A 144,179-nucleotide genomic window follows, 5' to 3' on the forward strand; every position below is an offset into this window, starting at 1 on the left:
AGTGGCGCAAACCTGATGCGGTAGGGCGCGATGAGACCACCATCCAAAAAAAGAAGGCTGAGACCAAGTGCTTAGCATAACAAAAGCGGAACGAACAACACACTGCGGAAGTACGGGTGGCCCGGGAGTCAGCGCAGGCTTCTACAAGGAAGGCACCAGCAGGAGAGCCTGCTACAACAGAGGATGAAGGCGGCCTGAATGTGACCACAGAGCTGACCATAGATACAAGGACGGAAGGTATGGCGCCAACCACCACCGGTTTGCCCTTAAAATGACCACAGCTGATGGAACAGTTAAAGCCATGGAAGAAGACCAAGGCATCTAAGTTGGATGGGGAACTTGTCACATTAACCAAAGGTGACCTAGGTGACATCGGGGATACAGGTCACGAGGTCACCCGGGAGGTGCTCAACGAGGCCATGACGGAGCAACGAACTATGTTAGGGGCGCTCCATGCGCAGCCATAGGAATTTGGAGCACAGGCCTCACAGCTGGGAACCATCGCTACCCATGGAGCTACAGGTATGTCAGTGACTGAGCAGCTGCTACAAACCAAAATGTCTAATACTATCATACTACCAGCAAGAGCAGTGACAGTAGAAAATGCGGCGGACAGAGCTGTGGTAGGCTGGATTATGGGGCTTGGCTTAAATTTGGCTGCCCTCCCATGCGAGAGCTTATACCAGCTCCAGGACAACACAACGATGGAGCTCCACACTAGGGAAGGACGTGCGGTACAGGTACTTAGTGAGCAGCAAATTAACATAGAATAGTTGAGCCTCCAACATTATGAAGCAGTAGCACAAAATCAATAGTTGGAGCAAATTGTGGAGGAAGCATGTTGTCGTGCCCCTGAGCTAGAGATTGCGGCAGATTTACCTGTCGGCATACGAATCCACAAGTTGGCCAGTGGGTTCCATGAAGCAAAGGAAGAACCCGTGAGGATCCAGTTGGCCCTCAACTTGTAGCTTGCCAAACTGAAACTAAAATTACAGCCCTCTACACCACCGAAGGTCACAGAGCAGCGGAGAGGCATCATTCAATCTGGGCGGGAAATAATAGCACGGGCCATGTAGGAGTGTGCCGGCTTGTTGGATTAGTCACTTATAATGCTCACTTCACTACAGGAAGGCCTAACCTTACAGCGCCTGGAAACAGAGGCAAGGGAACTACAGCAAGCCTATGATAATGTCAGGGGGACCACGCAGACGGTTGCCATTACGCAGTGCTTGGCCAAGATGAGGGAGGCCCAGGCTCTTAAGACACAAGCTGACGCCGCTCAACAGAAGGAAGCAATGATTAAAGAACGTATCCAAACTTGGCTTGATGAGGCATTCACGATGTCCACCACCATTGAGCGAAATATGGCACGCATGTAGGCAGTATATGAACCCAGACAAGCAACTGAAATTGATATTGATGCCTCGGTGGCTCGCGTAGAATAGGTACAGCAGATGGTAGAAGATTTTGTTGCAAGTGTAAGTGAAGCACAGAAGTTGTTGAATGACCTCCACGCGAAGATTGCTGCACCAGCCGAGTGACTCGGGACGAGTCATGATGATTGTGTTGGGGACCTGTTGGGTAGCGAAGACCCTGCATAAGAGTTTTGGGGCTCAAAGCCCACAATTTTGGGTAAAAGTATGGTAAAGACTCCGCGAAGTGCGTGGAGTGCAAATTGTAATGAGTCTAGTCAAAGGGTTGTCCGCCCGAAAATAATGTAAGGAAATAGAAAGTGAGTCGGTCTGCCCATGGTTCGTGGACCATGGAAATGTATAAATAGAGCAAGGCTCTATGGTGAGAAATCAGTTTTTGTTTTGGATCTTGAATGTTATGGGTTTAGGAAAGCAATAGTTGCTCTGCGTCTGTAAGTCCGAGTCAAGGGTGTTGGTAGAAAGATAGAGGCTCTGCAGCTATGTGCGCAGAGGCCTAGTAGAGTCTGCAACTGTGTGCGCAGACCCCTGCAGCTGAGTGCGCAGAGCAGATCTGGTTGTATTGATAGAAGATAAATAAAGATAATAAGTTTTGATTTGTGTGCTTTATTGGAATCTATCTGTTGCTTATGTTCTAAATTTATGCACTGTCTTATTTTTGTTAATGATGATTGTGCGCATTGGGTTTTATTGTTAAATGTTTGCTTAAAGACTGTAAGAAGAATAGAACTGTAACAAATTCATTAATAAAAAGTGCATTTGTACAGATCTATGCGATAGTAATACAGAGTGGCGCAAGGCTGCAGAATGGTTGACGACCTCTCCAGACCACATCAAGACACCCCAAGGGTGCAGAAACATGGTTCCAGCACCCTCCCCTACTACCTCAGGTGAGACTTCAGCGAGCGCTCCATGGATTGTTGCCGAAAGGGCTGGTAGTGCGGGATTTGTTTGGCTAAGGCCCCAACAAGCCAACAATGCCTAACTTGTCTTTCACCGTGCAATTTTCTTTCCGTAAATTAATATGATTTCTTTATCTTTTACCATGCAATTTTCTTTCAAGAAAGTAAAATTAATTTCTTTATCTTTTACCAATGTTCACATGCATTCTATGAAAACTAGTATGACTTCTTTAATCTTTTTGTTTTCAGGATTCACATGAATTCTCTTTTCAAGAATAACAACATCCGTGCAATATATTTTTTTAATAAAACATGTTTATTTGTTTTTAATATTTTTGTTTGCAGGATTCACATGCATTCTCTTTTCAAGAGTAACAACATCCTTGCAATATATTCTTTTTAATAAAACAACATGGTTTCTTTGTTTTTAATATGTAAATTTCTCATGCAAGTTTTTAGAAAATTATTGCATAGAAGCCATGCAAAACCTTCCAATAAAATAATTAATTCTTTTACACAAAAATCCCTGCAACTTTCAAGAGTAGAGAGCAATATTTCCAATTAATAAAATAACCTATCATTATTTGCAATAACCATGAAGTCCCATGTGCATACCTCATGTTCAGGAATAGCTTTCATTGGAGCCACAACATTTCTCAACAAAGTTGTGATGATGAATTCCTAGATATTCCACCTCATGAAATCTCTATTAGATGAAGATGAAAGTAGTTTTGCCAATTTACCAATGAATTTAAATAAAGAACATGTAAAACTTTTCTTTCTTCTTCTTCTTCTTCTTTTCTTTTTTGAATGAGCTATCATTTTCTTTATTTGATTCCAATTAGCTGTCAACTAAATCATAATGGTTCTTGTTTTCAACCATTTCGTTAGACATCGTAAACATAATCTTTTCCATTGTGAATATCAATGTAAATGCAATTTATATAGATGCATTTATAGAGATATTACATCATTGTAGAATGCTTCCCTAAACACAATAAATGGATTTGATATGTGTATGTTTTTTATTATTTATCTTTCTAAAATTAATATAAAATTATCTTATTTTACATGAATATCAAAATAATTTTTTTATATCTCTTTCTTCCTATTTTTGATATAATAAAAAAATATGATATTTCTATATGTGATATATTCATAATTAAATAATTCAAAGTTAATTAATTATTAAATCAATATTTTAACTCATTTCCTTTTTAAAAATATTTCATTTCCTTTTTAAAAAATATTTTATTTTATATATGTAATATTTACCAATACAAAAAATATTTTTAAATTGTAAATAAATATTAAAACAAAATTTTATTCATATTTTCTTTTTCAGATTTTAAACCCTAAATTTAAATAATCATGATAGATAATTTGTTTATGTAAACAAATTCAACCTTGAGATTTTCTTTTTTTTAATAAATATTTTAACGTCTTAGAAACATTTCATAAATCCTTGACCGGAAATTATGATATAACAAATATTTTACCGCTGATATGGCAAAGTCTTTACCTAGAACCTTGCAAATATTGATATAACAAATACTTTACCGCTGATATAACAAAGTTTTCACCTAAAACCTTGCAAAAATTCAGCTATAGCCTTGGCAAACATGAAGTGACTTTCTACCTAAAATCTTACAAACATTCATCTTTTACCTTCCCAAACATCAAAATTGCAACCATAATTATCATAAGCCCGCAGGGCCTCTCAAAACAACTGGTCAACTAATATTTTCATTAATAAAATCTCTTTGTATATAAATTTTCAAGGATCAGTACTGGACAATGCGATGGAGATGGGATCTGAATAAAACAAGTAAGATGGGAAATCAGAGGAAAAGGACAAGTATGTGAAGGGATATCAGTTGAGCTCAACTGGATCTTATATAGTCTAATAATAACGCCACACTAATTCCAGCAAACACAGTAAAGAGAGAAACATAATTTTATTTCAAATGCATGATGAGAGGTAGTGACAGTGCAGCTAGAAGAGGTGGTGATGCGAGGTAGTGACAGTGCAGCTAGAAGAGGTGGTGATGCTTTTTGCCCTCCGCTTCTTTTTCTTCTTTTTTGGAATCCTTCTTCTCGTGATGTTCGTGGAAGACGTAACCCCCTGCTCCCACTGCAGCTGCTGCAGCTATCTCCTCCTCAATCTTGTGCCTGTGAGCGTTCTCTGGATCTTTCTTGGCTTTGTGTTTCTCATGCTGTTCATCATTACACATACTTTAATAATAATTAAGTAGATTTGACAATTTCAGTAACAGTGAATGATATTAACCATTTAAAAAACATAAAAAAAGTTACCAGTGCAAAAGCTCCAACAGCCACAGCTCCAAATCCACCCAATTCCTCCCTATGCTTGTGATGCTTCTCCTCCTTCCTTGCCTTCTCATACTCATCAACATTGCCAGCAGCATAGACATCTGTGCTCTCAATAACCTGCTCACCCCCATCTTCCTTGTGGTGGTGGAACAGGTGGTGGTGTTTCTCCTCTGACATCTTACCCAAAGGAGAGACAATAATTCTTCTCAGGGTTGTTATAAAAAATGAATAGAAATGGCTTGATTGTGCAAATGAGATAGGTAGGTGCGGATTATATAACCGGCGCTGGATGCTGAAGAAGCGTTAATAGCGCGTGCAAAGCGCGCCCACGCGGTACGCTATGAGTGGCACCCCTCACACATCAACTCTCAAACCTTTCAGCATCTCTTTTCTCCGCCGTGGGAAGAGAAGGGTAGGTTTGACAAAGATGCCATGGTCATATATATATATATATATATATATAATTTTTTTAATATTTTAATTTAATTGTGAAGGAGATAATAGAGATTTAATATAATAAAATATTTTTAATAATTTTTATAAGAGTTTGAGATTTATGTTTTTTAATTTTCAATTTAATTAAAAACAATATTATATTTACAAATGTCATTGAAGTATTTTTATTGCTTAATGATTTTTTATTATATTTTTTCTTTTTACATATTATTTAAATATATATATATAACTCGTATATTAATTTTTGTATGATAATAATGATTTAAAATATATTTTAGTTTACTTAATTTTTATATTTATTATTATAAAATAAATATCTTGATATCTATTATAAATTAATATCTATTTACACTCATCAACTATTTTATTAAAATAAAATTTATATATATATTGTTTTCATGATGATGTTCCATATTGTCATTCACATCGTTTTCTTTTAATTTTTGGTGATGAGTTTCGTCATTTTATCCGTGTTTTTTTGTTTTGTTTAATTTACGGTGTAATTCAAAGATAGATATAGATATTCATCATGAAAACAATATTCATATACAACGGCATCATGATAGCGATCTCCACATGTACCACATTAATTAAAGGTTAATTTTATAAAAGTCGTGGGTGCACAGCATCTGTTCATAAGTCAATCGCTTAACAATAAAGCAACTAACTGCTTTTTATCGGTTCACCAAAACAATCGAAAGAACGTTGATTATGTAATGTTATGGGATCACATCCTTCCAACAAATGAGTATGAATTAGGAATTTATTTATTTTATTTATTTATTTATTTTATTTTTCTTTTTTTTAAGGTGGAAAAATCTATTAAATTCAGGGGTCAAATCAACATGAGGGCAGCTATTTTTGGCTGCTCTCTGCGAATGTCGGTTTGACTCATCACTGTTCTCAAGGAAAACCACGCCACCTGTAATAATCCGCTGATCGTCCGTAAGGGAGCAAGCTTTCACTCTTGCCAGATGCCTATTAACCTGTTTCCTTACATCTTAAAAAAACGAACTCTTAGCCAAGCAAAAGTAATTTTAAGGCATACTCCAAGGCGAATTAGAACTTTTTAGTTACAAACTCAAGTGTATAAAACTATTTGCCATTTTACTATTTTGGAAAAAAATAAAGTAATTTAAAAATTTGAAGATTATCCCACTCTTCCACGTTTTATGGTGCTCTTCACATTAGAGTCATGGTACAAACGATAAATGCAATGCTAAGTGGTTTGAAATTCTTCAAATCATTGACCTAATTGTATTAAAAGGTGGAAAAAACATATATCCGTAAGCCACTGCTTCTTTACCGAATGTTTAACTAACTTTATTAACAAATGTATTTGCTTTTGAAAATTAATGTGAAAAGTGGTGAACAAAAAAAAATGTGAGTGCTTCTTTAGCGCAATAGATGTGAGAGGGTTCCCAAACCCTTCTATACACCAATGTCTTGGTATGTGAAGTAATGGTTTCTATGTAAAACTTTTTTTCTTTTCTTTTCTTTTTTTTTTTGTGTAAAAATGTAAAGCTTTAGTGTAAGGGCTTTTATTAGAAAGGTATGTGACATTTTTGTCCAATTAGAATGGATGTCGTGGTAAGAAAGACACCTGCCATTAGAATGGATGTCATGGTAAGAAGGCACCTGCAATTAGATAGGTTGTGCAATGAAACTATTAAGTTGGATGCGAGGGGAAGTCTTGGTTAAACAACCTAAGGAGGGGAACCAAGAGTGATATGGATGAGTACTCCACACTTGGAAATCAAAACAGATGAGCAAAGTTCCTTAAGGCATATGTCACCACAGATCCTGACTAATGGACACACCTACCATACATATGTCTTAGTCGCGTTATCCTTCGGCATATAGTGTATATGACATGGGACATGGATGCATGAGGTTGACTTTCACATGGACAAGTTGGGGGTATGGAAAACCCAACAATGGGTGAGTTGGTGGACTTACCACAACTTGAGTAAGCTACAAGTGGAATAATGTGTGAGTTAGTAGAGCCATCACAACTTGAGTAAACCACATAAGGGAATGGTGGGTGAGTTGGTGGATTCATCACAACTTGAGTAAACCACAAGATGGAAGGACGGGTTGGCTTTGATTCAATTCCAAAGGGGTGCAACATTTCATCATATATTGGCATGAGTTGGATGAATTAATGAGGCACACAACACAACATCAAGCAAAAGGCACAAGGAGACAAGACACTCAACCAAACAAGGATTGAATAGCATGACTGAATATAATCGAGATATGTAATAGCTTTGATTAGGGTTGTGGACACCACATGTCAATGGATCGGGTTGGTATAACAACTAGGCATGCAGGAACAAAATGCATCAAGGGGTCATACAAAGACATGCACGTAAGTCGAGGAGACAACTTGGTCAAGATCTTGTATATCATTTTAATGAGCTATGACTCCCCTTTTGTAATTTTATTGTATTTGTAACATCATGTATCAATATTATTGTGTAGGTGTTAAGCAAGTCTTGATGCTACCGAAACATATAAGTTGTGCCATTATTTATGTGTTGTGTGTTTTCTGTATACTTGTGTTTAATTTTATGCATGAACTGCTAAAACGTTTTAAGTATTGTTGCAAGGTAGGGCATGGATAGTCGTGCACCAAGATCAATTGACATAAAGTTGGAATGCGTGACTCGTCTTAGTTGTAGCTCAGGGATGAGTTTTGGTAACACCCTAAGTGAAAAGGCATAGTCCAAATGAAGTAATATCGTGTTGGTCTAGCCACTAAGTTTAAAACACTAGACGTTGCACGACCATAGGAATCGAACAACTTGGGCACTCCAAGTCAAGTGAAAAATATTAGAAAAGGGATCTTACAAGTGTGATATGGGTGATAGCCGTTGAAAGAACATTTGAAAAAAAAGACTAGAAAAAATCTTTCAAGTAATAGTAAGAGGAGAATTACAGTTAGTGAGATGAATGGTATAAAGGGATGTTACATTATAGTGGGTAGTTCCATAGAGGGATGTTGGAAGTCCAGTGCACTTACAAGGACAACTGGTGAGAGGCTAGTCATAACTTTGAAGGTATGTGTCTGTATATTATTGTTCTTGAAAATATTTAAAGGGTATTTCATATAAAAGATAAGTAACCATGCCTTTCAAGGGTATTTCTAGAGAAATATAAAGAGATCATACTAATGTATTGAAATAAACTTGTCTAGTAAAAGCTAAAGAAATCATATAACTTTCTTGAAAGAAAATTCCATGGTAGAAGACAAAGAAATCATATCTTTATTGAAAGAAAAAATTGCATGGTAAACGATAAAGAAATCATATTATTTTATTGAAAATATTACAGGTAGTTGTGTGTGAAATGATAGGAAATCCATTTTGGATTTTCTTGAAACAATAGATCATATATATGCATGCATAAATATTAGTTAGTGAGTTAGTTTTCTTGTGAGGAAAGAAGTATATGTTTGCATGCAAAGAAATAGTTTTGCATTTAATTTATTGGAAAAGAAAAATATAAGTTTGCATGTAGGAGAAATAGCTACTATGTATTTGAGTTCTTGAAAAGAATACATGAAACCCTTCATACAAGAAGATAAAAATGTTATGAAAAACTCACTATTGGTCAAATTTCTTGGAAAGTACAAGAATTTGTGCACATAACTAATAATTGTTATATTAATTTCTTGGAAAAGAATTTTGCACATAAATAATAACTAATTTATTATCTCTTGAAAAAGGAACATGTGTTTATTTATTTTAATTGTGTTAGAAATTCTTGGAAAATTGTCATGGTTCTTGTGTACTTGAGAATAGGTTAAATATATTTGTTTTCTTGAAAAGATTTGTTGTCCATTTCCTCGAAAAGTTTTCATGGCTTTTGTGTGGGAGAGAATTAAATTATCTAAGTCATTCCTTGAAAAGGGTTACATGTGAACCTTGCACAACAAAAGAATAACTAATTTTCTAGAGCTTTGGAAAAAGAAATGTGTATTTACATACACAAAAGATTAGTTGATTTTGGTAAATCTCTTTATGCACAAAACACTATAGCTAATGTGAAAAAAAGAATAAGAATCTTTGTGCATAGAGACATTAGTTGTTGTGTTAGTTTCTTTTTGGAAAATAAGTATGTATTTGTTTACACAAAAGAATAGCTAATGATGGTAGGATTATGGAAAAAGAAATATGTGTTGCATGAAGAAAATAATAGTTTATTGAGATAGATTTCTTGAAAAGAAATGCACTTTACATGCATGGAAAGGAAAAATTAAGATAGATTTCTTGGGAAGAAATTTAGTTTGAATGCATAGAAAAGATGGCTATCATGTTAAATTATTTTGGAAAAAAATTATGTTATATTAGTCCTTTTGGGAAAATATTAGGCAATTGCATGTATAAGAATAACACCTATTGTATTAATTCTTTTGGAAGAGATTACATAATTGCATATAAAAATAAATAGCTAAGGAGTTAGTTTCACATGAATAAAGTTTATATAATTGCATGCGTTAAATATGGAACTAGTTTTTCCTTTTTGAAAGGAGTATTTGTTTACACACTCTAAGTTGTTCGATTACTTCTCTTGAAATATTTTTATGCATTTTTCGTGCATAAGAATAGTATCTCTTTGTTAGCTTTCTTTTGGAAAAAATTATGCATTTACATACAAGATTATGTTCTTCTGGAAAGATTATGTATTTGCATGCAAGATTATGTTAGTTTCCTATGAGAAAAGATTATGTATTTGTACGAAAGATTAACAACTATCGTGAAAATTTTATGCATTCGCATGAAAAACCATAGCTCATGTGTTAGTTTTCTTTTAGATTGATAAGGACAATTGTGGTAATTTTCTTCGGAAAAGAATGTGGAATTATGTGTGATGCAAATAATAGTTAATGTGGTATTTATTTAAAGAGATGCTTTAATAGTTATATGTTTAAAATTAAAGCATGTACAGTGTTGTTAAAGAAAGCATGTCACGATATTTTATTTACAAATAATGTAAATTGTCAAACGAGAAATATAAACTCAAAATAAGAACTCTAGACAAAAAATCTCAAAAAAACATGAAAAACAAACCGAAAACGAAAAATGTTAGCGCTGGAATAAACTCCTCCTCCTCCTCCTCGTTCTTTTGTTTTTTTTTTATGGGGTAAATTTTCAACAATTTTTAAAAATGACAACAAAATTCAATAAAACCAATTTTTTTGTGCAAAAAACACTCTAAAAACAAAAAGTGTTAAAGGTCAAATAACATCTTTTTTCAGGGTAAATTTTCAACCTTTTTTAAAAATGAAACTAAAAGCCAATAAAAAACAACCTTTTTTCTGCAAAAAACACCATGAAAATAAAAAATGCTGATGCTGGAATAAAGTCTTTTTTTTTCTTAGGTAAATTTTCAGCATTTTTTAATAAAGAAAATAAAGAAAATGTTAAAAAATAAATAAAACATATAATAATAATAATAATAACAACAACGATATCCTTGAAATATATATATATATATATATATATATATATATATATATATATAAAAGCCCCAATGGTTAGCTCAGTTGGTCAAAACTAGTTTCTCATCATCGGGAGGTCACTGGGTCCATTCTCCCCAAATCCCTTGGGGTCAGGTCTTGCAGTGGGCTGGGGGGTCAACCCAGATTTTTTTGTGGACATAGCGTCACCCGTTGACCAAGGTGCCCGTGAATCACTCTCAAATATATATATATATATATATATATATATATATATATATATATATATATATAATTAAAAACAGAAAAAATGATAGAAACATTGAAAAAATAATGAAAATTAAAAACATTAAAAAAAATAAAAAATAAAAATAAAAACATACATTTAAAAAAATCAATTAAACAAAAAAAATTAACCAAAAAAAAATATTTAAAAAAAAAAAATTGTGGCCCCACAGGCCCTCAGTTGAAATCTAATTCCCAGAATGGGATTTCCTTGCCCAGAGCCCATGGGGCTAAACGGGGGGAGGGGAGCCCATATATATATATAGATATCTATATATATATATATATAAAAGTTGAAAAAAGTATTATAATAAAATAAAAATAAAAACAAAGAAACATTACAAAAATAATTAAATTAAAAAAAATAAAACATTTTAAATTATAAAACAAAAAAGTGTCCGCACAAGCCCTTAGCGGGGAAATATGATTCTAGGAATCATATTTCCATACCCAGGGCCCCTAGGGTCGTGGGGTTGGGCAGGGGAAAGTCTGTGTGGCCTTACCTCGCCCAACCTCACGGCCCCACGGGCCCTGGGTAGGGAAATATGATTACGGGAATCATATTTCCCTGCCTAGCCTCCACGCCCCATGACCCTAGGTGGGGAAGTCCAATTCTGACCCCTATCGAATTCCACCACCGCACAGCCCTCGGCGGGGAAGTTTGATTCTTAGAATAAGACATCCTCGCCCAGGCTCATGGAACGACGAGGTTGGGTGGGGCCGCTGCCATCCCCGCCGCCCCACGGACTTGGGAATCAGATTTCCCGACCAACGGCCCGTGGGGCCACCATTTTTATTTTTTTCAATTTTTATTTTTTTCTTATTTTTTTATTTTAATTGTTTTTCTTATGTTTTTTATTTATTTAATTTATTTTTTTCAATTCTTTTAAATGTTTTTTTTCATTTTAAACTTTGTTTTAATACATTATTTTGTTTAATTTTAATTTTAAATTTTTTAAATGTGTGTTTTTCTTTCAAATATTTATTTAATTATTTTTTATTTTTTATTTTTATTCTAATGTTTTTTTTCTTAAATTGTTTTAGTATACTTTTTTCAATTTTAATGTAATTTTTTATTATTTTATTATTTTATATATTTTTAATTTTCAATGTTTTTTTTTAAATTTAATTGCATTTTTTTCAAGAATTTTGTTTTTTTAAGTGTATGTTTTATTTATTTAAACTTTTTTTTTCGTTATTTTTATTTAAAATTTTATCCGAATCAATTTTTTTTGAAAAAAAACTTCAAATATCATCATTTTTCAATATAAATTTTATAAAATTTTCAATTTTTCCAACTTCTTTTATTAATTTTTTTTATTTAACATGTCATTTTTAGCGAAAAGATCCTAAAATATGTATTTTCTTAATTGTATCTATATGTAGAATGTATATTTTTTGTCCACTGTTTAAAATTATTATTTTTAGTGACAATTATTTTATGTGGATTGAGGTATTAATTAACGATATATAAAAATAATATAAAGCCTTTGCCATGGTCTACCTCTTCATCTGGTCCTAATGATGAATGAAACTTGTTGGTTCGAAATGCGTCGGCCAAATATTTCTCTTATGTGATTTCTACTGAAACACTTTTCTTAATATTCGAGTTATTAATTTTTTAAATTTTTGCAAAAAAAAAATATTAAAAAAAATATTGCAAAGAAAAACAAAAAAATGTGTTTGGAAAACCCTTAGAAAGCAAACATCTTAAGATGAAAACAAAAACAAGAATAAAACAACTTGAAAAATGGTTAAATAATCCACATTTTAAAAAAATGTGCATATTTAGCACATAAGAAAATTTGAAGTGTAAAAAATATGCCTTGAAACAAAATGTTGATGTTTTTCAAAGTCCAGATGAAAATCACCAACATTTAAAAAAATTATTCACACTTAATACATTAGAAAATTTAAAGTGTCAAAAATAAACCCTATAAAAAAAAGGAGTTGATGTTGCATCAACACTTTTCAAAATCAATATGAAAATCACTAACATTTAAAAAAAATGTTCATACTTGATACATAAAAAAAATTTAAGTATCAAAAATATGCTCCAAAAAGAAGGTGTATTCTAAATCAACTCTTTTCAAAATCGGATTATTTTTTGCTACCTTAAAAAAACGGGTACTCGATGGAAGCGTATAATTTGAACGTTGTTTCTTTAAACTTCAGTAAATCAAAACATAATTTAACTTATGTAAGTAATATATATATTATTGAAAATGAATTGATGATTACAAGGCTACGGCGGTGCTCCATAAATAGGAGTTGACTGGCCATGCCTATTCAGAGAGACATGTCTGTTGGGGTTGTTGTCTCTTCATTTAGAACAACTAATTTAATGATTCAAAATTATTCATTTATTATTGTATTAATTAAAATAATATTAAAATATTTAATTGTTGTGAATTCTAAATTCATAACATTGCCTTCCCCTTAAAAATGTTTTGTCCTCAAAGCATGGGTAATGCCAAGTGTTGCTGAAGAAAGCGTTCTGACTCCCAGGAAGAATCTTCCTCTAGAAACTTATTCCATTTGACGAGGTACTCCTTTATTGTCTTGGACCATAGTACCTTCTCTCGAGTAGCGAGTATACCTTCTGGTTATAGGACAATTCTTCCTTGTTCATCAGTCTCTGATATTTCTGTTTGAGCTACCTGGTTTTTCCCTAGTACTCTCTTCAGATTCGATACATAAAAGGTGTTATGGATTCGATAGTTGTCAGGTAACTTCAGCTCATAATCCACGCTACTTATTTTTTTTATTATTTGATATGGACCATAATATTTAGGTGATAGTATATTCTTTCCTTGTTGTTTTAATGACAACTGCTTATATGGTTGAAGTCTAACAAAGACCCACTCTCATTCTTCAAACTCCCTTTCAGTACAATGTCTGTCAGCTTGTTGTTTCATTCTATTATGTGCCATCGTTACATTCTCTTTTAATAAGTTAACGATCCTTTGGTTCTCTTCTAGGTGGTTTTTGACTGCTGGAACCCTAGAATCGAGAAGTGCAAAATCCTTCCATTTGGGTGGTTCATAACCATAGAGAGCTTGGAAAGGTGTCATTTTAGATGACGTATGGTAGGTGGTGTTATACCACAATTCCGCCAAGTGTAGCCATTGATTCCACTTATTTTGTTTATCAGTGACGAAGTAACAAAGATATGTTTCCAAGCACTTTTTCACGACCTCAGTTTGACCATCTGTCTGGGCATGATATGTTGAACTCATGTTCAAGGTTATTCCTGCTTGGTGGCATAATTCCTTCCAAAAATTTCCCTTGAACCTTGCATCTCTATCACTCATTATGACTTTGGGGAACCGATGCAGGTTGTAGTTGTTTTTACAAAACATATCCACAATTTGCTTAGTTGTGTACGTTTTTTTTATGGCCATAAAATGGGCATATTTAGTGAGTATGTCAACTACAAAAAATATCTTGTCCTTACCGTCAGAAGCAGGTAGTCCTTCTATGAAATCCATCAAAATATCTTCCAATTTCTGGTTGGGAATGTGTAGCGAGTGTAACAACCCTAGGGTTGGAATATTTTCACACTTATTCCTTTGACAAATATCACATTCTACAACATATCTCTGAATTTACTTGCTCATGCCCTTCCAATAGAATGGTTGTCGAATGTTGTAGTAAGTCTTGTAGAACTCGACATGTCCGACTGCAAGTGAATTGTGAGATTCTTTAAGAATTTTCAACTTAAATTTGGATGTTGGTGTTAGGTAAATTCTACCTTTGTACCACATTATGTCATTCTTCCACTCGAAATTGTTATGTTGATTGATATTCTTAATCATGGAATCACAATCCTCATCCTTGGAATACTCGACTCGTATTTCATCCAACCATTCCGCAACAACTATCATGGTGGCACATGTTGTGTTGTTGTCACCCTTACATGAGAGCGCATCAGCTACGACATTCTCCTTTCCTTTCTTGTGAAATATTTATAGGTCGAAAGCTGACAACTTCTCCATCCACTTCTATTGTTCTGTTGATAATGTCTTTTGTTGAAGTAAGAGTTGAAGATTGTTGTGGTAAGTTTGAATTGAAAATTTACTCCCAAGCAAGTATTGATGCCACTTCGTTAAAGCATGTATGATGGCGAGCATCTCCTTTTGATATGTTGATTTTAAGTCTTCTCGTTTATTAATTTTCCTGCTTTCAAATGTTATATGGTGGTTGTCCTACATTAATACAGATCCAATTCCGAATCCTGAAGCATCACATTCGACTAGGAACAGTTTGGAGAAGTCAAGAGTCGCTAGCACTGGTATGGTTTACATTACTTCTTTTAAATTCTCGAAACACTTGTCTGCTTGGTCATTCCACTGAAAAGCATTTTTCTTTAACAAATTGGTCAGGGGTGTTGTCATATGTGCATAATTTTTTATAAATCTTTTGTAATACCCAGTTATACCTAAAAATCCTCTTAGCTTGGATACATTCTTGTGTTTGGGCCATTCTTTGATTGCTTTGATTTTTTTGGGATCCACTTGGACTCCTTCCCTGGAGATAACATGTCCTAGGTATTCAACTTCCTTTTGCCCAAATGTACACTTTTATAGCTTGGCGTAGAACTAGTTCTTCTCCAATACAAACAAGACTTCTTCCAGATGCTCGAGATGTTCCTTCCACGTCTTACTGTAAACCAGAATATCATCAAAGAAAACTAATACAAACTTCCACAAATATGGGTGAAAATGTTCATTCATGGTTGCTTGGAAGGTAGCTAATGCATTTGTTAATCCAAATGGCATAACTTTAAACTTGTAGTACCCTTCATGAGCTCTAAATGTTGTCTTTTCGACATCTTCTAGTCTTACTCGTATTTGGTAGTAACTTGATCTTAGATCTAATTTAGAGAAGTATTATGCACCGTGTAATTCATCTAGCATTTCACCAACGAACGAAATTGGAAACTTATGTTTGATAGTGATTTTGTTTAACCCTTTGTAATCTATACATAATCAGAAGGATCCATCCTTCTTCCTTACCAATACTACAGGTGAAACATAAGGACTTCTACTTTTCATAATGATTCCATGCTTCAGCAAATCTTGTATTGATTTTTCTATTTATGTCTTGTGGTGATGGGGATAATGATACAGTTTAATGTTTATCGGTGTCGATTCTAGTTTGACTTCAATGTTGTGCTCAATTTTCCTTTTAGGGGGTAATTTAATTAGAAGACCTTGAAAAACCTTCTCGTATTTCTGGATCAGGGATGAAATTTTTTATGGCTGGTGAGCCTCTTCTATCAATAAAAACTCCAACATCTGACATTGTGCAACAAATTTTGGTGCTCCCTTGCAAATAATTTTCTTCATCTGTAGAGCAGAGATGAATTGAGTTGGTGGAGCTTGAAACCCAAACAACTTATTGTTACACAGTAATTTGTCACTGCCTTCACCCCAGTCCTTCTACTGTGTCATGTATCTAGTAAAACATGCTCATATTGAACAAGTGCTCTCTTATGTTGCTAATTGACCCACTTTTCCTAAGTTTTCTACCTCATCGCGATAATTAGCTAAATATACGTGATGGACAGCGGTCATAATTAGTACAGTTGCGCTTCCATCGCAGAAGTACATCTGATTCCCACAACAATCGGATTTCATGCTCTGGCGCGAGTCTATTTGATATCTTTAGCAACCTTTTGACTTATTACATTGCCTACTAGCGATGTCAGCACTAAATCTTAGTTATAAACTCGTAGCGATCTAGATTGGGTGAATTCGTTCCAACAGTCGGCCTTCTGGATGTCTCTGGATCTGGTTGTTGGGTCAGTTTGGGTCACCCTCTTCCCTCTGGTGTGGTAGTTCCGTCTTTCTTGTTTCCTGTCTTGAGGATAAGCTCCCTCTCCCTCATTTCATGGAGACTCCTTGTCCTATAAAATCACTCACCATTGCTATCATCTGCTAGTTCTTTTGGTTGCATAGTGCTGCTGCTGTTTTTGAGTTTGATAGATAGTTGGTGTGAGTGTGACAAGTGTGGGATTGCTTTATAATTTGCAAGAAGGTGTGGAGTGCCCTTAATCTTGTGTAAAGCTTGTGAATGAGAGAGAGAGAGAGAGATATTGCTATTTGGGAGACCCATCTTTGAGAGTGAATGCTTGAAGAAACACATTGATTGGACCCTCTGAGAAGGCTTGCGACGTCAAGACTCGGTTGTAAGCTTACTCTTGTTTCATAATTAATACAATCAATGATGATTTCTTATGTCTTGTATGCAATTTACTTGATAGCTCATGACTTCTTGACTTTGTGAGTAAATAGATCATTGTTGTTTCTTGGTTATGTGCTTTGTCATTGTCTTGTGTTGTTCCAGGTCAATTACTCTCTAAGGAGAAGGAAATGGAAGCTAGAGAAGAGAAACGGAACTTCATCAACCATCGGTTTGAGGTAGGCCTCCAACGTGACTATTTAAGGGAATCAATTGTTGTTTTGTCCTTCTTGTGACTAGACCCACTCTAGGGCTATAGGGGTTGCCTCTGTCCGTAGAGGGAACACTTTCCTACATCACAAGTTGGTAACTCCATCGGGGAGTCCTTTATATGTTGCATCTCTTGTTTGCTCTTGATTTAATTTTGATTTGGTGTCTTTTGAATTTTGGGGATACATTATAAGTCCTTTGGGTTACCTGGGTTGATCTGGGAGATCCCTACATTGATTGAAGGATTTACTGGTTTTTGTTTGGGAGTTTTTGTTCGTTTATCATTGTTTTTTAGCATCATTGTGGAAAATAACTTAATAGTCGTGCCGACGTCACCTTTACTCTTTTGTAAAGTCCTGTGCGTCGCTGAATCCTGTCACACAGTCGCAATGACTCTAAAATCGGTCTGTCACAGAAGAGATGTGTACTCTCATGACAACGTCGCTCTGTTGCTACAGACATTGGCTTATCGCCGCTAGTTGCTTGTGTAGTACCCACGACGATTCCTGTAGATTTTTTTTTTCAATTCTACCTCCTCAATTTACCAGTATTGTTGATCCCTTGCCTTCTTTCTCTTGCTCAGTAGCTTGTTTTTGACTGTTTATGGTTAAGGCACTCTTTCTTTGGATTTATTGAATGAATCTCGCATTTTTGCCCGTGTGACCTAGTTTGTTCTTTCAAGCTCTTGAATCAATTGGCTTGGTTGCTGGTTTTCCCAAGGTTCATTTGCAACTTTCTTGTTGGTTTGTTTGAGCCTTCTCCATTGCTTGTTGCTGGTTGATTTTTTAGTGACAATTATTAAACCAATCTTTAGCATTGATTCAATTTCTTTTCACTACCAAACACAAATCACAACTCTTTGGATCAACCGGTTTTTCCACACTTGCTTGTTTACTTGTTTGTTTCTCTTAAACTTAAAGTGATCAAAATCGAAAGACTGCATCCATTTAGTATACGAAAGTGAAAGTAAATTTGCATTTCGAGTTTGCATATTGGAAAGAAAATGGTAAAATCTATCATTAGTAGAATTCATGCACTGTAGGGTTGATGTGTTTTTGCATTGTGTCTCTTGGTTTATCTTGGTTTTCTTGGTTTGGGAATGATCTCTCTACCCTCCTGTAAGTAGGTTTTCATTGAAGAAAAATGATATTTCATTCATTCTAGCTGCATCCTAGGTTTTGTTGTATACATATGGTAAGGCCTGAAAACTGAAACATAATTCAAGATCAACTCTAAAATGAACTGAATGAACTTAACAACACATTGGAACATAACGCACATTATTTAGAGGACTAGGCTAGAGACGTGCTCCGGTGTCGTTAAACCTAGTCACTATTGTTTCCACTCAAGGTGGGGTGATTCCTCCTTCTGTGACTCAGTAGTGGTCTAGCATGGAATTGTGCTCCTAGTACCGTCGAGTATACGTTGGGAGACCCCAGTAGGTTATCATCCTATATCCCTAGGACGCTGTGTTTGCCTCCTTGCAAACCGTAACACACTGAACACAGCATTTGGGAAGATTGACTGCCGTACGGAAAGTCCTTGGTTTTCATATGATCGCCAAGGTGTATATGCAGTTTTACAGGATGTTTGGTAAACCTTTCGCCTAGTTTCTCCAGAGTAGTCACTTTCGTTCCTTTTCGGACTCCTTAAAAGAAAAGCTCCATCTGAGAACTTGTCACTTCAAGCTCATTAAATACTCGAAGGTGACCAGAGTCATCTTTTCGTCCTTTTCTCGACTCTTTAAAGATGAAAAGGTCAAGTTCTATTCCTGTGTCTTAAAATTTATTCAACCACGTTCACACTTACCTAGTTAGATCTTGCTGCATTTTAGTTTGTGTAGGGTTATTTCCCCTTAATTGATTAGTTATCCCTAGGGCTTTTGAGTTAAATCATCCTGGCGGAATCACCGATCCCGTCTCCCATTCCAAGCGACCAAGGATCCCCATCTTCTATCGCTCCTGACGTACTGGTTGTTAGTGATACTCTCCCTGTTATTCTGAGTATCCAACCGCTTAACTCTCGTGCTCTAGAAGACGAGTCCTACGATATTCGTTGGAACCCCATTTGGGAGTCTTTCAAAAAATATTTTCCCCTTACTCCTCCTGGTGTTTCAGTCCCAATTTCTTCTTCTGACTTGGAATACACATCCCCCATCACGAGTGAAGAGTCCTTGGTGACAAGCGGTGAAATTCCTATCCCGAAGGAACTTCACCCTTCCATGTCACCTCCCTTGGTATCACATTTCCATTACGTTATAATGCTCTGGCTGATATCATGGGTTCTAGGTATCCCCTCACAAGTTCCATGTGGTCTCGTACTGTCACTCCGACTTCGGGATCTTTTACTCCACAGATTCACAATGTGACGTCTGTCCTGACTATGCCAACCGTTTGTGTGGCCTCCACAGCCCCCATTGTTAGTGCCGCCACTGCATCTTTAGTGGTGACCACTGTTGCTAGGTGTTCAGCAGGTCCTTCACACAGTGGCCCTGCAGCACCCATATCTGGGGTTGTTGACCCTAGCCTAAGTGACCCACCTTCTTCTAGTTCCATTCCAGCAGGGGGGCATATGATCAATCTCCTCAAATTCCTTAGAGTCTGGATCCTAAAAATCCGTTTAATTATTATGATTCTCGAGGAGCTCATATTTATCATCCTGGACCCATAGCATCTCAACCTTTTGTTGAGGTCTCGGTTCCGTTGTCTGTTGCTTGGGGTACCATAGCTTACCATGGTGGCCAAGCGCAGTTTTCAAATGTTCAAGGACCACCCTATCAGGGTCAACCATCTTACGGGCAGTAGTCTTACGGACAACTGTACTATGGATAGCCTTATCTATGGCAAACTTTCGGCCCACAAGGACAACCCATTCCGGGACAACCTTCGGTCTTCAGTGGGTCTTCTTTCATGTACTTCGGGCAACCTTCTAGTAACCCAAAACAACCTGACATTCAACAAGGCCAACCTGGTACCCAGCAAGGCTACCCTTTTGGACAAGTTGGTCAGTCTCAAATTCAACAACGCCAGCCAATTGTCCAGTCTACTCAACCATCTGGTCAGTCTAGACAGCCTTCAGTTCCACAAGGTCAACCCAATTCCTAGCAAGTCCAAGCTTCTGGGCAAACGGGCCAACCTCAACTTCAACCAGGCCAAGCTTCTAGCCAGGTGGCTCAACCTTTTTCCTCTCAAGGAAATCCGTCTGGGCCTGCTCAACCGGGCACTCAAATGATTGTTGTTTCTCGAGCTCCACCCGGTTTTCATCCCCAGTCTGGGCTCCAGACCCAATCCGGTCTTCAAATTCAGGTTGGATCCCAATCCCAACCTGCTTATCAGATGCAACCTAGCTCCTAGTCTTAATTTGGGGCCCAGCTGCCTTATGGATTTTAGCAATCCCAAGGGAAAACCCAATTTGCCCCATACCAAAATTATCAACAAATGCAGGTGAGTCCTTACCAGAGTTACAAGCAACCATATGTTGCTCCTGCAGGCCAATTTGGTAATCAATGGAATGCTGGGGGACAGATCTAGGGTCAGCTGTCCAGTTACAGCTATAACCCCTATGGACAAAATCCCTACGGACAAAACCCTTCTAGGCCAAATCCGTCCAGACAAAATCAGTGGGGGCAACAAGCAACTGGGTGGAATTATGTTTCTACCTCCTACTCGCACCCTCAGATGTCCTTTAATCCTCAATTACCCTTTTTAGCAGCGTTGGAGTTACCGGATGTGTCCAAACTGAAAAATGATCCCATTCTTCATAATCTGTATTGGCCGCTGGTTCCAACTAAAATTCTCGATGATTGTCCCAACTTTGACGATAAAGTTGGAGAAGATCCCCAAGCCCATGTTATGACTTTTCATCTATGGTTTTCGTCAAATTCATGGCTTGATGATTCAATCCGACTCCGCCTTTTTCAACAGACCCTCACTGGCTCTACTGCTAAATGGTATATTGAGCTAGCTCGTGAATCTTTTCAGGACTTTAACTCATTGGCAATGGCATTTTTAACTCATTTTCAGTTGCTGATTCGATATGAGACGGGCACACATCTCCTGACATCCTTAAAACAGACCACGGCCATGCACATCTCCGATCATATCCATGAATGGAGACGACGTCATCATTTGATTAAGTTTTGGATTCCCGATCAACTTCTGACTGACTGGTTCACAACCTCGTTTGTTGGTCCAATAGCCTGGAACATTGCTATGGGGGCATGTGTAACTGAAGAGCAGGCTATTACGCGTGCTCAATACCTTGACTTGGTTTACTCCTAGTCCAGTACACTATATGATTATTTTCATGATGCTCTGAGGCTCAGAACTTCCAAAGCCCCGCCAACACCATCTGTTGACGACGTCATTGGTTCTGTTAATACATCCTCTAAGAAATCTTCCACGAACCCTGGGAAGCAAAATTCGAATGCTTCAAATGAAAACACTTCTCAGGCTGTATCCAATTATGGTAACACTTCCGAGGTTAACGTCGTTCAGTCCACCACGGCGGACAAAGCCTCGAAAGGGAAAAAGAAGGGAAAAGGGAAGAATAAGGCTGATCAACCAAAGTAGGATTCCCCTAAACCTCCACCCAAGGAAGGTACCAAATGCAAGCCTAAGTATCCTTGCCTTATCTATGACGAGGATCACTATACCAAAGATTGCCCAAGGTGGTCTGAAGTTAGTCATTTGTTGAAAGGTGCCCCTGGGACTCCTACCATGCTCAAAGAGCCTTTTCCCTCACAACAAATGCAAATGGTGGCCGATCCATCTCAATCCTCTTCTCCCTTTGGCTCTCAAGTATTTATGGCTGGGAAAATTCCCGTCCACATTAGTACTCAGGCAAAGGAGTATCTGTCGCCTACCGGGAAGGGGACTGAGGTCCCCTCTAGTGCTCCTCCATCCAGTTCTGGTCCCCTTCATATTGAGTGACCTAGCACTGAAGCGGTCATCTGGCCTCCTCCTAAGGGCATGCACCAGAAGTCTTCTGACAACCCTAATGCCCGTGCTGCTCAGCACTACAACATCGTTGAGGACATAGCCTAGGCTCCATCAGCTATGCCCGCATTAGAAGTCCTCCATAGCTGCCCCTCTCAGAGGAAGTCCTTGCTATCAGCTATCGGTGGCATTGACCCAGTCGACTCAGACCTGATCACTTTTGACCTAGACAGTCATATACCAAGACTGCCTCACCAAATTGCCTTCCTTATCCAGGTCATCATCAATTCTAAGACAATTCATTGTACAATCATTGATGAAGGTGCTTCTACTTGCATCATGTCTATTTCTTGTTGGAAGGCTATTGGTTCTCCGACCCTGAGCTAGTCTCCTATGACCTTGGAAGCCTTTGATGGGAGAGAGTCTCGTCCTTATGGTATACTCCAACGCTTGCCTATTATGCTGGAAGGGAAGATGATCGAAGTGGAGGTCGAAGTTGTTGATGCCAATTTAACTTACAACCTCCTTTTAGGACGAAGCTGGACATATGCCATGCGAGCAGTGGCTTCATCTCTATTTCGTGTTATTCATTTTCCTCATCAGGGGAAGATCATCACAGTAGACCAGCTGTCCTTCTTCGCCTCTTCCTCCTCTAATGGCAACGTGCCTTTTGTGGAGCATACCTCCATTCCGTGTGAGAGTGTGGGTGTTGGTCTCTTTAAAGATCCTGCCCTTATGGGTGTTTTTTCACTCCCACCTCCCAACATCGCCCCCATTAATATGATTTCTGTTCACTCTGATCCTTGGGTTCTTCCCCCTGCTGATCAGATAGAATCCTGGGGCGATGAGATGCCGTTGAGTCCTACTGAGCTCAACTACGTCAAAATTGTTTCTGCATCGGCTCCATCCTCTGAATCTGCTCCTTCGAGTAGAGCTCTTGACTCGTTCGTTCAATCCCCTTGGCTTGGAGATGGCGCTTCTTCAGACCCTTTAAAGGAAATTTTTCCTTTTGATGAAGCGATTATTGAGACCATGTCTTTCGAGGAACCCCCTTGGTCTGATCATCACCATCATTCCTCGTTTCTCCCTGCCCATTAGGAAATGCTTACTTGTCTCGAGCGGTTTGCTCCTTGTCTCCCATCTCAACCCCTTCAGACACCCATCCAAGTTCATTAAGTATCTTCCGAAGGGAATATGGGAAACATTACGCAAACTCAGCCAATCAACATTTATGTTAAACCAGGGATTGTCGAGCACATCCATGTTGGAGTAACTTGTACTCCAGAAGAGATTCAGCTTTATACTGATCTTTTTCACGAATTTCGTGATGTGTTTGCTTGGTCTTACGAAGAGATGCCCGGCATTGATCCTAGCATCGTGGTGCATGAGATACCTACATATCCGGGTGCCAAACCTGTTCGACAACGTTTATGCCCCATGCACCCCAAAAAGGCTGCAACTATTAAAGTGGAAGTTGAAAATCTTCTTAAATCCGGCTTCATTTACCCCATCCCACTTACAGATTGGGTTTCTAACATTGTCCCTGTGGCTAAAAAATAGGGCACTATTAGGGTATGTGTTGATTATCATGATATTAATCGTGCCTGTCCCAAAGATAACTACCCTACACCCTTCATTTACCAGCTCATTAATGAGTGTGCCAGGAGTGAGATATATTCATTTATGGACGGCTTTTCTGGTTATAACCAGATTAATATTTTGTCTGCGGATCAACACAAGACTGCCTTTATCTGTCCGTGGGGCACTTTCGCTTATAAAAATCTCCCCTTCGATTTAAAAAATGCTGGTGCCACCTTCCAGCATGCAATGTCTTATGCGTTTCATGATATTCGACACATTGTGTAGCCTTATCTGGATGATCTTCCGGTTCATTCAGCAAAGCGCCGGACCATCCAACTCACCTTCGCGAAATTTTCCTCCGTTGTCGACACTATCGTATCCAGCTTAATCCGCATAAGTGTGTCTTTTGCGTTGAGTCAGGCAGACTTCTCGGGTTCATCGTCTCCCTGGAGGGTATCCGTCTCTATCCCCTTAAAGTCGAAGCCATCCTGAATCTCCCTCCCCCTGCTTCTTTGCAGCAATTGCAGAGTTTGCAGGGTAAAGAAATTTTTTTTACGACGATTCATCCCAAATTATGCCAAAGTGGCCAAAGGCTATACGTGGTTATTAAAGTGGGATACCCCTTTTCTTTGGGATGCTACTGCACAAGAGTCATTCGAGCACCTCAAGGCCCTCCTTGTTTCTGCTCTGTTGTTGCGTCCCCCTTATTATCACCGTGACTACACTCTGTATTTAGTCATTACCGATACCACTATTGGCATGGTTCTAGTTCAAGATGATGATGATGGCACTGAGCATGTAGTTTACTATCTCAACTGCCATTTACTAGATACGGAAACTCGATACGCATATGTTGAGAAGTTGGCTTTGGCCGTTGTTTGCGCCGTCCAACGTTTCCACCACTATATATTATTGCGTACCACGACAGTGATTTCTGATTGCAACCCAATGACGTACATCCTATCACGTCAGTTACTGGGGGGCATATACTCAAAGTCGATTGTCATCCTCCAAGAGTTCGACTTGGAGTTCGCCACTGCCAAGTCTAAGAAGTCCCTCGTATTTGCTGAGTCGCTTTGCTCTCTGCCATCTGTTACCACGCCCTCTCGGTTAGAGGACCATATTCCAGATGAAACTCTATTCTTGATCAGCACCCTCGATTCTTGTTATGGAGATATTATTGTCTATCTTCAGACATCCTCCTTTCATCCTGTTTTGTCCAAGGATGCTCGACGATGGATTCGGCATCATTCTCAACCTTATTGAATTATTGGGGACACCCTGTACCGTCTTAGTGCCGACTCTGTTCTCTGCCGATGCTTAACATTCGAGGAAGCTGAACGAGTTCTAAATGACTGCCATTCTGGCGCTTGTGGTGGTCATATGTACGGGTATGCTACTGCTTAGAAGATCCTTCGTGCTGGTTATTTTTGGCCCTCTATCTTCAAGGATTGCATTCTTGCCGTTCGTTCTTGTCATGAGTGCCAAATCTACCAACAGAAGATGTGTGCGCCCCCCGCTCCATTTCACCCTGTCATTACCGTCGGCCCTTTTGCCAAATGGGGCATTGATTATATGACTTGTAACCCTCACTTGGCTGAGGGGCATGGGTATATCATCGTTTCTGTTGATTATTTCACAAAATGGGCCGAGGCGATGCCTACACTATCTCAAGACGGTCACACAGCGGTGCAATTTTTATTTAATCATGTCATCTCACGGTTCAAATTCCCTCAGGTTATCGTCACTGATCACGGCAAACATTTTCGTATTCATATGATGACTGAGTTAATGACTCAGCTAGGCTTGCGGCATGATAGCTCGACACCGTACTATCCCCAGGCCAATGGCCAAGTGGAAGCCATCAACAAAGTTCTAGTTACGATGCTTCAACGCACCATCGACATGCACAAGTCCAACTAGCACTTGATGTTGTTCTCCGCCTTATGGGCCTACCGAACTTCAGTAAAGGATGTCACCAGGTTCACTCTGTTCCAATTGGTTTATGGTTTGGAGGCTACCCTTCCCATTGAAAGTGAGATCCCTTCTCTGAAATTAGCCGTCAAATTACTCCCCAACACTACTCCAGTAGAATAACGTCTTCTCTACCTAGAGCGACTGGATGAGACTCGTCGACTAGCCTCTCTAGCTATTGAAGCACAAAAGAAGAGAGTGAAAACTCACTTCGATCATACTATCCATCCCCATTCTTTCATTGAAGGAGATTTAGTCCTGCTTTATGATCAAGCAAATGATAAGCTGTGGGCAAGCAAATTTGAGCCTATGTGGCATGGGCCATATTGTAAAACGAGTTTTACAAAAAGAGGCCTATGAGCTGATTGATTATGAAGGGAACCCTCTAGATAAGCCTTGAAATGGGCTTTATTTGAAAAAATATTATGCATGAACCCCATGCATTTTTTATTTGTACATACGTGTGTTTTCAGTAGATGTGTTGTGTGCTTGTTTTCATGTCTGGCTTGGTGTGTAGGCGTAATTGCCGCTTATTGTGTCTTTTTGCTTCATGTGTAGATGTCTGATACACCCTACGTTGGTTTCGCTGATGGTGCCTACCGCAGTACTTAGAATCTTTCTTCTGCGGCATGGGTGATCTATGATCCTCACGGTGAGTTAGTAGACCTTCAAGGTGTTTGTCTAGTTGCACCACAAACAATGTCACTGAATATAGTGTTGTTATTGAATTATTGACCAAGGATATCAACCTTGGTATTTGTATATTGGTTGTGAATCTGGATTCTCAGCTTGTTGTCCACCAGCTTAATGGGCGTTATTCCATCAGAGACCATCGGATTTTAAGGTTGTATTTACGTGTTAAATTGTTAGAAAGAGATTTTGATTTTATTACATATCAACACATTCCAAGAAGATTAAACACGTTAACTGATGCATTAGCAAACCAAGTATTAAACAGACATTTGCGCAACATGTAATTAAAACAACATATAGAAGCATCCAAAACACAATAATAAACCAGAAAGTTTGTGCTCTCCATACATCTGAGACACATGTCTCTCAAAAAATCCGCAGGAAATAAAACCTAGGCGTCTACTGCAGTCGGTTATGCTCCCTATAGGACACCACCGCTCGTGCAACTCACCTCAAAAGTCGGTGTACCCTAGGTATCACCCCTACTTATGTATATGGTACTCTATGGGGACCTCCTCGATCCCCCTGTAATCAGGGATCCCCTCTGTCAGGCCCTCAAGATTTTGGGCCACCGTCTTCACTGAACTGCCAACTGGGGGAGCCAAGGCCAGCTCTATGATGCCCTGTGAATCCCTTCGTGCCTCTGGAGCTAGCCCCATAGGCCTCTATAGTCCCACGTCTGTAAGTACCATAGAATACATCATTATGACATATGCATAAAAAAAAATAATCTAAAAAACATCATAAAAGACAAAATACAAAATAGTGTGATCAAGTGTTTTGCCGCCATCATCCCACTACTCACCAGCAGGCAGCTGCATGTCGGGGTCTCCACGAAAGTCCATACCAGCATATGGCCAATCCTCGATGAAGATCGTCTGGCGATCCAGCCACTCACGGAATAGTGTCCCCCATGATATTGGTCATCTGCCACCCCCTCGTGGCATAACATGCACCCACCATGTGATCCTGGTCTCCTACGGTCTGGGCTTGTCCAAGTCCATATCCTGCAACTGTAGTATTGGCACCCTCTCCAGCATGATCAGGATCAAGATAGACCCGTAGCCAAACTGCTTCGCCTCTCCATGATGACCGAGAGGCGGATTCAGATTTGAAAATACGTCTACTCCCACCTACTTAGCACTAAATTACATGAAAAAACTACTAAAATGCAGCGCAAGGAGAAATGTACTTACTTGGCAAAGGTTTCAAGACGAACCGTGGATAGATGAGGCCGGAATCAGCTTGAGAAGTTTGCTCAGGTTGGTGCTCCAAATGCTCAAAGGTAAAATGAACAGTGCAAATGGTAAAAACAAATGAATTACCCCCCCCCCCCCCCTTTATAGTAATTTTTTGAAAAATTAAAAAATCATGCTTTAAAATGTGGGTTTTCTCATTTTCATTGCATGGTTAATAAGGGTTTTTGTATTTTTAACTGTATTTCCACATATATTAATCATTTAAGTCAAATGGGTTTTAGGTTTGACGTGTTTTTGTGTAGAGCTACAGGTGGCGAGGCTATGACATACTTTGTACGCACTTGATCCATAAATTCTTCTTTAACACTCCTTTCCGACTTAAAAGACGAAAAGATAGCCGAGTTATTCCTTTTGACTCGTTAAATGAAATAAGAGGTGATTTGCTTTAAGCTCTTTTCCGACCGTATAAACACGAAAAGATTGCCGCGCTTTTATTGTTTCAGGTTCGTTATTGGTTACGAAATGACGTGGTTTCGATCGCTTTTCTACTTTTTCAGATCGAGGTCACTAATCACGAAAAGTACTCCTTGATCGTAATGGTCAAGCGGTTCTCTCAGGTATTGTTTTATACTTTTTCGAGCTCGAGAGACACAAATCTACGAAAAATGCCCCCCCCCTAGGGTTCTCTTTTTCATGTCTTTTTCAAACTCTCTAAACATGAAAAAGACTCCAATTTTTGCCTATGTCAAACTTGTTAAACCCTGACGACATTGGACTCGTCACCATGACAAGGCTTGAGCTTCTCCTCCCTAGGGCTCGTTAAACTATTACTAGGTTGGATTCAGCCTAAGGTCGAACTTATATTACAAGCATATGCTATCCCCTTCAAGCTTGTTTTCAAAAATAATTGGTGTACTCGCCAACAATGGTGGGGGGAAATTTGGAAGTTGTCATTGATTACCTGCGGTAGCTAGTCACTCTTGAACATCGACACTTTTGCTTCTTGTCGGGTTGGGATATCCATACATCTTCATTTGGCCTTTTGGGGTTTTGGGTTGTCATTTAGCCTTATTCCATCTGATCTGCGCTGTCTCCATCAAGCCTCCGATCCCTTGGTACCTGAATGTTGCCACCCTCTGGAGTCGTGTCGCCAACATGTTCAAGAGTATAATCCTTCTGTAGTTCACATCCTTACGTCTTCTTCTGACACTCTATTTTTCCATCTACCACTTGTTCCTTATCTCATTTCATTGACAGGGTAAACATTATGGCCCTCCTGCGATGGATCGTCTCTTGTCGACATCAACTCATTATCCAGGAGACTGATCTAGAGATCCCCTTCGGTACCTTGGAGCTTGCATGCCTTAATGGCAAGTTCTTCTTGCCTGACGATCGACTTTCATCATTGGTCGTCGATTGGGTGATTCCACGAGTGTTCAATTTCAACTCATTCTTCACACTTCGTGGATTGTACTGGACAGTACCTTGAGAGCCATTGGCATTATTGGTGGTTTCTCTCGCACTTGTTAATGGTTTTCCTCATTGACCGGTAATCAAGCAACTTTCTATCATGCTCGACTTTAGCACATCTATTTGCATGCTAGAATTTGTACTATGATTGGTTGGGTTTCAAGACCCCAAACTAAGATTACACATGTTCGAGCTGCGTAGATTGGTTCGTGATTACATGACTCATTGATGGATTGTTGTGACCATACATGAGTCTTCATGGATGGTTGCAACCATACCTTTATCATTATTATGGTCTTACTAGCTGGATGGCTACATCCATACCACAGACCTAGTTCGTATGTCTTTTGGATGGTTGTTCCCATGCCTAGACTACATGTATTTCACTACTAGAGATCTTAGTGGTACTTACGTTTGCAGGTTCTTCCAGATGGTGTTCCAACTCAGACAGTTTTGTAAAGCATTTCACCCCTCCCACTCTCTCGGGCTTTATACTTTAGGGGGCACCTGTTACACAGTAATTTGTCACTACCTTCACCCCAGTCCTTCTACTGTGTCATGTATCCAATAAACATGCTCATACTGAACAAGTGCTCCCTTATGTTGCCAATTGACCCACTTTTCCTAAGTTTTCTGCCTCATCATGATAATTAGCTAAATATACACGATGGACAACGGCCATAATCAGTACAGTCATGATTCCATCGCGGGAGTACATCTGATTCCCACGATGATCGGATTTCATGCTCCGGCGCGAGTCTATTTGATATCTTTAGTGATGTTTTGACTAATTACATTACCTACTAGCGATGTTAGTGGTAAATCTTAGTTATAAACTCACGACGATCCAGATTGGGCGAATTCGTTCCAATAGTCGCCCTTCTAGATGTCTTTGGATTTGGTTGTTGGGTCAGTTTGGGTCGCCCTCCTCCCTCTGGCATGGTAGTTCCGTCTTTCATGTTGCTTGTCTTGAGGATAAGCTCCCTCTCCCTCATTTCATGGAGACTCCTTCTCCTATAAAATCGCTCACCATTGCTATCATCTGCTAGTTCTTTTGGTTGCACAGTGCTGCTGCTATTTTGGAGTTTGATAGATAGTTGGTGTGAGTGTGACAAGTGTGGGATTGCTTTATAGTTTGCAAGAAGGTGTGGAGTGCCCTTAATCTTATGTAAAGCTTGTGAATGTGAGAGGGAGAGAGATATTGCTCTTTGGGAGACCCATCTTTGAGAGTGAATGCTTGAAGAAACACACTGGTTGGACCCTCTGAGAAGGCTTGCGACGTCAAGACTCGGTTGTAAGCTTACTCTTGTTTCATTATTAATACAATCAATGATGATTTCCTATGTCTTGTATGCAATTTACTTGATAGCTCATGACTTCTTGACTTTGTGAGTAAATAGATCATTATTGTTTCCTGGTTATGTGTTTGTCATTGTCTTGTGTTGTTTCAGGTAAATTACTCTCTAAGGAGAAGGAAATGGAAGCTGGAGCAGTGCAACGGAAATTCATCAACCACCAGTTTGAGGTAGGCCTCCAACGATGACTATTTAAGGGAATCAATTGTTGTTTTGTCCTTTTTGTGACTAGACCCACTCTAGGGCTAGAGTGGTTGCCTCTATCTACAGAGGGAACACTTTTCTGCATCACACTTATATTTCCTTTGATCTAATTTGAATTTAATGAACTACTTTTTGTGATTTGTTGAATACGTGCCTAGTGTTTGTAACCATTGTATCCTTAAAACAACATCTACTCCTCCTAGAGGGACTGTATAAAAACTAGATTCCATTTCATATTCACTTAGTTGTGACTTGACTTCATGGCACTTTCCTACTCCATCTATACATTTTCCATTTGCTTCCATAACTTTTAAATCTGCTACAGGGTAAGCAAAAATGTGCAGTCTTTTTGCAACATTGACATCTACAGAGTTGTGTGTACTCCCTGAGACTATTAGAACGATAACATTTTTCTTCTTGATGTGACCTTTAAACTTTAGTGTCTATGGCTGAGCTATTCCTGTGATGGCTGCCAAAGAAATTCGTGGCATATCTTCTTCTAATTCTGGACTAGGGTTTTCATTTTCTTCATTGTTCTCTTCGTCAAAGCTATCTTCTGAAGATTCTTCTTCTTTTTCAACTTCGCAGTTGTACATTTTTTGTGTTGCACATTTGTGTCCTGCATAATACTTGTCTTCACATTTCCAGCATTTCCCATCTTTTTTCCTTTCAACACTAGACTATTGTTTCCCTTCATTGTGCATTAGTGGTGGAACGTACTTGCTAGTGTTCTCCAATGATAGTTTACTTGAATTCCCCTTCGAATAGATGTTAGTTCTCTCGTTACTAGCATATGGCGCCTTATGGAGTTTATATTTCTGCTCGATAATTATAGCTGCGTGTTTCGCCTCCTCAATGGTTTTGGGTTTATGCAATTATAATTCTTCGCAATTGTAATCTTTAAGGCCACAACGATACATTTTTAACAACTCTTCATCTGAGAACCCTCTCTACCTTACAACTAATACTTCCCATTCGTAATTGTATTGACTCACTGATCCTTTTTGTTTCAGGTGAACGAATCTCTCGTAGACATCGTCCTCCTCCTCGCCATGAAACCTTTTTAGCAGGGCGTTTTAAATTTTTTCCAATTGAACGAGCAACTGTACATTTAGATGACCACCACAAAAACCAATCATATACTTCTGCTTATAGGTAGTTGGATGCAATCATGACCCTTTCTTGCTCACTGAGTGGGGGGATTGATAAGAAAATGGCATCCATCTTATTTACCCATACGACGATGCCTTTATAGTTCTTACCATCGTACTTAGGTAATTCATTTTTTATTTTAAGATGGTTCCTTTCAGAAGGTTTGGTATAGTATTAACTTCCTTCAAAGTGTATTTGTAGAATTCGCAACTTTTCGTGCATCCGTAACTCCTAATCTGGAAAATTTTCTCCTTTCGGGGTTCGAGGACTTTGCGTGGCTAAATGTGGGTTGGATCCTTTATTATATTGTCTCACCATGTCTTTTATGTCTCAGATATTATGTGCCATGTCATTTTGAGTCTTCCCAAAATCGTCTTGCTTCCTTTTGACATTGTCAAGGCGTTTCTGCAGCCTGTCGAGTTCTTCTTGAATTTTTTTTTAGTTATCATCGTAACCCATTTTGTTCTTTTTCTTCCTACTGGACCCAATTTTTAATAATAATATTTTTTTAAATAATAATATATATTTTAAATAATAAAATAATTATATATATTATATAATTATAATTTATATATATTATAAAATTATAATTATATAAAACTTATATATATCTTTTAACTATGTTATGAACCCACTCGTATGATCGATTAAAAGTCACGATGTATGAGTTGGAAATTGACCGGACTGTGAAAAAGGAATCTCTCGGCCGACCTGGAACCTGAACAACAGTGGTCGATTGTTCCACGCCACATAGCACAGGGAACCCACAAACGCCCGACTGTTCCACACCCGACACGACTGTTCCTCCATGCCACAAAGCCAGGGAACGTGTAGACGCATGACTGTTCTGAGAGCAGTGCTTTGCAGCATCGAAACAGAGTGCCTGAGGATGGGAGGCATGTAGGGCCTAACAGGCAGCAGGGTGATGTGGTATGTCACTAGAATAATTATGGCTCTGATACCACTGAAGCATATAATCTGAATGTTGTTTCTGCAGACTTCAGTAAATCAAAACATAATTTAACTTATGTAAGTAATATATATATATATATATATATATATATATATATATATATATATATATATATATATTATTGAAAATAAATTGATGATTATAAGGTTATGGTAGTGCTCCATAAATAGGAGTTGATTGGTCATCCCTATTCAAAGAGACATGTCTATTGGGGTTGTTGTCTCTTCATTTAGAACAAATAATTTAATGATTCAAAAATTTTCATTTATTATTGCATTAATTAAAATAATATTAAAATATCTAATTGTTGTGAATTTTAAATTCATAACATCGGTACAATTCTCGTTTAATAGTTTACATTGTTTACATTTCATGAATGCACATGAATAGATGATGAAACATCGCTAGTATATAATTATTTTTGGTTTGATTAAAACTTGATCTAATCATGATATCAAAGGTTGTTGATAGTGCCAGTTGCAGGGAAAAACTACAACATATGCAAAAGATGGATTATGTTTAACATTATGACAAACAATAAGTTAGTGGTCGATGCAAATTGAAGTAATTTCAGTTGCATGATAATCCACTAACAAGAAGAACCAGACCCCATAGACATAATGCTCAAGGGTTTATGGGTAAATGATATCATGGTAATTGCAATAGCTTATGGCTAGTTATGTTGTTTTTAAGACAAATGACAATGATCAAGGGATGGACTCTCTTATATAACCATTGAGTGAGAGGTGAACACCCTCACGAGCGTTTAGTAAAAAAAATAAATGTTTGTTGGTTTTTACCCTACGAGGTTTCGAGGGTATATCAGTGTCTAATGATGTGGTTACTTGTTGTGTCATTTTTATGATGTTGATTCATTGCATGATGTGACACTTATATTATCAAGAATGTGATTAACCAACTGAGTTAAAAAAGAATAATGGAATTGATGCAAGGTTACATTAGGAAATTTAAGTTAATACCCTACAACAATGGCAGTTAATGGTTGGATAACTCACTATTCCTTTACTAAAGATTACTCTATGTAATAATGATGGTTTTTCTAATGGTCATTGAAGGAATATAGAAATTAATTTAGAAATTTACACGTTGGCTAATGTTGTAAAAAATTTCCAAACCCATGCATTTTCATGCGAGGTTATTGAGCGATATTACAACCTTGTATATTGAAATCCACGGGGTCTTGGATAGAAAGTGATCGCGCTTAAGGCACTCCTAGATGTTAAGTCACCAATTCAATTCCCCATCCTATTTGGTGTTATTCTTGGACATGACCATGATGTAACATCACCAATAATGAACTTCAAAAAAAAAAAAAAAAACTTATTTTTATTTATAACCTGCATTGAATTTTTTTATTATTCTTAATATTTTAAATGAAATATATTATTTTTATATTAAACATTTGAATGAATTAAACATCTCCTTTTTAGTATTCTTAATATTTTAAATGAAATATGTTAATTTTATATTAAACATTTGAATGAATTAAACATCTCCTTTTTAGTATTCTTAATATTTTATTATGGTAAACATTATATATATACACACTCTTTCACTTCATATATATATATATATATATATATATATATATATATATATATATATATATATATATATATATATATATATATATATCTGAAATTGATATTAAATTAAATTAATTGGCATTGATATTCAAATAATTTATTGAAACTTTGTAGCCCTAAGGGTTAGCTCAGTTGGTCAAAATCAGTGCCTCACCATCGAGAGGTCATAGGGTCCATTCTCCTTGAAGCCCTTGGGGTCAAGTCTAGCTAGTGGGCCATGGGGCTAGATTCCCTTCGGCACTGATCAACGATATTTTTAATAAAATATAAGAATTATACATTTTCAACTTTTATTTTTTATTTTTAATTACTATCAACATATTTTAGTTAGGAGTGAAAGTGACTATTTTTTGCATCTATTTCATAGTGGTTTGTAACATCAACCCAATATAGATCCATGTTAACCACAAATCCAGCAAGAGTTAGTGGCATCAAATCTCTTGACGTGTAAACTTTTTTTTAGAGTGCAAAAAATTGAGAAAAGATTTCCACCTCTCTCTCTATATATATAATTTAAATTAAATCCCCATTTATTGTGTAATCCTCATTTATTATGTAGGCTACAAAGATCAAATACATGTTTAAACTTGCAATTCCAAACAAATATTTACTCGATTTCATAAAAATTTAACACAAAAGTATACTTAAAAAGAAGAAGATTTTATATAATATATACACAATTTTTATTTAACCATATATATAATTGATATTAAATGCCACATATTGATTTTATATTAATAATTAAATGAATTATACATATCCTTCCTATTACGCTGATTAGAAAGTACTAGATTTGTTTTTCTCATTAAGGTGCTTGACCTTTGGGATAAGGCTTCACCCATCTTCACTTTCTCTATATATATATGAAATTTATATGGATGTAATTTGTAAATAAATTAGTTAGTATAAATATTCAAATAGTTTATTTAAGTGTTGTTTTGAAATATTAAAAAAATATATATATAAGAGTTATACAACTTAGTAAAATCTTTATGCTATTTTATATGCACATTGAAATATTTTTACCATATCTCCTTCATATCAAATATGTCCATTCGTATTTGTTTTTTATTATAATTTACATTTTTCTAATTATGCCGTAAGGCGTTTCCCTTTGAAATGAACTGCCCTAGATGCCTTTCTGTCCTAATCGTAGTCATTAGATCTTTTGTTAGACGATTGAACAAAAATCAGCTGTTTGATTTAATAAAAAATGTTTTAAAACATTAGAAAACCTTAAAAAACGTTTCAATTTCTACTTGACATCTGTGCGCCGACCTTCCAGTGATGCCAGTGTAATCTGGACTGCATATTCTTGCAAGAATTACTCGTGCCTCATTCAGAGAAAATACCAGACTACAAAGACCGTTTCGATCTTCAAGGCCGGGAGAAAACCAGGTGGGTAAATGGCGGTGGCTCCATGGATTACTCTATCGACGAGGTCTTGAATCTGAAGAAGGAGACAATTCGAATTGGGTTGGACATCGGAGGAGGAACAGGAACTTTTGCCGTGAGAATGAGGGAGCGGAATGTAACAATTATTACGACTTCCATGAACTTGAACGGGCCCTTCAACAGTTTCATTGCCTCCAGAGGGGTTATTCCCATGTATATCACTATAACATAGAGGCTGCCATTCTTTGAAAATACTTTGGACATTGTTCATTCTATGCATGTATTAAGCAATTGGATTCCCACACAGTTGCTGGAATTTGTACTCTATGATATCTACAGGATTCTGAGGCCTGGAGGCCTGTTCTGGCTACATCATTTTTTCTGCATAAAGGATCAGCTAAAGATATATGTGCCCATGATTGAGCAGCTAGGGTATAAGAAGCTGAAATGGTTTATTGCCCCTAAGTTGGATAGAGGGCCTGAGCTCAAAGAAATGTATATCTCTACTATCTTGGAGAAGCCACTTAAGAGGCAGTGAGCAGGCTACTTGTAGATGTAGTTTTAAGTTTCATGGGCTTAAGGTCCCTTAACTTAAAACAAATAAACATTTCTCTCTATAATGTATTTTAATTTTCAATTATGGGAATATATATGATGCCCTTGCCTGTTTTTAAGATATTTGCCACTTTCAGTGTATGGTTCATGTATTTGGGTTTGATTTAGGGCTCCAATATTTTCATATTCATATTAATATATAAAATAGATTTGCAATTTGAATTTCTGGATTTTCTACCGTGCCATGGTTTTCATTGATTTTTGAAAAAATGTGGATGGTTTGTCTGTAATGGTCAAGGGATGAAATTCAATGGCCATGTTTAGTAGGTTTTGACTGCAATTGCGAAACTACAAATTATATGGAATTCATCGAGATTGAATTACGAATGGAATAACAAGCAGATACAATATACAGTAAAATCGCATTTTTTTTATGGCTGTGAAATGTAGAATTTGTGTACTGTTTCCAAACTCTTTGTTAGGTGAGGGTTCTGATAAGAACCTGTAGAAACATGTGAGAGATCTGAAATTGATACACTTTTGATTTTGTTTATCAGGGAAACTTTTCAAAGATGCTCAGAAGGTAGATTGATACACTTTTGATTTTGTTTATCAAAAGTACCTAAAAAAATTAAATTACTGCATTAAATGGGTAATATGCATTAAATTACCCAATCCATGATGAGGAGGGGTCCTCTGCATCTAGGCATCCATATTCATAAGACCGTCTTTCATAAGATCCTGGCTCAACGCATCAAAGTGCCCAATGACCTAATCAAGATGCCAAAATCAGGGTCCTCATAGTTCCCTCTGCTCATCGTGCTCGCCAAGACATAGGATCAGCCATGCACATCCTTCTTCCAATGTGTTCTTCATGAGGCACCTTGAGAGATACCATACCTCTGATTTTATGATCATACAGGCTGCTACAGGGTCTGCTCCAAAGTGCCTCGCACTTCTTCTATTTTCCAGACTTCCAAGGGTATTGTCACCCTTATCCAATGGTGCCAACACAAAGGAGCTGCATACTTTTCTTGGATGAACTTCCTTTGCTTCAGCTGCTAGACAAAAATAGGATCACATGGAGGGCTGCCACTAAACCTTCTCAACAAAATCACATCAACTGCTAGATAATGACATTATGGAGGGCTTTTACTATTCTTCAAAAATCATTTTCAGATTGATGTCTAAAGGGACCATCCCTTCTACTAACTGCATCCTCTATTTTTATTGGATTCAAGACACCTCTTATGAAGGTTTCAAAGACATGAATATATATTCCTTATTGATTTGCAAGTTGGCTTGAATGGAACAGGCTTTTAACACTGGTATATATATATATATATATATATATATATATATATATATATATATATATATATATATATATATATATATATATATATATATATATATGCGCTCAAACATTTGTGCACCGAGCTTCCAGTGATTCCAGTGTCGTCTGGACTTCATATTCTTGCAAGAATTACTCGTACCTCATTCAGAGAAAATACCAGACTGCAAAGACTACTTCGATCTTCAAGGCCGGGAGAAAACCAGGTGGGTAAATGGCGGTGGCTCCATGAATTACTTTGTCGAGGAGGTCTTGAATCTGAAGAAGAAGACAATTCGAATTGGGTTCGACATCGGAGGAGGAATAGGAACTTTCGCCATGAGAATGAGGGAGCGGAATGTAACAATTATTACGACTTCCATGAACTTGAACGGGCCCTTCAACAGTTTCATTGCCTCCAGAGGGGTTATTCCCATGTATATCACTATAACACAGAGGCTGCCATTGTTTGAAAATACTTTGGACATTGTTCATTCTATGCATGTCTTGAGAAATTGGATTCCCACACAGCTGCTGGAATTTGTACTCTATGATATCTACAGGATTCTGAGGCCTGGAGGCCTGTTCTGGCTAGATCATTTTTTCTACATAAAGGATCAGCTGAAGATCTATGTGCCCATGATTGAGAAGCTAGGGTATAAGAAGCTGAAATGGTCTATTGCCCCTAAGTTGGATAGAGGGCCCGAGCTCAAAGAAATGTATATCTCTGTTGTCTTGGAGAAGCCGCTTAAGAGGCAGTGAGCAGGCTACTTGTAGATGCAGTTTTAAGTTTCATGGGCTTCAGGTCCCTTAACTTAAAACAAATAAACATTTCTCTCTGTAATGTATTTTAATTTTCAATTATGGGAATATATATGATGCCCTTGCCTGTTTTTAAGATATTTACCCCTTTCAGTGTATGGTTCAGGTATCTGGGTTTGATTTAGGGCTCCAAGATTTTCATATTCATATTAATATATAAAACAGATCTGCAATTTGAATTTTTGGATTTTCTACCGTGCCATGGTTTTCATTGGTCTTTGAAAAAATGTGGATGGTTCGTCTGTAATGGTCAAGGGCTGAAATTCAATGGCCATGTTTAGTAGGTTTTGACTGCAATGGCGAAACTGCAAATTATCTGGAATTCATCGAGATTGAATTACGAATGGAATAACAAGTAGATACAGTATACAGTAAAATCGTGTTATTTTTATGGCTGTGAAATGTAGAATTTGTGTACTGTGTCCAAACTCTTTGTTAGGTAAGGGTTCTGAGAAGAACCTGCAGAAACATGTGAGAGATCTGAAATTGATATACTTTTGATTTTGTTTATCAAAAGTACCTAAAAAAATTAAATTACTACATTAAATGGGTAATATGCATTAAATTACCCAATCCATGATGAGGAGGGGTCCTTCGCATCCAGGCATCCATATTCATAAGACCGTCTTTCATAAGATCCTGGCTCAACGCATCAAAGTTCCCAATGACCTAATCAAGATGCCAAAATCAGGGTCCTCACAGTTCCCTCTGCTCATCGTGCTCGCCAAGACATAGGATCAGCCATGCACATCCTTCTTCCAATGTGTTCTTCATGAGGCACCTTGAGAGATACCATACCTCTGATTTTATGTTCATACAGGCTACTACAGGGGTCTGCTCCAAAGTGCCTCACACTTCTTCTATCTTCCAGACTTCCAAGGGTACTGTCACCCTTATCCAATGGTGCCAACACAAAGGAGCTGCATACTTTTCTTGGATGAACTTCCTTTGCTTCAGCTGTTAGACAAAAATAGGATCACATGGAGGGCTGCCACTAAACCTTCTCAACAAAATCACATCAACTGCTAGAGAATGACATTATGGAGGGCTTTTACTATTCTTCAAAAATCATTTTCAGATTGATGTCTAAAGGGACCATCCCTTCTCATAACTGCATCCTCTATTTTTATTGACTTCAGGGCACCTCTTATGAAGGTTTCAAAGACATGAATATATATTCCTTATTGATTTGCAAGTTGGCTTGAATGGAATAGGCTTTTAACACTTGTATATATATATATATATATATATATATATATATATATATATATATATATATATATATATATATAGATGCGCTTGTAACAGTGATAAGGACTTGGCCTCTTCTTCAATACACAAAATAGGGTTCCTTGATTTTACTAATATAGATGACATAGGATGCCCACTGATTGTATTTTCAAGGCTTGCAAATATATGCATACAAAATCTTGACTTCCTTAAATTATGAAGGGCCTTACAACTGTCCTTTAAAAGATTCTCCGCTTCCTTACAAATATGTGGAATGAGAAGTCCACCACCTTTCTTCTTTTATAGCCTGGAGGTCAAGAAATCACAGCCCCGATGACCTATACTGGTCGGCCAAATTCACAGAGCATGATAGTATATAACAGTGCTTTATGTGACATAGGATTCTTGGCCTTATTACAAGCACAAGGAATAAGTAGGCATCTTCTTAGATAAAACAATCAACATTAACAAAACTTTTTCTCTTCACTAACTCAGAGAACAAAGAGGCATGAATAGGTCCGATTCACTGTCTGAATTGAAGAGCGAGAGAGAATATAAGACAAAGTTCACCGAGCCATAACATTTCTGCCTCCATAGTACCATACCACAAGATCGAGAACAGAGTAATCCTCTCTCCAAGGTTGGCTTCATGAAATGACCTTTGGCATATTCTTGTGTTCTTGCACTTTCCTTGGCCTCTTAGGAGAATAAAGTTCTTTTCAAAAGACTTATCCAAAAACATACTTATGCCCAGAATGTAAAAGAGAGATAGCTCCATTTCATAGCAGGCCTTTATTGTTTCTTGTGCTCAGAACAATAGGAACAGTTGGCTCCTTCTTAATGGTTCAGAGAACTAGGCCAACAACTCGGTTCTTCATTTCTCCATAGGACTCTCTTTAATTCATTGATCAAATCCAAATAAATATATGTATCCCTAGAGTCACTTATTTGATCCTCAGCAAATTTGCTTGATGGACATCTTTGTTTACAAGACTTGAATTTATGTGAGCACAGGTAACTGGATGGAAGGACTGCTAGCTTCATAATTCTGATGCAGAGGTGCCAAAGGGATCAGATCTTCAAACATATTGTTGACTGCTTTATCCAATGAGAAGATTGGACTCAGATCAACAAATTCTTAAAACAAAACTCTTCATTGACTTCTTATCATGACACGTGGTTTAGCTACTGAAGGAGGAATTCCTATTGTAAGAACATTGAAATATTACCTCCGCAAATAGCATATCAAAAGTACCTAAAAAAATTAAATTACTACATTAAATGAGTATTATGCATTAAATTACCCAATCCATGATGAGGACGGGTCGTTCGCATCCAGGAATCTTTATTCATCAGACCGTCTTTCATAAGATCCTGGCTCAACGCATCAAAGTGCCCAATGACCTAATAAAGATGCCAAAATCAGGGTCCTCACTATTCCCTCTGCTCATCGTGCTCGCCAAGACATAGGATCAGCCATGCACATCCTTCTTCCAATGTGTTCTTCATGAGGCACCTTGAGAGATACCATACCTCTGATTTTATGTTCATACATGCTGCTAAAGGGGTCTGCTCCAAAGTGACTCGCACTTCTTTTGATTTTGTTTATCAAAAGTACCTAAAAAAATTAAATTACTACATTAAATGGGTAATATGCATTAAATTACCCAATCCATGATGAGGAGGGGTCCCTCGCATCCAGGCATCCATATTCATAAGACCATCTTTCATAAGATCCTGGCTCAACGCATCAAAGTTCCCAATAGCCTAATCAAGATGCCAAAATTAGGGTCCTCACAGTTCCCTCTTCTCATCGTGCTCGCCAAGACATAGGATCAGCCATACACATCCTTCTTCCAATTTTTTCTTCATGAGGCACCTTGAGAGATACCATACCTCTAATTTTATGTTCATACAGGCTGCTACAGGGGTCTGCTCCAAAGGGCCTCGCACTTCTTCTATCTTCCAGACTTCCAAGGGTACTGTCACCCTTATCCAATGGTGCCAACACAAAGGAGCTGCATACTTTTCTTGGATGAACTTCCTTTGCTCCAGCTGCTAGACAAAAATAGGATCACATGGAGTGTTGCCACTAAACCTTCTCAACAAAATCACATCAACTGCTAGATAATGACATTATGGAGGGATTTTACTATTCTTCAAAAATCATTTTCAGATTAATGTCTAAAGGGACCATCCCTTCTCATAACTGCATCCTCTATTTTTATTAGCTTCAGGGCACCTCTTATGAAGGTTTCAAAGACATGAATATATATTCCTTATTGATTTGCAAGTTGGCTAGAATGGAACAGGATTTTAACACTTGTATATGTATATATATATATATATATATATATATATATATATATATATATATATATATATATATATATATATATATATATATATATATAGCGCTTGTAACAGTGATAAGGACTTGGCCTCTTCTTCAATACACAAAATAGGGTTCCTTGATTTTACTAATATAGATGACATAGGATGCCCACTGATTGTCTTTTCAAGGCTTGCAAATATATGCATACAAAATCTCGACTTCCTTAAATTATGAAGGGCCCTAGAACTGTCCTTTAAAAGATTCTCCGCTTCCTTACATATATGTGGAATGAGAAGTCCACCACCTTTCTTCTTTTATAGCCTGGAGATCAAGAAATCACAGCCCCAATGACCTATACTGGTCAGCCAAATTCACTGAGCATGATAGTATATAGTAGTTCTTTATGTGAAATAGGCTCCTTGGCCTTATTACAAGCACAAGGAATAAGTAGGCATCTTCTCAGATAAAACAATCTACATTAACAAAACTTTTTCTCTTCAATAACTCAGAGAACAAAGAGGCATGAATAGGTCGGATTCACTGTCTGAATTGAAGAGAGAGAGAGAATATAAGACAGATTTCACTGAGCCATAACATTTCTGCCTCCATACCACAAGATCGAGAACAGAGTAATCCTTTCTCCAAGGTTGGCTTCATGAAATGAACTTTGGCATATTCTTGTGTTCTTGCAATTTTCTTGGCCTCTTAGGAGAATAAAGTTCTTTTCAAAAGACTTTTCCAAAAGCATACTTATGCCGAGAATGTAAAAGAGATATAGCTCCATTGCATAGCAGGTCTTTATTGTTTCTTGTGCTCAGAACAATAGGAACACTTGGCTCCTTCTTAATGGTTCAGAGAACTAGGCCAACAACTTCGTTCTTCATTGCTCCATAGCACTCTCTTTAATTCATTGATCAAATCCAAATAAATATATGTATCCCTAGAGTCACTTACTTGATCCTCAACAAATTTTCTTGTTAGACATCTTTGTTTACAAGACTTGAATTTATGTGAGCAGAAGTGACTGGATGGAAGGACTGCTAGCTGCAGAATTCTGGTGCAAAGGTGCCAAAGGGATCAGATCTTCAAACATACTGTTGATTGCTTTATCCAATGAGAATATTGGACTCAGATCAACAAATTCCTAAAACAAAACTCTTCATTGACTTCTTATCATGACATGTGGTTTAGCTGCTGAAGGAGGACTTTCCTATTGTAAGAACATTGAAATCTTACCTCCGCAAATAGCATATCAAAAGTACCTAAAAAAATTAAATTACTGCATTAAATGGGTAATATGCATTAAATTACCCAATCCATGATGAGGAGGGGTCCTTCGCATCCAGGCATCCATATTCATAAGACCGTCTTTCATAAGATCCTGGCTCAACACATCAAAGTTGCCAATGACCTAATATAGATGCTAAAATCAGGGTCCTCACAGTTCCCTCTGCTCATCGTGCTCGCCAAGACATAGGATCAGCCATGAACATCCTTATTCCAATGTGTTCTTCATGAGGGACCTTGAGAGATACCATACATCTGATTTTATGTTCATATAGGCTGCTACAGGGGTCTGCTCCAAAGTGCCTTGCACTTCTTTTGATTTTGTTTATCAAAAGTACCTAAAAAAAATAAATTACTGCATTAAATGGGTAATATGCATTAAATTACCCAATCCATGATGAGGAGGGGTCCCTCGCATCCAGGCATCCATATTCATAAGACCGTGTTTCACAAGATCCTGGATCAACGCATCAAAGTGCCCAATGACCTAATCAATATGCCAAAATCAGGGTCCTCACAGTTCCCTCTGCTCATCGTGCTCGCCAAGACATAGAATCAGCCATGCACATCCTTCTTACAATGTGTTCTCATTGAGGCACCTTGAGAGATACCATACCTCTGATTTTATGTTCATACAGGCTGCTACAGGTGTCTGCTCCAAAGTGCCTCGCACTTCTTCTATCTTCCAGACTTCCAAGGGTACTGTCACCCTTATCCAATGGTGCCAACACAAAGGAGCTGCATACTTTTCTTGGATGAACTTCCTTTGCTCCAGCTGCTAGACAAAAATAGGATCACATGGAGTGCTGCCACTAAACCTTCTCAACAAAATCACATCAACTACTAGATAATGACATTATGGAGGGCTTTTACTATTCTTCAAAAATCATTTTCAGATTGATGTCTAAAGGGACCATCCCTTCTCATAACTGCATCCTCTATTTTTATTGGCTTTAGGGCACCTCTTATGAAGGTTTCAAAGAAATGAATATATATTCCTTATTGATTTGCAAGTTGGCTTGAATGGAACAGGCTTTTAACACTTGTATATATATATATATATATATATATATATATATATATATATATATATATATATATATATATATATATATATATATATATATATATATATATATATATATATGCACTTGTAAGAGTGATAAGAACTTGGCCTCTTCTTCAATACACAAAATAGGGTTCCTTGATTTTACTAATATAGATGACATAGGATGCCCACTGATTGTCTTTTCAAGGCTTGCAAATATATGCATACAAAATCTTGACTTCCTTAAATTATGAAGGGCCTTAGAACTGTCCTTTAGAAGATTCTTCGCTTCCTTACAAATATGTGGAATGAGAAGTCCACCACCTTTCTTGTTTTATAGCCCGGATATCAAGAAATCACAACCCCAATGACCTATACTAGTCAGCCAAATTCACAGAGCATGATAGTATATAGTAGTTCTTTATGTGACATAGGCTTCTTGGCCTTATTACAAGCACAAGGAATAAGTAGGCATCTTCTCAGATAAAACAATCAACATTAACAAAACTTTTTCTCTTCAATAACTCAGAGAACAAAGAGGCATGAATAGGTCGGATTCATTGTCTGAATTGAAGAGCGAGAGAGAATATAAGACAGAGTTCACCGAGCCATAACATTTCTACCTCCATACCACAAGATCGAGAACAGAGTAATCCTTTCTCCAAGGTTGGCTTCATGAAATGACCTTTGGCATATTCTTGTGTTCTTGCACTTTTTTGGCCTCTTAGGAGAATAAAGTTCTTTTCAAAAGACTTATCCAAAAGCATACTTATGCCGAGAATGTACAAGAGAGATAGCTCCATTGCATAGCAGGCCTTTATTGTTTCTTGTGCTCAGAACAACAGGAACACTTGGCTCCTTCTTAATGGTTCAGAGAACTAGGCCAACAACTCGGCTCTTCATTGCTCCATAGGACTCTCTTTAAGTCATTGATCAAATCCAGATAAATATATGTATCCCTAGAGTCACTTATTTGATCCTCAACAAATTTTCTTGTTGGACATCTTTGTTTACAAGACTTGAATCTATGTGAGCACAGGTGACTGGATGGAAGGACTGCTAGCTTCAGAATTCTGATGCAGAGGTGCCAAAGGGATCAGATCTTCAAACATACTGTTGACTGCTTTATCCAATGAGAAGATTGGACTCAGATCAACAAATTCTTAAAACAAAACTCTTCATTGACTTCTTATCATGACACGTGGTTTAGCTGCTGAAGGAGGACTTTCCTATTGTAAGAACATTGAAATATTACCTCCGCAAATAGCATATCAAAAGTACCTAAAAAAATTAAATTACTGCATTAAATGGGTAATATGCATTAAATTACCCAATCCATGATGAGGAGGGGTCCTTCGCATCCAGGCATCCATATTCATAAGACTGTCTTTCATAAGATCCTGGCTCAATGCATCAAAGTGCCCAATGACCTAATCAAGATGCCAAAATCAGGGTCCTCGCACTTCCCTCTGCTCATCGTGCTCGCCAAGACATAGGATCAGCCATGCATATCCTTCTTCCAATGTGTTCTTCATGAGGCACCTTGAGAGATACCATACCTCTGATTTTATGTTCGTACAGGCTGCTACAGGGGTTTGCTCCAAAGTGCCTCGCACTTCTTCTATCTTCCAGACTTCCAAGGGTACTTTCACCCTTATCCAATGGTGCCAACACAAAGGAGCTGCATATTTTTCTTCGATGAACTTCCTTTGCTTCAGTTGCTAGACAAAAATAGGATCACATGGAGGGCTGCCACTAAACCTTCTCAACAAAATCACATCAACTGCTAGATAATGACATTATGGAGGGCTTTTACTATTCTTCAAAAATCATTTTCAGGTTGATGTCTAAAGGGACCATCCCTTCTCATAACTGCATCGTCTATTTTTATTGGCTTCAAGGCACCTCTTATGAAGGTTTCAAAGACATGAATATATATTCCTTATTGTTTTGCAAGTTGGCTTGAATGGAACAGGCTTTTAACACTTTTATATGTATATATATATATATATATATATATATATATATATATATGTATATATGTATATATGTATATATGTATATATGTATATACATATATATATATATATATATATATATATATATATATATATATATATATATATATATATATATAGATATATATATGTATATATATATATATATATATATATATATATATATATATATATATATATATATATATATATATGTATATACATATATATATGTATATACATATATATATGTATATACATATATATATGTATATACATATATATATGTATATACATATATACATATATATATACATATACATATACATATACATATACATATACATATACATATACATATACATATATATATATATATGCACTTGTAACAGTGATAAGGATTTGGCCTCTTCTTCAATACACAAAATAGGGTTCCTTGATTTTACTAATATAGATGACATAGGATGCCCACTGATTATCTTTTCTAGGCTTGCAAATATATGCATACAAAATCTTGACTTCCTTAAATTATGAAGGGCCTTAGAACTGTCCTTTAAAATATTCTCCGCTTCCTTACAAATATGTGGAATGAGAAGTCCACCACCTTTCTTCTTTTATAGCCCGGAGATCAAGAAATCACAGCCCCAATGACCTATACTGGTCAGCCAAATTCACAGAGCATGATAGTATATAGCAGTGCTTTATGTGACATAGGCTTCTTGGCCTTATTACAATCACAAGGAATAAGTAGGCATCTTCTTAGATAAAACAATCGACATTAACAAAACTTTTTCTCTTCAATAACTCAGAGAACAAAGAGGAACGAATAGGTCAGATTCACTGTCTGAGTTGAAGAGCGAGAGAGAATATAAGACAGAGTTCACCAAGCCATAACATTTCTGCCTCCATACCACAAGATCGAGAATAGAGTAATCCTTTCTCCAAGGTTGGCTTCATGAAATGACCTTTGGCATATTCTTGTGTTCTTGCACTTTTCTTGGCCTCTTAGGAGAATAAAGTTCTTTTCAAAAGACTTATCCAAAAGCATACTTATGCCCTTAATTCATTGATCAAATCAAAATAAATATATGTATCCCTAGAGTCACTTATTTGATCCTCAACAAATTTGCTTGTTGGACAATTTTGTTTACAAGATTTGAATTTATGTGAGCACAGGTGACTGGATGGAAGGACTGCTAGCTTCAGAATTTTGATGTAGAGGTGCCAAAGGGATCAGATCTTCAAACATATTGTTGACTGCTTTATCCAATGAGAAGATTGGACTCAAATCAACAAATTCTTAAAACAAAACTCTTCATTGACTTCTTATCATGAAACGTGGTTTAGTTGTTGAAGGATGACTTTCCTATTGTAAGAACATTGAAATATTACCTCCACAAATAGCATATCAAAAGTACCTAAAAAAATTAAATTCTTGCATTAAATGGGTAATATGAATTAAATTACCCAATCCATGATGAGGAGGGGTCCGTCGCATCCAGGCATTCATATTCATAAGACCGTTTTTCATAAGATCCTGGCTCAACGCATCAAAGTGCCCAATGACCTAATCAAGATGCCAAAATCGCGGTCCTCACAGTTCCCTCTGCTCATCATGCTCGCCAAGACATAGGATCAGCCATGCACATCCTTCTTCCAATGTGTTCTTCATGAGGCACCTTGAGAGATACCATACCTCTGATTTTATGTTCATACAGGCTGCTACAGGGGTCTGCTCCAAAGTGCCTCACACTTCTTCTACCTTCCAGACTTCCAAGGGTACTGTCACCCTTATCCAATGGTGCCAACACAAAGGAGCTGCATACTTTTCTTGGATGAACTTCCTTTGCTTCAGCTGCTAGAAAAAAATAGGATCACATGGAGGGCTCCCACTAAACCTTCTCAACAAAATCACATCAACTGCTAGATAATGACATTATGGAGGGCTCTTACTATTCTTCAAAAATCATTTTCAGATTGATGTATAAAGGGACCGTCCCTTCTCATAACTGCATCCTCTATTTTTATTGGCTTTAGAGCACCTCTTATGAAGGTTTCAAAGACATGAATATATATTCCTTATTGATTTTCAAGTTGGCTTGAATGGAACAGGATTTTAACACTTGTATATATATATCTATATATATATATATATATATATATATATAGATGCGCTTGTAACAGTGATAAGGACTTGGCCTCTTCTTAAATACACAAAATAGGGTTCCTTGATTTTACTAATATAGATGACATAGGATGCCCACTGATTGTCTTTTCAAGACTTGCAAATATATGCATACAAAATCTCGACTTCGTTAAATTATGAAGGGTCTTAGAATTGTCCTTTAAAATATTCTCCACTTCCTTACAAATATGTGGAATGAGAAGTCCACCACCTTTCTTCTTTTATAGCCCGGAGATCAAGAAATCATAGCCCCAATGACCTATACTGGTCAGCCAAATTCACAGAGCATGATAGTATATAGCAATGCTTTATGTGACATAGGATTCTTGGCCTTATTACAAGCACAAGGAATAAGTAGGCATCTTCTTAGATAAAACAATCGACATTAACAAAACTTTTTCTCTTCAATAACTCAGAGAACAAAGAGGAATGAATAGGTCAGATTCACTGTCTGAGTTGAAGAGCGGGAGAGAATATAAGACAGATTTCACCAAGCCATAACATTTCTGCCTCCATACCACAAGATCGAGAAGAGAGTAATCCTTTCTCCAAGGTTGGCTTCATGAAATGACCTTTGGCATATTCTTGTGTTCTTGCACTTTTCTTGGCCTCTTAGGAGAATAAATTTCTTTTCAAAAGACTTATCCAAAAGCATACTTATGCCCTTAATTCATTGATCAAATCAAAATAAATATATGTATCCCTAGAGTCACTTATTTGATCCTCAACAAATTTGCTTGTTGGACAATTTTGTTTACAAGACTTGAATTTATGTGAGCATAGGTGACTGGATGGAAGGACTGCTAGCTTCAGAATTCTGATGTAGAGGTGCCAAAGGGATCAGATCTTCAAACATATTGTTGATTGCTTTATCCAATGAGAAGATTGGACTCAAATCAACAAATTCTTAAAACAAAACTCTTCATTGACTTCTTATCATGAAACGTGGTTTAGTTGTTGAAGGAGGACTTTCCTATTGTAAGAACATTGAAATATTACCTCCACAAATAGCATATCAAAAGTACCTAAAAAAATTAAATTATTGCATTAAATGGGTAATATGCATTAAATTACCCAATCCATGATGAGGAGGGGTCCTTCGCATCCAGGCATTCATATTCATAAGACCGTCTTTCATAAGATCCTGGCTCAACGCATCAAAGTGCCCAATGACCTAATCAAGATGCCAAAATCGGGGTCCTCACAATTCCCTCTACTCATCATGCTCGCCAAGACATAGGATCAGCCATGCACATCCTTCTTCCAATGTGTTCTTCATGAGGCACCTTGAGAGGTACCATACCTATGATTTTATGTTCATACAGGCTGCTACAGGGGTCTGCTCCAAAGTGCCTCACACTTCTTCTACCTTCCAGACTTCCAAGGGTACTATCACCCTTATCCAATGGTGCCAACACAAAGGAGATGCATACTTTTCTTGGATGAACTTCCTTTGCTTCAGCTACTAGAAAAAAATAGGATCACATGGAGGGCTCCCAACTAAACCTTCTCAACAAAATCACATCAACTGCTAGATAATGACATTATGGAGGGCTCTTACTATTCTTCAAAAATCATTTTCAAATTGATGTCTAAAGGGACCATCCCTTCTCATAACTGCATCCTCTATTTTTATTGGCTTCAGAGCACCTCTTATGAAGGTTTCAAAGACATGAATATATATTCCTTATTGATTTTCAAGTTGGCTTGAATGGAACAGGCTTTTAACACTTGTATATATATATATATATATATATATATATGCGCTTGTAACAGTGATAAGGACTTGGCCTCTTCTTCAATACACAAAATAGGGTTCCTTGATTTTACTAATATAGATGACATAGGATGCCCACTGATTGTCTTTTCAAGGCTTGCAAATATATGCATACAAAATCTCGACTTCGTTAAATTATGAAGGGCCTTAGAATTGTCCTTTAAAATATTCTCCACTTCCTTACAAATATGTGGAATGAGAAGTCCACCACCTTTCTTCTTTTATAGCCCGGAGATCAAGAAATCACAACCCCAATGACCTATACTGGTCAGCCAAATTCACAGAGCATGATAGTATATAGCAGTGCTTTATGTGACATAGGCTTCTTGGCCTTATTACAAGCACAAGGAATAAGTAGGAATCTTCTTAGATAAAACAATCGACACCAACAAAACTTTTTCTCTTCAATAACTCAGAGAACAAAGAGGCATGAATAGGTTGGATTCACTGTCTGAATTGAAGAGCAAGAGAGAATATAAGACAGAGTTCGCCGAGCCATAACATTTCTGCCTCCACACCACAAGATCGAGAACAGAGTAATCCTTTCTCCAAGGTTGGCTTCATGAAATGACCTTTGGCATATTCTTGTGTTCTTGCACTTTTCTTGGCCTCTTAGGAGAATAAAGTTCTTTTCAACAGACTTATCCAAAAGCATACTTATGCCCAGAATGTAAAAGAGAGATAGCTCCATTGCATAGCAGGCCTTTATTGTTTCTTGTGCTCAGAACAATAGGAACACTTGGCTCCTTCTTAATGGTTCAGAGAACTAGGCCAACAACTCGGTTCTTCATTGCTCCATAGGACTCTCTTTAATTCATTGATCAAATCCAAATAAATATATGTATCCCTAGAGTCACTTATTTGATCCTCAACAAATTTGCTTGTTGGACATCTTTGTTTAAAAGACTTGAATTTATGTGAGCACAAGTGACTGGATGGAAGCATTGCTAGCTTCAGAATTCTGATGTAGATGTGCCAAAGGGATCAGATCTTCAAACATACTGTTGACTGCTTTATCCAATGAGAAGATTGGACTCGGATCAACAAATTCTTGAAACAAAACTCTTCATTGACTGCTTATCATGACACGTGGTTTAGATGCTGAAGGAGGACTTTAGCATCTTCAGATTTGATTAATGGCCTTCATGAGCTATTTAGCCCAGCTCTTGCATATACCTAGACTTGTATTATTTTTCGAGACCTCTCATGTTTTCTAAGGCTTGCAACAAGATACTTCAAATACATTAACAGTCCACTGCTTCATCTCTTGAGATTGCATTCCTCCTCTTGCTTGGGCTTGACCTCAGCTAGCTCTAATACCATGTTAATTTTTGAGTTAACATGTTCTTTGCTTAGGTCAGAGGTCAGTTACTTCATTAATCCATTAGCCCATTATTAATTCCCTTAAACCATTAGCAATCACGTTGACCATTATCACATGATAGTAACTGAAGAAAAAACATCAAACATAAATGCAAAAGACAAGCCAAGACAAGAGGACACCATGATTTAGACTTAAAGCCAAGGCAAAACCTGACAAGGGGGAAAACCCACAGATATTTTCTTCTTGATAATATCAAATGTTCACAGAGAGAGAAATCCATAAGTACAATGATACATTAGTCAAACTCAATATATTGACTTGCCATAGATGATCCCAATCAAATGTCCAAAAGTCAAAGTCACATATGCAGAAGTCAACAATAGTCAAAGCTATCCTAACCAGTCAGCAGTCAACGGTTAACAGCTCAGTCAAATCAGCCCAATCTATTCGGTAAAAGGAGAGAGAAATTCACCCTCTCTAGGGAGTCAAAATGCAGTCAAGGCAACCTTCAAAAGTCTGGTCAAAACTTGGTCAATAGTCTGCGGTTAAACCTGCCTTAGACCTGTGGTCAAACACCTCAGTTTGTGCTCAGCTCCTCTTCTCACAAGTGCGGCCTAGCTAGCAGAGTAATAATCCATCAAAGTTGCGGTCAAACAGTTGGTCAAAATGCCTGGTCAATGCTACTCTGTGTACTGGAAAAGTCAACCATAGAAAATCACAGGAAATCCGTCCTCCAAAAATTTGCATGTATGGGAGAGAGATAGTTTCTCAAAGAAAGTCGAATCCATCATGAGAGGAAAGAGAAAATCATCTGTGATGATGCCAAAATGGAGTGAACTCATCTTATATTTATACAATTCAATGCGGGTCAAAGGTTATGTCTTTTGGGCTTCATGAGCCTACATGACTGTGGGGCTGACCTTGACCAAAACAACATTGTGGGCTTGACTTCAAATATACATTTCTGCCTGTCAGAATCCATCGTGCTTTAGGTCAAAATTGGTCCTCTCGAGAAGAGGAATCTAATGCCATCATCATCTCTTACAAAGGAGCCATCCATAGTGGAATTTGACCTTAGTTGACCATTTTTAACAATTGCCTATACAAAACATCTAGTTAAAAGACTAATTTTACTCTCAATAAACATTGGACAAAAACTTCTCTTGATCCAGTTTGAATCTGGTAGTATCAAACAAAATTTTCATTCCATAGATGAAACAACTTTTGTATTGCACAAGAGTTCAGTTTTTTTGTGGAGAGATACGTTCATGACACCTCACTTACAAACTGATTTGTTGTAAAGTTCATCTTAATAATGATTGATTCACTCAAACGAAATAAAGTGGGCAATAGATCCACATACACATCCTACACACATGGACACATACATAAATATTGTGGGAAGGACAGGAAGATGTGCTGACCTGACTTGAAAAAGAAATTGTTTCAAACCAATGTTTTGATACTTGGACTCTTCTAAGACTTGGCTGGGTTGTGACTCAGGAAGACTCAGCAGAATCTTTCAGACTTGGCAAAGACAAAAAAAAAATTATCAGAATTTGTGTTAGCAAGTTTCAGAGGAGTCTGGCAAGTGGGGATTATGACAGAAGAGTGTCTAGGAGTTACTCTTTTCAGCGGCGACTCAGTGGACTTGGCAAGATTCAGGAGTCCGAAAACAGTCTGACAACATTGTTTTGAACAAGCATTAGTCGCAGTCGAAAAGAAAATGAACAGACAAAAATCAGCACTCTTAATAGAAAGGATACATGTGTAGAGTTCTATTTAAGAGTTCAAAGCTAGACTCCAGTATAAAAGTAAACTTTGTTTGCTGCTGGAAACTGTAAAGTAGACAAACAACAAGCTAAGTATTTTATTTAGCTGAACCTGAAATGCTTTGAAAATGCTCAAACGTTAAAATCAATCAAATTCCTGCCATTTATCTTGGACCTAATTTCATCATAAGCATGCTAGGAAACCACACTACTCTATAAAAATATACAAGTTGTAAGACGATTATACAAACAATCATAAATTGAAACAATTTCGAGCAAAGGAAATGTTATTTCAATATATTGGCCCCGTTCAAGTTTTGAATGATTTAGAAATTAGCAAATCTGTTAGATAGTGGAGGCAGGAAATTTGCCCTTCTTTTTCTGTCAAACTTGGTAGCTGATAAAAGATGAGAAACAACTTAATTACACACCTGTTGGTAAAGGCCTACTACTAAGAAGGCAGGTAGAAGTGGATGATTAAGATTGTTTATAGGTTTAGCCAATAGTTTTATTGGTAACATGCTTAGTTTGAACTTTTGGTGATATTGTTTCATCGCATAGGCTGACTATGGTTTGGTGAATTGTTACTGGAAATATACTTAAATCAAGATAAAATATAGGTGGTAATACCTATTTGAATGGAGAATCCCAGTATATTGGCCCTTTTGAGGATTATTACTTGACCAATTTGTTGCCTTAGTCTGCCAACAACGATCTATAAGCATGCCATAGTATTATGTCTCTGCATATTCACAATAGTGATTCCACTGTCATATTATTATTCCCCACTTGGACAGAGCGATGCCACAAGGGGTTTCTACATGTTGACCAACCATGTGAATTGGATCTTATAAATTAAAATTCTTGTTTTCTAGCCTTCTATTTCTGTAGATATCAATTGTGTAGTTGATGGCATACTTTTTATAAATTCTTCCACAAACTATTATTATTTACAAAATATTCATTTTCAAAATACACATAACTAATTATTGCAATTGTAACTCATTGTCATCCACCCTTGCTTTCAACTATGTCCATTCATATGTCCCTATTCTTCCCCACTCTATGCTATTCTTCCCCACTCTATACATGTCTCTATTCTTCCCCAATCTATGCCTTACGATGACTTGCAACGCTAAGAGTGTGGGACCCCTGACATATCGACTGTCAAAACTTTCACGATGTCTGTCCTCGAGAATGGTAGGTTTGACCAAACGTTGCACGTCATGAGTTGTGAAAATATGAAGTAATAACCAGTGATGATATGGATAGAGGAGATGTGAATAAATGGGTTCGTTTCTCATAATGTGTCCAGCAAGAGACCATGTAGGTCGTTTACCTAGCTTTTAAATTTATAGATGTGTTTTGATAGTCATTTTTTTTAAAGAATGAATGAGTTTTTTATGCCGAAAACATTATTAAAAATCCAGATTCTCAAAATTTTGAGGGATTGTTGGCTTTCTCGCACCCGCCCGCAATCGATTCCCGTTAATGTGACGCTGCACGATTATCAAAGTGCAGCTATATATCAGAGTAAATGTGACTGATGTGACTGTTGATGTATATATAAATATTGTACAATTGGACTTAATATAAAACTTCTTTGGGGGACTAACCCCCTAAAAAAATAAACAAATAAAAACTTAAATTTACAAAAAGTCTTACTAAATTTTATTAAAATCTTGCAAAAGTTTGCATGAACTTGTAAACAAATTTGAGAACTGAGTAGACCACGGCTTATATTTATGTGAAGCACATGGTGTCATGGATAATACGGTATATGCGTGACTCAAAGCGCTCCCTTTTTTAATTAAGTTATAATATTGAGTTTTGTTTTTTTTCAAAACATTCAATCGTTTTGTTAATCTTTGTTTCAAAAGTACGTTGGAAGTTACATTTTAATTTTTTAAGAATTTTGTATATAAAATTTCATTTTGAATTTTATTTTACGTTAATAGATGTGTTTATTCAAAAATAGTATTTTTAAAGTTTATTTTAATTATCCATTGGACGGTAAAGATTTAATTTAGATTGAATAATTTTAGTAATAATTACGATTAAAAAAAAGTTTGAGATTTATATTTATATTTTTTATTTAATTAAAAAAATTTGAATTGTCTAGAATTTAATTTTTCAATCTAATTTGTCTAGAATCTCATAATGATTCATTGAAATTACAAGTTTGACTTGTGAATTTTTCACAATTCAAGTGCTCCAATGGTTTTCAAGGTGCTTAATCCATTTATGTAGTCAAAAACTCAGTTTAAACAACCCAAATCCATAATTTTTCTCTAGATTTTAGCCACAAATCCACTGGAAACTCCAAAAAGTCTCACTTATAGACAACTCCAAAAAAATGTTCAGTACACAAATATAGCTTAGTCTAACTAGACTTCAAATTTTCCCAAACAATAGAAATTCTCACATAATTTTGTTAAAAACAAGCGAAGCTTTTTGGAAATCCAAGTTACATTTGTCAAGCTTCAAGATTTTGGGTGCCCATGGGTTTTTGATAGTTTTGAATCCATTTCTATTGTTAAAAAGAAGATTTAAGCACTCCTCAATTTTTTCGAGGAAAAAGTGGCAAGATTCTAGAGACTTTTGACCATCAAATTTCAGGCTCACAAGTATCATTATGTATTTGCCTTATTATGTTTTTTCTTGTTACATGTATTTCTATTTTTAACTGTATAAATATATAATTTATATATTAATTCTATTTATAATTAATAATAATAATAATTAAGTTGATAGGGCCAAGTATGGTGAGTTGTAAGCTCCCATAGGAATTTGTATTTGCCCAGTTGTGGTAGTTATCCTTAACCGATAACTTTTTTGGGACTCTTTTTTGAAGGCTTCTTTGGGTTTTTCTCATTAAGATGCTCAACCTTTGGGGCGAACACTTCACCCATCTTCACTTTCTCTCCCTCTCTCTCTATATATATATGAAATTTATTATATATATGGAATTGATTTGGAAATAAATTAGTTAGTATAAATATTCAAATAGTTTATTTAAGTGTATTGAAATATTAAAAAGTATATATATAAGAGTTATACATCTTACTAAAATGTAAGGTTTTTTTATTACTCTTTCTTTAAAGTTAATATACAATTATGTTACTTTATATGGATATTACAATATGTGTTTCCTTCTTAAAAATGGTTAGGCCAACCATTGTATACCCTTTTGCTTTTGTGTTGACATCTCTCCTGTTGTCTAAAAATGAAACCTACCCTTTATCAAGATCCTCATCAGCGCACAGGTCAACCGAGTTTTACTCTGCCATGATTCATAATCCACTGGATCAACTCTTTGATTGGATGAATTGTTTAGTGTCAATTGAATCGATCAACTATTTAATGTCAACTTAATTATCAAACAACATATTTTAATTTGAGGGTTCCATCTTTCCCTCAAATTATCTTCGTAATTTCTCTCGTTTGGTTTCCACTGCTACTAAGACTTCATGATACCTCCTAAACAATTGTTGCCATATTATAGTTGTGCTTTCTAATGCGAGTAAGAATTGCAAGGCGCATGGACTTTGGTGACTGAATATGTTGTGTAAGTGTGTTTGCAACCCTTTTGTAATGAAGTTTTGCAAAGAAGGAATAAAGGAGATTATTTTTGGCCCCTATTTCATTTGAGTTCTAATGTATCTTATGGTTTATAGGTTTTTTGTCTTGTTATGTAACATGCTTTGTTATTAACTGTTACTATATTTGTCCAACTGTGCAATGAATAAGCTTTGTGTTTATGTAATACATGCATGAATGAATTCGGCTATGTATAAACAGACGGTGTTTCCCCCTTTCTGCTGTGAGGTTTGTGGTGGTGCTCTCTCATGCATTTGTAACTCTAATTGATATCGGTTCAAAACCCTCCCTAACAATGATTTCTTACTTTGTTGCACATTAAGTTTTGATACAAAAATTTCCATTTCTTGAAGTGTTGTTGACCACAGCTTCGTAGGACAACGTATTACAGTTGTGCATTGGTAGCTATCTATTACGAGAAAGAATTGCAAGGCGTCGAGATCAACCCGAACATGAAAGGTAGTTCCTCTGAGCTACTAACTATGTCTCGTATACTGCATTATAAAGATAGCGAGATTTACCTTTGTGATGCTCTGATGCCTTGTTCTATCATTATCGTGCTCTAATTCCTTGTTATATATTTTATTTTTAGTTGACTTCCTTTCCATGTATCATTAGGTTTCATCTTGAATGAAGCAATTTTCTTGCAAACATTTACCTATGGAACAGATTTGAACCATGTTTCTAATGCTTATTAAGTTGTGAGTTTAAGTCATTCTAAGTAAAAATTTCTAAAAGTGTTGTTCTCTCACAAGAATTGGTACTTTGTATTCAGAAAAGAAACTCCTAGTCTAACAAGTCCCCTTATGATCTATCCTGCCTTGCCAGGTATTAGGAACTTTTGGAATACTATGTTACTATCTCCCGAGAACATTTGATTTAGTTTCAAGGATCCTGTGGTTTGTTGTCTGTGAGATGTGGGGTTGTACATAACTTGGGAACTCGTAATCTAACCATAGCATGAACATACTTTTATAATTACGCGTGATTTAAACTCCTAATCTTAAACGTTCCCTTTTCACCTATTTTGTTTCCTTGTTCTGTTGTTGCCATGCTCTGATGCCTTGTTCTATATTTTATTTTTAGTTGATTTCCTTTCCATGTATCATTAGGTTTCAGCTTAAATGAAGCAACTTGCTTGCAAAAATTTACCTATGGAAAAGATTTGAACCATGGTTTTAATGCTTATTAAGTTGTGAGTTTAAGTTACTCTAAGTAATTTTTTCTAAAACTAATGTTCTCTCACAAGAATTGGTTCTTTTTTTTCCAGGCCTCTTAGTATTTAGTAAAGAAAATCCTAGTCTAACATGTTCCCTTATGATCCGTCCTATTTTTTCAGGTATTAGGAACTTTTGGAACACTATGCTATTATCTCCCCAGAACGTTTGATTTTGTTTTGGGTATCCTCTAGTTTATTTTCTGTGAGATGTGGGGTTGTACATACCTTGGGAAGTCAGAATCTAACCATAGCATGAACATACTTTTATAAATTATGCATGATTTAAACTCCTAATCTGAAACGCTACATTTTTTTTCCTATTATGTTGCCTTGTTCTATTGCTGCTATGCTTTGATGACTTGATTTATCTTTTATTTTTAGTTGATTTCCTTTCCATGCATCATTAGGTTTCACCTTCAATGAAGCAATTTAGGTTTCACCCTCAATGAAGCATTTTTCTTGCAAACATTTACCTGTGGAACAGATTTGAACCATGGTTCTAATGCTTATTAAGTTGTGAGTTAAATTTATTCTAAGTAAACTTTTCTAAAACTAATGTTCTCTCACAAGAATTGGTTCTTTTGTTCGAGGCCTCTCAGTATGCAAGAAAGAATCTCCTAGTCTAACATGTTCCCTAATGATCTATCATGTCTTGTCAAGTGTTAGGAACTTTTGGAATACTATGTTACTATCTCCCCAGAATATTTGATTTTGTTTTGAGTATCTTGTTATCACTTAGAACCATAGTTCATGTATGTAATGTTGTCCACAAGTTTCATATAAAAGTCTTCAGTTTTGTGAATAGGTTTATATGTGTGTGTGTCACTTTGAAATTTGAATTTCAAAAGGTATTGATGTAAGTTCGTGTAAAAAATTGTTAGATACCCTCTATCATTGTCAGTTAAGGCATGTCTTGTCTTGATTGCGTCATTAGTACTTTGCGCAGTTTCGCAGCGCAATCTGTTTGGTCAATTTAGCTGCGCAATGATGTTTCCGTCTTTTCGCAGCGTACTGTTTACCAGCCATTTCGTAGCGCGTTTTGTTAAATCTTAACTGTCCGCGCTACGAAATCGGGGTTTCGGGGTTTTTTGTAGCGCTTTTTCTTGCAATGTCAAATCTGGGAGGGGTGAGTCATAGGTCCGTTCATGTTTGTCAGTTGATGTCCTCTCCAGGTCATGATAAATCATCATTCCGCCATAAGGTCCAGAATCACGCATATGAATATCATCTTAAGGGATTTTATGAGGTATGGTTGTGTCATAATGTGTTTTTCATAATGTGTAAACATGTCTACTGTATGAGAAGCCCGAGTTCTCATTTAAAGGGATCATTGCAAGCAAGCCTGCACTCCAAAGTCGAGATTGTTTTCGAGCTGTAGCTGCTATTAGTTCCCTGTGTGAAGATATTCGAAGCAAGATGGAAAAGAGGGAACATCGATCCGGTAAGTGCCTGAGGACAGAGCCAGAGGGGCTTGATGTTACACTCAGGAATGAAGGTGTAGCAAGAGCCTTTCGAAATGCTGGTTGCTGGAGGTTCTGCGAGAAGTTGAAGGGAGGACATGCAGAGGTAACGAAGGCTTTCGCATTGAATTTTACTGGATTGAATTCAAAGGTGTCAATGCTAGAATTTCCTGTGTCTCCTGAAGCCATTTCCATTGTCACTGAAATTCCGAGGGGAGGTCAAGAATGGTTCAAAAACTTTAAATTTGACATGAGTCCCTGTAAAGAGTTTTTGAAGGAACCGTATGCAAATAAGGACCTCACCAAAGCGGTGCCAAGGAGTTACATAAAAGAACATTATGCTATGCTCCTCACATGCATCCAGAAATACCTAACATGCGAGGGAAGGTACAATAAAGTTTATTCCTATCACTTCAAACTTTTGTTGCATTTCACAGGTAAGGCTTCAATAGATATCCCTTTCTATTTGTTCAGAAGCATTAGTAAAATGTGTGATAAAATCCAGTTAAAGAAAGATGGTTGTGAAACATCCTTGTTTCATCATGGCTTGGTAAAGTTGCTGGTATTGGATGGTTTACAAAAGATTGGCAGAGATTGGGATTCATATTTTTTTATGGCCGGCTTTCCAAGCAAAACAGGCCTCACTCCATTGCCTGTGAGAGAAAGGAAAGAAAGGAGTGAAGAACCTACTCTGGCTGAGCTCAGAAAAGAGGTGACAGACCAAAAGAAGCCTAAAACCAAGTTAAGGAAATCAGAGAAGTCAGTGGCAGCAAAGGAGACACCTAAGTCATCATCTAAGGAGACACCTCAGTCATCAAAGCAGAAGATCCAGAAAAAGAAGGATGAAGCTAAACCAAGTGAAGTTGAAAAGATTTCAAGGGTGAAAACCAGAGGTCAACTAAACAAGGAGAAAGGTAAGTCAATTACTGTGGAAGAAAGCTCTATTTCAAAAGGCAGTTTAAGTGACTTACTTGAAGCTATTGAACTTGAGCAAGATCAGCCAATACAGATTGAACCAATAGAGTTTGAGCAAGATCACCCAGTGCAGCCAATGCATATTGACCTCACTCAATCTTCACCCGAAAGTACCAAGAAACCAAGAGCTTCAAAAAGGTTGAGATTTGAGGAGCCTAGTAAAGAATATGCTTTCAAGCCACATAGGCCAGTCACAAGAAGACAAATGAAAGAGGTGGAGAAAGCGCAGAAAGAGAAGGCACCTTTAGAAGTGCCTAGTACAGATGTACTTGAGGTTTTGACCAAAACAGTTCATGCAGCCAGAAGTAAAAACAAGGGTAATAGAGTCATCATCAGCCAAGGTGGAAATGTCATTGCTATCAAGCAACAGGCAGGAACAACACAAGAAGAAGTGCCTCAGATTAAAAATGTTTCTAAGGAAAGGGCAGTGAGATATGCAAATTATAAAAAGGCTGTAATAAAAGGCAGAACAAGTCTAATGAGCCAAAATGACTCAGTGTCTGATGCATATTTGTGGACAGTGCCAGCTCTGAAGCAGGCAAAAATCATGAAACAGATGAACACAAGCTTAAGAGCATAAAACAAGGCTTTGAAGGAAGAAGTCAGCAGTTTGAAGAAGAAGCTAGGTAAACTAGCTGATTAATCCAAGAGGAAATTTGCTTTTCAAGTTTTGATAAATTTTGGTTGTCATCATTTTGAAACTTTTTGGATCCCTTACACCTGTAAAAAGTAGCTGAAGAAATCACGAAGTTAAGTCATCAGTGCTTTAAGATTCATATGTTTTGTTTTGATTACCTACAGCAGTTTCGTAGCGCGCTACGAAACTGCTGTAGATGACTGTTTTATGAGAAAAAATGAAATTGATGCTGAGGTCAGCAAATCTTGAAAAGGATGACTCGAGGCCAGCATGGAGATTATACAAAGCTATCCAGATATTCAAAAGGTGACAGGTGTAAGTATTGAAGGAAAAGGTGAAATTTTTGTTAAAGTCTTCCTAAAGTTACTTTATAGCCGAATTTTTAGGGTTCTGGTAGGGTTACCGAAATTTTGAGTGGTACACCTGTTCAGCTCACAAAGTGTCCAGATCATAAGACATATTGGATTATGCGTGGTTATTAAAGGAATTAAATGGCTTGGAGCATAGTCTTTTAGTGCATAAAGACTAATGGGAGGCAGAGACCGTGAAAATAGGGTACAGATCTTCATCAACTGATGAGTCATCCACACAACAAGTATCCGAAGCTGCTCGTTCAGTGAATGTTTCTCCAGCATGTATTGGCTATTACTGAAATGATACAGGTGTCAAAGTTCAAGAAAGCATCAATGCACACGAGGAGATAGACTTAGAGTTTCAATGGGAATGGGACTCTATGTTTTCACAGCGCAATACCTTTGTAATTAATTAGTTTGTTTAGATATGAATAAGGCAATTAATGATAGGATTTCGAGCTCCCCTCATGCTGGAGGAGGAGTCTCAAGTAGTTGTATTTTTGTTTTCCTATATATAGAAATGACTCTGATGTAAAAAAGGTTGGAGATTTTATAAAAAAACAGAGTTTTTATCAGCTTGTGTAAGAAGACTTTGACAGTAATACAAGAGTTACTTTTTCTTCCCAAGATTCATTATATGTTTATGGCTCAGAACATGTGTGGTTTTGTCATTATCTTTTATGTATTTTACAGCTCACTAAATATATCACTCTGAATTCACCTAGTGCTCAGACTTCCTGTGCTTATTTATGAGTTGAGTTTTTTGGAGAAATGTTTTGAGTGTTAAACATTATATGCCTTGGCTTCTATGATTAAGTGATCAATAGTTTACTGCAGAAGTGAATGACTCCATGAGCCCAATGGAAGAAGTGTTGTTTTGTGTTTCCAACCAGCTTTATTTTCATAAAAGTGTGAAGAGTTAGCCATCTGTTGTTGTGATTGATTCTTATCAAAAGTCTGTGAGAGAGCCCTCTCTGACTAAGGAGGCTAATCCTTAGTCTAAAGTCTGGTTGAAAGAGTTACATAAAATCTTGCTTGGTTGCAGCCCTTAGTACTGATTTTGTGATAACATATCTTATGGTTTGTTGTCTGTGAGATATGGGGTTGTACATACCTTGGGAACTCATAATCTAACCATAGCAAGAACATACTTTTATAAATTACCCATGATTTAAACTCTTGATCTTAAACGTTCCCTTTTGACTTGTTCTATCCAGTTAGGTTTTAAGAACTTTTTGAATACTATGTTACTATCTCTCCCCAAAACATTCCTTTTTGTTTTTTTATGTTTTTTCTTTAGTCTATGACTTTTAGGGTTCTATTTTTGGGGAATGTAATGACTTCAGGCTACAAAATCCTTGGATACAGTGAGAATGCCCTTGACATATTTTATAAAATGCAAAAGGTGGGAACAGAGCCAGATTATGTGACCTTCATTGCAATCCTCTTTGCATGAAGCCATGCAGGCCTAGTGGATGAAGGGTTGCAATTCTTTTCTTCTATAGGCCGCTAGATATTAATATCATATAATGCCCAAATTAGAGCATTAAGCATGCTTGGTTGACATTCTTGGATGAGATGGAAAATTGGATGATGTGTATGAATTGATAAAAATTATGTCATTTAACCCTGATGCTGGTGTATGGGGGGGCTTGCTTAGTGCTTGCAAAATACATCACAACATTGAGCTAGGAGAAATAGTTGTAGAACATCTGCTTGAGATAGAACCTGAAAATTTTCGATATTATATACTTTTTTCAAATATATATGTTGCATCTGGAAGGTGGAGTGGTTTTGAAAAAGTGAGAACAATGATGAAAGAGAGGGGAGTGAATAACACTCCTGGATGGATCTGGATTGAGGGGAAGAACAAGACTCGTGCTTTTTTTGTAGGAGATAAATCACACCCACAATCAAAAGAAATTTATGTAATTCTTGGAAAGTTACAAGAATAGATGAAGGAAGCAAGTTATATTATTGACACAAACTTTGTGTTGCATAATGTCCAGGAGGGAGAGAAGATAAGTGTCCTTTGCAGCGATAGTGATAGTTTGGAGATTTCTTTTTGGATTCTCAATGTAGACCCTAGAACAACCATAAGAATAACCAAAAAAATTCATGTCTGTGGTGATTGCAACCATGTGTCAATTCAATTTCCAAGCTTTTGGGGAGAGAAATTATTGTGAGGGATGCAATCTGTTTCCATCATTTCGTGGAAGGAATTGTTCTTGCAAAGATTATTGGTGATGCTAAAAAACATAGAGTCATTGAATTTCAAGTTTTGAGGATGAAATATTTTCCATTCATTCTGTCTTGCCTTGATTCATTGACATTTGAGAACAAAATGCTTATCCTTACTTTGTTTGCCTTGAGGTCCAATAATTGGATCTTTAGTACCTTAAGGACTTTCTGGGGTTTGCAATACATATGCAACGAGCTTTCCTTTATGATATCCATTTAGACTCATTAGAATTGTGAGACCATAAAAGAATTAGGATAAGATCGTCTTGTTTTTGTTGCATTTTCAATTTTTGACGTTGTTCTATGGTCTTGATTACAAGGTATTCTCTTTAGGATTCAAAGGAAGTTGTGGAAGAATTATGCATTCCTGGTTTCTATTTAAATATATCGAAGTTTGTAGACTTCAATTCAATTTTTCACCACACATTATTTTGTTTTACTATAAAGAATACATGATCTAGCCTTTCCTATCCCACTCCTAAGCTTGTCCAAACTTTCCCTGCTCTAAAAATGGTTATCCCTTCTTTGTATTGTTGACCTATTTGAGATAACTCTTTTTCTACTTTCGAATTGGTGTGTCCATTTGTATTATAATTTGGTTCATGATTATGATCCTAAAAGAAAAAACGACACCCTAATATAAAGAATAATCTATTTTTTATTTTTAGTTTATTTCCTTTCCATGTATCATTAGGTCTCAGCCTGAATGAAACAATTTTCTTGCAAACATTTACGTGTGGAACATATTTGAACCATGGCTCTAATGCTTATTAAGTTGTGAGTTTAAGTTATTCTAAGTAAAATTATCTAACACTGGTATTCTCTCATAAGAATTGGCTCTCAATATTCATAAAAGAAACTCCTAGTCTAACATGTTCCATTATGATCTATCTTGATTTGTCAGGTATTAGAAAAAATTTGGAATACTATGTTACTATCTCCCCAGAACGTTTTATTTTGTTTTAGTGTCTTTTGGTTTGATGTTTGTGAGATGTGGGGTTGTACATACCTTGGGAAACCAAAATTTAACCATATCATGAACATAATTTTATAATTTACACATGATTTAAACTCCTAATCTGAAATGTTCCCTTTTGTCCTATTATGTTTCCTTGTTCTGCTGCTTCTATGCTCTGATGCCTTGTTCTATCTTTTATTTTTAGTTGATTTCCTTTCCATGTATCATTAGGTTTCACCCTCAATGAAGCAATTTTCTTGCATACATTTACCTGTGGAATGAATGTGAACCATGGTTCTAATTCTTATTAAGTTGTGAGTGTAAGTTATTCTAAGTAAACTTTTCTAAAACTAAATTTGTCTCTCAAGAATTGGTTCTTTTGTCCAATGCCTCTCAACTTGAAAAAAGGAAATTCCTAGTCTAACATGTTCCCTAAGGATCTATACTGTCTTGTCAAGTATTAGGAGCTTTTGGAAAACTATCTTACTATCTCCGCAAAATGCTTAATTTTGTTTATGGTATCTTATTGTTTGTTGTATATGAGATGTGGGGTTGTACATACCTTGGGAACTCATAATATAACTATAGCATGAAAATACTTTTTTAAATTATGCATGATTTAAACTCCTAATATGAAATGTTCCCTTTTGACCTGCTCCGTTCAGACAAGTTTTAGGAACTTTTTGGTGTTTGTGTTGATTGCCACCATGCCTCCAAGTTCATTTCCAAGCTTGTCAAGCGAGAAATTATTGTAAGCAATGCAATCCATTTCCATCATTTCATTGATGGAATGAGTTCTTGCAAAGATTATTGGTGATGTAAAGCAACAAAGAGTCATTGACTTTCAAGTTTTGAAGATAAAATATTTTCCATTCGATCGTCTTGCCTTGAGTCATTGACTTTTGAGAACAAAATGCTTATCCTTACTTTGTCTTCCTCGAGGTCCAATAATTGGATTTTTAGTACCTTAAGGAATTTTTGGGGTTTGATGTATATATGCAACGATCTTTCCTTTATGATATCCATTTAGACTCATTGGATTGTGGGACTAGAAAGTATTAGGATAATGACCATCTTTTTTTGGTTTCCTTTTCAATTTTTGATGTTGTTCTATGGTCTTGATTACAAGGTATTCTCTTTAGGATTCAAAGGATGTCGTGGAAGAATTATGCATTCCCTATTTCTATTTAAAGATATCAAAGTTTGTAGGCTTCAATTCAAATTTTCACCACACTTTCTTTAGTTTTACTATAAAGAATACATGATCTAGCCTTTCTTGTTTCACTCCTACGCTTGTCCAAATTTTCCCTACTCTAAAAATGGTTATCCATTCTTTGTACAGTTGACCTATTTGATATAACTATGTTTTTATACTTTCAAATTTTTGTGTCATTTGTATTATAATTTGGTTCATGCTTATGATCTTGAAAGACTAGACAACACCCTAATATGAAGAAGAATCTACTTTTAAGTTTTAGTTGATTTCCTTTCCATGTATCATTAGGTTTTAGCCTGAATGAATCAATTTGTTAGGAAACATTTACCCATGGAACATATTTGAACCATGGTTCTGATGCTTATTAAGTTGTGAGTTTAATTTATTCTAAGTAAAATTTTCTAAAATTGATGTTCACTCACAAGAATTGGTTCTCAGTATTCAGAAAAGAAACTCCCAGTCTAACACGTTCCCTTATGATACATCCTATCTTTCTAGATATGAGGAACATTATGAATATTATGTTACTATCTCCCAAGAACATTTTATTTTGTTTCAGATATCCTGTGGTTGGTTGTCTGTGAGATGTGGGATTGTGCATACCTTGGGAACTCATAATCTAGCCATAGCATGAACATACTTTTATAAATTATGCATGATTTAAAATCCTAATCTGAAACATTCCCTTTTGACCTTTCCTGTTTCCTTGTTCTATTGTTTCCATGCTTTGATGCTTTGTTCTATCTTTTATTTTTAGTTGATTTCCTTTCCATGTATCATTAGGTTTTAGCTTGAATGAAATTATCTACTTGTAAACAGTTACCTATGGAACAGATTTGAACCATGGTGATAATGCTTATTAAGCTATGAATTTAAGTTATTCTAAGTAAAAAAAATTAAAGCTATTGTTCTCTCACAAGAATTAGTTCTTAGTATTCATAAAAGAAACTCCTAGTCTAACACGTTCCCTTATGATCTGTCCTGTCTTGTCAGGTTTTAGAAAATTTTTGGAATACTATGTTAGTATCTCCCCAGAACATTTTATTTTGTTTCGGGTATCCTGTGGTTTGATGTTTGTGAGAAGTGGGGTTGTACATACCTTGGGAACTCATAATCTAACCATAGCATTAACATACTTTTATAAATTACACATGATTTAAACTCCTAATCTGAAACGTTCCCTTTTGACATGTTTTGTTGCCTTGTCTTTTTTCTCCATGCTCTGATGCCTTGTTCTATCTTTTATTTTTAGTTGATTTCCATTCCATGTATCATTAGGTTTGAACCTTAATGAAGCTATTTTCTTGCAAACATTTACTTGTGGAACATATTTGAACCATGGTTCTAATGCTTATTAAGTAGTGAGTTTAAGTTATTCTAAGTATTTTTTCTAAAATTGATGTTCTCTCACAAGAAATGGTTCTTTTTTTACCGGCCTCTCATTATTCAAAAAAGAAACTCCTAGTCTAACATGTTCCCTTATGATATGTCATGTCTTGTCAGGTATTAGGAACTTTTGGAATACTATCTTACTATCTCCCCAAAACGTTTTATTTTGTTTCATGTATCATGTGGTTTGTTGTATGTGAGCTGTGGGGTTATACATACCTTGGGAACTCATAATCTAACCACAGCATGAACATACTTTTATAAATTACGAGTGATTTAAACTCCTAATATGAAACGTTCCCTTTTAACTTGTTCTGTCTAGTCCAGTTTTAGAAACTTTTTTGGTGTTTGTGGTGATTGCCACCATGCCTCCAAATTCATTTCCAAGCTTGTGGGGTGATAAATTATTGTGAGGGATGCAATCCGTTTCCATCATTTCGTGGATGGAATGTGTTCTTGCAAATATTATTCGTGATGTTAAACAAAAAAGAGTCATTTACTTTCAAGTTTTGAGGATGAAATATGTTCCATTCGATCTGTCTTGCCTTGAGTCATTGACTTTTGAGAACAAAATTCTTATCTTTACTTTTTCTACCTTGAGGTTCAATAATTGGGTCTTTAGTACCTTAAGGAATTTTTGGGGTCTACAATATATATGCAACGAGCTTTCCTTTATGATATCCATTTAGACTAATTGGAATTGTGGGACTACAAAGCATTAGGATAATGAACATATTTTTTTGGTTGCATTTTTAATTTTTTATGTTTTTCTATGGTACTAATTACAAGGTATTCTCTTTAAGATTCAAAGGAAGTCGTGGAAGAATTATGCATTCTTGATTTCTATTTAAAGATATCGAAGTTTGTAGGCTTCAATTCAATTTTTCACCACACTTTCTTTAGTTTTACTATAAAGAATACATGATCTAGCCTTTCCTATCTCACTCCTAAGGTTGCCCAAATTTTCCCTGCTTTAAAAATGGTTATCCCTTCTTTGTATTGTTGACCTATTTGATATAGCCCTATTTTTCTACTTTCGAATTGGTGTGTCCATTTGTATTATAATTTGGTTCATGCTTGTGATCCTGAAAGACCCGATGACACCCTAATATGAAGAAGAATATATCTTTTATTTTTAGTTGATTTCCTTTCCATGTATCATTAGGTTTCAACCCGAATAAAGAAATTTTCTTGCAAACATTTACCTGTGGAACAAATTTGAACCATGGTTCTAATGCTTATTAAGCTGCGAGTATAAGTTATTCTAAGTAAAATTTTCCAAAACTGATGTTCTCTCACAAGAATTGGTTCTTAGTATTCAAAAAAGAAACTCCCAGTCTAACACATTCCCTTATGATCTGTCCTATCTTTCCAGTTATGAAGAACATTATGAATATTATGTCACTATCTCCTCGTAATGTTTTATTTTGTTTCAGATATCCTATGGTTTGCTATCCGTGAGATGTGGGATTGTACATATCTTGGGAACTCATAATCTAACCATAGCATGAACATAATTTTATAAATTATGCACGATTTCAACTCCTAATTTGAAACATTCCCTTTTACCTTTCATGTTGCCTTGTTATATCTTTTAGTTTTAGTTGAATTCATTTCCATGTATCATTAGGTTTCATCCCGAATGAAACAACTTTCTTGCAAACATTTACCTGTGGAACAGATTTGAACCATGGTTCTAATTCTTATTAAGTTGTGAGTTTAAGTTATTCTAGGTAAAATTTTCTAATACTAATGTTCTCTCACAAGAATTGGTTCTTTTGTTTGCAGCCTCTCAGTATTCAAAAAAAAAAAACTCCTAGTCTAACATGTTTCCTTATGATACACCCTGTCTTGTTAGGTATTAGGAGCCTTTGGAATACTATGTTACTATCTCCCCAAAATGTTTGATTTTGTTTTGAGTATCATGTGGTTTGTTGTGTGTGATATGTGGAGTTGTGCATACCTTGGGAACTCATAATCTAACCATAGCATGAACATACTTTTATAAATTACGCATGATTTAAACTCTTAATATGAAATGTTCCCTTTTAACCTGCTCCGTCCAGTCAGGTTTTAGGAACTTGTTGTGTTTGTGGTGATTACCACCATAACTCCTAGTTCATTTCCAAGCTTGTTGGGCGAGAAATTATTGTGAGGGATGAAATCCATTTCCATCATTTTGTGGATGGAATGTGTTCTTGCAATAATTATTTGTGATGTTAAACAACAAAGAGTCATTCAATTTCAAGTTTTGAGGGTGAAATATTTTCCATTTGAACTGTCTTGCCTTTAGTCATTGACTTTCGACAACAAAATGCTTATCCTTACTTTGTCTGCCTTGAGGTCCAATAATTGGCTTTTTAGTACCTTAAGGAATTTTCGGGGTCTGCAGTATATATGCAATGAGTTTTCCTTTGTGATATCCATTTAGATTCATTGGAATTGTGGGACTGGAAAGCCTTAGAATAATGACCGTATTTTTTTTGTTGCATTTTCAATTTTTGACGTTGTTCTATGGTCTTGATTACAAGGTATTCTCTTTAGGATTCAAAGGAGGTCGTGGAAGAATTATGCATTCGTTATTTCTATTTAAAGATATTGTAGTTTTTAGGCTTCAATTCAATTTTTTACCACACTTTCTTTAGTTTTACTATAAAGAATACATAATCTAGCCTTTCTTGTCTCACTCCTAATCTTGTCCAAATTTTCCCTTCTCTAAAAATGGTTATCCTTTCTTTTTACTGTTGACCTATTTGATATAACTACGTTTTTTACTTTCGAATTGGTGTGTCCATTTGTATTATAATTTGGTTCATGCTTACGATCCTGAAAGACCAGACGACACCCTAAGATGAAGAAGAATGTATTTTTAATTTTTAGTTGATTTCCTTTCCATGTATCATTAGGTTTTAGCCTGAATGAATCAATTTTCTAGCAAAAATTTCCGTGTGGATCAGATTTGAACCATGGTTCTAATGCTTATTAAGCTGCGAGCTTAGGTTATTCTAAGTAAAAGTTTCTAAAATTGATGTTCTCTCACAAGAATTGGTTCTCAGTATTCAGAAAAGAAACTCCCAGTCTAACATGTTCCCTTATGATCAGTCCTATCTTGCTAGGTATGAAAAAAATTATGAATATTATGTTACTATCTCCCTAGAACGTTTTATTTTGTTTCAGATATCCCGTGGTTTTCTATTTGTGAGATGTGGGATTGTACATGCTTGGGGAACTCATAATCTAACCATAAGATGACTATACTTTCATAAATTACGCATGATTTAAACTCCTAATCTGAAAATACTCCCTTATGACCTTTCCTGTTGCCTTGTTCTATTGCTTTCATGCTTTTATGTGTTGTTCTATCTTTTATTTTTAGTTGATTTCCTTTCCATGTATCATTAGGTTTCATCTTGAATGAAGCAATTTGCTTGTAAACATTTACCTGTGGAATAGATTTGAAACATGGTTCTAATGCTTATTAAGTTGTGAGTTTATGTTATTCTAAGTAAAAATAAATAAAACTGATGTTCTCTCACAAGAATTAGCTTTTGGTATTCATAAAATAAACCCTTAGTCTAACATGTTCCCTTATGATTCGTCCTATCTTGTCAAGTTTTAGAAAAAAATTGGAATACTATGTTACTATCTCCCCAGAACATTTTATTTTGATTCGAATATCCTGTGGTTTGATGTTTGTGAGATGTGGGGTTGTATATATCTTGGGAACTCATAATCTAACCATAACATGAACATACTTTTATAAATTACACATGATTTAAACTCCTAATCTGAAACGTTCCCTTTTGACATATTTTGTTGCCTTGTTCTATTGTTGCCATGCTTTGATGCCTTGTTCTATCTTTTATTTTTAGTTTATTTCCTTTCCATGTATCATTAGGTTTGAACCTGAATGAAGCAATTTGCTTCCAAACATTTACTTGTGGAACATCTTTGAAGCATGGTTCTATTTCTTATTAAGTTGTGAATTTAAGTTATTCTAAGTATTTTTTTTCTAAAATTGATGTTCTCTCACAAGTATTGGTTCTTTTGTTACCGACCTCTCAGTATTCAGAAAAGAAACTCCTAGTCTAACATGTTCCCTTATGATATGGCATATCTTGTCAGGTATTAGGAACCTTTGGAATACTATGTTATTATCTCCCCAAAACATTTGATTTTGCTTTGGGTATCATGTGGTTTGTTGTATGTGAGATGTGGGGTTGTACATACCTTTAGAACTCGTAATCTAACCAATGCATGAACATACTTTTATTAATTACGAGTGATTTAAACTCCTAATATGAAACGTTCCCTTTTAAACTGTTCTGTCCAGTCAAGTTTTAGGAACTTTTTGGTGTTTGTGGTGATTTCCACCATGCCTCCAAATTCATTTCCAAGCTTGTGTGGCGAGAAATTATTGTGAGGGATGCAATCCGTTTCCATCATTTCGTGGATGGAATGTGTTCTTGCTAAGATTATTGGTGGTGTTAAACAACAAAGAGTCATTGACTTTCAAGATTTGAGGATGAAATATTTTCCATTCAATCTGTCTTGCCTTGAGTCATTGAATTTTGAGAACAAAATGCTTATCCTTACTTTTTCTACCTTGCGATCCAATAATTGGATCTTTAGTACCTTAAGGACTTTTCGGGGTCTATAATATATATATGCAATGAGCTTTACTTTATGATATCCATTTAGACTAATTGGAATTGTGGGACTATAAAGCATTAGGATAATGACCATCTTTTTTTGGTTGCATTTCCAAAGTTTGACGTTGTTCTGTGGTCCTGATTACAAGGTATTATATTTAAGATACAAAGGAAGTTGTGGAAGAATTATGCATTGCTGATTTCTATTTAAAGATATTGAAGTTTGTAGGCTTCAATTCAATTTTCCACCATACTTTTGTTAGTTTTACTATAAAGAATACATGATCTAGCCTTTCCTGTCTCACTCCTAAGCTTGTCCAAGTGTTCCTTGCTCTAAAAATGGTTATCCCTTCTTTGTATTGTTGACCTATTTGATATAACACTGTTTTTCTACTTTCGAATTGGTGTGTCCATTTGTATTATAATTTGGTTCATGCTTATGATCCTGAAAGACCCGACGACACCCTAAGATGAAGAAAAATCTATCTTTTATTTTTAGTTGATTTCCTTTCCATGTATCATTAGGTTTCAACCTAAATGAAGAAATTTGCTGGCAAACATTTACCTGTGGAACAAATTTGAACCATGGTTCTAAATTTCTAATGCTTATTAAGCTGCGAATTTAGGTTATTCTAAGTAAAAATTTCCAAAACTGATGTTCTCTCCCAAGAATTGGTTCTTAGTATTCAAAAAAGAAACTCCCAGCCTAACACGTTCCCTTATGATCCATCATTAGGGGATTTTTGAGGTCTAAAATGGGCCTCCTAAGGAAATTATAAAATAATAGTGGAAATAATAAAATAAGATTAGATGACATCATCAAATTTTAGAGGGAAAAAACGAAAAAACTATTTTTTCAACTTGTATTTTCAACTTATATCAATATGGTTTACTCAAATTTTAAGCGGAAACACTCGTTGGATGCATATTTTGATTCCTCATCCAAGGAGTACCCATGTTGCATACTTTCGTTGGACCTTGCTACACGAAAACAGAGAAATACATGAAAAACGCGATTGCAATCACGTTTTTTCATGTATTTCTCAATTTTCGTGTATCAGGGTCCATCGAAAGTATGAAACATGGGAACTCCTTGGATGAAGAATCAAATTATGCATCCAACGAGTGTTTCCGCTTGAAATTTGAGTAAACCCATAGGGAGATAAGTTGAAAATACAAGTTGAAAAAGTAGTTTTATTATTTTATTATTTTTTAATCTTTTTACCATTTTACTCCAAAAATGGTGAATCATCCCCCATGGTTGACATCATCATATTAAATCCTATTGGTTCTTATAAAGTTTATTTTGGTTGTACATTTTTCTTAGTAGGCCCATTTTAGACCTCAAAAGTCCCCTAATGCCTGTCTTGCCACGTATGAGGAACATTATGAATATTATGTTACTATCTCCCAAGGTCACTTTTTTTGTTTTAGATATCCTGTGGTTTGATGTATGTGAGTTGTAGGATTGTACATATCTTGGCAACTCATAATCTAACCATAGCAAGAACATACTTTTATAAATTACGCATGATTTCAATTCGTAATCTAAAACGTTTTCTTTTGACCTTTCCTATTGCCTTGTTCTATCTTTTATTTTTAGTTGAATTCATTTCCATGTATCAATAGGTTTCATCCTGAATGAAGCAATTTTCTTGCAAACATTTACCCGTGGAACATATTGAACCATGGTTCTAATTCTTATTAAGTTGTGAGTTTAAGTTATTGTAGGTAAATTTTTCTAATACTAATGTTCTCTCACAAGAATTGGTTCTTTTGTTTGAGGCCTCTCAGTATTCAGAAAAGAAATTCCTAGTCTAACATGTTCCCTTGTGATACATCTTGTCTTGTCAGGTAGTAGGAGGTTTTGGAATACTATGTTACTATCTCCTTAGAAAATTTGATTTTGTTTCGGGTATCCTATGGCTTGTTGTGTGTGAGATGTGGAGTTGTACATACCTTGGGAACTAATAATCTAACCATATCATGAACATACTTTTATGAATTATGCATGATTTAAACTCATAATCTGAAACGTTCTCTTTTGACCTGTTCTGTCGAGTTAGGTTTTAGGAACTTTTATAATACTATGTTATTGTCTCTCCCCAGAACGTTCATTTTTGTTTTTTTATGTTTTGTCTTTGGTCTCTGTCTTTTAGGGTTCTATTTTTTGGGAATGTAATGATTGCAGGATATGAAATCCATGGATATGGTGAGAATTCCCTTGACATATTTTATAAAATGTAGAAAGCATGAACAAAGCTAGATTATGTGACCTGCATTGCTATCCTATTTGCATGCAACCATGTAGGCTTGGTGGATGAAGGGTTGCAATTATTTTCTTCTATGATCAGAGATTATCATATAATGCCTAGATTAGAGCATTATGCATGCTTGGTTGAAATTCTTGGACGAGCTGGAAAATTGGACAATGGATATGAATTAATAAAAGATATTCCACTTAACCCTGATATTGGTGTGTGGGGGGCCTTTCTTGGTACTTACATAATACATCACAACAGTGAACTAGGAGAAATAGTTGCAGAACATTTGTTTGACCGAGAACTTGAAAATTATGGATATTATATACTTTTTTCAAATATCTATACTACATCTGTAAGGTGGGGTGGTGTTTAAAAAGTAAGAACAGTGATAAAAGAGAGGAGATTGAAAAAGGCTCCTGGATGCAGCTACATTGAGGGGAAGAAAAAGACTCATGCACTTTTTGTAGGAGACAAAACACATCCACAATCAGAAGAAATTTATGCAATTCTGGGAAATTTAGAAGAAAATATGAAGGAGGCAGGTTAAATTGCTGACACAAACTTTGTGCTGCATGATATCCAGGAGGGAGAGATTTACAGCCATATTGAGAGGTTGAAAATAACTTTTGAGCTTCTCAATACAGATACTAGAACAACCATAAGAATAACCAAAAATCTTTGTGTCTGTGGTGATTTCCACCATGCCTCCAAGTTCATTTCCATGCTTGTGGGGCGAGAAATTATTGCGAGGGATAAAATTTCCATAGTTTTGTGGATGGAATGTGTTCTTGTAGAGATTATTGGTGATGTTAAACAAGAGAGAGTCATTGAATTTCAAGTTTTGAGAATGAAATATTTTCCATTCGGTCTGTCTTGTCTTGAGTCATTGATTTTTGAGAACAAAATGCCTATCCTTACTTTGTTTGCCTCGAGGTCCAATAATTGGATATTTAGTACCTTAAGGACTTTTCAAGGTTTGCAATATATATGCAACGAGATTTCCTTTATGATATCCATTTACACTCATTGGAATTGTGGGACTAGGGCACATTAGGATAATGTCAGTCTTTTTTTGGTTGCATTTTCAATTTTTGACGTTGTTCTATGGTCCTGATTACAAGGTATTCTCTTTAAGATTTAAAGGAAGTCATGGAAGAATTATGCATTCCAAATTTCTATTTAGAGATATCAAAGTTTGTAGGCTTCAATTCAATTTTTCACCACACTTTATTTTGTTTTACTATAAAGAGTACGTGATCTAGCCTTTCCTATCTCACTCCTAAGCTAGTCCAAATTTGCCCTAGTCTAAAAATGGTTATCCCTTATTTGTATTGTTGACCTATTTGAGATAACTATTTTTTTCTACTTTTGAATTGGTGTGTGCATTTGTATTATAATTTGGCTCATGCTTATGATCCTGAAAGGCAAGACAACACCCTAAGATGAAGAAGAATCTATATTTTATTTTTAGTTAGCTTACTTTCCATGTATCATTAGGTTTCAGCTTGAATGAAGCAATTTTCTTGTAAAGATTTACCCGTGGAACATATTTTAACCATAGTTATAATGCTTATTAAGTTGTGTGTTTAAGTTATTCGAAGTAAAATTTTCTAAAACAGATGTTCTCTCGCAAGAATTGGTTCCCAGTATTCATAAAAGAAACTCCTAGTCTAACACGTTCCCTTATGATCCATCCTGTCTTGTCAGGTATTAGAAAATTTTTGGAATATTATGTTACTATCTCCCTAGAACATTTTATTTTGCTTTGGGTATCCTGTGGTTCGATGTTTGTGAGATGTGGGGTTGTACATATATTGGGAACTCGTAATCTAACCATAGTATGAACATACTTTCATAAATTACACATGATTTAAACTCCTAATCTGAAACGTTCCCTTTTGACCTATTATGTTGCCTTGTTTTGTTGCTTCCATGTTGTGATGCCTTGTTCTATATTTTGTTTTTAGTTGATTTCCTTTCCATGCATCATTAGGTTTCACCCTGAATGAAGCAATTTTCTTTCAAACATTTACCTATGAAATAGATTTGAACCCTGGTGCTAATGCTTATTAAGTTGTGAGTTTAAGTTATTCTAAGTAAAATTTTCTAAAACTGATGTTCTCGCAAAAGAATTGGTTCTTTTGTTCAAGGTCTATCAGTATTCAGAAAAGAAACTCCTAGTCTAACACGTTCCCTTATGATTTGTCATGTCTTGTAAGGTATTAGGAAATTTTGGAATATTATGTTACTATCTCCCCAGAACGTTTGATTTTGTTTTAGGTATCACGTGGTTTGTTGTCTGTGAGATGTTGGGTTGTACATACCTTAGGAACTCATAACCTAACCATAGCATGAACATACTTTTATTAATTACGCATTATTTAAACTCCTAATATGAAACGTTCCCTTTTGATCCTGCTTTGTCCAGTCAAGTTTTAGGAACTTTTTGGTGTTTGTGGTTATTTCCACCATGCCTTCAAGTTCATTTCCAAGCTTGTGGAGCGAGAAATTATTGTGAGGGGTGGAATTTGTTTTCATCATTTTGTGGATGGAATGTGTTCTTGTAAAGGATATTGGTGATGTTAAACAACAAATAGTCATTGACTTTCAAGTTTTGTGGATGAAATATTCTCCACTCGATCTGTCATGCCTTGAGTCATTGACTTTTGAGAACAAAATGCTTATCCTTACTTTGTCTAACTTGAGGTCCAATAATTGGATATTTAGTACCTTAAGGACTTTTCAGGGTCTACAATATATATGCAACAAGATTTCCTTTATGATATCCATTTAGACCCATTGGAATTGCGGGACTAGAAAGCAATAGGATAATGACCATCTTATTTTGGTTGCATTTTCACTTTTTGACGTTGTTCTATGGTCCTGATTATAATGTATTTTGTTTAGGATTCAAAGGAAGTCCTAGAAGAATTATTCATTCCTAATTTCTATTTAAAGATATCAAAGTTTATAGGCTTAAATTCAATTTTTCACCACACTTTCTTTAGTTTTACTATAAATAATACATGATCTAGCCTTTCTTGTCTCACTCCTAAGCTTTTCCAAAATTTCCCTGCTCTAAAAATGGTTATCCCTTCTTTGTATTGTTGACCTATTTGATATAACTCTGCTTTTCTACTTTTGAATTGGTCTATCCATTTGTATTATAATTTGATTCATGCTTATGATGCTGAAAGACCAAACAACACCCTAAGATGAAGAAGAATCTATCTTTTATTTTTAGTTGATTTCCTTTCCATGTATCATTAGGTTTCAGAATGAATGAATCAATTTTCTTGCAAACATTTACTTGTGCAACATATTTGAACCATGGTTCTAATGCTTATTAAGCTATGAGTTTAAGTTATTCTAAGTAAAATTTTCTAAAACTGATGTTCTCTCACAAGAATTGGTTCTTAGTATTCAAAAAAGAAACTCCTCGTATAACATGTTCCCTTATGATCCTTCCTGTCTTGTTAGGTATGAGGAGCATTATGAATATTAAGTTGCTATCTCCCCAAAACATTTTACTTTGTTTCGGATATCTTTTGGTTTGTTGTCCATGAGATGTGGTATTGTACATACCTTCAGAACTCATAATCTAATCATAGCATGAACATAATTTTACAAATTATGCATTATTTAAACTCCTAATATGAAATGTTCCCTTTTGACCTTTCCTGTTGCCTTGTTCTACTACTGCCATGCTCGGATGCCTTGTTCTATCTTTTATTTTTTGTTGATTTCCTTTCGATGTATCATTAGGTTTCAGCATGAATGAAGAATTTTTCTTGCAAACATTTACCTATGGAACAAATTTGAACCATGGTTCTAATGCTTATTAAGTTGTGAGTTTAAGTTATTCTAAGTAAAAATTTATAAAAATAATGTTCTCTCACAAGAATTGGTTCTTTTTTCCTAGGTCTCTCAGTATTCAGAAAATAAACTCCTATTCTAACATGTTTCCTTATGATACACCCTGTCTTGTTAGGTATTAGGAACTTTTGGAATACTATGTTACTATCTCTCCAGAGCATTTGATTTTTTTTCGAGTATCCTATGGTTTTTTGTTTCTGAGATGTGGGGTTGTACATAACTTGGGAACTCATAATCTAACCATAGCATGAACATACATTTATAAATTATGCATGATTTAAACTCCTAATCTGACACATTCTCTTTTGACCTGTTTTGTCCAGTGAGGTTTTAGGAAATTTTTGAATACTATGTTACTATATCTCCACATAACATTCCTTTTTGTCTCTCCCCAGAACATTCATTTTTATTTTTTTTCTTTGGTCTCTGTCTTTTAGGGTTCTATTTTTTTGGAATGTAATGATTGCAGGCTATGGAATCCATGGATACGATGAGAATTCCCTTGACATCTTGTATAAAATGTGGAAGGCAGGAACAAAGCGAGATTATGCGACCTTCATTGCTATCTTGTTTTGATGCAACCATGCAGACCTGGTGGATGAAGGGTTGCAATTATTTGCTTCTATGGTTAGAGATTATCATATAATGCCTATATTAGAGCATTATGCATGTTTTGTTGACTTTCTTGGACGAGCTGGAAAATTGGACAATGCATATGAATTTGTAAAAAAGATTCCATTTAACCCTTATGCTGGTTTGTGGGGGGGCTTTCTTGGTACTTGGAGAATACATCAAAACACTAATCTAGAAGAAATGGTTGCAAAACATTTGTTTGAGCTAGAAACTGAAAATTATGGATATTATATACTTTTTCCAACTATCTACGCTACATCTGGAAGGTATGGTGGTGTTGAAAAAGTGAGAACAATGATGAAAGAGAGGGGAATGAAAAAGACTCTTGGATGCAACAGTATTGAGTGGAAGAACAAGACCCATGATTTTTTTGTAGGAGACAAATCACACCCACAATTAGAAGAAATTTATGCAATTTTGGAAAAGGTAGAAGAACAAATGAAGGAGGCAGGTTATATTTCTGACACAAGCTTTGTATTGCATGATATCTAGGAGGGAGAGATTTCTAGAATAGTGATAGGTTGGCAATTACTTTTTGGCTTCTCAACACCGGCCCTGGAACAACCATAAGAATAACCAAAAATATTTGTCTGTGGTGATTACCACCATGCCTCCAAGTTCATTTCCAAGCTTATGGGGCAAGAAATTATTGTGAGGGATGCAATCTGTTTCCATCATTTCGTGGATGGAATGTGTTCTTGTAGAGATTATTGGTGATGTTAAACAACAGAGACCCATTGACTTTCAAGTTTTGAGGATGAAATATTTTCCATTCGGGTTGTCTTTCCTTGAGTCATTGAATTTTGAGAACAAAATGTTTATCCTTAATTTGTATGCCTTGAGGTCCAATAATTGGATCTTTAGTACCTTAAGGACAATTTGGGGTCTACAATATATATGCAACGAGATTTCCTTTATGATATCCATTTAGACTCATTGGAATTGTGGGACTAGAGAGCATTAGGATAGTGACCATTTTTTTTGTTGCATTTCAATTTTTGACGTTGTTCTATGCTCCTGATTACAAGGTATTCTCTTTAGGATTCAAAGGAAGTCATGGAATAATTATGCATTCCTGATTTCTATTTAAAGATATCAAAGTTTGTAGGCTTCAATTCAATTGTTCACCACACTTTCTTTTGTTTTACTATAAAGAATACATGATCGAGCCTTTCGTGTCTCACTCCTAAGCTTGTCCAAATTTGTCATGCTCTAAAAATGCTTATCCCTTCTTTGTATTATTGACCTATTTGAGATAACTTTGTTTTTCTACTTTTGAATTGGTGTTTCCATTTGTATTATAATTTGGTTCATTCTTATGATCCTGAAAGACAAGATGACACCCTAAGATGAAGGAGAATCATTTTGAGGAGTTTGACATTAACAAATCAGTAATAGGGGATATTAATCATCCTATCAAGGCCTCATTTCTGAACGCACAACCACAAAATTTAGCTTTGATGAAGCAATCAAGCAAGCAACATGCATGATATATGCTCTCAAATCCTTTGCCTATTGTGGTGGTTCTTTGTAGCCTGAAAGGTGTTTTCAGATGATTTTTTCTATCAGGGTAAAAGTCAATCCCTAATATGGGTTGTGTGCTTACTATATGTTAGGTCGCCTTGCCAAGGCAAAACGTAATTTTTTATTTTCTATTTTCAGTGAAGCATTTTGTTTCTCTAGGGAAAAATGGCTTATATTTGTGGATATAAAAACGTTTTTAGCATCATGCTATAAGATTAATTAGAAAGACACAACTATTGTATGAGACTAATAACATGGCCATTTCAATTCTTGAATATTATATGTAAGACCAGGGCTTCTAGTCGTGTCAAACACAATCTTCCATGGCATGCCTCTGATGGTAATTCCACATCATTGTAGGGATGGGGGAAAGGAACTACTTAATTTAATATTGCCTTTGCAATCTAGGCAATATATCACTGGAATAATGGAAATGAAACACACACACACACATATATATATATATATATATATATATATATATATATATATATATATATATATATATATATATATATATATATATATATATATATATATATATATATATATCAAAACAAAGCATACATAAGTCAAGATGAGAAATTTTCTTTACAAAAACAAAAACTGCTACTCATTTTTTAACCACATCAAAATACCCAGTTTCTTCTCTGTTTAAAAAAAACACTATGTTGTTCTAACACAGTAAAATACCCTGCTTTGCTTTGTTTTTCTTAGCCATAGGAGAAAGCACCCATGTGTAGCTTTGTTTAGAAATTGCAGAAGGCACCCTTGTTCATCTTTGTTTACACACATGAAAAGACAACATAAACTTCTCTCTTTACACACAAAACAAAAATTTACAAGGTTGCATGCATGCCCAGCCATAGAACGAAAGGTACATCACTCAAACTTCATTTAATTATGAATAGTTTCAGCCTTAAAAGAAAATATGTGATAGGGTTGCTTGATACACATGGAGTGGAAATAGTACAAAGAGTGAAGTTTGAAATTGGTATTATTTCAACTGTCATCTATAAATTATGACTTGTTGTGCTTTCAGTTTGAATACTTGCCATTGACATAGTGGAATAATATAAATTTTCATATTATACTAGTTTTTAGTGCTTGAATAATATGATCATAGACTGAAGTTTTCAACTCCAAATTTGAGGAGAGACGAGGTGATCCGGATTTAAACAGGAATGCAACAAATTATAGAGATAACCATAAACACAAAGATGCAGTGGAAATAATACTTCGTTTCATTATTGTAAAATACTCAAATATGCTTACAAACAGAAATAGAAATAAACCAGTTAGGGCGATGGCAGCTTATCTCTGCGAAGAGATGTGGCGAATACATGCCTCTGAACTGTGTTACAATGAGGCTCGAAGGCCTATTTATTGTTGAGAAACAATGGAAAACCCTAAACATCCAAAAACCTAACCCTAGAAGATGAAATGCCAAACTATGGGTCCCGTTTGGGTAAATTGGTACATCAACTTCCCGGGGTCATAACTTTGGCATACGATCTCTGTTTGATGCTCCCAATTTTCCTAAAAAACGTCATTTAGGGCCTCAAAATGGCTCCGGAAGTTCAGGACCCGAAAAATTGCTAAAAATAGTAAAATATGCTACAATTAAGGGAACTGAAAAGCTAAAAGAAACAATGGTGGGGGTCCAAGTGGGCTTGGCACGTGGCCGCCAATATCCACCTAGATCATTCCTCCCCCCTTAGGAAGCAATGGTCCCCATTGCATTGAGTTCCTCCATGAGATGAAGAAACTTCTGCTGAACTTGGTCCCTAGTGAGCCACTTGCCTTGGTGAAGGAGTTGGCCTACTTTGAAAACTCGATACAGTTGGATATTCTTCTGGTGAGTGTGCATGATCTGCGTGTCCATGATCTGATCAGTTGTAGCTTGTTACATGCAATCTGGATTTAACTATGTGGGTGTCAGTTGTTCTGCAATGTCGGATGTGTCTAGTAATGGTGGGAAGCATGGTAGAGGGCAGTCCACATTGAACACTCGGTGCAAGCGAATGAATGGGGGAATGTTGTGCTCCAAAGCATTGTTTCCCACAACCTTGTTAATGGTGTAAGGACCATGTCAGAGTGGTATGAGCTTCTGATAGGTTCTGGTAAGGCGTTCTTTCTTCAGATGTAACCAAACTTTGTCGCCCACCTGAGACTTGTGTGGTGCCCCTGTGGGTGAGGAGAAGTTGTTCCTGTGTTCTTTCATGACCGTATCCCTCTGCTGCTGCTACTGCGTGGAGGAAGCCTTTGCAGGGGTCATGGATGTGGCGACGATCTTCCTCTTACTTTGGGAGTGAACCAGACAAAAAATAAATTTCCTAGTCTGTGAGATGAGCTTGCTGCCTTTCTTAGCAACGATCAAAGAGGTGGTGCTAGGTGGGGCTACCTCGGTATCCTATATAATGAATTACCCAAAGAAATAATAACAGTGTGAGGCCTTGACTCATACACAAAATGTCTCCTCCACAAGTATGGTTAGCCTAATAATACATCACAAACATCCAGAGGTGTGACATCACACAATACCTCATCTGTGAAGGGCTTGATGTTGTATGGAAGGCATCATTGCTAGCGGACTTGGAGATCTCTTCCTTCATGAAGCCACCTAAAACTGTACAACTAGGGTGTGGTGTAGTCGGTAGGCCCAACCGCTTCATGACCTCTGCTAAAATGAGCTTCTTTTGGCTCCCACTGTCAACAATGAATTGCAACGGTGAACCCTTCACCCACATTTGTGAGTGGAAAAGATTCTCCCCCTCCTTTGGGTCTTTGGGCTCATTCTTCTAGATCTTGGCAATGGCAACAGTGATGTTGGGCTCTGCATCAATGATCTGCTTCCCTTTTCCATTCCCCTTATCGGGTTCTGACTCAAGGTTAGAGCATGCATCTGATTCTGAAGCCTTCAACTCGGCCACCAATGACTGCTTGGTCCGACACTCACTTTTGTTGTGAGTGGGGCTCTTATGGAACTCACACCAATTTCCTTTGTCCTTCTTTGATTTCGTGGTGTTGTTCTTCTCTTGTGGCTTTGACGGGTTGTCTTGGGTCACCCCGCCTTGGCTTTGTCCTTCAGTCTTTGGATTCGCAGAACCAAAGTCTCGCTTCTTCTATTTAAACTTCTGCTCAATTTTGATAGCATATCGGTATGTCGTGTCGAGCGAGGAGATGTTCAGGAACTCCATCTCTTCTTGGATGTACCTGTGTAGGTAGTCGCAGTATTTGAGTACCAAATTTAGCTCAGAATCCTTGATACCCAATTGTGTGCAAAGGGTATGAAAAATGTTTGTGAACTCCGTCACACCTTGGTCCCTTCCCTGTCACTGCGTGGTCCATTTTATGTATTTTTCCTCATAGCTCTTGACAGGGTAGTACTGCTCCTTGATGGCATCCCGGAATGAATTCCAAGTGGGTGCAGCTGAAAATAGTGAGCCCGTACTTTTATCCTTCTGCTCGCAGTAGGTTTCCCACCAGTCCTTGATGTGGGGGGCTGCTTTGAGAAGAGCGAAAACAATCTTTCCCCGACTCGAAAATTCATGAACAGAAAAATACCCTTCTAGCAGATTTAACCATTTATCTATGGCATCTACGTCTATTTGACCCTTGAATATGGGGATTTAAAAATTAACTTGTACCTTAAAGGGTGTGGCATTTCTAGAGTAGCTATTGGAAGCTGATGCATCACCTCTGGGTGGCCGCTGAAGGATCTAGGCAAAGTTGTCCATCATCATGTTCCTCTTTTGCTCGAGGGCTTTTTTTAGCAAGATTTTGATACAATCTCCTACCCCCTTGTCTTTCTTTTCATCCGCCATGGGAGGCCATCAGGATTTGCGAGGCTAGTCTTGCAAAGGTTTGACCAGTTCAAGCCCTAACTCCTTATATCCCGACCTCGTTGGGGACATGCAAAGAAAAACAGAGAAAAATCAGACCCCTCTGATACCATTGATCCAGATTTAAACAAGAACGCAAAAAATTATAGAGATAACCATAAACACAAAGATGCAGCGGAAATAACACTTCATTTCATTAATGTAAAATACTCAAATATGCTTACAAATAGAAATGGAAATAAACCAGCTAGGGCGATGGTAGCTTATCTTTGAGAAGAGATGTGGCGGCTACATGCCTCTGAACTATGTTACAATGAGGCTCGAAGGCCTATTTATTGTTGAGAAACAATGGAAAATCTAAACATCCAAAAACCTAATCCTAGAAGATGAAATGCCAAACTGTGGGCCCCGTTTGGGTAAATTGGTACATCAACTTCCTCGGGTCGTAACTTTGGCATACGATCTCCGTTTGATGTGTACAATATCTCGTTAGAAAGATCTATCCGAGCAAAAAACATCGTTTAGGGCCTCAAAATAGCTCCAGAATTTCAAGACCCAGAAAATTGCTAAAAATAGTAAATTGTGCTACAATTAAGGAAATTGAAAAGCTGAAAGAAACAATGGTGGGGGTCCAAGTGGACTTGGCAAGTGGCCACCAATATCCACCTAGATCACAAGGTCTCAAATCCACCTCGTGAATTATAGAGGCATGTGATACCCATCAAGGTAGACTCCAAGGTTGTTGATCAGTCCAAGAAACCACTTCTTATGGATCTGAAGGATTGAGTTCTCGTTGAATAATTAGGAAAGGTTATAATGCAGAAACCTACTATCCTAATCAAAGTTCCATAGGGCATCCAAGCATCACCACCTTCCTTTTATTTGTTACAGTAAGTTGAAGATCCCTGACCCTCTTTTTAAATTAGTGAAATTCCCTTAATCAAATTTAGGATTTACTTGTTGTTTCACAATCTTGACTCCTTGTTAAGCTCTAATAACCCTTGGATCTGATACCAACTGAAGGAAGAGGTAGAGGATAAAAAATAGAAAATAGAGTAAGATAGATAATAAATAAATAAATAAATATCAAAACAGAGCATACATAAGTCAAAATGATAAATTCTCTTTACAAAAACCAAAATTGTTGCTCCTTTTTTAACCACACCAAAATACCCAGTTTCTTCTATGTTTAAAAAAAAATGTTGTTTTAACACAGTAAAATACTCAGCTCTACTTTTTTTTGTTTAGCCACCGGAGAAAGCACCCCTGTGCAGCTTTGTTTACAAACTGTAGAAGACACCCCTGTTTAGATTTGTTTACACATAGGAAAAGATGACATAGACTTCTCTCTTTCCACACACAACAAATGTTTACAAGGCTACATGCATGCCCAACCATAGAAGAAAAGCTACATCAATCAAACTTCATTTAATTATGAATATTTTTAGCCTTAAAAGAAAATATGTGACAGGATTGCTTGATACACATGGAGTGGCAAGAGTACAAAGAGTGAAGGTCATAGTTGGTATTATTTCCACTGTCATCTATAATTTATGATTTTTTGTGCTTTCATAGTGAATACTTTCCATTGACACAGTTGAATAATATAAATGTTCATATTATACTAGTATGTAGTGCTCGAATATGATATGTTATACTATTTTGTTACAATGGAATATGATATGTTTATTTCTGGTTGATTTACATCTTTTACATTCTGCTATCAAACAATGCCTCTGCATTTTGTGTGAAGAGCTTAAGAAGGAACATTCATGCCTCTCTAAATATTATATTTGTTTAAGACCACTTGTATTCTCATAAACTATACATGTGTTTTAATTGTAAGCTTCAACATTCTGCAAATCATTGTGTTCTAAATCAACTCTAGGTAGGAGCTCTTAGGAAATTTTGTCTATTCCTAGAATGTGCACACATTACTGTAAATGTACACAGTAAAATACCCTACTCTGTTTTGTTATGTTTAGCCACATGAGAAAGCACCCTTGTGTAACTCTGTTTACAAACTGCAGAAGTCACCCTTGTTTAGCTTTGTTTATACACATGAAAATAAAGTCTAACACAATAAAATACCCTGCTCTGCTTTCTTCTATTTAGCCATAGGAGAAAGCACCCCTGTGCGTCTTTGTTTACAAACTGCAGAAGGAAACCCTATTCAACTTTGTTTATACACACGAAAAGACATCATAAACTTCTCTCTTTACACACACAACAAATATTTACAGGGTTGCATGCATGCCAAACCATAGAAGAAAATGTACACTTTGAACAGGTCCAGGGAGATGGCAAGGATGCCTCTTGTTCAGTCTACAGACCAAAAGGAAATTAAATTATTCTAAAAGAAATTATGATTCAATAATTAATAGAATACATAGGAGCAGTTGGAGTGCATTGGAGCATGGTCGATGTTTAGATCAGAGGGAGTTTCAAGGCAACTGGTCAATTTTTGATCTTCAACATACCCTTCTAGGAGTACAAAATGCAACACATCCCAGAGTTTCAATCACACACTCTAGATGGAAAATTGGGTGGTTTATATCCCAACCAAAATAAAGACAAAAACAAAAAATGTTGGAACTTGCATTATGCCACTATTCTTGATATCCTTGCTGAAGGAATTCTAATTTGCAATTATAGAAGATTTACTTTTCCATTGTATTTCATGCTTCGCTTGTATAACTTACAGTTCTATGTTTTAATATCTCTTCCACTGCATTAATAGAATTACATGCTTATCTTCACAAACAAAGCTTGTAACGTGTTGAAATAATGGAGTTGGCCTTGATTAATAATGCCATTTCTATGTTGTTGAATGGTTGTACGAAAATTCAACCACAACTCCAAATAATTGACATAAGCTTTGTTACCTCATTAATAACTACATCCTCACACTTCCACATTACCCTCTCTAATGGAACACATCAACACCAGACTCTACTATTAGTTGCATTTATTGGAAAAGTTGCATCTTAGGACATCCAATTCGGCTCGATCATTTTGCTTAAGAAAATAGCTTTCACAGTCTTTCAACACTCTTTGTAAGGCCCAAAATTTGTCTTCAGTTTCCTTCGTACTTATGTCTCTTTTTTCTCTTCCTGCATCACCCAAAAAAACTAATGAATACTAAATTAACTTCTTCTTCTTCCATTTCCACAAGGTCAATACGAGTTCTTGAGCTTAAGGTTGTAAGACATTGAAAAACACTGACTAAAGACTCATCAACACGACTACATGCAAAGGCAAGCACATCCCAAACTAGCTCTTCTTTATCACAAGAAGGTTTGCCCTCTGCAATAACTCCATCGAATACATCCACACCTACAACTATCTCATTCAAGGCATTGAACCCATATCAAATATATTGGTCGATACAAGGTAGAGAAATTGTGAAGACAACGTTGAGGACTTACAACAACGCGTGTGGCTCAGGAAAATTCTTTGGCTTTGACCTCATTGATCGGGATAGAGATGAAATCCACCTTTCTGTATTCACCGAGTTGGCTGAATCCTTTTATAATCTAATATAAGTTGGGCAACTATAAATTGTTTTGAATAGCACAGTAAAAGAAACAAACCCAAAGTCCAACCATCTAAAGAACAAATCGGATATTTTTTTTTATGCATCCACTATCAAGCCATATACACAGTATGATCCAAATTTTCCTTATCAATGCTTCCATTTCAAAACCATCAATGAAATCAAGTCTGCAAGCTCGAATATGAATGTTGATGTTATTGGTATTGTTAGTTCCACCTCACCTGCCTCGACAATATGATGAGGGGATGGAACTTAAACAATTAGGAAAACCCTCACATTAAAGGACATGTCAGGATTTAGCATTGATGTAACATTATGGGGAGATCATTGTGAATCTAAAGGGAAGAAACTTACTAAGTTGCTCTCCTTTGACAACCAACCATTTCTTGCAATCAAAGGAAGTTGTGTATCTGAATTCAACGAAATTACCATAGGGGTTGTCTTCAGCAGCAATCTTATCATAAATCCAAACATTGAAGAAACTCAAGAACTTCAAACATGGTTCTGTGAAACAGACTTCAATTCTTCCTCTCCATTTTTGAGTAGAAACTACAACATTACTACTAAGTGAGCCCGAGAATGGAAAATGATTCACACCATTTATTGCATTGAAATTTTTGAGAAAACAATATGGGTTCCTATTTGTACAACTATAACTGCTCTTCAAATGGGCTATTTCTACTATCTTACATGCCCATTAAGTTTCAATGGCAAGCAATGCATGAAAAAAGTGATGCACCATTCTAACAATATGTGGCACTGCACAAAATGTAATGGTGACTTCCCAGAATGTGACTATTGTTACAAACTCAGAATTGAATTACATGATCACACTCGATACTTAGACAATGTGATATTTTTCAACAATGCTAGAAATGAGCTCATGGGTGTTACAACAAAAGATGTGTTTCTTATTTCCCTTGAAGCATCTGATGTCCAAGAAATTTGTGGAATGGTCATATTTTCCTCTTAACACTTTCCATCAAAACAAACTTTTTCAATGGTGTTGAGCATTTACAAACAATTTTGGTTAACTGTAACGAAATTCATTACACTCGGCATCCAAAGAGGTCCTCCAAGACATACAAGAAATGTCTGATGTACAATGATCTACTATATGTCACCTTTGAGATCTCTTCATGCCACCAAAGATCTCTTCCATTTTGTACATGGATATCCATGCTTTTGTAATACATTAGTTCTTCGATTTAATAGAAAATACATAGCAATATATGTACAATGTCTACATGTCTATACATTGAATATTTGCTTTTAAACTATTCATGTTATATGTCAAACATGTTCAATTAAAAGAAAACAAAATTTCAATATCTTAGTGTATTGATTGTGACTTTCAAGGCTACCATAACGAATTTTCACACAAATCTATCATGTATCTTTGTAAACTTTCAAGCATGTCATGGACACACTCTTTTCCTAACAATGCTAGCTTTTTCTCTTTATTATATAAACTATTTTTAAAATGTAAAGATTCATGATTTATTTTCTATGCATGTACACTTCATTTATACTTCTCTATAATTTACTTATACCTCCATTCTAATAATAAATTATTTGTACTTGCTTAGATATGCCATCCAACAGGGACAATGCAGATAAAAATGCATGAATACATCTCCTTTATGCACATAACAGAGACACAATAAATGCACGATGACGACTACTTTATGAAAAAAGAAAAAACCCTTATGCCCCACCTACTTCCCCTCCCACTTCGTGTGCTCCCCCAAATGTGCAAGCCAACTCACCTGACCTTTTTCAAACCCAAAACAACTCCCGCCTCAATGATGAGCATCATCAATTTCGACAAAGGATAGCTAAACTTTCTCTCATGCATGTTTGCACAATATGCAAAGAATCATACCCAGGCATGGAAACACAACTTCTACATGACAATCTTTCTTGTTGTTATTGCGCCTCATCTAGGCCTCCATATCGTTTTTCTCATTCAAACAACATGGACCCCAACACACAACCACTTGTCCTTTCTAATTTAACGCAAGTTGAAGAAATGCTCATTGCATGTGTCAACCCGATTGTACAAGTTATTCATGCTCACGGTGGGCAATACAAATATAACCATAAAATCAACTTCCCCAGGAAATCACTACTATTGCCAACTACTTACCTCATATAGTTTCCGAATTAGACATCATCATCGTCAAAGGACACAATACTTCTAAAAAGGCTTATGAATTCCTTGTTTGTAAATCACGAATAATGGGAGCGCTTGAATACAAACTAATAAATGGTCCCTATTACAAGGATGTTAAGCTCAATCCGTCTGCACTTCTATTGTTGGTTAAATCATATTTTAAAAGGAAGCCAAAGCAATTTTGTCTATACAATGCTCCCAAATAATGTCCGTGAATTATAAATATTGTTTTTGCAATTCTATTGATGGTTAAATCATATTTTAAAAGGAAGCCAAAGCAATTTTGTCTATATAATGCTCCCAAATAATGTTCATGAATTATAAATATTGTCACAACCAATGGATAGGGTTTGTCTATATTTTGAGCTTGACGTTTGTAATGATAACAACCCTCAAGTATAGAGTTTTATTTACCGAAAACATAAATTTTCGGCCATGAATATGTAAACAGTTAGAGTTTAGGTGTGGTCAAGGGCTACTCTATGAATCTTGGTTGTAATTTTTTAAGGACTTTTTGTAAAAGCTCCAAATTTTGTGACCTTGGAGTTTAATACTGTTGAAACAATTCTCTAACCTTTTAACTGTATCACTGGTATATTCACATCACAACCTAAAACCTATATTTAATCTAACAATTTTTAGTTAAAATCAAAACACAATTTCTCCAATTTAGCATCCTATCGGTGTCCCTTTGCACCATTTTGGGCAATTGCTAGTTTTATCACATCTCCTTCATACCAAACATGTCTATTCATGCTTGTTTTTTATTATAATTGACATTTTTTTATCTAAAGAATATTTCATTTTTATTTTAAAGGAAACAAATTTCAACTTAAAGTTGAATATCCTTAGAATCACACATCTCCCTCATATTGAGTTGTAGAATAAGTCTTTAGACGTAATAAAAAAAAAATAATATTAATGTGTTTGATATATTCATAATTAAAATAATTCAAAATTAATTAATTATTAAATCAATATTTTAACTGATTTCTTTTTAAAAAATAATTTACTTATATATAAATTTTACAAATACAAAAAATATTTTTAAATCATAAATACAAAATATTAAAACAGCCTTTTAATTATCTTGATTTTTTTCAAATTTTAAACCTTAAATTTAAATCATCATATATATAATTTTTTATAATAGAAATTCAGCTCTGAGATTTTACTTTTTTAATAAATAGTATAACCTCGTAGAAACTTTTCATAAATCCTTAAGCTGAAACACTAATATAGCAAATATTTTACCTTTGATATAACAAAGTTTTTACCTAAAACCTTGCAAATAGGATTTTAAATTTATGCTAATTACATATTTTAAAAATATTCTAAAAACTGATAAACAATAGCAAAATCAAAATCGACCATCTAAAAAATAAAAAAGTTACCAATGCAAAAGCTCCACCAGCCACAGTTCCCATTTCACCCAGATGCTCCATGTGCTTGTGATGCTTCTCTTCCTTTTTGGCCTTCTCGTACTCATCAACATTGCCAGCACCATAGACATCTGTGCTCTCAATCACCTGCTCACCGCCATCTTCCTTGTGGTGGTGGAACAGATGGTGGTGCTGCTTCTCGTCCGACATCTTCCCCAAAGCAGAGATCTCAAAGACAGAGTAAACACAACGATATATTCTGAGGGTTCAAACGAACAGAAATGGCTTAACTGTGCAAATGAGATAAACAGGCGTTGATTATATAACCGGAGCGGCGCTGGATGTTAAAGAAACATCAATGGCCGGTGTAAAGCGCGCCGACTGGGGACGTTAAGAGTGTGGGACCCCTGACATATCAACTGTCAAAAATTTCACGATGTCTGTTCTCGAGAATGGTAGGTTTGACCAAATGTTACACGTCATGAGTTGTCAAAGTATGGAGGGACTAATAACCAGTGATGATATGGATAGAGACGTGAATGAATGAGTCCGTTTTTCATGATGTGTCCAGCAAGAGACCACATACGTTTAGAGGGCGTAGTCTATCCAGCTTTCAAATTTTTTTGGAACTTTAAAAAGTTGGAATTTGTTATTTTTTTAAATTTAACTGTAAAAATGTTTGAATCTAGTTTTTAATAATATTTGAATCTAGTTTTTAATAATAGAAATAGATTTAGCGCCGTTAATAATTAGAAATCTTAAAATCTTAAAAATTTAAATCAAAAAACTAAAAACTTTAAAACCTCTAAAAAACAGTAAATAAAATTTACAAAAAATTTTACCAAATTTTATTAAAATCTTGCTTAACTTTCCATAAATTTACAAACAAATTTGAAAGGTAAATAGACTATGGCTTATATTTTTGTTCCTATGGTGTCATGGATAATACGGTATATCTGGGACTCAAAGCGCTTTTAAGTTTTGTTTTTTTAAAACACCGAGCCCTTTTGTTAATTTTTATTTTAAAATTACGTTGGTAGTCACCATTTTAAGAGTTTTGCATATAAAATTTAATTTTGAATTCTATTTTACGTGTTTATTTAAGGAGAACTTTTTTAAAGTTTTAATTTTATTCATAAATATTAGTATATGGCAAAGATTTATTTTTACTATTTTTATTTTTGAATTTAATTACAAAAAATAAGTTGTCTATAAATAATATTTTTTGAAAACTTTTTTGTTTTTTTCCAATTTAATTTGTCTAAAATCTAACAATGATTCATTGTTTTTTTTATTTTTCAATTTAATTAAAAAAAATTGAGTTGTCTATAAATAAGATCTTTTGAAAACTTTTTCTATTTATTTTCCAATTTAATTTGTCTAGAATCCAACTATGATTCATTGAAATCACAAGTTTGACGGGTTAAGTACTCTTCACAATTGAAGTGCCCAATGGTTTTTCAAGGTGCTTAATCCATATATGTAGTCAAACACCAGTTTAAACAACACAAATCAAGATTTGAGCATAATTTTTTTTAGCAAGATTCTAGCCACAAATCCACTGGAAACTCCCAAAAGTCTCACTTATAGACAACTCCAAAAAAAAATTTGGTACACAAGTATAGCTTAGTCTAAAGAGACTTCAAATTTGCCTTGGAAAACAATAGAAATTCCAGCGTAATTTTGTTAAAATTTGGCTAATTTTCTTGGAATCAACGTTACAGTTGTCAAGCTTCAAGACTTTGGGTGCCCAAAAATTTTTGATGATTTTTATGGACATTAAAATAATTTCTTTCTTTAAAAAATAATAATAATAATATTATTTACGCCGTAAGGCGTTTCCCTCTGAGATTAACTCCCCAAATTGCTTTCGTGTCAAAATATGTGCCATTGGATTTTGGTGTTAGACGATTAGGTAATCCTTATCCGTTGATTTGAATTGAGCAAGGCCAACCGCAACTGTTCGTTCGAAACTGTTCGATCCTGCAATAACTGGGACTGTTCGTTCGATCCTGCAATAACTGTCCACTATCTTCCTTACGAACGGTCATTTGAATTGAGCAAGGCCAGCCGCAACTGTTCGTTCGATCCTGCAATCACTGTCCACTATCTTCCTTACGAACCGTCAATCGACTTAATTTATTATATCGATAATATTTTGCTCCATGAACAAGGGTTTTCTTCATATTTTCAGGTTATGCAGCTGGTATTTCGAAGGCAGAGGCGCATCTATTGCAGATCATTAATCCCCTGCAGCGGATCAGTGGTTTTCCGGGCTCAAATTTGTAAGGTAGATATCGTATTATTGTACTCTTACCCCCTTGCATGTGCATGACTTGCAAATGCCTAAGAGAGGATTTCGATGTAATTCATTCAATTTAAAGCGATTTAAACGTTCAGAAGGCTAACTATATATTTATGGCACTATTTTCAGCCGGTTCGTTGCAGCAGAAGTGCCAGAGAAACTATCTAGGCTTTGTGGAATAGGCAAAGCCAAGTTATGGCTAGAGCAGTTAGGGTAGAATCACCATACCGGAGCTCGCATATTAAAAGAAGGAAATCGCGAATGGGAATATTAAACGAAGTTGCAATACCTCGCACAAGTAAGCTACCTCTCCTAAAACCCTAGCGAAGAGTAACAACGTGTGAGTTACTCGTCCTGAACATTTAATTATAAGAGAATTAGCAATGAACGACTAGCCCAAACTATAATCCGTAAAGCGCAGAACATAAAGTTTCACTTAAAAACATTTCTGGACATTTCAAACAGAAATTAAAGAAAAAATAAGTGTCGCGTACTCATAAGGTTGCTAAGATGAAGGCCTATTGGTAGAGTTGCTCGAAGAAGAAGGCACGACCTGTCAACTCTAGGAACTAAGAAAATAATCCTAAGGAAAAAGAAAATTTTACTTGCAAGAAGTTGAATTATCTATGAGAAATTAAAAAACAAAAAAAAAAAAAAACTCAAACAACTCGAAGTGAACAACCTAGCAGTAACAGCCCAATGGTTCTGGAAAGAAAAAGACTTGTTACTAGAAAGGCATGGTTATTATTCTGCTGCAAATTTGGTTAGGGTTTGTCGGCAGCTGCAGAGGCACTATGACGTAGCAAGGGTCCAAATGAGACTGAGAACCACCAGATGGTGTGGGGTAGTTACCCCAAAACTACCCTGATGCATGACAACCGTAGATCAAACATCAATTCAACGGTGGATCAGTAGCTAGCTGTAAGATAGTTTAGTTGCCACTTATCCATAGAAGTCTCCAGAACATGTTTCCTGCGTTAGGTTAAAGGCGTGTAATGCCAAGAGAACTTCCCATCACCGGAATGGTAAAGTTGAGCTTAACATTGAAAAAAATAATAATAAAGATTGCAATCAGCGCTCATAAGTTCAATTACACAATTTCCAACGTATGAAATATGCACATGACCAACATGAAATGTATGTTTTTAATATTCATGTTGATAAATTCGAATTGTTAACAATGCCATCCAAACAACCTTGGTAGGATAATTAAGTATTTTTGGGTTATTTATTGTCTGTAAATATTTAAAATTGCCTTGCTAGGGTTCATAATTCCAATAAGCTTACAGAAGTTATTTATTTTTTGGTTATTTATTGTGTGTTCTGACAATATTTTATTATGGTTTACCATGTACCAATAGCCTTCTTTCTTTTTGAATAAAAAAATATTAGCGATATTACAAAAATGGAATATGGTGGCATCTTCTTTTGTTCTTATCACAACTATCATCGAGATTCTTGCCATAGGGTTTACCAAAATGTCATGGCACAACATGGCCTCTATGAGAATACGGGAAAAATACTCTACATTATTCTGTCCAACAACCATTTTGTCATCCAAGAGGTGGCCATCAAGAAATTCTTTATGATGGGTTCTTGAAGCTACCTGTTTCGTTGCATATCACTGTATCACTTGTCGAGCTCAAAATAAGAAGAATGGCGAGGATTGTGGGATTCCCTTCTCTTCTCTGCACCACCATTCTTTGCTCTGTACAAATAAATATTCATATTCAAGGCCATAGGTCCTTCACTCTTTGCTCCCACGTTCTGATGAAATGATAAAATAAAAGAGAATAAATGCGATTATGCAACCCACTCCCCAAAATAGAAATGGAACATCATAAAATAAAAGAGAATAAATGCGATCATGCAACCCACTCCTTGAAATAGAAATGGAACTGATGACCTCAATGTTGAAGGTACAATCACATTGAAAGTCATTGCAATATTTCCCATATCTATGTATTCTCCCACAAACCTAATTTATTTTGGTTCAATTTCGTGTCAAGTCGATACTTGCATGTCATTGTTCAACAAGAAAAATGAAACTTTCATGTCATTGTTCGGCAAGAAAAATGAAATTCCTCTATCGATATAATAGGAAATGCCTATACTAATGAATTCAAAAAACAAAACATTATTCAAATTTCTAACATGGCTAGGATGGGTGATGGAGGACGTGAGTTGATGGAGATGGAAAACACACAATTGTTATGAATTTTGTAACTAAGAAACCTTTTAGAAATCCCTAATTACATTTGTCCAATTATATACAAGACAAAAGAATATTCTCAAGAGAGGAAATCTTAGCGATTCATTTAATAGAAAAAATAAAATTCTTCAACCTTAATTCCAATATAGACTACATCTGTCAGCTTAATAAGTCCACATGATTTTTCATTAAAATATTGAAAATTCTCCTTTGAAATAGAGATGATCATACAATTTGTGACTTCAATTATAAATCACATCATCATCTTCAACATCAAAACAAGACTATTTATCCATTGAACATTTACTTTCTTTTCTATCTATGCATTAGTACAATGTTTATGTGTATGGCATTATTTAATTAGGTGTTTTGATTTGGAAATTTATATCGAGCTCTTGTAAAAGAATGAAATGGTTTATCATGAGCATCAGTCGGCTTCAACATCTCTGGCTTAAAGTCTTACCACTGCTAAGATCTCTCCTACAATAGAATTAGAAGAAAAGGGTTTGAGGGTCCTTCAATTTTCTTTTCTTTTTTTGTAGAGCCAACAAGGAAGACATGGAGCACCTCCTTAACTCTTGCAACTTTTCAGAGAACATATGGGATTGATTTTTGCTGCTATTTAGGCATTTTGATAGAAAATATGCAGGCCTCATAACTATTTTTTATCAATATTATCATGGAATGTTCAATAATTTTATCTTTCACAGAGATTGGGTTATGATGCCAGAATTCCTCCTATGACTCATAAGGGAAGATCATAACCTCAAGCTCACTCTATAAATTTTGTGGTTTGGCAAATCATCCTACATAGCGTTCAGGAAACAATTTTATCCTCTCACTAGAATCAACAAGATTGGGAAGCAAGCCTAAATGAGTAGCTCTTTTACCCAGACTTGAGCTCTCCCCTACTATCTCTCCCCATTTGGACCCTGTTTCCTTACATCTTGGAGTTGGTTCGCCTGAAATATTTATCCCTTGAGTAGGGATTATCAAATTAAATTTTGATGGTGCTTCAAAAGGAAATCATGGCGTCAAAGGTATCTATAGCAACTATGATGGTAAAAAAATTTTGTTTACTAGTAGTTGTGAAGTAAAAAACAATAATGTAATGGAATTCTTTTCTTTGGAATCATGCATTTGCTCAGCTATTATCAATGGCTTTATAAAGCTTCAAGTCGAAGAAGACTTACAAATGGCTACTAATACTTAGAATACTCTTATTAATAGATCTTCTCCGTCAAATATCTAGCAAATCCAAATGCTTGAAAACTTCATCTCTCACATTAATTCTTTGATTCCCTAATTTCATGTCCTCCTTCCCTCACACTCTTGTCAATATGGAAATAAAGTGGTTGACTATCTTGCAAACCTGGGATGTAAGAACCAAAATATTAATCTTGATTCCCCTCAAAGAAATGAAGTATGCAAAGAGAGGTGTGACCATTCAAACATCCTCATCACCTCTGATCAATAATCCTCGATGTGTACGTTGAATTTCATGCTAAGGGATGGGAGAAGTTTGCAAGCCCATCATCACCTCGTACATTAAATAGGGGGTGTTGTAGCCAAAAAACCCCATGCATTCAAATAATACTAAGAGTAATGACACCCCAAAGCAATAAACTTAGAGCCTTATCTTCCACTTCATCTTCTTGCTTTAGCTAGTGGCTCTTTGTAGTTATATCGAGTCTTTGTTATGTATTCAAACCACTTGTAGGATGTTTCCTCCCCTTGCACTCAAAATTGTTGCAAGTCGATTGAGGAAGGTCTAGGCCCTTTCGGCATGACCTTCCATTTTCATTCTCTCTTGTTGATTTTACGTTATAACTCTCAATTCTCATTTGTGGAGAAAGTGGATTTTTTTACCTTTGAAGGCATAATGGCATGCCCCAAGTTTCCCTCATGTCATTTTCTGCATTATCCTCCATTAAGTCATAGACACATTATACATTCACATACAAGTAAAAAACATGCTGGGAGCCATACATAGTTGCTATCATAAAATGTGCATATAACCAGCATAACAGGAACATGAATACAAGGAACATATCAGCCATCAAATCCATAAATACATCAATACCTTTACACATGAAAATAAAGGGAATGGATTTATCATTAATGAAAGCAATTAACGAACCAGAGATGGGACTACCACGTTCCACACGACCATAGAATGGCTAGGCCAAATCTCTCTTCATCCATTCACCCTCGCTCCATATTCCAAGCATGAATGTGGGATCTCATAGAACACATAAATAAGAACTCATCCATGGCTTCCAGAGGCCGTCCACCTAAAGCCATCAAATAATGGTTCCACCTCACGATCGAACATCACCAAAAAAACCATCATCAGATTGGTTTCCATCCAAGCCTTCCATGGCTTCCATAGCATTTGTCCAACCAAGGCTTCTAGAACTAGTAACTCAACCCACAACTTATACATGGCTTCCAGGGCATTTGTCCAACCAAGGCTTCTAGGACTAGTAACTCAACCCACCAAGGGCTTCCATAGTGTTTTTCGAACCAGGGTTTCTAGGACTAGTAACTCAACCCACACCTTAGGAAACACAGGAACTAGTCAAAACAAAAAAATGAAAGTAGATCCACAATCGCCATGGCTATCCCAGAAATGGCAAGGCTAGGCAATCCATTCTCGATCCAGGCAATCCTCCATGCAAATGACAGATCACAACCAAGAAACCACATGCATATGCCATGCATGCCCAAAACTAGTGAAGAAATAATACATGCAACTCAGTACCTGCAAGTGAATTTGATGTAGATGTTGATGTCTATGCCTTCTTACGCTTTCCTACTCTTCATTTTTCTTCTTGTTCCACGAATCCAAGTATGCCACACCCACCAAGAGTGCTCCAAGAAAAATCGAACTCTCCAAGAGTATGAGAGAGAGAGAGAGAGAGAGAATAAAGAGAGAGCTCCAAAACTGAACTGACAATAGGTTCACTCTGAAATGAAGAAGCTTTCCAACTCATCCTTAGAAGCCTTTTTATTAATGAGGCCTCTATTTTTTTCATTTTCCATTATTTTCCTTCATTTTCCTCCTCACATGCAACCTATGACCTTTCAAATCCTTTTTCTCCTAATTTCCATTATTTTCATAAATACATGTGCCAAAATACCTTTTTGCCTCTTTAATGCCTTAGCCATTTCCTTAACCATAAACAACCAAATGAACACCCACTAGGATGTCCTGCCCACCATTAATCTTGGAATACGTGTCCCATCATCCGTGGTATTTAGATATTTTTACATGGAATTTTCACTAGGGCTATTATAGAACCCTCCCCCTTGGGGGAACAGAGTCCTCGATGTTCAATGGCACCTATAACCAACATGACTACTGAAAACAAAACATACAACCGATGGAGCTTTATAACACAGTTCATTGCAATATTTACAGTGAATGACCTGCTCAAAAGAAAAACATCATGACAACATGACTAGATAAAAACCATACCACATATTGGATCTTTATAACATAACTCATTACGTATTTACAATGATATACACATATACACATTTTATTAACCAAAAAATAAAGGATACGAGGCCCATATCAATCAACAAGGGAATCCATAGGCTCACACCTCCACCATCAATGTAATACCAGGGTTCACCTCCTTCCGAAGAAGTCTAGAATCCACTACAAAGTCAAATCTGCATTTGATATCCAGCTCTGCAATCCTGCACCACTTTTCCTCTCAATGAACAGTTACTAGCTCATTGTTCCAAGGTGCACTCCTAATGTGCATATGATTGCATATGGAAATGATAATGACCAAAGAAAATCCATCCGTGACCTTCCCTTCTCTACTACATAGTCCCTCGGGAATCCAGCCACCCCTTCCGTGCAGTCACTCACCTTCCAAGTTTCGCAGGCACCCCCATCCTAGAAAGTCCATCCCTTAGCAAGGCTTCCTCGCATCAAAAGATACAAAAACCAAGGCATATACCTACCTTAAAACCATCATACCAATCATATCATGCTCATGGCAATCAAAGGATGCTATTGGGTAGCACTATCCCACAATGGACCTGCTCCTGAATACTTTACCAGCATGCTGCTGCATGTTCCAATTTCTTTGTTGTTGCTGCTAGTTCTTGTATTTGATTTTAACCACCCAACCAGGGATTTCCGTGCTTCCTGTACTAAGCACATAAATTTCATTAGATTCAAAATAAATTGAAATAACTTCAAATCATATGTCATTGGTTGCTCGTAAATAAGGTACATTTGCAATCAAGTTTACTTCATGTCACAACAAGTCAAACTAACTATTTGATCAAAACATCATGTATAAACATATCACATATGGTTAGCTCAAAACAAAACCATCATAGATCAACATCATAAATCACATGTAACCATCATATACTAGAATCAGGCGTTTCCCTCTGAAATGAACTCCCCAAACTGCTTTCATGCCAAAATATGTGCCATTCGATTTTGTTGTTAGACAATTGGGTAATCATTACTTGTTGATTTGAATTGAGGAATTCCAGCCGTGACGGTTGTTACTGGGTCGTTGGATCCTGCAATAACTATCAACTATCTTCCTTACGAATCGTCAACCGACTTAACTTATTATATCGATAATATTTTGCTCCGTGAACAAGGTTTTTCTTCAGATTTTCAGGTTAGGCAGCTGGTATTTTGAAGGCAGAGGTGCATCTATTGCAGATCATTAATTCCCTTGCAGTGGATCAGTAGTTTTCCGGGCTCAAATTTGTAAGGTAGGTATTGCATTATTGTACTCTTACCCCCTTGCATGTGCATTACTTGCTAATGCCTAAGAGAGGATTTCGATGGTGATTTTCACGTCGGTAATGAGAGTTTTGTTTTCTTGAGCATTTTCCATTTGCTCGAAAGTGCCTCTCTGAGATGGCCGAGGTTTTGTTTTTGGTTTGGTAGATATCACTAGTTTTTTTTGTTTCTGGGTGTCGTAGTAGTCCAGCTTTTGTTTGGGGTATGACAACTCTTTTTATCATAAATCAACTAGGGTTTATATTCTTGTAGTTGCTTTTATTAATAGTAAATACTACAATAGTTATAGAATGTAATCTCCTTGGGTATTTTTTTGAGAGGGATCTGGCATCGCATGGTAACTATGTTATTACATGACAGCAGTTCTTTGGAGAAGGAAAAATGCCAAGTGGTGGGTTTCGTGTGCTGCATCTTGTGAAACCATTTCTTTCAATCTTACTAGAAGTCCAGACAGCTGAAGGAAAAGTACCCTTTAGGGAGAAGGTTCTTTAAATTGTAATCTCCCTTTTAATCTTTCTCGTATGTAGTTAGTTGCCTCTATATGGAATACATTCAGCAACCAGTGCGGATCCATTCTATTGGATGCGTGTAATTCTGGCATAAATGTGCGCATCAATCAATTTGATAAAAACAGAAAGAAGAAAAGAGGAGTTGGAGGTTATATTTAAGAGTGGATCAACACTAATAAATTCGTTAGCGATTTTGCGATAGTGGCAGACGTAAGGAATAATTTAATGACTTTCGAGATACACGTAGTCTTGTATTACATCACGATTGATGCAGGGAGAGGTCATGCTGTCAGAGAGCAATGGCATTCATGGGAGCAGTTTTAATATCAATACCAGAACTGTGTATGCAATAATCTTATCTTGGCATCTTGTTTGTCAAGTTTCGCAATTGCGTGTGTGGACAATATGTTAAAAATGAACGTAATAAAAGCGAGCACTGGTTAAATATTGTCCAAGCGTGACAAGATGCCCTGCATTACATTCCATATATCTGTATATTCTGTATCTTTGAAGTCTGGACAACTATCACAATTTGCAAGTTGCAACTAAGGTGCATTGAATATGCTTCGATGTACTTTTATGGTCATTATCATTAATAAAACAAAACAATTACATGAGATATCGTTGACATCCATGTGGGATAATTTAAAATATAATTGAAAGTGCTAAATGGTGTTCTTAAAAGTTGTTTATTAATGATATCAATAAAAAAATAGTGAACAAGTACATGACATATCGTTGACATCCATGTGGGATAATTTAAAATATAATTGAAAGTGCAAAATGGTGTTTTTAGAAGTTGTTTATTTCGATTTCTGTTTAATTAATAATATTTCATCTATATTAAATGTATTATAGTTATTAATAATTAAAAAATAAAATAACAATTATTATAATTTCCAAAGTTATGAGAAACACCATTCAATTACTTTTTATTACACTTAATATCTCATAGTACCCACTCATACATAACTTACTCTATATAATTTGGCACATTATTGCATACGTTTTTTTGTTAGTTTACTACATTTTTTTAAAATAATTATTTTAAATATTAAATTACAACTTATTATAAATTGAAATTTAAGAAAAATGATCTTAGCATGCATTATTTGAACAAAATATTGCAGCTTGAAGACTCTTGTATGTGATATGTCTCAACCCTATTCAAAGTTGTAAAGTGTGTTTTCTGATGATCTCCTTGTTACTAGTGGTAATGCTTCGAAGGACCAGGGCAGTCCTTTGATAGATAAGAAGATGGGGCAAATGAATGGAGAAAAAATGATGGGAATTGAATAAAATCAAGTGGTCAACTGAAGAAGAATGGGGTTCATTTAAGGATGGGAATGCTCTTTTTGATGGCAGGTCACATCCATTGCAACAATTTGGATATAACGAACACCCACTCTAGGATTTCGTGTTTCTTGGCTCCGTGATGAAAATAATGAAGACAAAATACATGTTAATCTATTACTTGTGTTATTTGATGGAAGTTTTGTAATGAATGACTGAAAAATACACGGTGAGAGAAAAATGCATATTACGCTAATTAAGGAATGTTTTTCACTTGTTGAACTTGTAGTATTGAATTTAACACACTGACACTTTACAACAATGAACTAACAATCTTCATGATGAAAATAGTAATGTGGAAAATTTATTTACATAATGAAAAAGGCAATATGGGATATTCCAATCATGTTCCAAGGCATTTTTTAAAATGTGGATTTGAGAAAAGGTTGTTGTGGAAGGTGTTGTTTGTATATGGGAAAGATTTATCTACATAATGAAAAAGGCAATATGGGATATTCCAATCATGTTCCAAGCCATTTTTTAAAATGTGGATGTGAGAAAAGGTTGTTGTGGAAGGTGTTGTTTGTATATGGGAAATTTCCTGATCATGGTATGTAATCCTAATGTTGATGGATATGTCTACTTTAAAATGTGGATGTGAGAAAAGGTTGTTGTGGAAGGTGTTGTTTCTATATGAGAAATTTCCTGATCATTGTGTGTAATTCTAATGTTCATAGATATGTCTACTAAGTGGTTCCAGTTAATGGGACATTGATGTGAGCACTCAATATATTTTTATTCTTTATCAAAGTATTTTTTTGTTGTATTTGCATAATTCAATTTATGCCTTACGGCGTTCCCTTTGCAACATTTGGTGCAAATGCTAGTATAAAATATATTATAAAATACATATCTATTCATATTTATTAACTACATGTAATTAGGGTACTTATAAGAAAAAATTTATATATAAAACTTATATATAATGATATATAAAACCTAAAAAATAAAACTCCAAAAAAATTAAATAAAATTAAAACAATGTGAAAGATCCATATCAAACATCATCGTGATAACAATATTTATATCTATCAGAATAGCCCACATGGAACGCCATCATGATAGCGATATACAACATTAATTATAATTTGGATAGGGATATCATCAAGTCAATCGCGTAACATAACTACCATTTATCCGGTGAGGGTAAGCAATTGAAAGAACGTTGGTTATGTAATGTAATGCTTATGGCATCACATCCTTCCAACAAATTACTTTGTTGACTACCACCTTTTACTTACAAACTCAAACGCGTAAGAATTTTTGCCACTCACTTTTCATAATTATTTGTTGACTACGACCTTTTAGTTACAAACTCAAACGCGTAAGACTTTTTGCCACTCACTTTTCATAATTTACATTTCTCGGAACAAATTAAAGTGAAGTTTATCCTACGCTCTTCACATCAGAATCATAAGACTGATCAACGCAATGTCAAAGCGGTTGGGAATTTTTCAAACTATTAAGCTAATTGTATTAGAAGGTGATACCCTTAAAAAGAGATGTCTCGGAGCCATTGTTTCTCTGCCGAATGTTTTAATTACCCTGGTTGTTGAGCATCTAGATGAATTCTCCATCCATTATTAGTCAAATATAAAACATTAATGATAAATGAAGAGAGTTTCTAGAAATAGATTTTTGATAGCTATTATCAAAAATATTAAAATAATAAAAAAATTAATTAACTTTTATCAATAAATATATTTGCCTTTGAAATAAATGTGAGAAGAACCCAAAAAAATGTAAGTGGAGATTTTTTAATAGAACTCTAGTATATACTAAAGTTTTCATTTTCCTCAGCATAATGGATGTGGATGGGATCCCAAACCTTTGTAGACACAAATGCTTTGATATTTCAAGCAATGGTTTCTACATAAATCTTTCTCCATTATCTTCAAAATGTAAGCCTTAGTGTAAAGGATTCAGTTAGAAGGGTGAAGGAGCATTTACCTAACTGGCATGGATGACTTGGCGAGAAGGCAAGGTGTGGATATTGGGGTTTCCTAAATGGTCCGAACAAATGAGCACACTTGCAATTAGGTGGATTGTGCAATAGAACTATTAAGTTGGATGCACCATGACAAGGGTGGACTTGGTTAAACGACTTGGGGAGGCAAACCAAGAGGTATATGAAGGAGCACTCCAAACTTGGAAATCACAATACAGAGGTAACATGCCTTAAGGGACATGTCACCACATATTGCAACCAATGGACGTGCTCACAATACATATGTCTTGGACACACTATCCTTGGGCATATCGTATAGATAACTTAGGACATAAATGTGTGAGGTTGACTTGCACATGGACAAGTTGGGATTGTGTAAAACCCAACAATGGGTGAGTTGGTGGACTCATCAGAACTTGAGTAACCCACACAGTGGAACGATGGGTCAGTTGGTGGACTAATCACAACTTAAGTAACCACATAGTGAATTGATGGGTTGGCTCGAATTAGTACCAAAGGGGTATGACATTTCATATAAAGGGAGTCAACACACACACACACACATTAGCACAAGTTGAATGAGTTAGGGAGGCACACAACACAACATCAAGTAAAAAGGCACATGGAGATAAGACACTCAACTGAACAAGGATCAAATGGCATGAGTGAATATACTTGAGATATGCAGTAGCTTCGATTAGGATTGTGCGAACCATAGGTAATGGAATAAGTTGGCATGGTAGTTGAGTGCGCAGGAAACAATTGTAACAAGGGATCATGCAAAGACATGTAGGCAAGTTGAGGAGACAACTTGGTTGAGTTCTTGTATGTCATTATAATAAGTTGTGGCTTCACTCTTGTAATTATACTGTGTTTGTAACATCGAGTATCAATATATTATATAGGTATTAAGTACATCTTCGTGCTACCAAAATATATAAGTTGTCTCATTATTTATGTGTTGTGTGCTCTATGTATGCTTGTGTTTAATTTTATGCATGAACTGCTAAGACATTTTAAGTATAAGTATTTCCACAAGTTAAGGCACGACTAGGGATGCACTAAGATCGATTGACATAGAGTTAGAGTGTGTGACTTATCTAAGTTGTAGCTCAAGGATGAGTTACAGGAACATCTTAAATGAAGAGGCATAGTCTAGGTTAAGTAAGGTTGGGGTGATCTAGCCAAGACTCGAACAACTTGGGTGCTCTAAGTCAAGTGAAAAATCTCATAAAACTATGGCACCATGAAAATTAATGTCAAAGCTTGTTTGAGTCCATTTTGGTTCTCTCCACAGCTACCGCTTCCATGTAAATTTGTATCAAAGCTTGTTAGAGGCTACTTTGGTGCTCTTCATAATTGTTGCTTCCATGAAAATTAGTATCATAGGAGTTTTGGACTTGACCAAGTGTCAATGCGGAAGAGCATCCATGACCTTAAAATGAATAGGGATGTTTTGGTGATAGTGGTGCCAAAACTTACATTGCAAGATAGTGTTGCAGTTAGTCACAAATTCTAGGGTTCCTCCTCAAGTAAATAGTAAGTGAGATGCTCCATTGGATAAGTAGAGAACTTGGAAATCAATATAAGGTCTTTTGAAGAGTTCTAAGAATTTATATGAGAATACTTGAACTTGATATGACATGAGTTTGAATGAGTGCACCCCTAGCACATTGGCACAGTAGGCAACTAAAAGACCACCTATAAGGATTGGTGAAGAGGAAAATCTATTCATTTATATGATAACCTTGGAGTGACTTATCGAATGAGTGTGACTCTAAAATAAGGTAGTAGGCCTTTGGTTGGCATAGGAAATTGGGAAAATGAACATCCTTGGTGACATGAATCAATTATAACCTTGGAGCCTTGGTGTAGCAGGTCATCAAGGTTGAGCGTATCAATGAGGATGGGTTAGTTTAGGATTCATGTAGATTTGTGGTATAGTAGCAACTTAAACATGCCTCAAGACTCGAATTGATCTAAGATGGAGATATGGAGGATATGATAGAATAGAATTTGTAGACCAATATGAACACGGTGAAGCAATAATTGGTGTAATGGGAGAAGGGGCTTCACCATACTTGCCTATAGAACTTGGGAAAGCTAAGTTATATTAGGACACATGTAGGATCTTGTGTCAAAAATTTGAATTCATTGGTGGAATAAACATAAATTCAAATATTCTTGGGTGGGGAACACTTAAGAATAAGGGCACCCAAGATGAAAACAACATTATGACAAAAGAGTAGCCTAAGTCACCCAAACCTAGAGGTAAGACCTTTGCATACATCCTTTGTTCACAAAACTATTTTGCAAGATATTGACCCTTGAAGGAATAGTTGGCCCGATTGGTTGAAATGGAGGAATCCCAAATAGCACTCATGGAAATGAAGCTTGTGGTTTTAGAAGGGGCAACCTAAGTTTAGCAACTTTCAAATGAAATGTTGAAGGAGTTATATGTGAAAAAAGTGGTTGGATGAGTTCACGATAAGAGATCATAAAAACAACTCATAAAATGAAGGATGAGATGCATTTCATTTTGTGAACATGGTGGTGGGTGGCTTGAAAGTGGTAGCTTTGGTGAATATCGATGCAACCCACAACTTTATGAATGATCAAACTACTACATCTCTTCATTCTAAGCCAAAGAGTAGCCTGCGTTCCTTCAAGGTAGTTAACTAAATGGTGAAGTCGATGACAAGAGTGGTTTGTGGACCACACCTTTGAAACTTGGGGATTGGTTTGGTGACTTCGACTTGACAATAGCTCCATTGGACAATTATTTAGTGATTTTGGGGTATGACTCCTTCAAGATTTCCAAGGTACTTCCACTAATTCATGAAACTCGTGGTTTTCTCAAATGAGACCAAGACATCAAGTGTTCCTGTGATAATGAAACATAATCTTGGAAAAATACCTAGGATGTCTACAATTAGGTTGATTAAGGGAGACAGTGGAAGGGTTGACAAACCTTGCAACATAGTGCAACAATAAGTGGCAGTTTTGGTTATGGCATCTTTAAGTGGCATAGGTTGAATAAAGAAAAGGTTCATGACCATGGATACATCAAAAAATTCAATCTTGGAGAAGACTAAATAGTTGTGGAGCCTGTAGAATAGTAAGAAAAAGTGCAAGAACAAGTTGAAGTATACACTTGTAACACTTGCAAATGTCATTGAATAAGAAATTCAACATTAGTTACCATACAATTGGATGAGTTGGGAATAATATTAGATGGATTAATCAGATGACTTACTTACGGAGAAATATCTAAGTGTTTTCTTAAAGCAATGTGTGGAGGAACTAACTCAACAAGACTTAGAGATGGATGCCAGGAAGATTGAGACTTATAATGATTATGTACTTTTATAGACAATCCATGTCAATATATGATTATTAGCTCACCATACAATGATTGCAATAATTGATATTCCTGTAGCTAGATGTCAAGAAAGTATTGATGTATTTTTGCATGGAGAAAAAAAAAATGTTTCTCTTTATTCTTGGAAGCTACTAGGTGTTCACTCTTCATTGAATAGACTAGAAGGTGGCACATTTCCAAGGAGTAGGTAATATGGTTTTGGGTGTAGCCTTGCAAAGGAGGTGTCACAAAAAATTCTAAACAAATGTGACCTAGTGTATTGGAGAGAGGTGGTGACCTTATTCCAACACGATAGAGACAAAAGATATTGAGTTATGTCTTGGTAGTTTGAAAAAATGGAAATAATTGGTATGTTGGGTTTTAGAGATAACATACCAGACTTGAGAAAAAATAAAGACTTTTCCTTGAGATAGTGTTGAATATGAAGACTATTCTATGGATGAAAAAGACTATGTTTAAGCACCGAGAAGTGCATCTTAGGAGTTGTACATGGAAATTGGATTGGCTACACAACCAATGCAAAATTTGAGGCCAACAATCTGTGGAAACATGTTAAAGATGGTCAATATAAGGATGTAGAAATATGTCGACATGGTTCAAATTATACTTGGATAGAATTGGAAATATTTCTAAGGGAATATTGGTGGTAGAATTTGTAGCAAGAAGTGGTAGCAACAACACAAATAGATTATAGTAAGGAAATGATAGTATGAAGCAGTGTAGTAGAGTTGGGAATTATTCCATTCATCCATGAAGTTGGATAGAATATTCATGCCAACTAGGAAAAATGAATCTGCAGGAGTTGGGATTAGTTTAGTTGAGTGTGCTTCTAGTAGGAAAAAAATGGTATTTACAATGGGAAGTGACATGAAACGTAGGGTTTCTGGGACTTGGTTATGGATGGAGGCCTGAGTTTGGGAAAAATGTTGGAGATGGCATATTTTGTAAAATTTTTGAAGGAAAAAATGACTTTTGGTGCCAAAGCATGTAAGGGTTTCATATAGGAGGGCACAAAGCATCTCTACCAAATTGACATGGACACCTGGGCAGGAAGGAAAGGTGCAGATTTTAGGGTTTCATAAACATCCGGGACAAATGAGCACACCATTAGTTGGACATGCTATGTGACAAAATGATTAAGTTGGACACGTCATGATGGGGGTGAACTTAAATAAACAACATGTTGATGTGAACCAAGAGTTATATGGATTATTTCTCCACATATGGAAATAACAATGAATGAGTAAGGACCCTTAAGGCACACATTGTCAAAAATTGCAACAAATGGTCACATTCACCATACATACATATTGGTTATGCCATGCTTAGGTGTACAATGTAAATGATTGGACATGTGGATGGGAAAGGTCAACTTTCACATGGAAAAGTTGGGGGCATAGATGAGCCAATGATGGGTGAGTTGGTGGAATTTTCATGTCTTCAGTAAAACACAAAATAAAATAAAGGGTTGGATTAATTCAATTCCAAAGGTGTGTAACATTCTGTATGAAGGGAATAAACATATATATTTCCAGAGTTAGATAAGTTAGGGGCACACAAAACAAAACATCAAGCAAAAAGGCACAAGGAGATAAGACACTCAGTTGAACAAGGAATGAATGGCATGTGTTGTACCTTGGAATACAACCTTTGGCTGAGGAGAGGTCAGTGCCCAAGACATTTATTTAAAATTGTGATAAGCAAGTTGGTTGTCCCATTGTTTAAAACCCCAAAAATTATAATCATAAAGACAATGCCTCTTAATCTTCTATGAGAAAAACAATCATTCAAAGTGGCCTTCTGATGCTGAATACAATTTTAATGAAATTGTAGTGAAAAAGGATAGAGGAAAGTCTACAACGCAGGTTGTTTGATGCAAAATATTTGTTTTCAAATTTAGAGGAAATATGTGGTTAAGATGAAATGATAAATAGAAAAGAGGAGCACATTATTAAGGTACTTTTGACTTTAATTAACAAGAAATTGATTTGCAGAACTGCAAAATTAAAGGTCAACAACTTCATTACTCTTTTCTATGAAGAAAAACTTAAAATGGAAATAAAAGGAAACACATTTTGTACTCAACGAGTGTTTGGAACCACTTCAAATTATTTATTCAAATCCAAATGAAGATTGAAATATACAAGTAGTTTCTTCTTCTAAGGCCCAAAACTCGGAACCCCCATTTCTCTTCTAAATTAGCTTTAAATGAAATTTAAAAAGGGATAATTGAGAAACTGTCAACTACCAAAACTTCTAACTTCCTAAACTACTTTATATTTAATAGTTCTTTCGAACATTACATCTTGAAAAGAGAAAACATAAATACATCATTCAAAAATATCTGACAAAACTTTTGTATGACAAGTGGCACTACTTCATTTGGTAATCTGAGACTGAGGCGTAGATGAGGGTCCTACTTCTGTATTTGCTGTTGTTGGCGACATCCATTCTCTACATTTTTTCCATATGGATTTATATTGAATAGAGCAACAAGAAATGCTAAAAATAGAAGTGCTAAAATTAGCACTGCTATAAATAGAATTTTGGGATACATTCCAATTTTAGTTAGTCCCTAAACTAAAATTGTGAATTAAAATTCGAATTTGATCTTAGCAACTATTTGTAAAATAATTAATTAATTCATCTTGAGTCAATTAATCGTAGAAAATCAAACATGAAGTCTATGTGAAGACATGCAACAGTTTCTCCATCGATTGAGGAAGTTATCCCTTGATTAAAGGAGATCAGGATGAGTTGTACTTTGAGTTGTAATTAGTTAGCTCAGTTAACTGAGTTAAGTCCAGTTAGATTAGTTCAAATAGTTTGTTGAACTAATTGTGAGTTCAGTTAATTAATGCATGCATGCATGTAACTTATACACTTCAGATAACTGAGTATTCCTCATAAATAACTCATGCATGTTAGTTAAGACAGAGACCCAATTGAGATCAGATGATGGGACAGTGTACTATCAATTGTAGGAATATTCCATGGAGGATATCTCTTGCATGTAGAAGGAATTCATTCCTTGGAGATTGTGTAGTTACTTTTGGGTTTGATGAGTTTGTGATGAGGCCAATTCACATAGGTGGCAGCATTGGACCCCAAGTAAAACTGCACAAGGAAATAGGAGGATTGGAGGGCTAAGGGAAGGCATATCTTGTGTCTATTCAGTTTGTGAGCTGTATTGTTGGATTGTACTGAGAGCAGGATAGCTTGTGAGCTGATGCTTTGTGTAATCTGAACATATTTACACTTGTATGATAATACAGAGATCGAGGTTTTTAGCTGAGGCTTTCCCCGGAGTATTCTTCTGTGTTCATGTGTGATTGCTTTCTCATTCTCAGTTACATGTGTTCTAATTGATCTTGCTCAAATTCGATTAAGCTTTTGCAAGTTTGTTGTAGAAGTAGATCTTGTATTTTGCTTTAGTATATTGCATAATCTGTTGATCTACAGTGGGAATTTATACATGGTATCAGAGCAAAGGTGATCAAAGCGAAGAATAGTATACAAAGAAGGGAGAATTTTGAAGTTTCAAGTTCTTGATTATAGAATTCGAATTGTTATCACATCTCAAATTTCACCAATGGTGTTCAGTGATTTAAGACTCGAGTATGCCCTTGATGGCAAATCGAATTATATAGCCTAGAAGGATCGCATGGAAGCAATATTAGAGGACAATGGTCTAAAGGACTTCATTGATCAAGAAGTCCCCAAGCTAGCAGTGGCTAATGCTACAGAATTGGTAGAATGGAAGAAATGTGTGGCTTCAACGAGGAGAATCCTCCTAGAGGGAGTTCGAGACCACATTGTCTCGAGCCTCCATGGGAAGGGACACCATTTTCAATGTGGAAAAGATTGAAAGATCTATATCAGAACAACAGTGATCAGAGGAAGCTGGTACTGAAAGACAAGCTTCTTAAAATCAAGTGTGAAATGGGTGACACGATCTCTACATATCTAAACAAGCTCACCACCTGCAAGGATGAGCTTGGAAGTGTAGGGATCACAACATCTGATGATGACATGGTGAGTCTTGCTCTCCTCGGTCTTCCTAAGAGTTGGCATAGCTACCAAGGCTCGGTTAACGGAAGAGAGAAATTGTCAAATTGGGAATGACTTTGGTCGGATCTGATGCAGGAGGAGATAAGGAGAAGCACCAGAGATGGATCTTCATCAAAACAAGATGATGAAGAAAATATAGCCTTAGTGAGTAAGGCAAGGAAAGGGAAAGGGAAGGCATCCCATCCCAAATCCAATTCTTCCCATGGTGGGAAGAAATTTGACAAATCGAAAGTGCGATGCTTTCATTGTCATGAGGTGGGCCTATGCTACGAATTGTCCACAAAAGAAATCCAAGAAGGGATCCTCGAAGGGATCAGACAGTGATGCACTGACCTCACAATTCGAGTTGTATTTCTCTCTCATTGCATGCATGATTTCATCCATGGTGGGATGTGTTTGGTACCTGGACAGTGGAGCCTCTTTCCACATGTTCGACAACAAGAATCTTTTGAGTATCCTAGAGGAGAAGGATCTCTAGATGCGGATCGAGATGGGCGATGATGGAAAGTACCGTGTTTCAAGTGAAGGTACGATTGTGTTTTAGAGGGAGCATGGAGATCCTCTCACCTTGACTGATGTAAAGTACGTACCGGGTTTGAAGAAGAATCTTGTGTTTGTCGCTATGCTAGAAGATAAAGGCTATGATGTAGTCTTTAGTAAAGGAAAGGTATTCCTGAGGCATATCGGTACTGAACAGACCAAGAGGATTGGGATTCAAGTTAAGAATCTCTGCAAGCTATAGGTAGACGACTGTGTTGCACTGAGTTCTAAAGCAGAGGTGGTGCAAAGCCAAGATGTTGGTGAGCTATGGCATAGAAGATTGGGCCACTTGCACCATGGGGCCTTGAAGATCATGCAACAGATTTCTACCGGACTTCCCAAGGGAAAATTGGAGTAGATGGATACATGAAAAGGTTGTACCTTAGGTAAGTATGTGAAATCTTCCTTTCAGGATCGAGACAGTAGAGCTGGAGCAATCCTGGAGCGAGTTCACACAGATGTTTGTGGACCATTCTCTACAGCCTCCACCACTAAAAAAAGGTACTGTGTTATTTATATTGATGATTTTTCTCGTAGATGTTGGATCTACTTTATGCAAAAGAAGGATCAGACCTTCTTGAGGTTTTGTGAGTTTAAAGCCTTGGCAAAGAAAGAATCTGGAAAGAAAATAAAAGTCTTGCGTAGTGACAATGGTGGAGAGTATGTCTCCCAATAGCTTAAGGACTTCTGCGCTGCAGAAGGAATTAAATGGGAGTTGACGGTACCCCATAACCCACAGCAGAATGGGGTGGCCGAAACGAAGAACAGATTGATTGTGGGAGCAGCTCGAGCGATGTTGCATGACCAAAGCTTACCACTTCATTTGTGGGCTGAGGCATGCAATACAATAGTATACTTGCAGAACAGAAGCCTGCACCATATACTAGGAATGAAGACACCTATGAAGGCCTTTTCCGGGAAGCAACCAGATGTGAGTCACCTCCGAATATTTGGATCATCGGTTTATTTCCATGTGACCAAAGATGCCTAGAAGAAGCTAGATCCAACAGTTGAGTTGGGAATACTTGTTGGGTACACTGATACACCCGACAACTATTGGGTGTTCCTGCCTACCAGTCAGAGCATAGTGGTACACAGAGATCTGAAGTTCGACGAGGAGAAAGCCATGCAAGTATCACTTGAGAGGGAGCTCAAGTTGCATGCATAGAAGGAACTTTCAGTTCCTAAGGAGGAGGAGCCTTGGATTGATGTGGAGCAGCTGCATGTAGAGGATCCGGGAGTGGAGACATCCACTGATGCTGAGTCTTCCAGAGATGGGCAGAAATGCTCAAGGGAAGCTAACAGGTTGATGCTGGATGTGCAGGAGAATGTGGGACAACCATCTTCTCAACGTAGACAGAGGAGGTCACCCGAGTAGAGTTTGAACCTTCTTCATTCGAGGAGGCAGTGTAGCAACCAGTCTGGGTTGATGCCATGGTAGAGGAGTACGACTCTATCATTTGGAACAGTGTGTGGGATGTTGTCCCAAGACCTTAGGACAAGTCAGTGGTTATTTCCAGATGGATTTACAAGGTAAATTAGACAGTTGATGGCAGTGTTGAGAAACATAAGGCAAGGTTTGTTGCCTGCGGTTTCTCACAGGTCAAGGGGATCGACTATGATGAGACCTTTGCTCCTGTAACAAGTTACTAATCTATTAGATTGATGTTGGTACTATCAGCTCAGATGGGTTGGAAGATCCATCAAATGTATGTGAAGACTACGTTCCTCAATGGGAATATTGAGGAAGAGGTGTACATTGAGCAGCCAGAAGATTTCGACACCTTCAATCCTGAGTCGCATGTGTGCCGACTCAAGAGGGCTTTGTATGGGTTGAAGCAAGCACCTCGTGCTTGGTACACCAGGATTGGCAACTATTTCACCAAGTTGGGCTTCACCAAGAGTGAAGTAGATGTGAACCTTTACCACATCATGGTAGAAGGTAAGCCATTGATCATTGTTATTTATGTGGATGATCTGATTTTGACAAGTGATGATCATTTGATCAAGTCTTGCAAGGAGGACCTTGCAAGAGAGTTCGAGATGAAAGACATGGGTCTTATGCACTACTTTCTAGGCATGGAGGTGTGGCAGAAATATGGCGAAGCATTTGTCTCTCAAGGCAAGTATGCCAATGAGATACTCAGGCGCTTTCACATGGAGAAGTGCAAGCCCATGCAAACTCCTCTAGCTAGGAACTGGAGGAAGGAGGATGCTACTTCAGGTGAGGTAGTAGTTGCTACTATTTATTGGAAACTTATGGGTTCACTTATGTATCTAGTGAACACACGACCATACTTATGCTTTGTGGTGAACTAGCTGAGTCAAGCTATGGTTCAGCCTACCAAGCTATTTTGGAAGGCAGCGAAGCATGTGCTGAGATACCTCAAAGGCACATCTTAGTATGGATTGTGGTACAAACGGATAGAGGGAGTGAAGCTTTAGGGCTTCATAGATGCAGATTGGGCAGGGAGTCCATCAGACTAGAAGAGAACTTCTGGACGAATCTTCAACCTTGGTTCAACGACAGTTTCCTGGTACATTAGGAAACAAAGGTTAGTTGCACTTATCTCAACAGAGGCTGAATACATGGCTGCCAGTCAGGCAACATGTGTGGCCATTTGGATGCAGAAGATTCTAGTGGGATTGTTTGGTCAGAGGATGGATCCAACTGTGATCTACTGCGATAATTAGAGTTGTATCAAACTCTCTAAGAATCCAGTTTTTCATGACAGGTCCAAGCACATTGATATCTGGTATCACCATCTTCGAGACTGTGTGGTCAAGAGGATCATGTTGTTGCTGTATGTTTCGACTGAGGAACAAGATGCAGATATTTTGACTAAGGCATTGTCAAAATTAAAGTTCGAGTTCCACAGAGACAGGATTGGGGCTAATGATAATCCCTTTCTTGTTGAGAGAGAGTGTTGAAAATAGAAACAAGAAATGCTAAAAATAGAAGTGCTAAAATTAGCACTACTATGAATAGCATTTCGAGATACATTCCAATTTTAGTTAGTTCCTAAACTAAAATTGTGAATTAAAATTCGAATTTGATCTTAGCAGCTATTTGTAAAATAATTAATTAATTCATCTTTTGTTAATTAGTTGTAGAAAATCAAACATGAAGTCTATGTGAAGACATGCAATAGTTTCTCCATTGATTGAGGAAGTTATCCCTTGATTAAAGGAGATAAGGATGAGTTGTACTTTGAGTTGTAATTAGTTAGCTCAGTTAACTGAGTTAAGTCCAGTTAGATTAGCTCAAATAATTTGTTGAATTAATTGTGAGTTCAGTTAGTTAATGCATGCATGCATGTAACTGTTGCACTTCAAATAACTAAATATTCTCTCATAAATAATTCATGCATGTCAGTTCAAACAGAGACCCAGTTGAGATCAGATGATGGGACAGTGCACTATCAGTTATAGGAATATTCCATGGAGGATATCTGTTGCATGCAGAAGGAATTCATTCCTTGGAGATTGCGTAGTTACTTTTGGGTTTGATGAGTGTGTGATGAGGCCAATTCACACAGGTGGCAGCATTGGACCCCAAGGAAAACTGCGCAAGGAAATAGGAGGCTTGGAGGGCCGAGGGAAGGCATATCTTATGTCTATTCAGTTTGTGAGATGTACTGTTGGATTGTACTGAGAGCAGGATAGCTTGTGAGCTAATTCTTTGTGTAATCTAAACATATTTCCACTTGTATGATAATACAAAGATTTGGGTTTTTAGTTGAGGATTTCCCCAGAGTATTCTTGTATGTTCATGTGTGATTACTTTCTCATTCTCAGTTATATGTGTTCTAATTGATCTTTCTCAAATTTGATTAAGCTTCCGCAAGTTTGTTGTAGAAGTAGATCTTGTATTGTGCTTTAGTATATTGCATATTTTGTTGATCTACAGTGGGAATTTATACAATTTATTCGAATTGGGACTCTTGAAAAACCTTGTGTGTGCCATCCTAAAGTTAGTGATTATTCTATATGTAGGTTTGTCAACAAAAATAGTTTTCACTAACCATAAAAGCTGAAAATCCCGTTGCAAATAATTTACAATGGTTGCTCCCTTCAACATTGTTATTCTTTCATGAGTTGAGCCAATTTTTCTTTCTTCCTCTACTAGTAAAGTCTCATAAGTCTTCCAGGTAATAGATTTCCCTACTGCCCAACATGAGGGAAAACCTGCTCTAGTTCTCTTATCAAAATCAATATTAAATTTCATTACAACTTCTTTGACTTCTGTTGTCTTCCTGTATAGGTTCTTTACAATCATATTATTAATTTCTAACACATACTCAGTTCTATCTTCAAATCCTAATTCCCTTAAATGTTGTGAAGATCTTGAATTAAGGAAATCAAATATTTTCTTTGTGAATTGAGCTCTTTGCTGCAATTTCTGTTTATTTTCAATAATTAGATTTTCCAAGTATATGAAGATGACCTTCTCCTACTCTACTATAGACAATGACTCCCAGATGTTCCTCAAAATATGGATGATGTCATTCCATAAAATTTCTCCATCTTGAATAAGGGACATATTCCCCTTCACCTTCTTCTTTAACTCTTTAATTTCTTGAGAAGCAACTTGAAAATCATTCTTGTACTTGTCAGCATTTTCCTTAGACGTTGCCAATTCTCCTTCAGTAGCCTTTATAATTTTTAAGGAACTCTCATAATCTCTCATAATTTTCTTCATCTCATTCTCAAAAATCTACAATTCAGTCATGACTCTAGTCATCTTATCAACTCGGTCCTCAGAATTAGCATTTTCTATAATAGTACAAACCTGAGAATAAATTTTCTATTTCAAAACATAATTTATTTCTTTTAGCTTGGTGATTTCATCATTTCTCTATATGAGACCTCAGTTAGAGCCTCTTTATCTTTTTCCACCTATACGACTTCTGAAGCCACTGGATGTTCAATGGAAGGCATCTTCAGTTTATTCCTTAGCACCTGAACTTATCTTTTAGCTCCCTGCAATAGCTTTTGAACAACACTTATGTCCTCTAGATTGACCCCAACTTTAACAATAATTTTCTTCAATTCTTCATTTTGAGTGGTTAAATCTCTAGAGTTTACATTTTCTAATTTCAACTAGTTAACCATTTTTTCTAACAAAGGTTCAACTTTGCTAGCAACCCAAGAAGACTTTTTCAAATCACTATAAATTAATTCACCAGTCTGCCTATGCAAATTGATTTTGTTGGGCAAAGGGATTGACCTAGCATCTACTATCAAGCTGACAATATTAAAACCTGATGAAGAAGACACAAACAAAGCAAAAGGGTGAGAGAAAGCTAGTTTGAGCTAATTCCTCTCCAAATCCATAGAAGAAAGAAGTTTGGTCTGATAATCTGAGATAAACTGAGCCTCTAATTGGGACTCCATGCTTCCTTTAACCTTCATGTTTATTTCTTCATTCTGAGAATAAATATGCTTTAGCATTGGCACAGAGCTCTAGCCAATCTCTTCTGGAACAATATAAAATGGTTTTCAAACAACTTCTCCTAGTTGTAACTGAAAACCTCATGCAGATGATGAGCTACCACCCTCAGAGAGTTTAGTTCTTTTAGAGCTTATGTTTGTTTCCTCTTCTATATCAATGACATCTTCACTACCTCTCTTTAAATTCTTCTCACTTTGATGAGGAGTTTCAATTTCCACTCCTCTTATCAAACTAGTTTGTCCTCCATTAGCTAATTTCTCCACCTCTGGTTGAGCTTTTTGTATAAAGGGAGCATAAGAATGTTCCACCCCTCCTATTTTAAATAATATGATGTGGATCATATGCCCACTTTTCACCTAGCTGCAAATTCATAACTTAAAGTGCTTTCCACACTTCTCGTACAACTTGCATGTCATTCACAATGAAAGGTCCCACTGTCTTTAGCAATTTAAATAAATGCCCCTTCTTTGCTGGCACAAAATGTACTTGATCCACATTCAAACTCTGTCTAATGAACTCTAATGAAAATAGTCTCATAGGCACAAAAGTTGGGATCCTGTAAGGGGCAACTTCTGCTCCATATAATCTAATATCTAAATGATATTCAAACTGAAACCAATCAACTACTTTAACATCTTTACTAAGTTGAAGGAAAGACTCAACTTTTGGTAGAAATAAAGGCAGAGGAGAACTGTTTAATATTTAGTAAACAACTAATAGAAAGAAGTAACAAAGTACACCAAACCTTCGTTATTTGCAGTACTTCTTACCACATTAGTCCAAAATACTACTGAATGCTTCTTCTTGTGAGGGTCCATGATATTCATCCCTATGTGCATGAATATTTTAACATGAGTTTACAACAAGAGGTAAGTAATAAGAGAAGGAAATATGAAGCAACCACTGAGGGGAAGATCTGTCAATTGAGAATTGACCATTTTCTCCCATAAAATAGGTATGTCAAAAATTATTTTTGGGTTCATCATCAAACTAAACATTCCTAAAATAGCTTTGTCCACATTATTTGTATCCTCCATTTCCTAAAATTTTAGCCAGAATTTATAGGATAGGTCTAACTTCTTCATCAAAAGTTCCCAAAGGAAAATGAGTAGGCTCCATAGGTAGATACTTCCTAGTAGGCATTAAAAAGAAAGTCAATTGAGCATAATTAGAAGCTGATAAATCTTGGAAAGTGGAAAATAGAGTCTCTTCTACGAAAGGGGTGTAAGAACTTGTAGATGGAAAAAAAAAAACCCTGCTAAATTAACAGGGCAGACACTTGAAAAATATTTTCACCTAACTCATTCATGACAAAATATTTATGAGGATAGAGAATATAGACAAGGTAATATATGAATTCTGGGAAATATAGATTTGAGGAATCATAGTAGCTAGGAAACTTGACCTAACAACAAAAACATATACAAGAGACTCAGTTTGCTTAAGAAGAATATGTTGGTAAATTTCTATGTAATCAATGGAGCAAACTGGGTCAAAAATGTCTCTTTTGGTATCCATCAATGGAATATGGAAATTGGAACCTGTTAAAGAAACTTTCTTTGAAATTTTGATATTTTTGGATGTCAAGACTTCACGCAAATACCTGAATAGTGGCGAGTGATGCTAACTAGAGATGCAACCTGTACAATTGAATTCACCAAATCAAGAGCAGAGGACAATGGTGAACAAAATGAATAATAGAACATGATTTTATAGCAGAAATGGGGCAACGGGTGGGAAAATCGAATTAATGACAATCGTGGGAAATTTGAATTAATGAGCTGGAAAAAATATGGATGAGATGATGGTTGATGTGGATGATAAGGTGGTGGAATGGTACAACAACTAATGATGATAGAGGAACATGAAAAACAAATACACAATGTTATGCTCGCTTGCTGATGTAATACGAGGGTAGACTCCTGTACCGAAAAACCCTGATAGAGTCCCCCCATAACCAATGTGAGTCGTCGATCTGTGGTTAGATCGGTGTTGTAGGGAAAAGTATCCGACTCGGATGACCCTAACCCACTCTAAGGGTGACAGTTCCTTAGCAACAACTGTAAAACAAACTACTGAAAGTTTACTTCTTTATGAAAGCAAAAGAGGATGGAGAAAGCACTAACCATTGCCTTGCGCTTAATGTCGAATCCAAACTCTCCTCTTTGGCCATTTGTTCCTAGCTCTTTGTCCTTCTGCTTGCCCAGCTGCAATGAGATCCTGCACAATGACAAAGAAGGAAACTACAAGAGGCATGCAATCATAACTGGTTCATGGATTAGTGTAAACCAAACATGCAATCATCACAATACATAATTGAAACAAGAGCACATAGAAGAACCTCAATAGCTTTTATTAATGAAGAAATAAAGGTTCTGAGAGGATTACAACCATTGCAGGCTCCAACCCAGCAACACCTCCCAGCAGAAATAATTGCTCTTCTTCACCTCTCTCAAACAATCACCCAATAACTCAAGAATGAAACCAACAGCATATCATTACTTTGCACAAAATTCCAGCCTCCTGAGCTCATAGGAGAGAGCTCAATATATAGATGAATTGAGAAAGGATGAGTCAGCTTGCAACTGATGTGTAGCTGCCTTGTGTCCTCTCTCTCTTCAGTTAATCTTTAGTTGATCTTCAGTCCTTGAGTCCACTTGGTGAACCTTGCTTCCACTTGGAGAAACAAAGCCTCTGACTCATCACAAGGCGAAATACCTGATCCAAGTGTCATTTTTGGAAGATTCCAAAGCAATGACTCACTGTGCCACATGTCCAAACTCGCCCAACGCAGGTGGGCTTTGTTCTGCCTGCTTTGCAACGCAGGTACACCATGGAGCAGTTGTGTTTCAGCGCAAAAGCCTAGTGGAGCACCTGCTTTGATTTCAGGATTGCTTGTTTTTGAGTGTTTTCAGGTGGAGAACTGATCTGAGAGCTGTTGGTTTGCTGACCTTGTTCCTCTAGGGGTAGGAACATCATGTTTAGGGAACTTTGGATCCCTTGGATTATTGACAATTCATGCTTATTGCTGTAAGGCACAAAATTGTCTATAACAGATGCCCCCTAAAGTATGAGGTCGTTTATCGGGTGAAATGCTTTATTGAGAGGATCCGAAGTTCATTCAATCTGCTGAGAAGTGTCCTGTAATAAGATACAATACAATACATTATTTTTCATACATTTTTCATGATCTAGCTGAGGCGGGCATTCCCATGCTCAGCTTTATAAATACATTTTGGTACATAGAACAGACGATTGTCTGATGTAGACTGATATTCCTCTGCCGAAATTATCATCCTTTGAGAAGGATGATCATCTGCTGTAATGATGTACATATCAAATGTCTTTATGTCCTGAATATATATCGTAGCCCGGATGGATGAAACTAGATCCGGGGTCTTCAAACTCTTCCGATCTTCACTCGATGTACAAGTCGATCCATGTGAGAATTTCTTGAAGTCGAACATGGAAAGACATCGCTTGATTACCGGTCAATGATGTAAACCGTTAACAAGCGCGAGAGGAATCACCGATAAGGATGATGACCCTCAAGGTACGGCAATACAATCTACATGGTGGGAATAAAGGATTTGGCGTCGACCACCATGCAAAATCTTCTGGTCGAAGGTCATTGATGTATACCTGTCGCCGGAAGTGAGAAACTTGCCATTGAGGCATGCAAGCTTCAAAGTACTGAGGGGGGTGTTCCTAGATCAACTCCTTGGATAATGAGCTGATGTCGACAAGGAGCGATCCGTCAAAGGAGGGCCTTAATGAATCCCACATCAGTGACACGGAACGGAGCTAGTGATTATGATGAGGTGAAAACAAACTGTGATGTATGATTCAGGGTGGCGGTCATGAAGTGGATGAAGGATAATGTATGGCAGTGGGTGGAACACGGTTGACTCTTTACAGAACCACATCTCTTGAACATATAACGACACTGATGTGATGGATTGGTAGCATTACCCCAATGGTGGATGGTGTGGCGAGGACCATGATTTTGCGACCGGTGAATGAAACAACCCAACCCGATGTGCTACGGAGGACAAAGTGTCATGTTCAAGAGCGACTTGCTACCATTAATACTGTGAGGTTCTCCCAATTTTTCCCCAGTCATTGCTGACCAGTACCTCTTTATTTTTGTCAAGCTTGAGGAGGATAACATATGCTTGTTCTATAACCTGCCCTTCGGGCAAGCCTATCGCTATGTTTTAACGAGCCTAGCGATAGGGAAACTCGTTCTCGTCTAAAGACAAGTTTGTCGCTATTTAATCATTTTAACGAGTCTAACGACAAGGAAAACTCGGTCCTTTTCATTTTTAGAGAGTCTGAAAAGGTACGAAAAGTTAACTCCAAAATTCCTTTTTCGTCATCTAATCCCTTAAGTCCGAAAAAGTTTAAAACAATACAGAAGGGATGAATTTTCGGTTGCTTTAACGAGCCGAACAAACAAGCGCTCGATCTTTTTGTGCAATAATCCCTCAGGTCCAAAAAGATTAAAATCTAGAGGAGGGATAGCTTTCCGGTCACTTTAACGAGCTGGAAGGCCAAAACTCGGCAAACTTTTCATATTTTACGAGTCAGTGAAAAGAGCTCAAAGAAGACTCGTCTTTTGAGGAACGAGTGATGAACAGGGATAGCAGCAGATTCCAGGTACAGGTTGGAATTCTCCAATCACGGCAGTGTCACAAGGATGGCTAAGTGAAATCACTCTGCGCAGCTGTTCCTCAAAATGGGTAAACAAACATATGGAGGTGAACGATTGGCCAAATGAACAGATGGAGGTGATGGCATATAAACACGACCAAGGGCTTTTAATATGGCTTTCAAAGGTTACATTTCTCGAGGTTGTTTACTGGTTCATTTTTTCTGGGTGAGCTTGAACTGCTAGGGAAAGATTGCTCACAATTTACGTTTATTTATTTTTAACGAGCATGAACTTCTGCACAAAAACTGCTCGATGATGCCCCCAGCATAATAATGCAGACGAGGCACATGCCCCCTAAACTTTAAGGGGCAGTTCATTTTTTAACGAGCTTGAATACGTTCAAACCTTGCTCAAATTATACCAGTCTTAATACAAGGAATGCTTTAGGTGAGGTAATCTTATTTAAGGAGCGATACCTCACTAATTACTCCAAATTGGCAGGTTTTAACTTTTGCCCTTCATCCTTTCTTTATGCAAGCTAGAAACGGCTAATCCTACGAGTTTAACGGGTTAGACCTACAGGTTTAAAGGGAGGACCTAAAAATTTAAAAAAATAAATAGTCGTCCCGTGCTTGCACTCCAAAAGGTTTGCATGCCCCCAGGTATAAAGTATAATTTCGAGATTCTGCCATCTCTTACTTATTATCTGAAAAATGGTTTTGTTTGCTGCCGCAAACTAAACCCTCTTTTCGGCGATGTCTATCATTAGGTTGCTAAGGATGGTGACTACTTGTTGCAGCAATTTCATCTCTTTCTTTGAAGACTGCCCCTACTTATCCTTCAAAACAGCTTGTTTTAATGGGTGAGGCTTGACATTCAAAGATGGTGGCTTCTTGCTGCCACAAATAGACCCCCTCCTTAGGAGAGCCCACTTCTTTAGACAAAGGGAGCGATTGCTTCGCTCACATAACTTTGACAAAAGAATTTTACCCTAGAACAACCCTCTCTTCCTCTGCCGGACGGGGTACGGACTAGTCCATCCTTCTGCGGAAATTAACTTTATACCTAAGGTTTTCTCTGCCCGAGGCAGGCCAGGGTGCATGCCCCCTGGGTCCCAGTTCTTTCTTTCCGAATTACTCGCATTCATCGGGAAGTAGAACCGGGGGCGGTGGCATTCCTTGAGCGAATAAACCGTTAAGGGATGGTATTTGACTATTTGCAATGCGTGATCCTGGAAATGAAAGTTGGTCTACTAGCTGGACCATTCTTCCTTCGTGCGGAAAACACATGACTCTAAAGAGTGAGGACACTATTGCCTCCATGCAATATATATAGTCTCGTCCAAGGAGTAAGTTATGTGCCAAGGGTCCCTGGATGACCATGATGTTCATGCAAACTGCTTTCCCTTTCAATGTAACCGGAACATTGGGGAGAATCCCTAACGGGTGACTGGTTCCTTTATCAAAACCTGATAGATTTCTCATCTCAGGTAAAAGCGCCGGGCAACCCAGTGCTTTCCAAGCAATAGAGGAAAGGATACTCACAGATGCCCCTTCATCAATGATAGTTCCAGCCATCACCATTCTGTAGATTTGGACTATGATTCTGAATGGGATACTGGCTGGTAACCGGGGTCTGCCTAGTTGATTCCAATCAAAGGATACAACTAGGTTGCTTGGTGGTGGGACCGAATATACGGCCGGATACGACCCTGACGATGTTCCTTCCTGCGATAAAGGAATGGGCGCATTGCCCTGATGCTCATCAGAGTCTGTGTTGATGAAAAGAATATGGACGGTGTCATCCTTATCCTCTTCAGTGAGGGTGTCATTTGAAGATGGGTCTTCAATGACGGAGTCATTGGACGATGAAACCTCTGAAGGAAGAACCGGGTCAACTGCCGTTTCGACCTTTAGACTTTCGTCTAGTCTGGATTCAGTAGGTTCATTCTCAATGACCGACACTTCAGCTGACCACTTGGGTGGGTCAACTGGATTTTCAACTATCGAGGGATTAGGCGCGAGTTTTTGGTATCCAGGAGGAAGTCGTAACGGCGAAACCGAACGATCTTCCAAAACTCTCTTTGCCTCATCTAAGAATGGACATCTGTGGATGGCATGCTCGCCTTCACACAATATACAGGGTGATCTTGGTCTCCCTCTTCGTCCTTCACTCTCGCTAGTTGACGGACTGCACTCAACATGACTGCCAGAGGTTGATGCTACCGGATTGTGCAATCTTGGGGACCAGTCCCTTAGTATCCGGGGAATACAAGGACAATCACGATGGAAGTGGGCCCCTTCGCAAATGACACACGGCGATTTAGGCCCGGTCGGTGCAGTGTGTGGGTTTTTGTCAGCTGTCTTTTGCTTGTCCCCAGTCGCCTTCGCCATAGGCTCCTTCTGCTTCTTTTCTCTCTTCTTCCTTTCCTTCTTCTCCTTGGGAGGCTGACTTTTGCCAGCTCTACCTTGTGAAGATGAAGGATCAGAGGAAGTATTGTAAGAAGTGGAAGGATGGTGGGTAGTCCTAGACTGGTCTGACTGTTGATTCGACTGCTCAGGATTAGTGGCGATCTGGACTACATTAGTTGAAAAGAGCCATACAGGTAGGCCAATTGTCAATCCTGGAAGTGACAATGTCGCCATATGAGGCGCACCAACATCTCCCCAAGAGGAGAAGGGATTTGGACTTCCGCCAAGGTTGCCTCCTTGGTTGGTGGGCGCCATACTTTTCAACTGAAAGATCAACGTGGGAATAACAGGTGATTTTGTTCCGCTTAAAATAAATTTTATTAACGACGCTTTTAGACACAAACTTGCTTTTTCATGTTTTAAGAGTCGAGAAAAAGCTAAAGATGACTCTAGTCGCCTTCGATGTTTTAACGAGGCCGAAGTGACAAATGCTCGGATGGACTTTTTCAGTTATAGAGTTTGAAAAAGGCCAAAAGAAACTGCTCTGGAGTTCTAGGCAGAGGGTGTGCCAAACTTTTCGCGAAACCACAGAATACGTTTTACGGTACGGGTGGTCGATCTTCGTGAATGTTGTGTTCACTGCATCGCGATCAGTAGGGCGGCCAACACGGCTTCCTATGGATAAAGGATAATTGCCTATAGGGGTCTCCCAATATATACTCGACGGTACGTGGGAGCACAAGTCCGTATTAGTGCCACCGACTCTCAGGAGGAATCACCCACCTTCGTAGAGATCGACAGTCACTATGTTTAACGACGCCGGAACACGTCTCTACCTAGACCTCTAGATGTTTGCGTTATGTTACAAAGCGTTGTTATGTAAATTGGATTTATTTTAATGTTGATCTTGCTTATCAGTTTGCCTTTAAGGATCACCACGAGATGTATATAACAAATTCCTGAATGCAGTCTAAGATGAGAAGCAAACTTTTCAATCTTTCAACTTTGAAAACCTTAACTACTGAGGGAAAAGAAAGGCAAATCTTTTCACACAGATCATAGAGCACACACTAAAATGCAAATTTTCTAAATCGTCAAGCACACAGTCAAATGCAAAATGCACAATGCATGTATTTTCTTTTCCCTTTCTTAATGTGGATGGATACAAAAAGAAAGTGGTTATATAACTTTGATTTCGATTTAAAGCGAAAGTAAACAAGCTTGTCCAAAATCAAAAGACACCTTAAGATTCACTTGCTTAATCACTGGAAATACATGAAATCAAACCATACGAACGAAAGTAAAATGACTAACCAGCTATGGACAACAAACAAGCTAACTCTTTAGATCAGCAAAACGCCTAACACAGGTTCAGATCTAAGAGGCCAAAATCATGACTAGTTTACTTTTCGTTATGGGAAATTGTAAATGAGTAAGAAATACAAAGAACAAGTACAATTTCGTTATATAACAGAGGCAGAATGATGGCAAGTAATATTGGTTTCAAAACAGGCACAAGACTGACACCTAGCAGCAAAACTAAGTGAAAACAGGCAAGAGAAAGGAGGAAACCCCAAATGCACTAAGCAAATTTGGGTCAACGCAGGCTCTGCACAGTCAAACTAGCTCTCAGCGCAGGTAGCTAGTTCGGGACCTGCGTTGCAAAGCAGGTAGCCTGTGTACTACCTGCTTTGGAAAACGAGAGTTGCGTTTTCACAGTTTCCGGGTCATAATTTTCTCAAAAATGCACGGTTTTTGCTCAAATCAGAAGCATTCAGTCAAGCATAATCAAAGGGATGATTTAGAAGGTGTAAATCTATCACTAAGAGCTTACAAGGATCTTTGTAGATCAGCTCTTCAAATCATGAATCTGCTCAGACAATGAGCAAGAGTAGCAGCCCCTCTACTTCGCTTTTGATATAGTCAAAAGCTTTTCGATTTGGTACTCTTTTCTTCAGGAAATGAATAGCAAAGATACTACAAACACAATCAAACGGATACGATCCCCAGCGGAGTCGCCAGTTTGTTGTAGGGAAAAGTATCCGACTCGGATGACCCTAACCCACTCTAAGGGTGACAGTTCCTTAGCAACAACTGTAAAACAAACTACTGAAAGTTTACTTCTTTATGAAAGCAAAAGAGGATGGAGAAAGCACTAACCGTTGCCTTGCGCTTAATGTCGAATCCAAACTCTCCTCTTTGGCCATTTGTTCCTAGCTCTTTGTCCTTCTGCTCGCCCAGCTGCAATGAGATCCTGCACAATGACAAAGAAGGAAACTACAAGAGGCATGCAATCATAACTGGTTCATGGATTAGTGTAAACCAAACATGCAATCATCACAATACATAATTGAAACAAGAGCACATAGAAGAACCTCAATAGCTTTTATTAATGAAGAAATAAAGGTTCTGAGAGGATTACAACCATTGCAGGCTCCCACCCAGCAACACCTCCCAGCAGAAAGAATTGCTCTTCTTCACCTCTCTCAAACAATCACCCAATAACTCAAGAATGAAACCAACAGCATATCATTACTTTGCACAAAATTCCAGTCTCCTGAGCTCATAGGAGAGAGCTCAATATATAGATGAATTGAGAAAGGATGAGTCAGCTTGCAACTGATGTGTAGCTGCCTTGTGTCCTCTCTCTCTTCAGTTAATCTTTAGTTGATCTTTAGTCCTTGAGTCCACTTGGTGAACCTTGCTTCCACTTGGAGAAACAAAGCCTCTGACTCATCACAAGGCGAAATACCTGATCCAAGTGTCATTTTTGGAAGATTCCAAAGCAATGACTCACTGTGCCACATGTCCAAACTCGCCCAATGCAGGTGGGCTTTGTTCTACCTGCTTTGCAACGCAGGTACACCATGGAGCAGTTGTGTTTCAGCGCAGAAGCCTAGTGGAGCACCTGCTTTGATTTCAGGATTGCTTGTTTTTGAGTGTTTTCAGGTGGAGAACTGATCTGAGAGCTGTTGGTTTGCTGACCTTGTTCCTCTAGGGGTAGGAACATCATGTTTAGGGAACTTTGGATCCCTTGGATTATTGACAATTCATGCTTATTGCTGTAAGGCACAAAATTGTCTATAACAATCGGCCTTTGAAAAATCTTTATAGAGGGACTCGGTGGGCTAATTGTCGAGAATGTAGTGTCGTCGGGTTTACTCCATCTGATGGGCCATGCTCCTATTTCTTATTGCACTCAAAAATTTGATCAATGTTTAAGCTCTGACTTTTGTATTGTCGACTAGGGACCCACCTGGTTTACGTTTTAATTCTACATTAAAATTTAATCAATGCAGGTTAATCCACCATCATACATTAATCATTTAACATCAAAATTTCTTTGTTTTTTTTATTTTCCTTTTTTTTTGTTTTTTTTTTTTTGTAGATACATATACATTTTCTTCTAGACAGATATAAAAGTAAAATGATCTACAACATCTGGCTCCACCTGGGGATAGTGTTTTAAAACAAAACACTAAGAACCACAAATTAGTGCCTTCACCTTGAGCATGGAGTCAAAATTATAGCTTGAAACATTACAATTAAAAGCTCACCAAATATTCACAATGATCACACCGGTATATACAATGAAGGAAAGAAATGAAGTCAATGTTGAAATTAGTGCTTCAAATACTTCCCATTGACTGACAATTGTATGAGTTTTCCATCCAATTTTTCCAGAATGAAGGTGTTACTAGTTCTAACTTCTGCTATTTTAAAAGGACCATACCAAAGAGGATCAAATTTTCCATGTTTTCCTTTCTCTTCTCTCCTCACATCCCATCGTAGAACCAAATCTCCAAGCTGAAAAATAATCTCTTTGGATTTTCTATCAAATATTAACTTCATTTTTTCTTGGTAATTGATCAAATTCTCCATTATTTTCTCCCTATTTTCATTCAATTCCACCAACTGATTCATTCTTCTTGTGAGTGCATTTTATTCTTATTGAACATCTTGAATAAGTGCCACAACAGGTTTTTCTAACTCATTGGGAAATAAAGCAGCTACTCCATATACTAACTCAAAAGGTGATTTTCCCGTTGACCTCCTAGTAGTAACTCTGTTTTCACATAAGGAAAACTTCAGCTTTGAATCCCAGTTTTTCTGATTCTCTACAATAGTTTTCTTGATTATCTTCATGAGGTCTTTATTTGAAGATTCTGCCAGCCCATTCCCTTGGGGGTGATAGGTGGTAAAATGAGAGAGTATCACATTATATTTATGGCAGAAGTCAATCAATTTTGTAGATTAGAAACCTAAGCATTTTCTGCTACTAATTTTTTAGGACAACTAAACCTACTGAAAATATTTTCTTCTAAAAAATTAATTGCCATTGGATCATTAGCTCTCCTCATTGGAAGAACTACCATTTAGTAAAATAATTTGTCCCTGTCAAAATCCATTTATGTTGTCCACTAGAGACTAGATCTATCTCCCCTATAAAATCCAAACCCCATTGTCTAAAGGGTTCCTCCACAAACACATGAATCAATGGTAATGGTGCTAGTTTCTTCTTTTCAGCAAACATTTGGCACTTTTGACAACTTCTCACAAGTCTATAAACATCAGAAAACAAAGAGGGCCAAAAGAAACCAACCTTCAAGATTTTATGTGTTGTAACCTTCCAACTATAGTGACCACCACAAAGGCATCCATGATATTCATTTACAATTTCTATAGTTTCTCCTTTAGTTGTATAGAGCAATAAAATACCAGTTTGATCTCTCGAATACAACTTTCCATCTACTATTACATAATTTTTAGCTTTTTCTCAGAGAGCTTTATATTTTGTTCTATCTGAAGAAGAAGGACATCTAAGGAAACATAGATAGTGAACAATATCTTTATACCATTGAGAACAAAGATACTTGTATTGAATTCTATTGTGAGGCTCTTTATTCTTACCTTATTCTTCTTCTGTCTTGGATTCAACAACTTCAGTGAGGAAATTAATTCCTATAGATTGATGATTAGCTTTTGTTAAGATTTTTTCTAATCCTTGTCCTTTCACCAACTTATTTGGCTTAATGTCCATATCGTATTCCTAAATTTTTGCAATCCACTTTCCTCTTTTTCCATCGCCATCACTCTGAGTCAACACATCTTTGAAAACAACATTAGGAACATATGCAGTAATCTGATATCGAATAATATAAAATCTAAAAGCCTTTAGTGCTTTCACTAAAGCATAACTTGCTTCTTCAGAATATTATATTTCAGCTATGCATCCCTTAACACCGTACTGAAAAATGCTATAGGCCGCTCCTTGTTTTCCTGATTTCTTTGCAAAAGTATTGCTGCAAGAGTAAAAGGAGAGGAAAATGAGAATATCTGAAAAGGATTTTGATAATCAAGACTCGCCAACACATGGTATTCTTGAAAGGCTTCCTTGATCCTGATAAAATATTTCCTAGCAGTGGCGGCCCACCTGACTTCTACATCCTTTTTCAACATGTCAATGATTTCCTTAACAATTTCTACGTAATTTGGGACAAACCTTCTTAAAAAAATTATCTTTCCCAAAAAAATCTAAATCCCCTTTTTGCTCCTTGGCAAAGGCATATTTTTAATTGCTTCTAATATTTTTGGATCTATCCTAACCCCTTCTTTAGATACAATTTGGCCTAGTAATTTTCCTTCTTTCAAAGAAAAATGAGATTTATTGGGGTTCAAGAATAAGCCATACCTTCTACAATTTTCAAATGTCTATTGTAGATGATTCAAATTCTCTTCATTTGACTTTGAGAAAACCGTAATGTCATCCAAATAAATTACCACAAATTTCTCTTTTTCACCTACAAAGGCTATATCCATAGCCCCCTGGAAAGTAGCACCAATGTTCATTAATCCAAGAGGCATATTAGAATACATTAAAGTGCCCCATGGAGTGGTAAACGATGTCTTTTTCTGATCTTTTGGATGCATTGAGATTTGATTATAGCCTGGAAAACCATCAATCGTTGATAATCTAGAAGATCATGTTACCTTTTGGCCTAATTATTTAGTTAGCGGCCTTCTCTTCCTACACTACCCGTAGGCTTACAAAACTCTTGGGTCTTCTCCCTCTCTATCTCTCCTCTCGCATCTCCCTTCAGAAAACAAAGAAAATTGCAGTTATGCTACATTAACCATCTCCTCCATAATTGGAGGAATAAATTATACATTTAGAATTCAAATCATATCCTAATCTAAACAAACTAGACTACTTGGCTTGATCTCCATGCGGGGAGGATCATTTGCCATTTTATTCCCAATTATTTTCAGAATTAGGCCACTCTTAACTACTTACATTTATTTGAAATTAATACAAATTTAACAACCAAGTCTTCCTCCAAACTTGTATTAGCCGTAACATGTGACCACTCCATCACCTTGCTGGCTAGGTCTAGATGCTCCCGCATCAGAGAGTGTGCAAAAGAATGCTTCAATTATGACCTCAAATACTCCTCAAGAATAGTTCTAAGGCTCAACTTCAATAATTATTCCAATGGTATTCATGGTAATCCAAAATTATGATAAAAAAACTTTAGGATAACCTCTAACACACTCCAACCAGTTCTAAGTAGATAGGAAGAATTTCAGGCCTTCCACAGGCCAAATTTCAGGCTATAAAGACATGTCAAATATTTGATACCTCATGTCTGAGTAAAAAGTACATGATTGAGGTTCTATCCACAGGTCTAAGCTACAAGACGCCTGCAATTTCCATGGGTCCAAGTTTTTGTCCACATGTCCGAGCTAGAGGAGAGGTAACAATCCAAAAGCTAGGCCAAATTCTGATCAAAGAAAAGAAGATGGTCTACTCCAAAATGATCCAGGATGCCACAAATTCCACAAAGAAGATATTTTAACCAAACCAATATAAAACTTGTCTTTCTCCCTTGATTAGCTCCAAGGTTCATGCATTATGAACCATTTGCACTTTTATCTTCATATTCGAATTTCTTTTGTATACTTGACCGAATTGGATGACCAAAATGAAGGAGGCATAGTTTCTATTTATACTAATTCATCCAAGTGTGAATCAACATGTATTTTGGGAGGAGGAGTTCACTCGATATTTTTGTAGGACGACTTGTGAGTGTTTATAAATTTCATAGGTTATGTGGATGACTAACATATTTCAACGTCATACTCCCTTTATTATTGTGTATTAAACATACAATCATCATCCACTTTTTATCATTGCTCTGTGTGTTCTATTTATTCATTTTATTTCTGGATTTTGTATTGTTATGTAGGTAACAATACAAGCTTTCATGGATTTCATATCAAGACACAATTATTTACCTAAATATCTAGTAATTGTTTTACAGGATGTTGGAACCATATTTATTCACGGCCTTTGATCCTATAGCATAGGTGATCTTAAAGGTCCATGTTGTAATTGTATTGTATGACCTCTAAATGGATATCCAACCTTCTTTGACTTAATATTTTATTCATATAACTTAAATGACACCAACATTGCTCATTGCATTCATCATTGAGGATGATGCCTTTGGCCCTTGATTTTACATCAATGACAAACCTCTCAATAGTTACTTTATATGATTTTACATATCTTTCATACTAGGTTGTAACATCAACCCAGCATAGGTCTATCTTAACCTAGAGGCACAAAATCCCTTGAGATGTAAACCTTTTTTACAGTGCAAAAAATGAGAAAAGCTCTCTCTCTCTCTCTCTCTCTCTCTCTCTCTCTCTCTCTCTCTCTATATATATATATATATATATATATATATATATATTAATTTTTTGAATGCGTAAATAGCACTCATAGAGATGTGCAATTCCAACAAATATTTAAAATAACATAAGATTTTAATTTTTTCAATTATATCTATATCTATATATATATATATATATATATATATATATATAACAAAACCAAAACCAATTATACATCTCCCTCCTATTATTCTTACAAGTTGTCTATAATGCAACTTTTTGAAAACTTTTCCGATTTATTTTTCTGATTTAATTTGTCTAAAATCCAACATGAATTCATTGAAATCACAAGTTTGATGGGTAAACTATGCACAATGTGCCCGTCTAAAATCCAACATGAATTCATTGAAATCACAAGTTTGATGGGTAAACTATGCACAATGTGCCCTAGGGGTTTTTCAGGGTGCTAAATATATATATGCAGTTAAAAAATGAGTTTAAATAACAATAATCAAGATTTCACCTCAATTTTTTCCGCCAAATTCTAGCTAGAAAATCCACTGGAAACTCCAAAAGGTCGCATTAAAGACAACTCGTTTTTCTTATTAGGAAGTAATTGAATTTTTTTACTTTCAATTACTTCTCTTTTTTGGAATATATATATATATATATATATATATATATATGAAATTGATTTGGAAATAAATAAAATGTAAAGTTAGTATTTTTTTAATATAAAACTATTTTACTTTATATGGATATCAAAATATTTTTACCACATCTCCTTCGTTCTAAACATGTATATTCAAGTTTGTTTTTTATTACAGAGTTAACAATTTTTTTTATTACAGAATCAATAATATTTTATTACTTAGAGAATAATTTTTTGTTTTTTAAAAGGACATATATCAATAATGGAACCGCACTTATCACCTTCATACTAAACATGTATATTCAAGTTTTTTTTTTTTTTTTTTAATTACTGAGTTAGCAATATTTTATTACTTAAAGAATATTTTATTTTTATTCTAAAGGGACATATATCAATAATGGAATCACACTTTCTCTCATATTGCATTGGAATTAGACTTTCTCGCATATTGCATTTGTAACATTTCTCGTAACCGCACATGAAAATATATGGAGTTAGAATTTTTTTACACGATTTACCCACAGGTAGCTATCTAAATTACTATCCCATATTCGTTATTAACCATTATATAGAATCTTCATCATTACATAGAGTAAATTTAGTAAGGGAATAATAAATTACATAACCATTAACAACCACTGTTGTAGCATATTAACATAAATTTTCTGATGTAACCTTGCGTCATTTCCATGATCATTTTAACTCTATTAGTTAATTATATTCTTGAAAATATAAACTCACATCATGCAAGGAATCAACATCATAAAAATGAACAACATGCAACCACATCAAATACCCCATAAACCCCATAGGGTGAAAACTAGCAAACATTTAATTTATTATTAAACACTCATGAGGGTGTTCACCCCTCACTCAATGGTTATAAGGGAGTCCATCCCTTCACTATTGTTATAAAATATTACAAAAAATATCGTCTAAAAAATAGCATAACTTGTTATAAGCTACTACAATCATCGTGACATCATTTACCCACAAACCCTTGAGCATTGTGTCTTTAAGGTCTCGTTCTTGCCATCAATGGATTATCCTACAACATTCCTTCAATCTACATAGACCACTAACTTAATTCCCACCATAACGATAACTTAATCCATATTTATATGTCCCAGCCTTTTCCTGCAACTATTATTTCCAACAACCTTTGATATCATTATTAAATCAATTATTAATCAAACCAATTCATAAATATATACTAGTGGTGCTTCACCATCTATTCATGTACATTCATGAAATGCAAACAAAATATCATGACATGCTTCCTTTAACACTGCATATGAATTAGTTATAAGTGTATAACCATCAATAAATTTCTATAAACAAATACCACATTAACTAATATTCCCCTCACATAAGTCCACATTCTTGCAAGACAAATCACTACAACTATCCAGACATTCCTTTAAAAGAAACTAACACATCATTTATGATCTTCGTGCATGCAAATTACATAAACTTTATCAAAAGCATTGATCAGATGCTCAAAATTATGCTAAAAATTAAAAGTGTTAGAATTTTGTAAAACTTAATTTCAGATCGAAGATATCATCATTCTGATTCCAATGATGTAAACTACACTCAAATCCGAGCTCATATGTAGAAGTTAGAGCAAGTCAAAGTTCAGGTTTGACTTAGACACTTGGCAGGATTGAATGACATGGAAAGGCCCTTCAACAAATGAGGAGGCCCCAAGTGGTAGGCCTCCATTAGCCCCCACATATCACAATCGTAAGTCGTAGGCAGATCATGTTAAAGAATCACTCCCAAGCAGGGAAGGGTTGCAATGCGATAAATCACAATCGCAGATCAGGGAAGGGAAGGCTTTACGAAAAATCGGCCTCCGGCAGGTACTGGGTTGCGATGTGATATCGCAATCACAAATCGCAACAAGGCAGAGTCCCACATACCTTAAGGCCAGCATAAATTTCCGATTGTGATATCCAGGAGGTGATGTGTTTATGGATTCCAATTTATAATTCTGTCGGGTCCACCACATCGCAGTCACACAATCGCCACCACTTTCACAAATCTTAAGCCCACTGGTCCCTACTAATTGTGATTTCTAAACCCACCGGGAAGTATGGCTCTGGTGGCCGAAATGTGGCAAATTTGACGGATTTAAGGCTAAATTTGATGGTTAGTGGCCGGAAAAGGGGAATTTGTTGAGCAAATTGTGGGAGAATTGGGAGAGGTCATAACTTCTTCAGTTCTTATCCAAATTAGGTGCAAAAAGAGTCTATTCTAGTAGCTTTGGCTATTCTAAACTCATTGATACAAGTTTCAAAGGCATTTGAGCATTGTAAACACACTTTTGTTGTAATTTTGAGCATAATAGAGAGGCCCAAGCATTGGAAGTTGGACCAAGGAGACATAGTCCAGGAGGGGTGAAATCCTCATCAAATATATGTGTTCTGTGTTGTATTTTTATGTTCTTTGTTGTTCTTTTGTTGTTGTTCAACATATGTTTTATGTTAAATTGTTTATAACATTTACATAAGAAACTCTCATGGGAATCACTTAAATAAGCAAAAATGGTGAATCCTTAAGCACTTGATAAGCAAAATATAAGAATCTTGGGTTTTATTCTGAATGGGGAATTAGCACAACATTACTAATCTGCTCCTTTTCAGATAAATTTGGTATCAGAGAACTGGTTTTTTCTTACTAGATTTTCTTGTGCAAAGAAGGAGTATTGTTTGCTAGTTTTGTGCCATGCTAACAAGGTTAAAACTCAAAAGAGGTGAAGGAAAGCTAGTTGGAAGCCCTAAAGTTGGGTCAAGGGGAAGAAGAGAAAGGTTGTTAAATTCTTCTACACCAGTTCAGCCTCAAGTTGCAGTTGAAACTCCAGAGATCATGTCTCATGAAGGAGAACCTACAAACATGACAGAAGATGAGAAGACCTTCAAAAAGGATTTCTTTGATATGAAAAAGATGGTGAAGGTCCTCTATGAGGAGACGAATAGCAGGTTGCAAGGAGAAAGTTAAAACCTCCCAAAGGAGAAGGTTCTTGTAGAGGAGGTAATGGAAAAGGAGGTAATGGGAATGGAGACAAACCTCCACCCTCTCCACCATATACTTCATCTTATTCTTCACAAGAATCTTCACACTCTTCCACCAATACAACCCTTACTCATACTCATCATCATTCTTCAAAAGGAGTTGGAAAATCACCTTTACTTAAACTAGATGTTAAATTCGATTTGCCCATGTATAATGGTGAAGTGAATGCATAGAAGCTTGATAATTGGATTCGTCAGTTGGAGGTATTGTAGAATTCAAAACCATCAAGAGGATTATATCAAAATTCATCTGGCTTCATTGAGAATGGAGGGTGCAACACTCTTTTGGTGCGAAGAAAGGACTCAAGACGAGATCAAAAAACATGGTAAGATTCTATTACTTGGTCTGATTTCATTGCTGCTATAAAAAGACAATTATACCCTTTAGCTTATATGAAAAAAACTATCATGAATTGGAAAAATTTTAGACAATTAAAAGGTCAAAATGTGGAAGGGTATACTCAGGAGTTTAGGAGAAGAGCTCTTATGCTAGGAGTAGACTTGCAGTCACAAGATGCTTTGCCAAAATACATAGGAGGTTTGCATAGCTATCTTTGACACACCATTCTTATGTTTAATCCCACAAATCTTGATGAGGTTTGTGTTCAAGCTACACATCTCAAAGCAAGAGAGAAAAATGTACAAGAAGAAGGTAAGAAGAAGTCATTCTAGAGTGGTGAAAAAGGAAAGAAATCTCAAGGAAAGCAGAAGAAAAATTCTTTTGGAAGAAAAAAGGGGAGAAACCTGTATGCAATAATTGTTCCAAAGAGGGCCATGATGAAGCGCATTGCTGGAAGCTTCATCTTGAATTAAGACTGAAGAAATTTAACAATTAAGGGAAACAGAAGACAAATGCTATTGTACAACTAGACTTGGGTTCCAACTCAGGCGATGAAACAAAGATTGCATCCACAGTCACTAAAGGAAAAGCCGTGGAAAAAACAAGAAAAGAGGAAGCAGTGGCAAGCACCAGCATAACAAATAACTCCAACAATGCTTCAAATGAAGAAAACATAATTGAGTTGTACCATATCAAAGTTATTTCCGAACACATCAAAGATTGATACGTTGTTTGACAGTGGATCCCAGGAAAATTTAATTTCTATAGACTTGGTCAAGAATTTGGATCTGGAAACTATGCCTCATCATAAATCATATCCGTTGGGTTGGATAACCAAGGATGCAAATCTTCATGTTACAAGGAAATGTGTTTTCAGGTTTTCTATTACTGCCAATTTCATTAATGAAGTCGAATTAGATGTAGTGTCGCTAGATATTTCTAGAATTGTGTTGGGAAGCCCATATTTGTATGACCGGAAAGCCATTTTCCATATATTTGAGAAAAAAATATCATTTTTTCAAAGATGGAGTGGATTATATTGTGAGAGCCCATTGTAGAAAGCTTAATATGTCTTTAGCAAGCATAGGGCAAATGAAGCAACTGGTCAATTCCAGCAAGAATCTTGTGCTCCTTATGATCAAGTAGAAGAATGACACAGAGTGTGAAACCTTTGCAGGTTGTGACGTGAAAGCGAAAGCTGAATTGGTTGATGTGGTCAATTAATATGGAAATGTGTTTCAAGAACCAAAGGGATTGCCACCAAAAAGTGGAATTCAACACGAAATTTAGCTATAGCAAGATTGTCCACTCCCAAATATCAGTATGTATCGAATCTCAATTCTGGAAAGTTTAGAAATTAAGAAACAAGTCAAGGAATTGTTAGATAAATAACCACAAATAACCATATTTTATGCATAAAACCTTTATGCACCTAAATCAAGAAATCAACACAATTCATCTAGCAAGAAAATATTTTCAAGAGATTATTCTTTTCAAGAATATTTACATAACAACTTTATCTGTCTACATGCAAAAACATATTTTCTATATCACAATGACTACCCTTTTGTACATGCAACATGTGTATTTTATAACATAATGACCCTTACTTCAATGCACATAACCTTTTCAAGAAACAAACATGTGTTCTTGTTCTTGTATGAACGAGATTCATATGCATTTCTTAAGAAAAACAGTTCATCTGATGCACAAAACTCCTATGCATGTCTTTCTGCACTCAAATCCTTCTTTAAATAAAGAACATATGTGATATATGCATACACATTCATCAAAACCCTTCCAAGAAAATTAACATGCAATTAATATTTTTTTTTTCAAGAATTAACATAGAAATTTATTTAAGAATTTCAATATAATGGATATTACTATTGTGCACATATTCCTATTAAGAGTCCTATTAAGAGTGTATAGGAATCAAGCCAACATCTCCAAGGAAATTAATAATCTAATTTTCTCTCATAATTTCTTGGCAATCTTTACTTTAATGAAATAACTTATTTTATTTCTCTTTTCATAAGAAAAATTTACATTATTTTCATGAAAATTATCATGATTTATTTAATCCTTTTGTCTGCAAGTTTATTTCCAAGAAAACAACATCCCTGTTGGGTAGCGAAGGCCCTGCGTAACGGTTTTGGAGCTCAAAGCCCACAATTTTGGGTAAAAGTATGGTAAAGACTCCGAGAAGTGCACGAAGCGCAAATTATAATGAGTCAAGTCAAAGGGTTGTCCGCCCAAAAATAATGAAAGGAAATATAAAGTGAGTAGGTCTGCCCATGGTCCACAGACCATGGAAATGTATAAATAGAGCAAGGCTCTATGGTGAGAAGTCAGTTTTTGTTTTGGATCTTGAATGTTATGGGTTTAGGAAAGCAATAGTTGCTCTGCATCTGTAAGTCTGAGTCAAGGGTGTTGGTAGAAAGATAGAGGCTCTGTAGCTGTGTGCGCAAAGGCTTGGTAGAGTCTGCAGCTGTGTGTGCAAACCCCTGCAGCTGAGTGCACAGGGAGGATCTGGTTGTATCGACAGAAGATAAATAAAGATGAGAAGTTCTGAATATTGTGTGCTTTATTGCGAATCTATCTGTTGCTTATGTTCTAAATTTATGCACTGTCTCTTTTTTGTTAATGATGATTGCACGCACTGGGTTTTATTGTTAAATGTTTCCTTAAAGACTGTAAGAAGAACATAACGGTAACAAATTCATTAATAAGAGAGTGCATATGTATGGATCTATGCGACAGTAGTACAAAGTGATGCAAGGCCACAGAACGGTTCACGACCTCTCCAGACCACATCTAGACATCCCAAGGGTGCAGAAACCTAGTTCCAAAACTCTCCCCTACTACCTCAGGTGAGACTTCAGTCCACGCTCCATGGACTGTTGCCAAAAGGGTCGATAGTGCGGGATTTGTTTGGCTAATAATTCTTGCGAACCTGGGTTAGGCCCCAACAAGCCAACAAATTGTGTCGTTGTTGGGACCGGGATTTGCCTAAGGGATGTCTGTTGTCGGAATGTTATAACCCTACAAAGAAAGAACTTGAAGATTGGTTGGATCAGAAGCTTCACGAGTTCGTAGTACAGGAAAACAGAAATCCACGGATATCTGAGGAAAGGTGGCTGGATCGCTACATATACATAGAAATCCACGATATCTTCTTCGTGTCCTTCTCGACAAAACTATATGAGTGGATCACAAGGCTAGCCGATAGTCAGGGAGGTGCAGACTGGATCAGCCCATCGGGAGGACGCCAGAGTTGGTACATAGGATGAAAACATATGAAGATAAAATTGCACAGGTAGTAGATCACTGGATGGATTGAATAATCGGAGGGTTTATCACTGAGTTCGCGATAGACACAACTATGAGTTACAACGAGGCAGAAAGGCGCTTTCTCCAAGGACCCCGGGGTAAGTACGTCAAATCGTTGAATACGTGGATTAAAATGTTGTTATGTGAAAAACGGGTTATGTGCATCTATCGATGTCTGGGGTAACGTGGAGCGGAAGAGGCTACCGAGGGACCGAAGGATTAGGGAACAGTCCTCTGATCTCTATTTCATGAGAAAGCAAGGAGCCACTCGTAGGATTCTCTCCAAGAAGCACAGTCTGACTGATAAAGTAGTGCTTTCCACTGGTACCACCACCATCCACGACGTCCCCCACTTCACCTACATCGAGCCAATCTTCGCCTACTCCACCTCCACCACCTCCGAGGGTTGGAATGGCGAGTGTGATCAAGTTGTCGGTATTTAGAGGCATAGGAAATGAGGAACCAGATCAGTGCTAGTTCGTGGTAAGGTCTGTATGGGATGCGCAACGCATAACGGATGATAACCTCAAAAAGGCTACTCTGGTTAGTGCACTACAAGACCATGCATTGACGTGGTATATAAAGTACTCGAGCAATCACCTGAATGTAGGAATAGTGGCGATCCAGGATGCATTGAACAAAGAATTTAGCTGGTCAAAATCAGAAACGTAGTTGATTATTGGGTTTAAGGAGATCGCGATGTTGCCTAGTGAAACTCGATGGGATCTGGATAAGAGATTGAAGAGTACAATCCGCGAGGCTAACATGACGCTGACGGATGTGCAGCACTGTGCGTGGTTTGTGGCATCTTTAACACCACATCTAAGGATGGCGCTATCACATCAAAGGATCTCAACCCAAGCTGAAGCATTAAAGACAACAATGAGGTTGCATGAAACTCCAATACAAAATCCGGGTTTGGGAGTTCAGTAAATCCAATCGCAACTACAAAACCTATGCTTATAAATGCAAAGTTTGAAGCAAGAAAGGGTGTCCTGACCAAAGGCATGTACAGAAGTAGGGTGTCTCAAATGCAAAATTCACGGTCACGACAAGGACCAGTGCCCCGTATTCATGAACTATCTAGTAGGAGGGGAGCCGATGCCATTAAGGCTGGAGGTACAAGCAGGGCCAAGTGCAGCGCTCTCACTCTGGTGTGAGATTTGTCAGGTAGGATGAAAGCACGCTACAGACAACTATCACCTATTGCAGAAGTATACCTAGACTCCGCGGCAGCTGTATTGCAACTTATGTAGATCAGTGGGTCACAATGAGTGAACGTGTTGGAGCTACGAGCTAATGATGGAGAGGACCCCAGCCTATCAAATGCAGACTAAGGTGTGGGGTTTCAACCCAGCCATAGGGCCACACGGTGGATTCCAAGGGTGCGGGCGAGGAAGAGGAGGAATGGGGTTGGGACTAGGGCGCGGACAACTGATCTGTTATAATTGTGAAGGGCCGAGGCACTATGCTCGTGACTGTACTAACCCAATGAGAATATCTTGTCCATACTGTGAGTAGTTTGACCATGAAATGATAAATTGTCCGACACTGATTTCCCAAATGCACGAAAAGGGGGTATTATAGTCAACTCCAACCCAAAATATCCAAATGATGAGGTCTAAACCGCACGAATAGGACCCTAGCATAAACATGGTACTGAGGAGCGGTGCAACTACAGGGGGAGATGCGAGGGAACAGCCCGAGAAAATTGGGAAGGGTCATTATGGTCTTAGAAAGGAACCTGAGTTTGAGATGGAACAGGTGAAGGGGACATCTAAGGAAGCTCAGAAGAGCTTCACGGATGTCTCTACTCCAGCTAGTAGGGATCCAACTGAGCCAAGAATGTATCCCTCTATGCTTACTACCTTTCTAGAGACATGTATGAAGCTGCTACGTGACAATAAGGCAGTTAGAGGACCGCAAGAGCTGATCACTAGGTGCGTAGGATCAGGGGAGCTGCGCGTAGTCCAGAAATTGGGAAAACATGCTCTATGCACCGGGCGAGAGATGTGAATGACGGTGCAAATCGGCAAGTATGAGATGGATTAGCTCATCCTGGATTTAGGATTAGATGTGAATGTGTTGCCTAAGCAAACGTGGGAATGCATGGGCAAGCCCACACTACAGTGGTCTCCTATTCAACTACAAATGGCCAACCAGAAAATATCGTACCCATGGGAAGATTGCAAGGGGTGATAGTGGACATTGAAGGCGGAAGTACGCAAAAAGACTTTGAAGTAATAGAAATTGTTGATGACAGTAACCCATACCCTACATTGCTAGGAATAGATTGGGCCATGGACATGAATGGGGTCATCAATTTAAAAAGACAAAAGATGACATTTGAGAAAAAGTCACTCTGTGTTGTAGTTCTGTTTGATCCAACTGAAGGAGCGTGCTACATCGAATCCATGCGCGACGAGGACAATGACGAGGAACTAGACTTCATCTACCAGATAACAGCGCAAGACTAGGATCAGGTGAATCCCACAGCAGACGATAGAATCTCATGGGAGCACAATAGTTCCTGCACATTGGATTCAGATGAGGAGATCGAACGATGGCAGAACTGATTGCACAAAGTCACAACACTCAACTGTAACATGATGATTAGATCACTATGACACGTGACAACCGAGGTATGGCAACGGCCAGTGGACGATAACATAATAAATGAGGAGGACTTCGTCAACCCCTGTGAAACTTCAATCATAGAGCAGATGCAACATGGTGTGACGGAAGAAGCGCTATGCATGACAATCACCCCAGTGTGGCATGCACATAGGAAGATAAGGTGGAACAAGCGTGAAGGTAGAAGGTGGTTGCGGGTATGGGTTGGAGGGCTTCCACGGTGAACGCAGTCAGGGCAGCCGCAATAAAGCAGTTTTGGCACCTATCTACATCGGAGGGCATAGTTGTATGTTGTACAACCATCGACCCAACTGAATCCACATGTAACAGGGGTTCTCTGGGCCGATAAGACCATAAACAAAGCAAGGTGTGCGAAGAGCACTCTATCCATGGTCAGACGCGATGAAATCAGAGAAGTGAAGAGAATTTCCCCGACCACTGCCCTTGCAGTTTGACTTGAATAAGAAGACCTGGACAAGCGGATCTGGCCGTTGCAGGAAGCCATTCGACGCGGTAACATGCAAATTCACAAATTAGAGGAAGTAGGGGCAAGGCTAAGGAGGAAAAGCGCAAAGCTGGACGAAAAAATTGACAAAATCAACTTAGTATTCACAAAAACGGGCCGCGCAAATGTGCGAATAAGGGGACTAGACATGGTTGGCCCTCCTAGGATACTAGAATGAGTCGTGACCCTACTATCATGGTTGCGATCGCACCCTACTACACAAGGGTACGCGAAGGGTGCTCGCAGCCTGGGCTAGCAAGGAAGAGGAAGGCTCACACAAGGGGTGCGACCACCTGACTATATGTAGGAGGCCCAGTCCTAGCACTCCACGCAGTTGAAAGAGGGCGCGGGACTATAAAAAAAAAAAAAATCTGCAAGAAGGTTGCACGATTCGGTCATGGCGCGCAGGGCCAGTGACAAGCATCGAACGCATCCGCGTAACAGGGACTGCACTCCTGCATGGGACGGATGGAGGGTGACCATTGCAGCTACTGTTCATGACAAGATGTCCCATTGAAGACAACTAGGAGTGGGCGGCAGGCCATTAAGACACAGGGCCGGATGGTTTTACCGCCAAAATCACATTAATATGCCACAAACGAGGAGCACGACCGAATTTAAAATTGAAAGGGTAAATAAAGCACAGGTGGCTTATTACCACACATCTGTTAGCTCCTTGCATAGTAAGTTGTTCAAGCTTCAAATAGAGCGACATAGGATGAATGAGGCAGTCGTGAAAGGAAGCCCATGGTTTAAAGACCTACCGAAGGTAATACAGGAGTCCCTACTCAGGTTGATATCCAAAGCCAAGGACATTACAGCCGAAATCCCTAAATCACCCAGG

At 36.7% G+C, this 144,179-nt stretch overlaps 1 protein-coding gene across 2 annotated transcripts; it reads right to left on the reverse strand.

Annotated features, from left to right (window-relative positions):
• Window positions 1–4,075: 4,075 nt before the first annotated feature.
• LOC149180167 (abscisic stress-ripening protein 3-like) lies at window positions 4,076–91,786 on the reverse strand. Of its 2 annotated transcripts, none has more exons than XM_089418137.1 (2): window positions 91,501–91,786; window positions 4,076–4,548 (listed from the first exon to the last, which is right to left on the reverse strand). In XM_089418137.1, exons 1-2 carry the CDS (start codon window positions 91,696–91,698, stop codon window positions 4,366–4,368), a joined length of 381 nt encoding a protein of 126 aa, XP_089274263.1. In that variant the 5' UTR covers window positions 91,699–91,786; the 3' UTR covers window positions 4,076–4,365. The 2 variants fall into 2 exon arrangements, with proteins under 2 accessions (XP_089274263.1, XP_089274264.1); XM_089418138.1 differs by lacking the exon at window positions 91,501–91,786 and adding an exon at window positions 4,649–4,920.
• Window positions 91,787–144,179: the final 52,393 nt, after the last annotated feature.

The sequence above is a fragment of the Pinus tabuliformis genome, chromosome 3_2, assembly GCF_031772625.1.
Source record: "Pinus tabuliformis cultivar Carrire ecotype Pingquan chromosome 3_2, CPIR1, whole genome shotgun sequence".
Classification (NCBI taxonomy): domain Eukaryota; kingdom Viridiplantae; phylum Streptophyta; class Pinopsida; order Pinales; family Pinaceae; genus Pinus; species Pinus tabuliformis.

Coding starts and splice junctions, on each gene's coding strand:
- LOC149180167 (XM_089418137.1), bottom strand. CDS start 91,698: ATGTCGGACGAGAAGCAGCACCACCATCTGTTCCACCACCACAAGGAA. Junction 4,549..91,500: donor CTGGTGGAGCTTTTGCATTG/GTAACTTTTTTA, acceptor AATGATGAACAG/CATGAGAAACACAAAGCCAA.